This window comes from Varanus komodoensis, unplaced genomic scaffold, assembly GCF_004798865.1.
Source record: "Varanus komodoensis strain SLA01 unplaced genomic scaffold, ASM479886v1 scaffold53, whole genome shotgun sequence".
NCBI classification, from domain to species: Eukaryota; Metazoa; Chordata; class Lepidosauria; order Squamata; family Varanidae; genus Varanus; species Varanus komodoensis.
The window spans coordinates 1,559,068-1,695,435 of NW_025336126.1; the positions used below are offsets into that span (position 1 = coordinate 1,559,068).

Consider the following 136,368-nt stretch of genomic DNA (forward strand, 5'->3'; position numbering starts at 1 on the left):
GATTTTTTTTAATTGAACCATTAGTGAGAATTGTCTCCTCTTTTTTATCTTTATGCTTTAACCAGTAATGCCTAATAGAAACATAAAATATAAATGAGGGTTTTCAAAACTGTTCAAACAAGATTTTAGCCCAGTTTTGTGCTTTATAGCATAACTTTGCCCAGATTTATCCAAAACTCCCTGCTTATATGTTACACAGCATATGTCAGTCAATAAACACACTACCCAAATAACTTTGTTTTACAGCTTTACTCATCTTTTTCCCATTCAAAGCTTAACTCAGTATTTCTTTCCTTTCTTATCCGTCTGACACCAGACTTCTTCCTGTCTTTCCAAGTCAGAAATCCTGTAGTAAGTAACTATTTTTCTTCTCTTTCACTTGTGTTTCTGGATCATTTGTTGAGAAGGGGTGGATGACTGTCTAGATACTTTCGGAGGAGGGTGGGGTAATCAGTCATGACTCCAGTGACGCCATAGCTAAAGGCTTCCTCAAAATCCTTATCCTCATTCAAGACCCAAAGGAGAATCTATACAGTGGGGAAAAAAGATGACAAATCTGAGTGTGGAGTAGGCTCAGTTAACTGAAAGCTAGAGTTCCTTTGTGGCTTTCACTTATTCATACTGCCATTAGCTTAATATTTTCCCAGCAGTCAAATGGTGCAAAATGTACATGTTTGTGGAGGAATGTCACAGTAATTGCTTTGCAGTCAGCAAAGCAGGGTGGGGGAGTATAGAAATACTTCCTGATGCACAAAAGCCTTAATTATCATTTTACTGATTGGCTTGCTCCAGATGCTTGTGGGGGTACCACAGGTATCTGAGGACCAGAAAGTCCCCGGTCCAGCTTTTATCTCAGCTCTGAACCTGTTAAGGCTGAAGTCCTTTGCATGGTTACTCAAGAGTAAGTAGCACTGAACTTGGTGCGGCTGGTTTACAAGTAAGCATACTGTGGATCTGGCTGCATGTGGCCTTATGCGAATCATCATCATCATCGAAGTTCTGCATCTGCAGTGACAGGATATGCTATTTGACAGGGTTATAAAATAATTGCAATAATATAAGTAAGCACTCAGTGTGTGAAATAGGCTATGTTACACAGGAGGGTAGCTGGTAAGTTCATTACAGCAAAACAAACAAAACAAAAACAAACAAAAAAGCAAAAAACTCATTTCTCTTAAATTCCTATACTTCATACCAATAACATGCTGTTGCTGTACTATTGCATTTCAGCATTTTCTGGGTGGCTTTTTTTTTAAAGATATGGGCTGCAGCGATTAAAGCAAGCAAGAACTTGTAATGCAGTTGCACTGCCAGCTGGTCCAGTAATGGACAGACAAGCAAAGTACCTTAGACTCAACTGGCCAAGAGAGTGGCCTGCCCCACTGCTGGTGCATGTGTGCATTGTGTGCCCTACCACTTCCAGGTTGTCTGGTCTCTTGCCTACAATCACTTTGTTAGTCGAAGACCCCAGAAGACTGGAGCAGGGAGGTACGTTTTACTTTCTTCTGATGCAAAAAGCTCCAAACAAACAGATTTACATCTGGCCTTTGCATGGAGGCAGGAGGAAGCAAGTTGCAGAGAGACTCTGAAACCCTGAAATACGGTACACATGTGTGTGTGCATGCAAGGGGGTGGGGGGGCTTTAAAATCTGTGGCAGAATGATTTGTTCAGCCTGCTTCTTAGGGTTGTTGCGTTTATGAATGTGAACCATTCTCTTTTTAGTGTGCACTTAAATGCTGCTCTTTTTAGCATGCACTTAAGAATACTAAATTATTAATACAAGCCTCTTTGTTCCATGGGGAAAGGAAGGGAACTGGCATAGAAATGTAACTGATAACAGTTTAAGCACCCCTCTTGTGTCTCTCTCCTCTCCCCATTCCAAACTATTGAAAGGCAAGCCAGAACCTTCCCAACACAAACCTCATCCCTGCCACCAGAAGCCAGGGTAACAGGAAAATTTTTGCAGCACTTCCAGCTCAGACTTCGGCAATTCCTCCTGCAGCAGAGATTAAAATGACCCTCCAATCCTGAATTCATAACTTCTGCCAACTTACTTGTATCCCTCTGTCTTCCAGATGCTTGAAAAGCTTTTTCCTCATTGTCATCCTGGGTTTTTTTGGTAGAGAAATGGAGAGAAATTTTAAAAAGTACAATCATAGTTCCAGCTCTTCTGTCTGTCATGGAAAATAGCAAGAGAGAGACAATTGGGGAAATGGAGTACTGAGAGAGGGTGCTTTAGTTGCAGTTTTTAGGAAACTTCACGGGAGGTATAATTTGGCTGTAAATAGGATGAAGCAGTGGGTGACACTTGTGGATTTCAACAAGGGTCCTCAATCCAGGCATTTCCCTGGAGACAGAGGCAAGGAGAGGGGAAGAAGGAGGTGATGAAATGTGCCTTCTTCAGATATGGTCGTGGGCAGGATACTTCATAAGAACTAAGCAGACAAAGCATTGTTTGCCACTACTTACTTGTGGGCAAATTTTGCCAGCAGTGCTCCATAAAATCCCTTTTTCACTGGAAAATAGGTTCTGAGATTGAACAAAACAAAAAAGGGGCAAGGTTAGAGCATTCCCCACTTCCTGCAATTCCTCCTCTAAGCTACTAGATCCCATGAGTCAAACATCCTGTTTCATCACTACATAATGTGTTTCATTAATTTTACTCTCGTTTAATTCTTGCCATACCTCATTCTTTAAAGATACATTTTTGGAAAACATAAAATATGACATGGGATGAGACAGCATACAGGCATGACCAAATAACTGTCAAATCTAGCACATTTAGGCTTAGCTCTCACTATGGTGGTATATTCATTGGGGTGGGAGTTATATCACCTCCAGCTGAAAGTGGGGGACTTACATGAAAGTTCCTCTAGGCAAAACAACAACAACAATACTCTACACACAACCCTTTACTATTTTTCCATGATTTTAAAATTATGTTTGAAGTATTGAGATTTGTCCTAGCATATACAGTAATTTACAGCATATGAAAAAGAGGGAAATTGATACAAGCATGGCTTGCAGATTGTTATAAAAGTTATGCATTGTTATAAAAGTTATGCATTGTATCTAATTTTAGTTCATATATAACAATGTTAATATGGCCACAAGACAGTGGGATAGAAATTACTTAATAACATTTAGATGCCTTAATATGTTTCTTGTTCAAGTATATAATGTTCCTGCATAGGAAACAAATGGTTTCTCAGAAGCAGTTTTCTTTTTCATGCCTATGATTACCAAAAGTTGCACAGTTAAGTTGTAACATAACGGCAAATTCCCAAGACAGGGTGAAACAGATGGTGCTTTGGTGGATCTCAAAGTCAGAGAAGTGGTTTGTTTTGTAGAGGTAAGTAGATTCTGAATGAGTTGTTTTAAAGTTAGGAAGAGTTGTTCATTCTAGTGTTTGTTTTTCTGAGATTTGAAGAAGATGATGAACAATTGTTCCCTCAGGTGAATTTAGCTGCAGACTGAAGTGATACAGCCCCCCAGGAGGTTAGTGAGGCCCTAGTTTTAGTGCATAGAGTATCTTTCAGATCAGTGCTTAAGTTCCATTCTGGAGAACATCTTGAGAGTTACATTCAGGGTGGGAGGGGCCAAAACAAAAGCAACAAGGTCAAAATCACCCAAAATCCCAGTGTATCATAACCCTTTGTACCATCAATAATGAAGTTCCAGGAGAGACATTTCAGCCTTTTAGAATGGGCAAAAAACTACATAGATGCTAGGGAACCACCCAATAATAGGCAGTTGAGTGAAAGGAAACACGGCCTCCATGGAAGACCCCCAAGAGCTACATTGGGAAGCTCTGAAGGCTGCATTTGGCCTGCCTTCCTCAATCTGCTCTAGACTGTAAGTTTTCTGTACCCTCAGTGTGCCATCCCCTGTGCTAACTCACTGTGGCCCTACTTCCCCACAATCTGTCAGTAACTCTTCCCTTTCTTTTTTTCCTTCCTGCTTTCCAACAGGCATGTACCAGTTCTTTCCTTTTCCACCACTACTAGTCCAGTTACAGAGGCAAAAGACTAGCCATCTCTAAAGCCAGTATTCCAGTTCTCCAGTGGAATGTGCAGTTCAACTTATTACAACGCATAAAAAGAATCCTTCTGTGGCAGACCAGAGGTCCATCTCATGCTCCATCCTGCTTGTTGGATAGCTGTGGGCAGCCTATGAGCAGGGCATGAAGGCATTAGCCCTCGGCCCCCATTCTGCATCAGCAACTGATGTTTAGAGTTATACTGTCTTTGAAGCTAGAGGTTTTACTTAACTACCATTTCCTTTGTTTCTGTATTTGGGGGTAGGGGTGCTGCCAATAATTATGTCTGTACTGAACCGTCTGGTCCACAATTGATGGTTGAGTTTCAGTTGTTGCAGCCTGATGATGTGGACAAGGTGCTTGGACAGGTACGTCCTACCACCTGCTTACTGGACCCTTGCCCATCTTGGCTACTCAAGTCAGCCAAGGACGGGATTGGGACCTGGATCCTGGAGGTCGACAATGCCTCTCTGAGGGACGGCCGGGTACCTGCCCCTTTAAAGGAGGCGGTAGTTTGGCCAGTCCTGAAGAAGGCATCCCTGGATCCAGAGGCGGTCGCCAATTAAAGACCAGTGGCCAACATCCCGTTCTTGGGCAAGGTGTTAGAATGGGTGGTGGTGGGACAAATCCAAGCACTCTTGGATGAAACTGATTATCTGGACCCATTTCAGTCTGGCTTCAGACCCGGGTATGGTACTGAATCTGCGTTGGTCGCCCTGTATGAATACCTGTGCAGGGAGAGAGACGGGGAGTGTGCCCCTGTTGGTTCTCCTGGACCTCTCAGCAGCTTTCGATACCATCAACTATGGTATCCTTCTGGATAGGCTTGCGGGATTGGGAGTTGGAGGCACTGCTTTGCAGTGGTTCTGCTCCTATCTCAATGGCTGATTCCAGAAGGTGGTGCTGGGGGACTATGGCTCTGCGCCATGGCAGCTATGCCATGGAGTTCCGCAGGGGTCCATTTTGTCCCCCTTGCTATTCAACATCTACATGGAACCGCTGGGAGAGGTCATCAGGAGCTGTGGGCTGCAGAATCATCAGTACGCTGATGATACCCAGCTCTACCTCTCATTCTCAACTAATCCAGGTGAGGCGGTGGCTGTACTGAGCCGGTGCCTGGCCAAAGTAATGGGCTGGATGAGGGCCAATAAACTGAAGCTCAATCCAGACAAGACGGAGGTCCTGGTGGTAGGTGGGTCGGGCTTCTGGATGGGGGACCTGGACCTTGTCCTGAACGGGGTTGCACTCCCTCTTAGGGACAGGGTTCGCAGCTTGGGAGTGCTCCTCGACCCAGAGCTGACATTAGAAGCTCAAGTAACAGCGGTAGCGAGGAACGCCTTCCTTCAGCTTCGGCTGATCCATCAGCTGCGTCCCTTCCTGGAGAACGACTGCCTGGCGACAGTGACACACGCATTGGTAACTTCCCGATTAGATTTCTGCAATGCGCTCTGTGTGGGGCTACTCTTGAAGACGGTCCGGATACTTCAATTGGTGCAAAATAGAGCTTCCAGGCTGCTGACAGGGACTGGTAGAAGACTCCACCCAGCAACATTTTGTGCAACTTCCAGTTATGACTGATAACCATCAGTATGTTGATCCTCCATGAGTTCTTGGTCAACATCACTGGAGGAATGCTTTGGGGCAGAGGTGTTGTACCCCATTTTGCAAAATATGCAGTTAGTCTTGTTGATACAAACATCACACCCTCCAGATGGCTGTCTATGGGGGCAAATTTGGCTGTCTTGCCTCAAGATCCTGTACCTCTGAACCCATATATTTCCCTCCCTCCCCAGCCACTGTTACCTGTTCATGATGGAAGGCAGCACAAACTCAAGGAAGGATTCTTTCAGTGGCACGAAAGGCAGGAGTCCTACGTAGTAGAGCAGGAGGACTGTGATGCCACGGTTCAGGGAGAAGATATAAGGCATGTCCTTGTTCTAGGGGATGGGGTAAAGAAGAAGAAATAATGTTCCACCGTGTTGTGAAGCCTGTGTAATTGCTGGACTTAATAGCTGGGAAGGAGCTGGGAGCTGGTCCGGGTCATCCCACACCTACCTGCAGTTTATTAGTTCCTGGGCTATCTGGATGTCTGGCTTCCCACCGCAAGTATGGTAGTGACCCAGGAAATTAAGCCCCCTGCCTTTTAGCCTTGGGAAAGATTGGTGAGCTCCGTACTTTTCCACCCATTTAAAACTAATTGCAGAGCTGTGACAGTTCCTGTGGGAGCTCCCTCTCCAATTCACAATTGTACAATTCCCAGGACTCCTGAGTTGGGGACCATGACAGCCTTGACTAATTTAAAACTGTTAAGTATGCAGTTTAATCACAGAAGAGTTAAGAAGCCAACCAGGAGATAGCAGGAAAATGCCTCTTGGATATGCACAGATTTGTTTGCTATGGTATTCACCTGTTTTTTGTGCCTAGGGTTGTAAATACTTCTATGTAGCCCGTAAAGCCTGCCTGCTCTTGGTGCAATAAAATATGTTACTGTGTTTGGCAATGCATGTGAAGGTGATGAAAGATGATGAATACATACAGCAGTGCAGCATTTCTTCAGTACTTCCCCTTCAAAGGAGGCCCAGATGCTGATGTGGGAGCGATTATAGTATCGGACAAGATCGGCTACCTGTGTTCAAAGACAGAAGGCAGCACAGGGTGGATTCAGACAACTACTTTTCATAGTTGCCTAGTTGTAGAATCCACTCTGGACTGAATCCACGGCAGTGAGGGACAGGGGAGCTTCAGTCCCTGACTCTAGGCAGTGGGTTGTGACTGAACACTGAAAGGGCAGATGGGCCAAAATATCATTCCAGTTCATTACTAGAATGGGATAGAGATGCTGGAAGGGGAAGAAATTTGACTAGAAGCTTGCCTCACCTTTTGTATGAGTTCATCATTATCCTCCTTAATTTCAATGTTGATGGGTACTCCAGGGAACTCCTGGAAGACCTCCTCCAAGCTTGGAATCCGGTGGTCTCTGCCGTGGGAGAAGCAGCCTGTTGGGAAGGGCAGGTAAGGGTGGCAAAGGAGAGCTTAAAGCATCCTTTGCCGGCAGGCAACTTCACCAGATCCTCACAGCCTGGCTTTCCACCCCAGAGCAGCCCCTTAGTCCTACTCACCTGGGGAAAAGGTCACCTCCAGAGAATTCTTATAGTGTGGCAGATCCTGTGGGACATAAGTAGGGTAAGGCCTAAGGAGTCAGGAAACCCAGCTTCTCTTAGAGAGATGTATTACTGAGTGGCTTAGAATGGCTGTGTGTTTGCAGATAGATGGTTTGGTGGACAGTCCATGTTACAGGCACAGCCCCAGGCTATATCATGTTAGCACACAAGGCAGCCCACCTTGCTAAAGCAAAACAATTCTGGGCTTGGGCCATGCCTGAATGGGAAGCAGCCTAGAAATGTTTCCTTGAGTTCTGTCACAGCAAGAAAGCAGCATATGAATGTAACAAAGAACTTAATAATTTATAGAACCAGAGAAAGTTGGGATCCAGAAGCTGCAAGCCCTCACCTCATAGTTTGTCTCGCTGATCTCTATATTGTAGCCTGTCTGGCGTTCCAGGTTATTGTCATGGGAAACCACCACCACCCCATCTTTTGTCATGTGGCAGTCAATTTCCAGCAAGTTTGTGCCCTGGTTCAGTGCACTGAAAAAAGGGAGACAGAGGTCAGTGTGAGAAGCAGGATGACAGGAGCAGTGGTACAGAACAAGGTAAGGGAAAGCTGGGGTGGTGTGAGGGCAGCATCACTCACTGGCGAAAGGCTTCCATAGTGTTCTCAATCCGTTCTCCAGAGCCTGGGAAGGAGACAAGGATGTTAGGAAGGCAGGCACCAATGCTCCCAAGAATTTGCTTTGCTTACTTCCCTTCCCCAGGACACAATGTGCCTGTGCTCTGACTGTAGGAATGTAGCAATACAAGTCTTGAGAATCAGAGAAGAAAGAAATATGAACATCCCACCTGCCAGAAGGCAAAAAGAGGATAGGAGTCTGGAACCAGTTCCCCCCCCCCCCCCCGCCCCAGCTTCATCCTTTCTGATTGGCAGGTACCTCCCCCAAGCTCAGTAAAATGCCCCCCTCAGCTAAATTCCTGAATGGCCCAGCAGAAACTCACCACCCCTATGGGAGACGTGTCGGCATTGGACAGGAAACCTGTGTCGTTTGTGGAGCAGATGTGGCTTCTTTCGCAGGCAGTGAGATGCCAGTGCATAAATCCCAAAGGCTGGCAGCCCAAAGAAGAGTAAGTGGTAGCCCATGGGAGCGGTGGAAGCAGTCAGCCAGGATTCCTAGTCTTGATGTGTTAAAGCAGGAAAGCGTGGTAAGGAGCTAGGGCATCTGGGTTCTCTGGAAAGCAAATGATGCGTGTAGAGCAGGAGCAGAGGGGAGAGGTGGAAACAGGGTTAGGAAAATGCTATTTAGTCCTCTGGATGAGAATGCAGTCGGCAGGTGAAATCAGGTAGACTGGGTTCCTCAAGCGCGGTCCTTGGCCAGGTGCAATGGGTATAGTGAGCTGGGCTATCCTGGCTGCACTGGATGAGCAGGTTCATGTGACTTTTGAGGCACAGAAGCAGACCAAAAGGGGTGTGGAAGCAAGCAGAGGCGATAGAAACTTACTCCTCCCATTTGTTTGTCATGATTTTCCCCTACCTGACACCTGTTCGGTAGCATTAATAACTATATACATCTCATGCATGAAAGTCATATTGCTGCTCCTGCCTTCCCCTGCCAACCATACCCTTCTCTGTTCTGCCACTCCCTGGGTATAAAGAGCAATTTTCTTGGCAACCGCAAGCAGAGTGAGTGCCCTTGTGCTTCCTCCTTTGAGCCACTTAACCTCATTCCTTTTGGAGCTGGTTTTCTTAAACCCAAAGCAGGCCCAGAGCCCACTCGGCCTCACCTTTCCCATCAAGCCAGCAGATCTCCTTGCCTGACATTAAATAAGGGCCAAACTAGGGGCTGATGGGGATTTCCCCCCCCCCCCCCCATGCAAGTAGCAGCTTCAGGAAATAGCAGCAAAGGGAGAAAGGATTAAATTGCCCCTCCATCCTGCATGCTATTATTCCTCCCTAGCTGATTCAATTTACATTTTTAAAAAACTTGTCTGCAGTTCTTTGATCCTAAGGGAGGAAAATATGAAAATTGTTTCCAGTTTGTATTCTGTATTACCTTTCATAAATATTTGATAGCTGAGCTAAATTTCATTATTCACCATCTGACGGGAAGGGGAATCCTATTTCTGACTAATGGGCCAAGTTTTGTGAAGGCTTAATAAGAAATTGTTTTCTTTGTGTTTCTTCATGCAAGGCTTCTGAAAGTGGTATATGCCTGCTGGATTATAGGTGGTGGTGGTTAGGTCCCTCTTAAAGTAACCATTATTATAAATTTGATGGTGATAAATCAGTCCTGTCCCATGCACGTCTATGGTAACTATCAGCTAATCCTCCACTTCAGTTCTAGGGGGAGTGAGATGACTGAACTACTCCAGGGACTCATATACGAAGCTAACTTACTCATTCCAGTTCAGGCCTGTTTTGGGGACAGAAACTACTTTGGGTGTCCTGGTTTGTTTTGTTATTTACTTTATACTCGTATATTATATACTTTCCTTCAACAAATTGGTGCCAGGGGTGGTTCAAAATAAGATAAATAACAATAAAAACATACAAAAAAATTTAAAATAAATTTAAGATGATAATAAGCCAGGACAACCTGCAGTTAAAAATGATAAAGTGCCAAATGAAGAAGGCCTGATAGAACAAAAGTTTTTACTAGACATGGAAAGTTAATCTAATGTATGGCAGGCAAGCCACGGACTACTGGAGATGAATAAAGACAGAAATGATAGTAGAAGACCTCTTGGGTAGGATTATGTTTCCTAAAGGAGCAACTCCACAATTTAGGAATAATATTCAGCCCAGCTTTATTTCTGAAGTCTTGGAGTAAATTTTTTCAGCTTTAGCTGATTCTCAGCTGGGATGACTACTAAAACAAATATTTAACTTGCATCATACGTGATTCAATAGCTTCCGAGTTAGGGTGCTGCAACAGACTTCTCAGGGAGTTGCTCTTGAAGACTGGAAAAAAATGCTGCTTAGGTTGATACCATTTCTGAATGCAAGAGTAGCATTGATTTGGACGAGGGCTTCTTCAGTGACTTCATTTAAACTGTGGAATACACTCCCCTTGGTTTTTGGTCCTGACATTTATTTTGGAGACACACATGCCTTTTTTTTTTTTTTTTTTTTTGGCTTTGTCAGGACTGTGATACTGAAATTCCCTCCTTAATGGTATGCATTGATCCATGGTGGCTAAACATTTTTTAGATTTCCTTCTTTTAATTAAGAAGTTTACTTTGTTTACAACATTATGTAAGAACTTGTACTTTGTTTACAACATTATAAAATTTTGTAAACTAGACAGCTGACAAGCAGTACAAAAATATGGGCAAGAGAAAAGGCTTCAGTCCATGTTTTACCTAGCTAAGAAAAGACTGTTCCTTTTCCAGGACTCTCCATCACAATAAAAATCTTAGAACAGGTTCCACTCTTGCCTCTTCTCCGGCTCTTTTATTCCCCACATCCATTTTATCATTTTCCATCTTCCCCAAACCCTGTTCAAGCAGCATTGCTACCTCCTTCCCATGGCTTTTGTAGTCTAGATATGCCACCCAGTCCACCCCCCCCCCCGACCTGCTCACTTGTCCCACTATCTCTCCCTCGGTTCTTTCTGCTTCCGTTGCAATTGTCCTTGCTGAGTGATGCGCCTCCTCAACTCGATAGGCTATATTAGAGAGCCTGTAGGGATGGCAGGAAAGCCTTTTGTTGCCAGGGGAACTCAGCAAATGCAGTCCCCAGTTGCAGTTGCCTAGCAACTGTGGGACACATTTGTCCTCCTCTTAACCTGACAAAAACTCAAGTCAGGCTGAGGGTGGCAGCAGTTATAGGGGCTCCCAAAACCAGTGGTCCATCTGCCCAACAGACATGCTACTCTTGTTCCTTCAAACTTTGCAGGGATGCTGGTGTGTGTGCTGGCTTGCATGCCTGCATGCGCATGAGCTTGCATTGTCAGATAGCTGAGAATAGGCAAAGGGAATTAAGTGTGATGGATAACATAGGTATCTTTTGCTGGGGTGTTTGCATTTGTTGCTTGGTTACAGTTTCATTGACTAAGAGGCTGAGATTTGTAACCTTGGAGTGCCAGTGTGGAGAGCGCTGGGAAAGAACTGTGGCTTTACAGACTTTGTCATCCATTTCAGATTTGGAAGAAAAGGGTATTTTAGCTGATCATGGCAATCGCTTTGCTTAAACACACCAACGGTCTGTGTCATCCAACATCATCCAGCACTCTGTCTCTTAACAGCAGCCAGCCAGCTGCTCCCAGAAAATTCTGAAGCAGGGCATGATAGAGAGTCATCCCATTTTGGCTCCAACACCTATAGTCAGTGATAACTGCCTGCAAACATGGCAGCCCCATTATTATATATTGAAGCCACTCATTCCACAAACACTCCCTTCTCCCTTTTTAAGGGCTTCTAAACCAAGCCAGCAGCCATCCTGTAATGGCAAAATAATGGGACTTAAAGAGCACTTTAAAACATGCTCCCTGTATATTATGCTGTAATTCTTACGAACAGCCTTATGAGGCAGATAACCATTAGTATTCCCATATTGCTGATGTCACAATGTTGCCAACAGAATGACTTAAGGTCACCCAGTGTCTTCAGGTAAAGGGAAAATTTTAACTAAGGATCTCCTGATTCATAGCTCTATCCTTAAGCTTCTGCAGTATGCTAAATTAGTGGACTCCTGCTTTGGCACCAACCTGTTCTTCTGTGGCTCTTAGACAGCTTGTTCAGTAAAAACTTGTTCTGTGCGATTGAACACTGTGATTTCTCTTTAATAAGGATTTGTTAATTTGGCAACTTGCTGGCAGTGCGATACAACTGATGTTACTTTTAAACATATGTTTAGGCAATGTCCAGTTTTTGTGGGGAAGTTATTACACAGATAATTATGTACTGGAACATACATTAATATCCACTGATATACATCTCTTTTAAAATATTTACTTGCATCATGGAAATTAACAAATGGTAGGCACAAAGGGATTCTGTATGCTTTTTGACAGCTAAAAAGAATGATATTATAACACAAAGCTTTCAATATTTGGGCAGGTGGTATAGAGACACCACTTTCAAATGGGTACTTATTTGGTTCTGTGGTCCAGTTTTGTTGATGCCTACATATCATGGCTAGAAAATGGTATCCATTTCATACAAGTTCATGTACACATATTTTAAGTGTGTCCATGGGCCCCCTGTTGAGGACTCCTGATATAAAGGCAGATATGGCAGCAACCTTAGATAAATAAATAGCACTTGATAGCAGTTCATACATATCCCACTGTTGAATATTCTGGTTGTATCGGAAGATTCTTAAGGGAAAATCCACTCCCAGGTTCAGTACATTTCCAGTTAGAAGGATTGGAAACAGGTGATGTGAAGGATGCTTGATGTTGATCTTGGACAACCATTGTTATTCAGGATAGGTACCATTGGGCAAGATGGACACATAATCTGGTGTGGTATAAGATGGCTTGCTATGTTTCTACCACAGAACTGGTATGGATTAGTTTTAAATAGCCCAGGCTATGAAGTGGTACAAGTTGATTGTTACATTTACAATTATTTTATTCAATTTCATTGTACAATTATTACTTTTCAATTCTCTCCTTTCTTTAATAGCAGCAGTAGAGATAAAGGGCAAAATCCTTTAAAAAAATACTATCTGAATGTAATGGGTGAGGGAGCCATTGGCACCAGGCTTTCAAAAGCTTTGCATAAATGCAAGTCAATCAAGTATGATTTTTTTTTCCTGAAAGTGTTTTTTTTTCCTGTAACAACTAGCTTGCTTTTAAAAGCATTGTTATTGATCCAAGGTCTTTACATGAGGCTAGATAAGCATCTCAAAAAAATATCTTCTAGGTTTTAATTCTGTTGTGTTTTCACTTCGTTTTGACATTCGTTATCTTTACCCCACCTGATTTCATGTGATTCAATCCCTCTTCACTTTTCCTGTTCTTTTACTTACTTTTAACATTTGGATATGGTCAAAAACATATGCATATATCAAATACCAAATACAGGCAGATGCTGGGTTTGCATGATCAAAATCGCCAATGATGGCTTAAATAAACCACTATAGTTTGCTGGCACCCTTTCCATAATTTGCCCCCACCCCCACTTGTAGCTTGTTGTATTGCCTGAACCTGGTGAGGGTGTGTTGTCTGCATAGTTAACAAACCACTCAGAAATCGTGAGCTAGTTTCGAGTTATGCATGGGTTTGTTAACCATGCCAACAACCCACCCTCACTGTATTTGGACAACTCAAGTTATAGAACAGGCACCTGTAGGCACCTGCAAGCCATTTAAACGCCCTCCATGGATTTGGATTATATGAACCTGTTTTATGAGCAACTCAATCCACTATTCTTCTTTCCTAAAAGCAACATTTGAATATTCAGTGAGATGCAAATGCTTAATCATATTTTAAAACTGTCTCCAGCTTGTTCCCTACTGTGCTTGTGGAGATACCTTATGTAATCTTTGCAAGGATAACTGGGGTAACTCATACAAAATTTGTGACCATCTAATTTAGCACTGTCAGCACTGATAGGTAGTAGCTGTTCAGGTTTTCAGACAGTCCTGCCTTGGAGCTGCCACAGACTGAAGCTAGCCCATTCTTCAGGCACAATATATGCTTCACCATTGAACTATAGCCCTCCTTCCCGTACTGTCATTCTCATAATTCAGATGAAGAGGGGTGTGTCAGAGAGCAACATGATTCATTTTAAGATGTGGGCAGGCAATTTCTGGCTCTCCAGATATTTTGGCCTACAACTCTCACCATCCCTAGCCAGTATAGCAAATGGTGAGTTACAGGCTCAAACATCTGGAGGGCTACAGGTTGTACACATAAGATCTGAACCAGCAATATCCTGTTACCATGCATGTTAAGTCAGTATCAACCCCCTGCTGCTCTCAAGAGAAACCTGTGACTCTCGATATCACATACTAGCTGTAGCCATCCAAAAAGTATATACAGGTGAGGGAGAAGGCAGGTGGAGGAGGGATGGCACACTCAGGCCCTCTTGAGCACCCAAAACAGAATGGATAAGAAGAGGGAAGTCCCTCGTGTGTGTGCTTGGTGTAACACTGCAGTGAAATGCTGCAACAGGGGACTGAATTCTTTCTCCCTTGCCAGTCCCAGGCAGCTAATTAAAAACAAACAACAACTTACAACTCTCTGCAAGCTGAATTGAGCCCTGTAACCATTTCAGAAGCCCCAAAAGCACTTCTGTTCCCATTTCCTCTCATTGTTTTGAGACCTTCTTAGTGTAATAGGTTATCAGGCCATTTCCTGGCTTACATATTATCTATTTACATGTCTTGTTCATTCCAATCTGACAGCCTGGGGCAGGTGCTAGTACAAGAAAACTGTGCACAGGAGCTATGCAATGAAAGATGACAGTGGTAAGAAAAACAGCAGTTAATCTGAGCTGCTGAAAGACAGTCCCACATTTGGGCTGGAATTTCTGGAAAAAGATCTGTCCTTTTGGATTCAGGAGTGTTCTTTTGTCCTGTTCTCCTAAAGACTTATGTTCTAACCCCCACCAAGAGCTCATTTTTACAACTTAAATATGAGGGGAACAAGCAACTGGAAGTCTGTATAAACTGTAAAGGAGTCTGTATTACCCCAGATTGAAGGTGGGGGATGCTATTTTTAGTGTCTTTCATTTTTTTTTTTAACGCAGTATCTCCCTGCAGATGACAAGCACACAAGGAATGGTCTGGACTGGGCTTTTTCTCAGTAATATGCTAGGTTTTTCCTTTTAAGGATTTTTTAAAATTTAAAGAGCATTCAACCAGTTTATTCTGTAAATTGACGAAGCCTCAGGTGTGTTCTACCAATAAGAAAGTCGAAGCATTTCACTCACATAGCACTTCCCAGTTCAACCTTTCAAACATTCATTGTAGAATTGTGAACTCCACCCACCAATTCCACCATACAATCTCTTTTTCCTTAGCCTCAACAGAACAGGCTGAAAATAAGGCATATCAAAGGAACGCTTCCAAGGCCAGAAGGTCACTTTTGTTTGTATGGGGCAAGCTAAGCTGGAAGCCTGTGCACCACTGCTTGATTATTCCTGGTATCAGTGTATTAAGATAGCCTCCCCTAACCAGGTAGCCTCAGGTGTTTTTACATTAACACTCTTAACATCCCAGCCAATAGTCAGGGATGTTGGGAGTTGTACTCCAAAACATTTGGTGGGCACTAAGGGTTAGCTCGAGATAGGTGATTAGTTATGCAAGGACCAGCCTCTGGAGTGTACTAAGAAAGATGAGAGTATGACACCAAGGGGGGAGTGGCAGAAACCCTGACTCAGCCATTACTCCCCGTATTCTTGATCAGTGAGCAGCTCCAAGGCGAGAGAGATGAATGACTGATTTCTTTCACCCACATCATGATACACATGACCCCTGCTGCAGGAAAATCGTATGACTATAAGCCGAGAGGTCAAGAGCATTGGTGGGATGCATCAGAGACACTGCTGATTCAACAGCAGGCAGGGCCTTGCAAAGTGATAACCACCATGCAAGTCCACATGGTAAACCATCTTTGTTAAAATATGGACCTCTAACAGGTGGGCTTGAGAGGTGCCCTGCTGATGAAGGAAATAGAAGTGCTTGTGCATTTCTAGTTCAGACTAATCATGCAAGCTAACTACAAGAAAACGACCGCTTCCCGCTTCACAGACAAAATAGTTTGCATGGTTGCAGAGGATGGCCAAGTAGTCTTATCATAAATGTATTATTTGGGAGGCTTGAATATGTTCATTTCTTAGGCTGACTCCACCTACTTCAGTCCTCTGATGAGTCTTGTAATATATCCTGACTTCCAGTCTCTGGGAACAGACAATGCTTTTTTCCTGTGGTTTTACAATTTTCCCAGATAACAGAACCTAAATGGTCTTCAGATGTATCTTGTCCAGTTTCTTATACACAGTGTTCTCTTACATGGAAGAATCCACATTCCTGGTACTTGCTTAGCTTGGCTGTCCTTGACTTCTGCAATTTTAAATTATGCTGAAACTGCACCTTGATAGAGATAGTTGCTACTCATGGGGCAGGAAATTAGATTGAGATTTTGTTCTCAACATAAATTACGGCAACATGTAAGAACTTCTGAATGGCTTGATGTCATCAGCAACTTGATCCGCCTGCCCACCCCCTACTGACCCTCCTGGTCAGCCTGTTGCTACTTGTCAAGCATCCTTTGCACCTCTGCTGATGGGGCAAAGGAACAGCTTCCACTTGCCAGCTCCTGCCCGTGTAGGCTTGGTGTGTTGTAGCGTCCAGCTGGGGTAATAGCAGTCAACTGTCCGGAATGGATGAGGTGCATTAATTCCAATTATGCCCCTCATTTTCATGAGACTTGAAACCCTGCCATCTCCCAGCTTCACTTGATTGCAACTGTCAAATAAGAAGCTTCCGTCTCATGCCAGACTGCAAAGCAGAGAACTGTAGGAATGAAAGGTATGTGTAGAATTTATTTTAGCTTTGCAATCCAATTCTGACTATGGGATGTTGATTTGATGTTTTCATAAAGCTGAAACGATTATGCTTTTTTCCTGTTAAATTTGCTAGCTTAATTCCATATTTTGCAAGACCCAAGGGAAGGAAGATGCAGTGAAAACAATTTTTCTACACATATTCATCTATCTGTACTTCCATCAGCCATTCTTGTTCTGACACCGCTTACATTTATAAGCAGCTTTCTTTCTCTGGCCACTTTGACCAGTCTGTATTAAACTACTCAGCTTAAGGCTGCAATACTTTGTTTTCTAAGCATTTACACCAGACAACACATATACAGAGGTTCCCAATTAATTCTGATTTGGACTTGTATGAGTTACACCTTAATAGGCAAACCAGTTCTGAAGTATGCAAACCCTCCTTTCTGCGGCAAACTTCCTTCTACATGTTTAGTAAGAACAGATGCCTGAAGGAGGAAGTGGCATCACTGCCACCTTCAGTTGCTTGACAAAGGCTGTCATCTAGATGAAGCAACCATGTTCAATTGTTTCAAGGGATGGAACAGATTGGATTTACAAGAAACTTTAGACTGAACATTAACAAAAGCTTCCCAGTGGCATTAACAGTGCAAACAGTCAAGCAGACAGCCTTGGAAGTTGGTGGCGTCTCCTTCAGCAGGCGTTTTTAAACGGGAGTGGGATGGCCACCTATGGGGGTGACGTTCTGCTGAGTGACCTGCAGTGGCAAGGGGCTGGATGTCCTTTGAGATCCATTCTGCGGTTCTGAGTTTGTTTTTCCCCCTTGTCCTCTCCAAAATAAGACATATCACTGAAGGAATAAAGGAATGATTTATTTCAAGGTTTTTATACAATTCAAAGCAGGAGGGGATGGGGAGGCATTAATTCCCTTCAATCCAAATTTCCTCAACATTTTACATATCCTAGGAAGGAAGCCCATCACATGTCAGCACAGCCAAGTCCTAAACGGATAGACAATACTGTCTGAAAGAGAGGCTTCCTCCTCACTCAACTGGAAAGCTGAGGAAACCAAAAGACATCCCTCACTCCAATTATTCTGCTTATACAATCTCCATCTTTGAGAACCCGCAGGCTCCAGCAGTCTCAATCATCCAAATTGGTACCCCTAAATAGCACGCATGTAGATAAGGACTGAAGAGGTTAGTCCATCTAAAATGTGGCTCTCCCTCACTTTCAACTGAGATGGGTTCATTCCCACTCCTTACAGTGGACACTGGACTCTTCAGCTCTTTTTAGTGCTCACACGTCTGAAATATCTTGTCCACCCACACCACTTGGTAGCTATGGGGTAGCTGGGCTGTCCCCTCACAGCACACACAGATGTGATCGTCCATCATTTTCTCAGCCTCTCCCTTCCTTTTAAATTTACAGTTGCCCGATTGCTGCAGGTTCCACTCTTTTTGGATTTAGTTTTGCATGATGGGGTTAAAAAATTTGCACACAGTTTAAAAATATCATTGAGTGGGGGAAAATTAGAGGGCAGCTATATTAGTTCATAGTTGCAAGATGGCAAAGTGCCATGGCATCACATATGCCAACTAGTTTCTTGAAGTATGTTACATACCCAGCCGCACAGTTTCAGATGCAACAGGGTGGTGAGGAGCGAGAGGTGGGCAACTGCAAGCCCTACCTTCTCCAGCCAGAGGAAGTAGATGAGGCTGGAAGCCTTTTCCATCTGCACAGCTTTTTAAATGATGCAGTTAAAGCAGAAGAAGGGGAACACTTGCCCCTCTTCAAGCTAGGCACACTTTTCAGATTATAAAGGATCTTATCCTGCATTACGTACCAGATGTTTCCCACAGCGATGACCAAGATTAGATGTGCATTACAGATGTTTCAAAAATGGCACTAACCAGGGGACAAAACCCAGCACAGACATGCCCTCCATTTGTGCAGGGAGGAACCAGGACTCCTGGGTTCTTGAGGAATGCTGGGTGCCAGAACCTTTTGCTTCTTTTCCCAGTTTTCAAAAGGCAGTGGGGTTCAGTGGATTATAAGAGGGAGAGTCCAGAAGCCAGGATTTTATATTCAACTCCCCTTGCTAATAATGCCCAAGGGATCAGAAAATGGCCCTGCTAAAAATAGCATTAGTTTATTAACTCATTAACAAAGACAATAAAATGCCAAAAAAGGAGATGACATCCCCCCTTTCAATTTATTTGAAGGGAGAAATAAAGGATAAGGGGAACTGATTTCTTTTCCCTTCTGTAGGGGAGGGTAACAGACCCTCCCTTTCCCCAACCTGGGCACCAGGGTCTCACCCCAACACATCACATTAAGGGGGTCCAGAGATGGGTTACCAGGGTTCACAGCCACGTAGCAAAGCGCAGTTGTACAGCAAGTCGATAGGGGCACCTCCAAATTGGTGCCCCCTGAATCCTGTGCTCCCTTCAAAAATCCAGTAGGGGAGCTGGGTACAGTCCCAAATCATCTCCTGGTGAAGCAGAGACCTGTAAGGAGAGGGGATCTCGTGAGGATTATTACCACTGATGCTAGAAGCCCTGATGACTGATCAATTGACTATGATTTGGTTCATGTATAAGGCGGTAACATTTAATCACCTAGCAGAGCATGTTAAAGTTACTAGGACTGCTATGGATCATCCTGCTCACCTCCCATCCATATACAGTACATGCATCAGTTTCTGCAAAAATTTGTAATCATCAGTAAAGCCAGAAGAGCTCCAGGAAAGACTAGGGCATATGTTCTTCAGCTATGGGTGGTATAACAATGTAACGTAATGATAATGTGTTATGCATATGCAGGCAGTGTGGCAAGTGTTCCATGTGTATTTCACAACTTGTGTTAAGTGGCTTGCTACATGGATTAACCCCAGGGTGAGGGTGTCCCCAGGATGGTACTAATTATTGCTTCCTTCCACAGGTTTGTTTCACCTGCAAAGCGGAGACTTTAGCCACTTGTTCAAGAGGGCAATTCACAAAAGTATCATCCCAAAGTAACTGGTTCCTTTGCTCAGAAACGAAACTACTAGACAATTGCTATCAATGATCTTTGATTAAGTGGATGTAGCTCAGGTCAACATACTTCTGTATCACAGCTGGCTTCCTTGAGTGGAAAGGTGGTACTAAAACTAGCACTAGAGTAGTGTTCCATGAGGAGTAAGAGCTGTACTCACCAGTGGTCTAAACAGCCCCTCAGGGCCCTTGGTAGCCAGGCTGGAATCGTGCCGTCTCCTCAAATATCAGTTCTTTCAGCTTCTCTTTGGGCAGGTCATCCAGCTCCATGTCAAAAGTGAATGGTTCCTCAGCAACTGGCTGGGATAGGGCAAAATGGAGAAAGATAGAACCCAGGCACCCTGGATCCCCAACTCTTTCCCCCACCAAACCCACTAGAGGCCTACTATCTTTTGTTGTTCCACACCTGCCAATCCCTTTGAATACTGTTCATTCCCAAAGAACCAAACCATACAGCACCTCATCTGAGGGATCGTAGTACTGCTCTAGGTAAGGATGGGCCAAAGACTCCTCCACTGTGATGCGCTTATTGGGATTAAAGGTCAACATTTTGTCCAGTAGGTCCAGAGCTAAAAATGGGGAAAAGATGATGCAGGATCAGCAAACAGAAAGCAGATGGCAACAGGAAGAACACAACAGGTTGATAGATGTAGTTTCAGGGCTGGAATATTGCCAACAGAGTGCAGTAAAGGTTGACGAGCCACTAGTGTTTCAGCCTGGTAGTCTTAAATGGTCAGAATCCATGTTAGTTGAATGCCAACTCAAGTGACACCACCAGACAGCAGAAGCCCTCCTGTATCCGAAAAAAAGATACAGTCTACTCTACTGTTGGGGAACCTGTGGCCTTCCAGACATCATGCTAACTACAGGCCATGATGGCTTAGGCTGATGGGAGTCAGAAGCAAACCACATGGGGGAACAAGTGCCTTGTTACAATGTACAAGAGCTCTAATTTACATGCGTGCTAGAATACTAAACAAATTCTAAGAAGTTGGCCCAGCCTCTTGTAGAAGCCATGCTAATCCATCCTCAGCAAGGCTTGTTCTTCTGTGTACTTAACATTTGAGCTTTAATAAAGCTTTCTATCAATGTCCTTAGGGTGGAAGCTAGACTTACAGGTGTCATTTCTGAGACTTCCTCTAAAACTCTTTTTAAAAATTGTGTTTATACTGACTACCCTCCAGTATCCTGGTAAGGAGGTGGCCTTTAATGATAAGCTGCACCGACCTACTTGGTGTTAGTTCAGTTGTTTCACCTCTGAACTCCTTAAGAGCTTTTGGATAAATACCACCTAATTAATTTCCATGAATTAGCTCTAAAACATCATCCTTTATTTATTAAAAATGTTTATATACCTTTCTAAGATGCTTTCCCAAAATGTCCTATCCCAAAATAATGCTCTGAATGCTGGTCCTTCAGCAAATATGTTCTACAAGTAGGGACATTTTGGTTCTTTCCAATTTCCTGTCCTCCTTCAATACAACTTTCAAACCTGCTGTCATCTTAAGAAGGTTCTATTGCCTTTTTGGTTGCTTTCCTGATGTTTAAAAGAAACTGCTTTTGCCTGCTTTTATGCCACACATACTAAACGTTTCTGGAAGTTATGTTTAATCTCCCGAACTCAGTGGGACTTCCTTCCCAGTAGATGCCAGCCTTCAGCAAATTCCACTATCAACAAGCCATGGGCAGGAAAGGCTTTGATACTGGCAAGCGAAATGGCAACATCAGCACACATTCTGTCATGAATGGTGCTGGTAAGGGTTTCTTCCTTTAATACTATATTTATTTATTTTATTGATTACAGCATTTATATCCCGTCCTTCTGCAGAAGCGCTCAGGCTGGCTTACGTAATACTACGGACCTGCTTGGTAAGCTGGGGGTGCAGGAGGAAAGGGCTGGCCACACCATTTTCAGTCTCTTGTGTTGTTCAGTATTGCACTTGTTTTCCTATAAGCAAAGCTGGTTCTTCCATGCAATCTTTTGTTCTTCTATCTTTGCATCATTCTTTGCCTTTGCAGCTCTATACTCCACTCCTCACCCTAAGAATATTTTCCTTTTAAATACCTCCCCATCCACAAGCCATTTCATTCCAATGGCAGGTAGACTTGTTGACTGACTGACGGACTGAATGGGAGAGGTCAGGTGACAATTTCAAATCTCCTTTTACTTCTCTCAGCACCTCTTTCTCCACAGCCTCACTTGCAACTTGTTTCTTTGCCTTTCTCAAACCACAGTTTACCATCAAAAAGAAAAAAAAGGCTGACTAAGAAACCATTAGAAACAGAATGTACAGGGAAGCTGCTTCAGTGAAGGAAAAAAAATCTGGACTGCATTGCTATCGACTGCATTGTTATTTGTTTTCCGGCACCAGGCTAAGACCTTTTTATTTCAACAATATTTTAATAACCTCTAACATCAGGCTACAGGTTTTAATCTGCAGCCAGGGTGGATCTGGATTTTATTTGCATTATATTTTATTTTATGTAAGCCATCCCAAGGCTATGCGATGGGACAACATACATACATACAAACAAACAAAAAAACGTTTTGGGAGAGGAAAACCCAGTATCCCCATGCCTTTTAAAGCCTAGTTTTAAAGATGAGTTGCTTGGTAATACATGCAAGCCAGTGTGGAGTAGTGGTTGAGTGTGCTGGGCTGGACTCATGAGTTCGAGTCCCTACTCAGCCATCAAACCCACACACTGCTTTTCTCAGCCTAATCTACTTCACAGGGTTATTGTGAGGACAAAATGGAGAGGAAGAGAACCTTGTAAGCTGTCTTGAGTTCGTTGCTGGGATATAAATGCAATGTAATAATTATTGTAATGTCAGTGGAGGTAATGTCTGATTTTCAGAAAGGGACCTGCAGAAGGACTCTGGCTTATCGAGAAATGTGCTATTGACCCTTCCCTTTAATTCTGTGGGAGGGACAAGCAGCCACTTTCTGGCTAGAAAAGAAAAGATACATTGCATTGTTTCAGAAATGCTTTTTACTATATTCTTCTCTGGTACTAGGCATATTTTGGGGTCACAAAGCCTGAACATAAGTTGTGGACCCGATAAATTCACTATAGGCTATAGCAAAATGGGCCGACTGAGAAGGGTTATTTCTATGGCTCTTTTTTTCTTCTCCAGCTCCTTCTGCACCCTCCCTCTAGCTGGATGACATCACTTCCTAGGGACCAGAAGAAACTGCTATAAACACCTCTATGTATCACTAAAACCCTGCACCTTTTAAAAGCTTAATTATAAGTTGCTTTGTGAGCCACTTGGCCAAAAAGTAGGGCATAAACATAACCATCTTCAGACATTTTTGCTTTGAGGCTTCTACCATTAATATACAAATACCTGTATGCTTTGTGCTCCTTTACAAGGCTTTTTGATTAACACCCCCCACCACGATATTGTTGCCCGTCTAATGTCTCTGCATAATTATGAACCCTTTTCAAGGACACAGAACATTTTGATCGTTCCCCTCCCCACCACTCCCCTTTCTCAGGGTGGAGTTATCTCAAATAAGAGGCTTCTTTGCTTCTGTCAACTTTCTTCTGGATGTCAGTTTTAAAAGCTGCTCTACAACCTTTTTTGATTGAAAATGCCAGAAATCCCATTCTCTCTGAATTCAAGTGGAGCCTCTTTTGTAAAGGTTCAACTTCGCCCAAGAAATTCCCAAATATCTAATAAACTGTTTTCTTACTCATAGTTAGTATTTTTTATTTTGTATTTAATAATAGTTTGCATTTTTATTAGAAAAAAAGAACAGACAGTTCAGCTACAAATGAGTTTAGGATTCTTGTCTCATTCACAGCTACACAGAAAGGGAATTTCAGCGAGGGTTGCCTCTGCTACCCACTAAATGATAAGAAAATTATTTTTAATACTTGGGTAGAAAACGGAAGGAGGCAGCCTCGTCATGCTAGTGAGAGAGGAGAGAGGAAGATAGAGATAATGGTGTGGTGTTGCCCAGGGAAATGCAGAACCGAAGGGTGCCGACCCTTGCCTCATCCATTGGCTAGGGAAACAAACGCCACTGGGAGGCTGAGTCCCCAGCCTTCAAAAACATCAGAGCAAGGAGGAGGGACAAAACCAACCTGTCCTTTCTGTCAGTATCTGAAGCATGGAGCCTCCTTTGCCCTTGCCAGAAAGCACACCTATTCAGACCGAGGTCAACCAGAAACAGATTGGTTGCTCCAGTGTTTCCCCTGCCCCTTCCCATTTTGTAATGACCAGGTTTCTACAATGTGGCCAGTTCACTGAGGCTCACTTAATTCATGAGTAGCTCAGATGTGTGCTGTGGCTGTTTTGATTGCACAACCTGCAATCAGGGGTTGCACCATGTCATCTGAACCTGGTCATCATAGTTTAAATGACCCCCACTTAACCCACAATGTGCAGGAGAGGTTAAGGCTGGGTTGTTTGACTCTCACATAACTGATGCCTAGGTTCAGATGACATGGCATAACCTCCAACTGGGGGCTGCAGAATCAGAATGGCCATGGCACACGCTGCAGTTTGTGGTGGATGAAATGCTTGATGAACTGGCTGTGTCTTCAAACCAGATGTCACTATTGGACTGAGAGACTCTCGATCAGGGCTGTCTCATCTTTCAGGATGTGCATAGTGCGTAGAAAACTGTAGGTGCTCTATTTGAGATAACTCCACCCTGAGGGAGGGGAGGGGAGGGGTGGGGAGTGGAACGGCAGTATTTTATAAATAATAAAAAGTGTTCAGTCATCATAATATACCCCATGTTGCACTTCACACTAGTGTCAAGCAACTGTCCACATTTCCATTCAGCTCATGTGGTCCTATTGGTTCTCAGGGTCTAACGAGGAGAACAGCCGTTCTGGGAAACCCACAAGGAAAGCACAGAAAGTGTCTTCACCTAGGAAGAAAACTAGACCCTGCATGCTGCAAATCAGATAACTTGGGTCTGCAACACAGTTTGGAAAGTCATTGAAAATGTGTGTGCTTGGCCCAATTTACTTTTAAATTTTGGTGGGAGGACAGCAAGCTTCATGCACAGGTAGGGGCCTCTCCTTGCAGCAACTACTGACAGGCATGGAATGCAGATGACCAAGAACAGATGTTGGGAAAAAGTGGGTCTCATGGTATATGTTAATATTGCAGGTAGAAAAGATAGAAGAATTCTGGCCTCAGCCATACTGATGCCAAAGCAGATGAACATTTTGGAACATTGGTTATCAGCATCTCATGCAGCAAACTTCATTCTCTCTTACCTTTGGGATCAGCCTTTGGGAAGAGCTTGGCCCAGGGAACCTTGGGTTTTTGGGGCAGTGACTGGAGATAGTTGCGAGCTTTCATGTTGATGATGCAATTCAGGTCATCCTGAGAGGGAGAACCCAGTATACCTGCAAAGATGGGCAGACAGAGTTAAGTATCTAGGGCGGAGCAATTCCTAAGGAAAAAACAAGCATTAACACTAATAAGAAAGGCTGGGGCACTGGAAAGGGTGCAATCAAAGACCAGGAAGGAAGCAGCACCAGCCATTGAAAAGGAAGCTGAGAAAATCTCTTTCTTCTGCCGTCTTGCCGAAAGCTTTGCTCTTTCTTCTTCCCCCTTACCCAGGATGTGGTTGAGCTGGTCCAGGTAGTGCTTGCCAGGGAAGATGGGCCGGTTTGACAGCATCTCGGCCAGGATGCAGCCCACAGACCATATATCAATGGACTTGGTGTAGCCCTGGGAAAGGGGAAAAAGACATGGAAAGAGAACCCAGGCTTTGGGACCTTTTGGTGCATCCCCACTCTCATCTTCTATTAGGGCCATGCATAACAACCCCTCAACCAATGTGACTAACATTTCCTCCCTGCACAGCAGCTTTCTAGAGGGATAAAAGCTCAAGCTTCCAATTCACCATCAAAATGGTGATTTCAAGCAGTACTCAGAAGACTTCTGTTTCCAAATCTTGCCTGTAAAGTCATGAAGTCCAATAGCAAGAGAGACCTCCACTGTCTTAGTTAATAGAAGTGGGATAGCAGCCCAGGAACACAGGGGAAGGTGATGAATACTGGGGAAGGAATTAGCATAGTATTCGGAATTTAAAAGGGAGACTTGCACAATACTGCTATCCATTGTGGATATGTAGCCACTGCGGATTGTTGTGTGAACTCAAGATTGTTTTCCACAGGGTGGCTTGGCTTCCCCCCTCAACAAGCCAGCCTGATAACCCATGGTTTTTTTAAGGAACTACCGAACCCTCAAAGAATTGTTGTGTCATTCAGTCCAAGGCAGCCAACCCTGCTGAAGGGAGTGGCAGGCAAGACACCTGGCACCGGTTGCAACTACTCCTTGCCAGGCTCACCCGGGCCATTGTCAGTGACATCTGGGCGCATACATCTCTGTCAAATAACCCCGTTTAACCTTGTCAAAATCCATTTTAAGTGAAATGCTTATGGCAGATGTCAAAAGTACCTGTTCCCTGTAAACGGGGTGGGTTGCATTTTCTATTTTCCAGAACACCTAGAGGGTTGGGAAAGGCTGTAAAAGCTGGAGTACACTAAGAATTCTTGGGCCCCAGTATAAAATTTTGAGGATCTCACTGTGGAGGCGGTAGTGTGGCCACTACCTCTTTTCATAAGCAAAGATCATGTGGCTTTGCTCTGTGGTTGACAGCTTGCCATTTGACATCTGTTGAGCCTGGCTTTGTCAATGAACATGAATTGCTATGCTAAGATGAGGAAAGTCTTTGCATTTCAGGCAGTCACAGTTACATACTTGTGCTACTACAAAATACTGACAAAATTACAATTAATGAAAAAATTTGCGAACATTTCTGGTGCAAAAATAAAAAGGCGGCAGACCAGTGATGGCTGCTCCAATGTACCACTTGGGCACTTTGGAGGAGCTGTCACTTTGCAGATTGCCGAAAGCCACAGTGACCACATGGACCACATGGACCACATGAACATGAAGAAAGCAGGCAAGACTGGTTCTGCCAGACATGCTCTTGGAATACCTGTGGGAAGACAGAGGGTAAAATGAGGGGTGACACAACCCAAGGTGAGTCCAACCACCTATTGGGCACACTGTGGGTCATTCCATAACGTACACTGTGATGCTTATTCATAAGGTGGGTTTCTGTGTTGTGCAAGCTCACCCAAATAATAAGTGCAAGTTGGTTATAGGAATCTGAACAAATAAGGGATTGAACAGAAAGACATTTGAAGATTATAATGTAATGATCCTTTTGCTGAGAGTGAACTTTTACTGTTTTAGAGTTTTCAGTCTTCTTCATGCTGTTTTTATGGCCATAAGAGACCTGACTTTTCTTCCCAGAGAAGTTGGGAAGCCTCACTCCAAGCTAACCAAACAGTTTTGGTATCATGTGACTTGGGAATCCTGGCTCCCAATTCCCTCTACTCTGATCAACCTACCTTAGAATTGAGCATGATTTCAGGGGCTCGGTACCAGCGGGTGGCAACATACTCTGTCAAGAAACCTGTATGGTCATGATCTGGGTCAGCAATCCGGGCCAGGCCAAAGTCACAGATCTGTAAGAAGACAAAAGAATGGGATGTGCAAGAGTGACAAACCCAAAATAAGTACAGGTTTAATTGGGTTGCATCATGCAGCAGGGGAGAGACTGGTGTCAGATGGAGAAGGAAGCAGAGCAAAAGCTGCTGAATGCCACCTTCAGGTCACATGTGGTGTTGATTAGAAGATTGCTGGGCTTCAGATCCCGATGAAGCACATTGGCAGAGTGAATGTATTTCAGCCCTCGGAGAATCTGATAGAGAAAGTAGCAGATGTGATCGTTGCTGAGCTGCTGCGTCTTCAGCAGCTTATACAGATCTGTCTCCATCAAATCCTGAACAATATATCTACAAGGAGAGAAATGGCGCCCTCTCCAGGGCAGGAGAGGCAGAGACAGCAGTTAAGAAAATAACTGTTAGAGTGCAGAACGAAGCAAGCATGTCTGGAGCCAAGTATTATGCATGTACAGAGTCAAATGAGCTGTGACACCACCTACAAGCTCTCCTCCTGGGCTGTTTTGGCTGGAGTTAGGCCAGCTGAAAGGCACTTATAGCACTTTCGATGAGTCTCCAGTGGCATCCACCTCCATTGTTATGAGGCATCCAAGACCAGCCCCTCCTTATACACCTGTGATGTACTGAAAAAGCTTTATTTGCTGAAAAGGACATAAAAGACAAAATTTCTCAGGCTCAAGCTATTAACAGTGTAACACCTGGACCCATGCCCAGAAGGCAACAGGAAACTGATGCTAGTGTAATCTATTCCTAGCAATCCTGATATACATCAGTATTTTTTGAGTCAGCTGAAGCTTCTTAAATGCACATGTGGTTCAAAGATGGGTTGGGGGTGGTGAGTGAATATAGATCGCCCACATCCTTTTGTGCATAAACATCCATTCATGTGGCATCCTTCTATATTTGGAAGGGGCAGCAACAGTTTACAAGGATACACATCACGCATCTGATCAATGGTGGGTGCTCGGAGAATGTCATTGATGCCAATGACATTCTCATGCTTGAAGCGCAAGAGGATCTTGATTTCTCGCAGTGTGCGTTGGCAGTATGTCTGGTGCTCAAAGGGACTGATCTTTTTGATGGCAGCCCGGATCTTGTTGACATGGTCATATGCAGAGCTGTGAATTGAGGAAGACAGACAGATGTAAACCAGGACTCTAAGTCTGTGCACACACTCAGTCTTTCACCTCAATAAATTAATTTTGCATATCTTTTATCTCCAAATTGCTATATGCTTTTTTTTCTCTTCTCCTCCATTGGATGAAATGAGTCTATTAGTTCACAAGAACAACTTGATGGGAGAACGCTACTCAGGAGAGCCTTAAATTTACACCCAGATTTTAGATTTCAAACAATGAAGTTAACAGATTAATATAGAGAAGGAGAAAAAAAGAAAGCAGCCAGCACAGATGTACAGATAATGTGGTACAATTTTAATTATTCCTAAGGCTCAAGTGTTCAGCACACTTTATCAAAATTTGGCCAAAGTACTGACTTTTGGCAAGCCTACTAAAGCTGACATAACATGGGTATAATTATGACAATAGATGAAATGAGCAAAAGCTGTTGTGATACTGAGTGTAAATACAAAACCTGGAGAAAGTTAGGTAGTCATAAATACTTCAGTATTTTAAGGGGGGGGGGGTCGAGTTTGAAAGCTACAGGTATTGCAGTTCATGTGGAAGCTCAGATACCAGACCCAAGTGCTGGCCCACTTACTAAGTCTATCATGCAGAGATACTGCAATATCCATCTTGGTTTAAGGAGCCATTGAGGCTAAAACTGATGCACACATCTGCACTCCAGAAGATCCAATACAGTGTGAACATTACTGTAAGAGCTGTAGGCCTGCTGCTGATTTGAGTATTGAGAAAGCATGCCTTATCAGTGACTAGGATCAATAGTCTCAATATGGCACTTGGCAAATAAAAACTATCAGGCTTACAGGGATGGTGCAGAGTAGATATGATATGGTACCTTGGTGAGTGGTTCCTGTGCTACTTAGTAACTACAGGGCAAGAAAATATTTATAGGTAACCATGCTAGCCAACTCCTGACTCATCAAAGGTTTCTGTGGTGCTAATGACTGGCACAGGGCAACATTTATCAGCTGCAGCTTTTCTGCTGGCAATGCTGCAGTGCTAAAGGATAATAAAGTTGCAGCCACCAGATTTCTTACGCTCCTAATAGTAAAACACACAGATGTACCCTTCAAGACTGCTGACAACTGGCATCGTGGGTGTTCACAAGCAGTCTGGCAAATATTGGCACAAGCAGAGAGGTGCCTGTAAGGGCCAGTCCCTGGGAGGGGCTTCGAATACAATGACTTGGCTGGCTGGGGTGTGCTTCTAGGAGGTTTGGGTTTCCACTGAGCTAGACAGTACTTGCAACCGGAGTCTGTGAGAGAGGGGTTCATACGGGTTCAATGGGCAGGAGAAATCTTTAAGGGGAAGCACTGCATCTAGGAACCAATAGGGAAGAGATCTGGATGGAGGGAAGTATAACATTGAGGGAACGATACTCGCCTACATAGGAGTTCACGAAGGAACAATATGGCGGAAACCTGTTTGCGAGGATACGGAATCCGCGCGGGGCCAATTTCTGGGAGTATAGGCCTGGATTTTTCGCCCGGGTACGGCAACCGGACAGGGCCATTCTGCACGGTTCGCGCTCACACTCACCAGACCATGCCGTACGCTCCTTCGCCAATATACTGCAGGTCCGTATAGCGCGGCCCCACGTCAAACACCTGCCCTTTCACCATCTCCACTCCCAGCCTTGGCGCTCCAGGTACCGGGACAGCCCCTGCCCCGCCTGGGGCCGCTGTCGCCGCCGCTGCCGCCATGGCCGATCTAATCAAGAGGCTCCTGCAGCCGCTCCTATCGCAGCTTTACCCGGAACCGACACCGCCCGAGAACAGTGCGCATGCGCTCGCTGAAAGAACGGAGTGACTGCTGTTGCCCATGCGCCACACAGCAGCTGCGGCTTGAGGCTCTTCTACAGCGCATGCGCCCAGCCAGCCCGCTAGCGTTTCGCAGGCCGCAGCGCGCTTAGATCGTGTTGGAACGTCATGAATTCAACCCGGAAGCGCCGCACCCAAAACATTCCACCAAAGCGAAGCCACGCCTTTTTCTCCGCGCGCGCTTCTGTCCCGCTGGGCCCCGCCTCTTGGCTCAGCGCGCCGCCAATCCTCTCTTCAACCGGGCCCGTTCGCTGCTGCTTCAGGGCCGCCCCCTGCCCGCCCCCTTCCCGCGCTGGCGAGTGCGAGGCCGCGCTGCGGGTTTTTTCCCCGCTTTAGATTCCTGCGACCCGTGGCGTTCCGGACGGAGCTGCGTAAACCTCCACCTCGTTGGATTGCTGTGTGTGGCGAAAAGACCGCCTGCTTTGATTTGCTCTGTTTGTAGATTCGCTCTTAGCTGTAAACGAGTTGAAGGCGCTTTAAAATACAAAATCATTCACGCCTAAAAATCTAGAAAGCAAGTGCCAGCAGTAGCATGGAAGCAGGGTGCAGCAACAGCGTGCTTAGCCCATTGCTGAAGGCAGGCTTTCAGCCTCTGCAAAGAGAGGAAAAGGCAGATTAGTTCAGTTCTTGTGTGAGAAAATTCCAAAGAATGGGGCCACCCGAGAAAAAGCTCTGCTCCTTTCAAGGGGCAGCTTAACATCCACGATTGCTGATAGTCAGGAAGAGATCATTGGCATATCTTAAATATTTTAAACTATTATGTAATACTAATATTTGTACTAGACAAATAGAGTTTGTCTAGCATAATTGTCTAGTATAATTTGCCTAATATAATTGTATTATTCTAGTTTATGCACTTGAAATGGAGACTGCAGGCAAGAAATTGAGGACAGCAATAAAAGAAGACATTTCACTGGAGACGGTGGACAAGTTCATCCACAGTATAATATTCCTTATCACCATGTATGGGTGTTAAAGCTGAACAGTGAAGAAACTGACGGGAAAACCAAAGGGATTGAAGCATGATGCTGGATGAGGCCTTGGCAAATGTTGTGGACTGACAAGTGGGTCCTAGCTCAAATCAAGCCAAAACTTGCCTTGAAAATGAAGAAATTGAAGCTTTTGTACATCATGAGAAAGCAAGACCCACTGGAGAAGATGGCCATGCTAGGGAAAGGCAAAGGCAAAAGACAAAGTAAGAGACGGATCATAATTCCGTAAAGGAAGCCACAGCCTTAAGTTTACAAGAGCTGAGCAGGGCTGTCAAGAACCACACTTTGGAGGGCACTCATTCATAGAGTTGCCATAAGCCCAGGAAAACTTAGAATTTATTTATTTATTTTATCTATTTAGAAAATTTCTTTGCCGCCCCATTCGCCGAAGCCTTGGGGCGGCTCACAAATAAATCAATTAAAATACTAGAACGTAGAATCATAGAAGAGTAGAGTTGGAAGGGGCTGTGATGGCCATCGGGTCCAACCCCCTGCTGTGGCAGGATACCACGTTACACCTTGACAACACATCATAATGTGTATACTTTCTCTGTTATTTTCAGTTCTTGATTTATTCTTAGTTTAATTTCATGTTTATTAATTTCATTAGCATCTGATGAAGTCCATAAAAAGATTCAGCCATCATATTTATTATACATATATGTGTATATTTTATTTGCCTTTTTTCCTGCAAGGAAGCTAAGGTGACATAACCCTTTCTCCATTTTATCTTCATAACACCCCTTTGAGGTTGGCTAGGATAAAAGAAACTGGCTCAAAGTCACCTACTCAGCTTTATGGCCAAGTGGGAACCAGAACCCAGGTCTCAAATAGCACTCCAAACCTAGCTGTAAAACCTTTTCCAATCTAAAACATGCCTAGATTGCACCTTTAGTTAGTGTTTACCAAAAGCCTCTTTTTAAAAAATATTATCAAGAGTTTGCTCAATATCAAATAGATTTAAGAACATACTGGCATAGCATTTTATCTTAAGAGCCACCAAAAACAATGACATAAATCTTTAAATCTGATAAAAATGGAAAGGTTTCATATCTCATAAAAAAAGAAAGCACTTTGGACAGCCATTTGAGAGGGATTTAACCAGGGGTCCTGCACCAAGCAGGTGGTTGGGACCCAGTGGCCCTCTGGCCCCTTCCAACTCTACTATTCTGTGATTCTGTTCTAATTGCTAGGAAAATTCCTGCTCTAGATTGATCCTTAAAGAAAAGGTGTGTTGCTTTGGTAGCATAACCTGAAAGTAGTAACATGAGGGATAAGTAGAGTCCTTGATTAAATTTAAATGGGTTCAAAGCTGACCCCACAATAAATAGCTGCATTCCCATTCTGATGTAAGTCTCACTGATTTAAGTGTAGCTTACTGCCAGGTAGACTGGTATGGGTTTGGAGACAATCCCATGCATGTTTAGACAGAAAAACAGCCTAGACCAGGAATTGCTGGGGTTGTAGTGCTTTCTGTATAAATATGCATAGCGCTTTACAAGCTGCCACACGGTTCACTGTTGTTTTGGCTATGACAGAATTGTTGGGGTGGCTTTCAGCTGGAGCAATTCTCTTGACTACAAGGGTGCTTCCAGATGGAAGCGTTCCTTGGAATACTGTTCAAAAGACATTGCGGAGCTATTCCATGTTTTGCTCCTTACTTTTTTGAGGGGGTGTGAGAAAAGAAGAACCACCAAGTGACCGGAAAACTCAGGAGGGTTGCAAGTGGAAGATAATGAAGTTTGTTCCCCTCCACCAATGAGTTGATTGCACAAGAAAAACATGCTCTGGAAGCACTTTTCTTTACTTAACTCTCAGCAGGACCATTAAAAAAAAAAGTTCTTCCCTAGGACAATTGAAATTCTGGACCTGGTTAAGTGAGCAAATATTTCAGATTTTGCCTAATTATCCAGCATTTTAAAAAACGCAAACCAAATTGTCTTACTTTATTTTGATCTCGCTAGCTAAGCATCCTCATCTTCAACCACTGGAAATAGTGTCCTTTTTTTTTTTTTTTACATTTTTATGCCGCCCCATTCGCCAAAGCCTCAGGGCGGCTTACAACAATAAATAAAAGTCGTTATAATATAAAATACAATAAATATAAACATTAAAAATCCAAAAAATACAATATAAAATAATACAATATAAAATAAGCCGCCCTGGCCAGATAAGATCAAATAATACTAACAGTTAAAATGCCGCTTAAATAAAAAGGTCTTCTCCTGGCGCCGAAAAACAAATAACGACGGCGCCAGGTGGACCTCTCTGGGGAGCGCATTCCATAACTTAGGCACCACCGCAGAGAAGGCCCTCCTCCGAGTACCCACCCTCCTAATTTCTTTCACGGAGGGTTCCCGGAGAAGGGCCTCTCCCGCTGATCTCAAGGGGTGGCCGGGCATATATGGATGTAAGCGCTCCTTCAGGTAACCAGGACCCAAGCAGTTTAGGGCTTTATAGGTCATCACCAACACCTTGAATTGGGCCCGGACTTCAATGGGAAACCAGTGAAGCTGACGGAGAACTGGAGTCATGTGACCATAACGTCCAGTCCCCGTCAGCAGCCTGGCAGCTCTATTTTGAACCAACTGAAGTGTCCAGACCGTCTTCAAGGGTAGCCCCACGTAAAGTGCGTTACAGAAGTCAAGGCGGGAAGTCACCAGCGCGTGTGTCACTGTCACCAGGCAGTTGTACTCCAGGTAGGGGCGCAGCTGATGAATCAGCCGAAGCTGGAGGAAAGCGCTCCTCGCCGCTGCTGTTACCTGAGCTTCCAGTGAAAGCTCCGGGTTGAGGAGCACTCCCTTTGGCTTCCAAGGAATGGGGATACCCACATAGTAATATTAACCATATGGGTTATGTGCTCTCCATTTCCCTCCAGCAATTAGTAGCTTTGGTGGTGGTGCTACCGCGATTGGTTTCCTTTGAAGGAAGGAGCTCTGGAGCTCTTGCTTCATTTACAAATATGACACCAGTACCAGCTTTGCTGAATCCTGATCCATTTCTGGGCCTAAGGTGATCAAATTGTGACCTATGAAGCCCTCCACAGCTTGAGACTTATGCATCTGAAGCCGCTTCTTCATGAACCTACGATGATCAAAAAGGTGCTCTCCACAATCTGAGATACAGATGATAGTACAAGCAGGAAGGGCCTTTCCAGCGTTGGCTTAACCAGTTGTGAAATGCTCTCCTGGGAGAAGCTCGGCTTGTGCTAACTTGATGACATGTCAAGTGCTAGGCAAATATTTTAATTTCTCTCCTTGCAGGCCTTTTTAAATAATTTATTAGTAATGTGTTGGAGTCAGAATCTTCTGTGGACACTGTGCTCACAGAAGGTGCTTCTACCAGGTTTGGGGGCTTCCTTACCCTGCCCTTGGCGTTTTGTATAGGATCTTCATGGGCTGGAGGGGCTGGTGTGTGTGTTCTTTGCAGCCCCTTTGCACACATCCAAATGTGTATCGGGCCCAATATCTTCTCTTCCACATATTAGCATGAAGGCTGTCCAGGAGCTATTGTATCATGTAAGATGGTTGTGGAAACTGTCTACCTTGCTTTGCTACAGTTGCTTTGGTTTTACTGGAGCTGTGATTTTAATCTCTGGAGAATTCTGGTCAGTGGAATCTAATCTGGGGTGTGCAGAAACTAGACTGGGATCCAGGTGATTTGTAGATAGATCAGCAAGGATTTCTTGCTTCCAATAGTTTAACGATATTGCAAATAACTAGTCCCCTAATTTTGAGAGATTACCAGGGGGCAACAGAAATAGATTTTTGTACAAAAGTATTTTGTGTAAGCTCCAATTTTGCTACTGGAAACTGGGCCAATTGTTCCCTAATTTGATCTTTGTCTGCCTTCCTCAGCCATGCTCTTGTGCACTTGAGTCCAGTTTTAATGGCTCTTGGGGTTTTAGTGAAAAGCATACTAGATCTTGTAAGCCAAATCTGCCTGGCCCTTGTCTGATCAATATAATAAATCAGCAAAATATGTAGAAGTAGAGCACAGGTGGAAAGAAGCTCCTACCAGGCACTCCTACAGAGCACCAGATCCTGCCCCCGACAGACAGCAACATGGGCCTGTCCCCCACGAAAAGGTGTACCCCATGGTTTCAGCTAACTCAAATTAGAAAGTTTCACAGCTGTCGGTTTCTGCTTGTTGCATGTACAAAGTCTCTCTCTCTCTCTCTCTCTCTCTCTCTCTCTCTCTCTCTCTCTCTCTCTCTCTCTCTCTCTCTCTCACACACACACACACACACACACACACACACACACACACACACACACAGTCTGTGCATGTTTAGTAAATGCTCTGAGCAGAAGGTAGATCTCAATCTACTGGTAGATCTATAAGTTACTTGCGGTAGATTGGCAAAGATTTTTGGCTCCTAATCGTCCAACAATAGTGACAAGAAATGACTTCCTCCCCACCCTAAATTGTACTGGTGAAATGAGGAAAGCTTGTGGGGCAACCAGGAGTGTGTCTCTGCACACGTGTGTGTGTAAGGACTGTGAGTTCCATTCAGTTTCGGCATTCAGAACAAATTTCTGGGCTCAGATTTTTTTTTAATCATTCCAAGTGTGCATCTTTTGGAGGAGGCTCAGGTTCTAGTAAAAACACAAACAAACAAGCCCAAATGAGAAGTCTGCCCAGCCCTGCAGGGACACCTGTTCCCAAGTAAGCAGGCATAGTAGGTTGCAAGCACAGGCTCCTAAATGCCCCTCTTGGAAAGAAAGGCAGGTAAACTGTTCAGTCAGCGGACCAGCTTCAGCTGTTACAGGGACATTGCCGCTGTTTCTTAATTTCAGACTCAAAGCTCGTGACAGCAAGGGGATAAAGTCATAATGATAGCCCTAATCACAGGAATCATTCAACAAATATTGCATTTTTATAACCATAAGGACTAGAAACGTGGGTGGTGATTTTTTTTTGTTTTGCTTTAGGTGTATTCTTCTTTATTTAATGCAACTTTCAAAGCTTAGTTCTGTTCCCAGTAATTTCGTCTATCCTTTTTCTAGGCTCCTGTCAAGTCTGAGGCATAACCCTGCAGGAATGAGAGTAAGGAGGTTCACTATACAATACTGGCCTTTGTGATTGATTTTTGGAAAAATAAAACCAAGTATCTAAAACACTTTGAGTCTCCCTCACCCCCCATGCTTTTTGGCTGGGTACAAAACCTCTAGGAGGTGGACTCCTCCTCCTCATGGACGAATGAAGTGTTCTGTGCCACTTGAAAACTTGCAACCTTGCCAAAGGCAGTTTTGAACAAGGTCTCCTTCCAAGCTGCTTGTCATGCGTCTTTGGAGGAAAAGGAGCAGCAATTCTCCTGATGAAGAGGGTGGGGAATACGTGGAGTGAGGATGCGATGGGATGGGATGGGATGGGGAAAAACTGAAGCTTGGGTGGCGGTGGGGAGAGAGAGAGAGAGACAGGATGAGCAGAGCCTCTGAGCTCCCTGCACACTGGCCCTTTAAGAGAGCCAAACCCTCCCCGCTCTGACAGTTCCAGGGCGATGGCTCTTAAAAAGCTCTGAGCGCTTCATCTCCAATTCATTGTGTGGGCACATCCGCTAGAGAGGCTGCAGGTGAGAGCTCAGGGTGGGGAAGGGGGCTTCTGGCTGGGACGCGGCGGCATGTGTGCAGCAGTGCATCATGGAAGGGGGACCTTGTTGGGAGGGTGGTGGGAGCTTTTATAAGGATTATTTGATCATGCCTGTAGCATTTTGTGCCTAGTGCATGAAACCATGTAGGTTTGCTTGCAGGACTTACTGTGCCCATTTTAAAGCCTGGGGAAACTGAAGCCTTTTCTCTGGAAGTGCATTCTGTGCTCGGGGGTTTTGTGGCTGTGTTGTGCTTCGTATAGGAATTACATTTCTTCCCAGGGCAAATAGGCAGGTGTCTTTTGCCAGGCTGCTTTGCCTAGTATGAGTGGATAGTATGCTGGATTAGGTCCGAGAGAGCTGCGTTCAGATCCCTCCCTCTCTTCACTCTTTTTTCGCCATGAAATTAACTTGGACAAGTGATCATCCTTCAGCCCAATCTAGCTCATAGAGTTCAAAGGATAAAAGACAACTTGAGGGAAAAAATGGCAGTGTTTTAGATGGATACCTATAACTTGCCTTCCCTTTCTCCAGCATGTGGCTTGACTCTGTTGCTCGAGTCATCTAAACTAATTTAACAGCCTGCATGCAGAAGTCTGCCTCCTTGGGTATGAGTTGGCATTGAACCGGTTACTGTTTCTCCGGCGTTAGAGCCGAACAAACGGCTGCACCAGTGCAGCATGCTGACCGTGGATGCACGCTGGCCTATCTCTGGGGCAGGTTGCCTAGCGCCCCGGGCGTGAGGAAAGCCTTTCAAAAGCCGAATGGTTGTGGGTTAACATCTTTGCTGGTGTGGGCTGTGGGGCTATGCATAGGGTTTAGCTCATGCCTGACCTGCGGCCCTTGCAGCTGCATGGAGGGGAAATGGTGGCGTGACTGCTAGCCAGCCTGAGGCGGAAGGCAGACCTCCTCGATCCTCATCTGCTGTACGGTCTGAAGCCTGACTGCTACCTTCTGCTTCGGTGCCTTGGTGGGTTGGAAGCAGCAAGCTGGGCCTGGGCTTGCTTAGTGGGGAAACCAGGGTTTTAATGCAGGGAGTGTCATGATGCCTGTCAGTAACTGTGTAAACCCTCTTTTGCAGGAGCCATGAGCCGTAAAGTTGTGAGGACCAGTAAGTTCCGCCATGTTTACGGACAGCCAGTCAAGGCCGACCAGTGTTACGATGACATCCGTGTGTCCCAGATGACATGGGATGGAAACTTTTGCTCGGTCAACCCCTCGTTCCTGGCCATTGTTGTGGAGGCCAGTGGCGGGGGAGCCTTCCTGGTCTTGCCGTTGTCCAAGGTACCTGCTCACCTTCATCTCCCCCAACATCTACCAGCCTCCCCCTTAGTCCTTCTCCAACCTCTCCTGTTTATCTCAGACTGCATTTCCTCTCACAATTCACCCCCAGTCAAACCTCTAGGCCCTCCTTTCCGTGTATTTCCTGGGACCTAGAAGTGTTCTGCAGGCTGTTGATGGGTGCAGGGGAGGGACCGTTGACTTGTGAAACTGCCAGAGAGACAGATCTTTCCTACGCCTCAACAGGTTCTTTTTTTTTTTTGCCTTAAATGGCCTGAAGTTTGAATCTGCTGCTGAGAAAGAGGAAGTGGGTTTGGGGTAAGCGGAGGGGGAAGGAAGACTGGTTGGTAATCCTCTTCAAGTTTTCGCCTTGCTATTTTGTACATCTGCCCCAGTTCCATGTGCCTTCTAACTGGTTCACTCATCCTGTTGCCCTAGAGAAACCAGCAAGCCTGGTTCTCACCTAATCCCATCGTAACCCAGCCCAGCCAGAAATGGAAGTGACCAGCTGTGGTTTCCATCCTTCTCTAGGCCTTGCAGCTTGTCTAATTGTCTCAGCAAACTCCACCAGCTCTGTTTCCTATTGCTGATGTCTGGCCTTCCTTCCTGCCCCCCCCCCCACTAATTTTGCATCTTCATTTCCCACCCACTCAGCTTGAAGTGCTTTTAGTTCCTTTGTCAGTTTGAGGCCTTAGTGGGTAAGTCCCCCCACCCCACACACACACACACTGGAATTATATTCCCTGAAGACTTGAAGAAGTCCTGGTTTGCCCACCACACACACACACACACACACACACACACACACACACACACACACACTGGAATTATATTCCCTGAAGACTTGAAGAAGTCCTGGTTTGGGTTTGACTTGCTTACTCTGGATATAGCCTATTGTCAGGGCTATTTTTCCTTTTTTGGCTACTAAATTTAGTCTGGGCCTGTTTCTGCGATTTCCTCGGCAAAGATCTTGTGTTTGCCCCTAGGGCATGTCTCATGACTTTAGCGTGATAAAGGAGCAAGGAGTGGATTCACAAAATGTTACAAAATGAGGGAGGTGGGAGGAGGGGATGTTGGGGAGAGAGGCCATCACTTAACCCTGGGAAAGAAAGCCCTTAACTTTGGTCTCAGCCGGGTAATGACCCAGAGCGGCTATTGAGACATGTGACAGCAGCCCAAGTCAGGGTGGCGGGCATCTTTGGGCACCTTCAAATGGCTATAAAGAAGCAGATCCCGGTGTATCCCAAATTAAGGAGTCTCACGCGTTTCTGAAATCTTCATAGTGAGTTCCTGATGGCTGTTGCCCCAGATATTTAAGGGCTTATTTTGTTTTTTAATCAGTTGGCTAAAAGAAAAATATGCCAGACCTGCCCGCTTTTGTGCCGCTAACGCAGCTTGATGTCAATACGTGAAGCTTCTCACAGCTTGGAGATAAATGTGACCAACTGTGAATATGATTCAGCTTGTTAAGAAGTGACGTATATATTGAATGGACAAAAATAGCAGGTGATGTGAACAAGATGCGCAGGCCCACCTGTTGTTAAAGGCAGAGGTGCAGGAGGGGGCTGAAAAATTGGCAATCTGAGGGGTAGGGGGGTGGCTGGGCTATCCTGAGAAGCTGGGAGGGTGTCTGTGTTCATGAATGTGCAAAGTGAGGAGGAAAAGTGGTGAGGTTGGGGGGCGGGTGCAGAGCAGAGACAAAACGGGTAGAGCTTGGGATAATAGGAAGCCTCACGGCTAAGGGGGCGGGATATAAATCTAATAAATAAATAAATGCAGGAGGGGTGCGGATACCCAAGTGTCCCAAAGCCATGGACACTTAAAGTTGGGCCTGCTGCTGCAATGCTGCATGTTTCCCCTTCCCTCCAGTTCTTAGAAAGGCATGTCGGTTCCCCTGTTTTACCTAATTCCCCTAATTTGGACCCCTACAGGCGGATTTCGGGCAGGGCTCAGCCCCCTGCTGAGGCTGCTGTCTCCTGGCATGTGGGGAAGATGCTGAGGGGGCGTCTGCCCTCCCCTGCCGGCCTCTTCCAGGCCAGGGGGGCAGAGCCAGGTGGCTGCACCCTCCACACCTCTCATCTGGTAGCATCCCATCTTTTGTCCTGGAATTGCGGGACGTGGAAATGCGTCTGCTAAGACTTACTGACAGACCGGCTTTCAGCTACGATAGTCGACATTTTGTCTGTGACCTGCCCTGCGCTGTTGTTTTCGGCACCGAAAGGGCATACGTTCCACACCTGGGTAGAGGGCTTGGAGGGAGGGGGCAAACGCCCGGTCAGTGGGGATGAGAGTAGCAGAGCAGGGGGTCCCGAGCTCATTTTGCCCTTGGGCCCCTCAAATCCTGGCTTTCTCGGCCTGGCTGGCTCGTGGGGGCTGTTTAACCCGAGAGCAGCTGAACTGTGTACAAGGGGCATCGGCCGGCCTTTTGCGGGATCCACCGGCGGCAGACCAGGCCCCTGTGGGTAGTTTGAGGGTGAGGCGGCCCTCAGTGGCTAGGAGGGCTACCTTGCATCTTTGGAACAACCTCCCTGCTGCACCCACCTGGCACCAAATTTGCCATCTATTAACACTCTAACCCTCTTTGTGAAGGCCTTTCAAGCTCTCTCTGGCCATCCAGGGGCCCGCGGGGTTGGTCCAGGAGCCGTTTTCCTTTCTTCTTGGCTTCAATGTATTTTATTGATTTTAATGCATTTTAATGCTGTTATAATTAACATTTAAATCTTCTAGACATTGTTTTATGTACTATATCATATTTACATCCTGTTTGCGATGGGCAGTATAGAAATGTGGCGGTGATGATGATGGCAATGATAAGATATTCGGAAGGGCAGCCGTGTGTGTGTGACTTCTACCCATGGCTCATTTGAGTTAACCCGCACTGAGCAAGCTGCAGCACACCAAGCAGCCCAGGGTCGGGCCTGTGTGCATAAGGCTTATACCATTTAGGAGCTGAGGCGGGCTCACATTTTTGTATGGTTTGAGGAAATGTGATTTTGACAGAAGAAAAAATGAATTGTGCAATGGGGGGTTTCCGACAGCAGAGGGCGATTTGCTTCAGGCATCAGGTGGCAATCCCCAGGGGTCCATTTTGTCCCCCTTGCTATTCAACATCTACATGAAACGGCTGGGAGAGGTCATTAGGAGGTGTGGGCTGCAGAATCATCAGTACGCTGATGATACCCAGCTCTACCTCTCATTCTCAACTAATCCAGGTGAGGCAGTGGCTGTGCTGAACCGGTGCCTGGCCGAGGTAATGGGCTGGATGAGGGCCAGTAAACTGAAGCTCAATCCAGACAAGACAGAGGTCCTGTTGGTAGGTGGGTCAGGCTTCGGGATGGGGGACCTGGACCTTGTCCTGAACGGGGTTGCACTCCCTCTTGGACAGGGTCCGCAGCTTGGGAGTGCTCCTCGACCCAGAGCTGGCATTAGAAGTTCAAGTAACAGCGGTGGCGAGGAGCGCCTTCCTTCAGCTTCGGCTGATCCATCAGCTGCGTCCCTACCTGGAGAACAACTGCCTGGCAACTGTGACACATGCATTGGTAACTTCCCGATTAGACTTCTGTAACACGCTCTACGTGGGGCTGCCCTTGAAGACGGTCCGGATACTTCAATTGGTGCAAAATAGAGCTGCCAGGCTGCTGACGGGGACTGGGCGTTGTTCTCATATAACCCCAGTTCTCTGTCAGCTTCACTGGCTCCCCACTGAAGTCTGGGCCCAATTCGAGGTGCTGGTTATCACCTATAAAGCCTTCAACAACTTGGGTCCTGGTTATCTAAAGGAGCACTTGTGTCCATATATGCCCTCCCACCCCCTGAGATCGGCGACAGAGGCCTTTCTCCGGGAGCCCTCTGTGAGAGATATTAGGAGGGTGAGTACCTGGAGGAGGGCCTTCTCTGCGGTGGCACCCCACCTATGGAATGCGCTCCCCAGAGAGGTCTGCCTGATGCCGTCGTTATCTGTTTTTTGGTGCCAGGCCAAGACCTTTTTATTTAAATGATATTTTAATTGTTGATCAGTTGTTTTATTTAGTGGTTTTAAATTATGGCCGAGAAACTCCAAATTTTTAATGTTATTCTATTCTTTATTTATTTTCTTTGTAAGCCACCCAGAGGCTTCTACGATGGGTGCGGCATAGAAATGTTATAAATAAATAAATAAATAAATAAATCCAGTGCCCACCCTTTGGATGTGTTGGACTACAGCCCCCATGATCCCTGCCTGCTGGCTGGAAAATACGGAGCCTTGTAGTCTGACAAATCTGGAAGGTATCAGTTTGAGGATGGATGATATGGTGTGTCTCTGATCTAGTTTTAAAGGCTGGAAACTGCTTGCAACCAGTCTTTTATATTGTTATTTATTTTATATTGTTAATTTTATATTGTTATTTTTGTATGTTATTGTATTTTATTTTATGCTGTGAGCTGCCCCGAGGCTTCGGCAAGGGGTGGCATAGAAATGTTTTAATTAATTAATTAATAAAAATAAAAATAAAATAAAATAAAATAAACCATTACTAGTCGTGTTACTAGAAAAGGCTGTGCAAAACCACAGGGAGGAATCCAGAGCGAAAATAACAAAATCGGTCCTTGTTCATTTGGGTTCGTGGAGAGTTTGTGCAACAGAAAAACTTGCCAATTCTACGCTTGGTGTAGTGAAGGAGACCGCTGTCTCTCATTCCTGACCTCTCCCCATCTTCTCACAGACTGGTCGGCTGGATAAGGCCCACCCGGTGGTCTCGGGGCACACAGCCCCCGTGCTGGATGTGGAGTGGTGCCCTCACAATGACCACGTTATCGCCAGTGGCTCCGAGGACTGCACCGTGATGGTGAGTGGCCGGGTGGGCGCGAGGGATGCGAGGCTGGAGCAGCCTCGGCAGCATGCGGCACCCTTCCTGCTGGGCCCCTCCTACAAGGCAGGGCCCCCCGCCTCGGTTGCTGTGACCCCCATGGCCCCCATCACAGCATGATCCCACTGCCCATCAGCACCGCCTAGGTAGGCCCTTCCAGGGGCGGGGCAGAGCCCCCCGAAACCTCTGGGAGCCCCCGTCTAGGCTCTCGTGCTGTGGGAGGAGAGGGGCTTGAGGGCTGCTTCAGCACGGAGGAGCATGGGGGGGCAGAGGCGGGAGAGAGCCTGTAGGATCAGGCGGAGGGTCCGTCTCAGTCTGCCTTCCCCAACCAGGGGCCCTCCAGATGTTCTGGAGCACAACTCCTAGCATTGCTGACCATTAACCAGACTAGATGGGGCTGCTGGGAGTTGAAGTCTTAAACATCTGGAAGGCATGAGGCTGGGAAAGGCTCTGCCGCTAGCCAGCTGTCTTCAGGGTGTTACCAGTCAGCCTCCCCTTTATTGCCAGCTGTTGGACTGGGGGTCCCATTTAGCTCTTACAGCTGATAGGCTCTTACTGGGCCTCTTCCCCCCAGGTTTTAAGCCAAGGTGTGCCTGTGTGGCACAAGATGGGGCAGGGGAGGACAAGGTGCCAGGCTGGGCAGGCGTTGAGCTACCCAGGCAAGCGGAAGAGGGGGTGCAGGCGGGCATGGAAGGGAGCGGGCAAAAGGACCTAGGCCAAAACTCAGGGTCAGGCGTGGGGAGAAAGAAAAGCGATGGGGTGGACCTGTGGGAACGGTGGGGCCACAGTGGGAGATGGAGAACTTACCTGGACGGGAAAGGGAGCAGCTGCATAGAGGAGCATTTATAGCAGCAGGTGAGCAGAGGCGCTGGCGTAACGTTGTGCTGCCCCAGGCAGACTGGCATGTGAAGGAGCGGCGTGTGCTTCAGGTCCCGTGCAGGTTACCTGGCCACGGATGTGACGGGGTCGCAAGGGCGCATCCCAGATTCCCCCCCAAAGGTCACTGGGCTGACTGGAGCTGGGCCAGGCCTGCAGGGCGGAGGGAAATGAGTCGGGTGCTCCGGGGGAGTCCGTGCGATGCTGCGGGAATGCCGTGGGGGTGTCTCTGGCTCCCACACCCCTGACCTCCTCTGCCCTTCTTCTTTGCCTCCAGGTCTGGTCAGTGCCTGAAGGCGGCCTGGTCCGGTCCTTGAACGACCCGCTGGTCACCCTCGAAGGCCATTCCAAGAGGGTGGGGATCATCTCTTGGCACCCGACGGCACAGAACCTCCTGCTGAGTGCAGGTGATGCGCTGCAGCCACCGTTGCCCTTGGGCCAGGCGGGGTGACGGGCAGCCGGGCCAGGGGGTCCCCCCCTTCCTCATCTCATCTCATCGCCCCTTCGCTTGTAGGCTGCGACAATGTCGTGAAAGTCTGGGATGTGGGGGTTGGGCAGGCGGCCCTCTCACTGGAGGAAATGCATCCGGACGCCATCTACAGTGCGGCTTGGAACCAGGACGGGTCCCTGCTCTGCACAGCCTGCCGAGATAAGCGTGTCCGGCTGTTTGACCCACGGGCCGGGGGCACCACCGCCAGTGTACGTATGAGTTCCGGCCTTGGAATGTGGGGGTTTCCTTCCTAACGATCATATCCGTTAGCGTCTCCAGCCTTTCGGGGCCTGCAGGTGCTTTGGGTGTATAGCAGAGGCGTTGTGGGCGCCATCACAAGATGGCTGCCATGAGGAGCGTTGTGGCTTTTTACAAAACACAGAGAACCCCTCCCCCGCACATGCCACATCCCCTTGTTCTGTGCAGCCCCAGTGTCGTTTCCTGCCTGGACTACCCCTTCCTGGGAATCCCTTTCATTCTCCCCAGACTTTTCTTGAAAAGCCTGGAGGACTTCACCATGAAGTTCCAGCCATCTTCAAGTCTGCTATTTATTTATTTTATTTATTTACTTAAGGCATTTTTACCCCGTCCTTTACGAGATCTCATTTTTAAGGATGCCCTTCGTGTCTCCGTCTCGCCAACAGGAGTTGCCACGCCCACACGAGGGGTCCCGTCCAGTCCGGGTCGTTACGGTGAATGATGGCAAGCTTTTCACGACAGGCTTCAGTCGCATGAGCGAGCGCCAGGTGGCTCTCTGGGACCCGGTGAGAAGAACCGGGATGTCCTCTTTGAACCCAGCCTGAGAGGCACTTGGTCAGCGTGATGGGGAAGGGGGGCCACGTGCGCCCTTCACAGAGGGCCGCCTTGCAGGGAGGGGAGGGCGCAGGCGTGAACCGGAAAGGCAAGACGGCAGGACCGTTCCTGCGCTTCAGCACCTGAGTGCCCGCCCCGCACATCAAAATGAAGAATTGTCCGTGGTCGCTGTCAGAGGAAATTGCCCCTGCTGTCACTCTGTCCAATTAGTGCCCATGACCAAGCCAGATTTTGAATACTGGCACGTCAACTATGTGTATTTCTGGAGTATTTCGAGCAGCCGCACCGTGTTGCTCCCGTTGATTCAGCAACCCTCACGAGAGCCCCGTGAGGCCGGCCAGTTCGTAGCAGGGCTGGCCCTCCCATGAGGGGGAATGGGGCAGCCCTCAGGCGGCCAGCGGCAGAGGGAGCACTGGGGGCTTGCGTGCCCCTGCTCCCAAGCCGGGGCCACGCCCTGTCCTGCCTGCAGCGCCCACTGCCCTTGGCTGCTGCGGGGGACGCGCTCCTGTTGCCAGTGTTGAAATCTGCTTCCTCTGCCAGTCCTGGTGTTTTCTTTACATGGGCAGAGGAAGTGGTACCAACTTTACCTTTTCCACTAGAAGCAACATAACTTGGGCAGGCCCTGATGAGGGGGACACAGAAGAAGGGGAGGCTTATGTGGCTTACTAAAGACCACCCAGCCATAGCAGAGACCAGGGCTGAATTGTCCCTTTACTTGTCCAGAGCTCAGTTTTGGGCCGCTGCCTGTGCCACAGCAGCCTGCAGTTGAGATTTTGGGTCCGAGCCCTTGCAGGCCCACTTTGCGCAGCAGTGGAGATGTTGTCGCAAATGAAATGCTGTCTCCCGCAACCAACAGAATTGCCTTAGTCTTGAGTTTCTAGTCCTCAAGCTTTTCTTCTGGGAGACCTTGGCTCCACCCACTTAGACTAAACTTATTTTCTTCCTGCACACAGAGAAATTCTCAGGAGCCGTTGACTCTCCAAGAGCTCGACACAAGCAGTGGAGTTCTTCTGCCTTACTATGATCCAGATACCAATGTCATTTACCTGACTGGCAAGGTGGGTTCTGCCTGGCTAGAAACAGAACTTTGGAGGAGCTCGTGAAGGTTCCCAGGAGGAATGTGTTCCAACAACAGATATTAAACTGAGGAAGCTGGAATGATATTCCAGAGGGGCAGCTGGAAACTCTTATTTCATTAACTAGATGGGGGTGGGGGGAATAAAAACTGACATTTGAAGAGGTTTGGAGAACATCTTAGCCCAGCATTCCCTTCCTTGGCACATCCTGGAGGTGTTGGACTGCATCCTCCATCATTCCCAGCCAGCACAGCCGTTGGCCATGCTGGGTGGGGATGATGAGGGTTGTTGGCCAGCACCTTCAGGGAGCACCAGGTTGGAGAAGGCTGCAGGGGGTCGCAAGTGGGACAACTTCAAAACCAGGAACCGACCCTCAATTTTTGCCTCCTGCTCTGCAGGGCGACAGCAGCATCCGCTACTTCGAGCTCACGGGAGAGGCGCCCTTCGTGCACTATTTGTCCATGTTTGGCTCCAAGGAGTCGCAGCGAGGCGGCGGGTGGATGCCAAAGCGAGGCCTGGATGTCAGCAAATGCGAGATCGCCAGGTATCGTCCATGTTTACGTGCGCCTTTTTCTCCCCTCCTCGCTTCGAGGCGTGCAGAGCAGCACACCTGCCCCCAGTCCTTGTTATATCCCCTCCACAATGACGTCAAGGTAGAGCTTGGCTCCCACAGCCCTCTTTGACTTGGTGCGGAAGGCTGGGTGAAGGGAGCGTAGCTGGCATAACCCAGCAAACTTCACGGCCAGTGCACAGCTCTTACAGGTCCTGGCCTGACCCTCCAGGAGCATTTCTGCACACTGGCTCTTTCTGTCTTCCCTCATCTGAAGACCTGTCTTTTGAACCACTTCTGTCTCTTCCAGGTTTTACAAGCTCCATGAGAGGAAGTGTGAGCCCATTGCTATGACCGTGCCTCGGAAGGTAGGGCGGCAGGATGGCCACCTGTGTTTGAACCAGGGTGGTGATAGGCGGGAGTCCAGGGAATTCTGGAAAATAAGTGCCTTCAGCGATTATTGTGAAGAAATTCCCAACAAACAGGGCTTTTTTGACCCTTGATGACCTGTCAGTGTCCTTGCTATATCCTCATCTCTCGACTTTTCAGGAAAATGCTTCTCAAAGGATGGCTTGAGAGCCATGGCGCCTTTTCCACAGAAAGGAGTATTTGCTATCCCCTCTAAATATCTGAAAGGCTCTCTTCCTTTCTGCCGCACTGCTCAGCCTCTGTTCTCATGCCTTCTGCAGTCAGACCTGTTCCAGGAAGACCTGTATCCTGATACAGCCGGCCCGGATGCTGCACTGACATCGGAGGAGTGGCTCTCGGGCAAGAACGCTGACCCCATCCTCATCTCACTCAAGGAGGGCTACACTCCCCAGAAGAGAGAGTTTAAGGTCAACCCGACCCTGCTTCAGGGGCCCAAAAGAAGCCAGCACCTTCATGAAGGATCATTACAGGGGGTAAGGGGGAAACCTGCGGCCATCTTGCTTCGGGACGCATTGTAGACTAACATGTCTGGAGAAAGGCCAACTGGGGTCAGGCAGAAAGATCCACAGAAGTTCTGGACTAGCTGCCAGCATCCCTGACCGTGGCTGAGTCTGGCGAGTGTTTCTGGGAGTTGCAGTCCAAAGCACCTGGGGATTTCCCTTCTGTCCCGTCCTTGACTTGAGCACGGCTTAGCAGCAGTGCAGGGTCAGTGGTTTGGGGGTGGAAAGAGGGGCAGAACTGTCAGAGGGGCATGAGGAGGAGAGCTCATTCTGGCTAGATAAGCGAGCAGCTGATATGAGGCAAGGTTGATTCCACGCTCTTTTGTAGGGTCCAGCTTTAGAACAGCTATCCGAGGACCTGAAGCGGCTGCAGGCCACTGTCTCGGAACAAGAGCGACGCCTCTCCGAGCTGGAGAAGATTATGAAGAAGTAACTCCCTTTCTCCCTGCTCATGCAGTCCTTCATAAGCGCTGGACTTGGTTTCACTGGTATTTTTAAAGTCCTTTTATCTCATGGGTGGATCCTCAGGGCATTATTAAGTTCCACCCATCCCAAACTCAGGGCAGAAACTCAACTTCCCAGTTACAGACACCCCCCGCCCTTGCCTCGCTAGGGCCCTCCTCCTGCCTCGGTGTTGCCAAGCTCTCCCTGCCCCCCAGAAAGGGCTAAGCCCCCAGGAGATCAGGAGAAGAAAGTAGCCCCCCCCCTCACAACCTGCATGCTCTTCCCCCCACCCCCTTTGCTTGCAGCTTCCCCTGGAAATTATTCCCTTCCGCAGGACTTTTTGGGAAATGCTTTTGGACCACCTCCTTTGCTCTGCTTTTGAGGGCAGGGGTTGCACCGTACATTTTAACGAGGGCTGCATTGTATAGCTGAAAGGTCAGGTAAACATTTTTATTAGCCAGTGTGCATTTTAGTTTGTCATGTTAAATTACATATATACGCAAAAGTTTCTAAAAGCTGCAGATGGCAAGAATGCAGAAGAGTTATTTCTCCTTTGCGCGTGATAGGAAAGGACATCTTAAATGCGTGCTGTGGCGCATGTGTGCATTGTTTAATAAAACTCTGCTTGTTTAGAACTATCGTCATGTGGAAGTTTACACAAATCTAAACCAGTTTTCATTCGCTCAACAAAGATCTCTGAAGGAGTGTGGCATTAAGTTTGATACTTTAACCAGCATGGGCTAGAAACACACCCAAGGACCTAGGTGTTTCATTTGCAATCTAATTATGCAGGTTTGTGCAAATTAATCGCCCGCTATTCTATTCCCCCTCGCTACCAGAGTAGCAACCCTAACCAGCATCCCACCTGGTTTTTAGAGCCACTAGATGGCAGCACCTCCTGACTTTTACACCAAGCTGCTCATCTCCTGTAAGTTGTTGCTGCAAGTCGCCCGACCCATTGCACCCATTGCAACCCCAAACATTCCTCCAGGCCTTCCTGCCCGCCACCATCCTCCGGACTGCTCCAGTGGCTCCAGCTACCCGCCTCATTCTCTGCCATCCCCTTCTTCTTTGCTGTCAACTGTGCCCAGCACTTCCTGTAAGTAGCCATGCTGAATCATGCCAATGGGGAACTAGTTGTCTTATGAGAAGCGCACAAGCAGAACAGTAGCGTATCTCCTCGCTCATGTTCCTGAGCAATTGGAAGGGAGGCTTATTGCTTTGGCAACTAGGTGACCACTGGTAGCATGATCCTCCATGGATGTGAACAGGACCCTTTTAAAGCCATCCATGCCGAGAGCCATTTGGCCACCTGCTGTGTGAGCAAACACTTCCTTTTCTCTCTCCTACCGCTCCCACCATTCCACTGCAATCTCCTTTGATTAGATCCATGCCAGTCATATTTCATTTACTAATTCTTCAGCAGCCATTTTTGATGCATACAGCCTATGCAGATAAAGCCTATGAATTTGCTGCTGGCAGTAATGCAGGAAAGATTAAGTATGACAGCGGCATTCTCGTGCTCTTAAAAAGTGATTGGAAGTGAGAGAGAAGGGGTCTCTCTCCATGCATTCCTACAAAGCAAAAGGCATTACGTTTCCAGACTATCAAAAATTGCAACTAGAATATTTTAGTCTGAAGGGGAAAGAACTACTTTTCTTTTTACGTATTTTCTCTTCCTCCAGAAGTGCCCTAAGACAAACTAAGTTGGAAGAGGACAGCCTTTCCCAACCAGGTGGCCTCCAGATGTGCTGGACAGGAATGCCCATCAGCCCCCAGTCAGCATGGTCGATGGCCATGCCGGCTGGGGGGAGAGAGGGGGTGTTGCAGTCCAACACACCTGGAGGGCACCCAGTTAGGGAAAGGAAGAGCTGGAAAAACGGGCTTCAGGGTATAATATCAAAAGGCAGAAAGTGACAGACGGCATTCACACAAACCATTTCATTTTTGTTTTAATTTTCTGCTCCATGCTCTTCTCTACTCTGGAGTGACAAGGATGGCTCCTGTATCTTCCTGTAGCTCAAGTTCATTCCATGGCACTTGCTCTCTTAGAGCCCTTGGTTTGGTCTCTGGAGTGCTGTTTCTCTGTCCTCTCACTTAGCTTCTTGTTCTTTGGCCCACTGCTCCGGTGTCAGTGTTCTCTGCTCAAAGGCATGAATGTGTTTCAGCTCCTCTGATAAGAGTTCATTGACCAGCCTGTGAGGAGAGCAGATAAAGCAAGCGTGGAAATTAGAGGAAATTGAAGAACATTCCCAGTCTCATCTGCTTGCTTCTAGGCTGCCCCTTAGACAGAAGCGTGTCTTTTTAAAGTTCCAACCAGACCATTTTTAGCTGCCAACAACGTTTAGAATGCATAAAAAAACAGAATGACATGCAAAAGGCCATTTGTGTTGCTGGGTGGAAAAGTTTTTGCTGCTGTATCCTTCAGAAAAGTTTCTGTTTCTAAAAACGAACTGCTTCCTAACTTAGAGCACAGTCCTAACCGACTCCAAGGACTACCTGACAGGTTTCAGAAAGTGTCGCCCCACCAATGGGGAGGAGCTCTGACAGCGGGAAGCGCTCACCCTGGAGGCCCCTCGGATTCCTGCAGAAAACTCTGGGAGCAACGGGGGAATTGCAGGTGCTCCCACAAACAGTGGGGCTGAAATGGGGCATTCTGGGAACATACCAGGGGAGGCTCTGAATCCAACGCCCCTGAGTGGGTCCATTAACTATGCCAACTTGCAATTAGCAGAGTTAATTTCAGCTCCTTTGGTTTCCATGGGGCAGGAATTATTAAAAAAGAGAAAAGAAAGAAACTACCACCAGCTTTAAAAAAGGCAGGAAAAAAATGTTTCCTTATATCAGCTGCCTTGGCCATAGCAAGTTGGCAATGCTTGGGAAGTGGTGAATTTTCCATTATGGAATCTCCCAGCCACAAATCTAGGCTTGTTCTGCCCATTAGTATCCATTCGCTATATTACATAATAAGTTGGTCAGTTTCAGATTTGTAAGTACTGTTTTTCGTATGATTTTACTATGAGATCTCTTTTACATTGTTCTTTCTTAGGTTCAGTGCCTTCATTTTTTCTTAACATAAAAATGATGTAAGGGAAATCTGAGCTTCTAACTTGCAAGAGCTCCAATAAAATAATTGCAAAGTAAAGCTTTGACTTGTCTGAATATATTTAGGACACACATTCAGCACCTGAAATTAACAACATGTACTTTTGGATAACAATAACAGTCCAATGAACATGCTAAGTGAAAGCCCTTAATCAAAACACCTAAACTTTTCTGAGTCAAAGTTTTCTAAGAAATCCATATCACCAGTATTGTATGGACTATATTTGCAGAAGAAAAACTCAGATTCTTGTGTGTATTATTATTCATAAGTTGCCTACTACTTTATTCAACTCTGTATGCAACACTTATCATACGAATTGAAAAGACAATGTATTTCGTAAATACAGTTCAGAGGAGAACTTGTGTGCACGGATAATGCTGACTATTATTTATTTCATTTCTATACCACCCCATAATTGAAGGGATATAATCACTGAGTGATTTACAACAATCTACTGGATTTACTGAAGATGTTAGTGGCTTAATTTTAAAGGCAACATTTAGCATCTGGGGAGCTGGTGGGGTGCAATTGGTGTACACAGTGGTTAGATAAGTCTTCTCCACCCTGGTGGGCTCCAAACATTTTGGACTTCTTCTCCTATCAGCTCCAGCCACCATGGATGATAGTCAGGGATGCTGGGAGCTGTAAACAACGTATCTAAATCGCACTAGGGTGGGGAAGGATGCATTAGGATACTGATGTGGAACCAGGCCCAAATCTCCTCTCCACCCAGAATCTCAGTGCACTACCTTGAACCAACCATTCTTTCTCAGCTTGCCCTAGATTACCGATTATAAGTGAACCACTTACACTGCTCCTTGAAAGGAAGACAGGACTGAAGATTGAATGAAGTAGTAGATGAGCAAGGATGAGAAGCAGAATTTACAGTAGTGCAAAGGAAGAGGCAGACAAGGAATCCCTGATTTTGGGAGTCTGAGACTGCAATCTTACACCAACTTCCCTGAGAGTAAGTCCCACTGAACTCGGGGCTTGCTTCTGGGCAGGCATGTACAGCACTGCACTGCTATGTTCTTTGGACTCCTTCAGATTCTAAATCTTTGGAAGACTGAACAAGATAGTTCCAGTCATTAAGGGGGGAGCCAGAATTAATCCTATCTCACCCACCCACTGCTAAGCTCCCTTTCCACTTACCGATGCCTCTGTAACAGTGCTTTCCCTCGGAAACGTGGGGAAACTACCAGGACCTTGAAGCTCGTGGCACAGCGTCCAGGCGTTGTGTCTTCCACCTCCTTATGTCATAAGCAGGATGAGAAGAAAACAAATGGTATGTTTTATTTAGAAGAGGATCCAATGCAGGCTGCTACCTGCCAGCAAAGTTGCTTAATGACAGAATACATGCCATGAAATCGTTTAATCTGGCAGGCAAAAGCAGAACCTGCACATGTCTCTCTCACAAACTCAAGGAACTGCAGAAAGAAAAGACAGTGTTAGTGAACATATGGAAAGGCAGGCTACAGCCAAGAGAGTGCAGAGCCCAAAAAGTTTAGGATGACTCAGGATGCAATCTTGTGCATGTTTATACAAAGAGCAGCTCCACAACTCTCTGTTCCCCAGTCAGTACAGCTGGAGGGATGCTGTGAGAATTGAAGGACTTTTCTTTGTCTAAACATGCAGGGAACTATGCCTTTAGAAAAGCAGGAAAGAAAATGAGCACTATGGAGCCTAAATAAGAGAACAGATTCAGAATGGCCAAAGCCTTGAAAGAAATGGATGATTAACTGTTACATCCTGACTCCACTGAATTCAATGGGGCTTACTTCCAAGTATGTATGGGCCTGCGAGCCCAAGAACCCATGAAAGAAATAAAAATGAACAAGTCAAATACATGATTGAGTTCCAATGTGTAGGGCAAATATTATCTTGGACATGGCAAAGAAACATCCATTCCACTACAGAACACTCTTCACAGTTCAATGCTACAAACCTACATGTACTAGGGAGCACATCACACTGAATCCAGTGGCAAATACTTGCAAATAACCACATATTTGGGCTGCCAGTGTTTCCAGAGGCTCCTGTCAGATAGGTGATGATCACTCCGATTTGACCTAGTTTAATAGGGCTTTGTTTCTTATCCCTTTACTAGTATTCAAATACTGAAATTCTAATACCTCAACTACACTTTAAACATCACTTGATGCACTACATACTGTCTACTCAGGAAGACAGTTATGATTGCTGTGCTGGGACAGAAAAACCTGTAAAAACCCCATTTCCTAATGAGAGCAATCACTTGCAGTTTCAGGCAATAGGCTGAGGCAGCAACCCTCTCTATACCTCTTCCAGGAAGTAAGCTATTCTTGTTTTCAAGTGAGCCTGTAATAGTTTGTGCATGTGAGGGGATTCTAGCAGCCACACAGAGAAGGAAGGGCAAGCTTTGCAGCAACAAAATTATATCCTTAGTTTGAATAAAATCATGCCACTTATTAAAACAAAGAATGTTGTTACAGTAGCAAAAAACACTAAAACGTTAAGCAGCAATAATAAATGGCAATTATACTGAATACAGGGAACTGAAAAACTAAGGATACAATCGTACACCTATATACACGGGAGAAAATCCTATAGAAGTCAATGAAGTTTGCTTCTGATTGCATTGTAAAAACCGGAAACGGCAGCCTAAGACACATCAGCTCAACCCCGAGTCAAAAGTATCCGCATTTTCAAAGAAAGGGTTTTAAGGCAAGAGCAGTTAATAGCGGCCCATATCAATCCTTTGTCGCTTTGAACGGATGGGAGGAAAGGTCACCGGAAAGCTGCCCCACGTACCACATGCTCGGCCTCCAGCCCCTGAAGCAACCGCTCCCGCAAGGCCTCTGCGCTGAGCACCCCAGACGACTCCATCCTAAGCAGAAAACCACGCAAACCGAGACGGCCGACTCCGCCACTTCCGCCTATGGGGCACGTCAGTTCCGTTCCTGGTTGCGGCTCCGTCTCCGTTTTCCAATCAGATCGACCACCGGTTTTGTCTACGTCACTTCCACGTGGTTTTTGTGACCACAGAGGAAAAAAAAGGAAGAGTCATATACAGCTTAGACATGACTCGGGATTTGAGCTATCCTATCCCATTTGAAAAAGAAAGGCTGTTTAAAACATAGGATGCATCCAGAATATGCGAGTCTACTCTACAACTACCACAGAGTTATTAAAATGACTAAATGGAGAAGTAAACACCGAAGACTAAATATTCTATGCAGGGCAAATCTTTTTGGCAGGTCAATTACACTTCTCCATTTTGGCCACAACTCTACGTTGCGCGTCCGCTTTCACGGAGTCATTCATTCTGAGCCGCTGCGGCTGGTGCCCCCGTGGGTGGGATCTGACTTGCTATCAGCCAATCGCCTGTGAACGTGGCCGGATTCAAAGTAACGGCTAGCGGCGGAGACAGCGTTGCTGAGCGACTGCCAATCGGGGTCCGCGTGCAAGAGGGAGGGGGCGTTTAGTGGTGCATGACGGGAAGTCAGAATGGGCTCGGTGTGAGGCGATGCTGGGAAATGGGGCGATCGAGGCGCCGGGAAGGAGGGGAAATGTCGGAGATGTGAAAAGGGTACGGAGCAAGTCTGGAAGAGCGAGTGGAGGAAGATAAGCGAGCCACCGGAGGAGGCATTGCTCAGGTCAAATGTAGCACCGGGTTCGCATCGAGTCTTCCCCGCTGTCCCGCCTCTCTTGGCAGCGGTCTTTCTTCGGGACGACAGGTAGAAGTTCAACATATGCAGCCCTTCCTAAGATGGAGATTGAATTCTGTTGACGGCAGGAAATGAACAGGTCGAATCCGTTGCTCTGCGCCAATGCGGTAACACTGAGTTAATGCTTGCATGTAGTTCTTAAGCAGTGCAAGATGAACACCAGCATCCAGAAACTAGCAGAGGTGGGCGACTTGTGGCCCTCCAGAGTTTTGATCAGCAGTTCCTTTCAGCCCTAGCCAGCAAAGCCAATGATGAAAGATGATGGGCGTTGTACACTAAAACACTGCCGCCCTGAACGACAGTAGCATTCACTTTACAGAGCAGGATGGAAAACAATAGTAGCGCTGCTGGCAGAGAGATGGATTTCTATTTTAACACTTGCTTTTTTGTTCCTGCAGATCTCTTGGACCTGCTAAGCCATCGACAGTAACCATGGTGGTGGAAGTGCGCGGCTTCTTTGGCGTTTATCTTCTCTACTGCACCAACCCACGCTATCAGGGCCGGGTCTATGTTGGCTTCACTGTCAATCCTGAACGACGCATAGACCAACACAACGCCGGGAAGCGCCATGGTGGGGCTTGGAAGACAAGTGGCCGTGGGCCTTGGTAATTATGGGGAGCACAGAAACGTGCCCTATTTTCAGTTGGGCCATGGGTTATCTAAATTATTATTGCCAAAACTGACTCACAGTGTTTGACAGTAATTAGATTTTAGGCAGTACCTTACTAAATGTAACAGGCATGTTCCGGGTGGTTCCATGTCGACCAGTGGCCCAACTGGAGGTCACGTGGGAAGGAGTCTTCAGTGGCTCCACTTCTGTGGACCACCTGGCCTTTGTTCTGCATCTCCTGAAAATACCCATATTTCAGGAAGATGTCCCTGACTAATCAACAATGCTTTTATTGATATTCTGTCTTAAACATGGTTTTATTATTTTATCTGTTTTACCTTCCTATTGTTCATTGCTCTAGAAACTATTCAAATGTGGAGTGGTATAAATAAATTAAAAATGGGAGATGCTAGGAATGGAACCTGAAATCCTGTATGAGGAGAACGTGCGTTCTGTCACCGATCCGTAGCCCTCTCAAAATTCCCTCTTTCTGGACTTTTATTCTCATATGCCCGTTTCTGAAGCCAACTGTGCTAAGGGTTCCAGTGCATGCTGGGAACCGGGCTTTTGCTGCATTGCAGGCTGGGAAAGTGATACTCCTTTCTTATTGCAGGGAAATGGTGCTGATTGTCCATGGCTTTCCTTCTGACGTGGCTGCCCTGAGGGTAAGGCACTTCCCATCTCTGCCTCTTTTCCTTAGTGGTTCTTGCCTCTGCTAATCCTCAGGCAAGCCCTCTGGATGTCCAGCCCTCCCTTTCTCTTGTTCGTTCCTGCAGTTTGAGTGGGCCTGGCAGCACCCACACTCCTCCCGCCGTCTCACCCACGTTACTCGCCGCACCTCCCGGGAGCGGCAGTTTGACTTCCACCTGCGGGTCTTAGCCCACATGCTCCGAGCTGCCCCTTGGTGCCGCCTGCCCCTCACCATCCGCTGGCTCAAGCAGGAATATTGCAGAGACTTCCCTGCAGGCCTGGAGCCTCCTCTGCACATGCCGGTGGCCTTTGGGCAGGTCCGAGCTGTTAAGGAGGCCAAAGGGGTGAAGCCAGCACTGTCAGAGAAACAGGTGGCAACATCACAACACTGCTGCATCTGTCTGAAAACATTCCAGGTAAGCCTGGGATGACAGGATCCTCCTTCGAGAGAGTAGCTGCAGCAGGGTGGCAGAACGAGGATCGGGATCTCCTGACAGATTCTGCTGCATTAAAGGCAGCAGCTGCTAAGGGCTCCCACCACCCTAAATTATGCTGCTGTGATAAAGCAAGCTTAGCTGGGAACCAGCTGTTGACTGTGAAGGTTCTAGTGAAAAAAGCAAAGTAGATGAAATCTCTCTTGGTGCGGGAAGGGTGGCCAGGCAGCTTGGCCACTGAGGCTTCTGGGGGAGTTTTATTCCAGTCAAGGCCAGGTGTCTGGCTTCTGTAACATTGTTGGGCAAGGAATGTGAATTAAGGATATGCATTTTGGCTATGAGTTATGGGGGAACATGGACTTAGTGGTCAAGGTAAGGTCAAAAGGGGAGTTGGGGATACTAGATCAAAACACCGTATCAGGTTCTTCTCTGGTTTGGGGACAGTTGAGGATTTTGTTGTATCAAGGGCTGCATTCTGGAATCTTCCTCTTCAGGATGGGGATGATGACACCCCCTTGCACTGCTTCCACCCTGGCTGTGCCATGGCTGCTCATATCATCTGCCTGTCCCAAGTGTTCTTGGAGAAGGAGCCACATCAGTTACTGCCTATAGAAGGGCAATGCCCAGGGTAAGCAGCTTCTCCCGCATGCAGTAGCATGGACAGAACTGGGATGCTAGCTGCGCTTTCTCGGTTTTGTGCACCCATCAAGATCACCATACTTGGAGGCCTCGTTTGCAGGACAGGACGGGCCGTTGTGGCTTGATTTACCCAGAGGGACTGTGGCATCGTGTGGGGCACTCGCGTGCTCCAGTTCGGCCTCATGGCTCTGAACGCCTTGCTCAATGTAGCTTGTTATGCCATGCCAGCAGGCAGCAGCAGTTGTCTGAACAGGGAACAAGTAACTCACGACTTCTTTCAGGGTTGTTTGAAGCATGTCTTACTCTAAGCAACCCCTCCTGCCTGGGCTTACCTAACACACACTTTGGCAAGCTGAGCGCCATGCCAAGATGGCACCTGTAGCATAGTGGAACCACCCCTGCAGGCACAGGGTATCACAGGGGCTGTCACAGCATCCAACAGACTTCATGATTCCTGCAGTCTTTCTCTTCCTCAGCTGCAAGAATATCGTGCTTTGGGGAGATCTGATCCGCCACCATAAAGGCTGCTATGGCAACCTGGAGCCTGTTCTTACCTCCTCCCAGGTAAGGATCTGTCAGCATCATCTCTAGGTTTGTCCTTTTTTGTGCTGGAAACAGTTTGTGGCATTGCTTTCAAGCTGGGGATGTGCGCCCTGTTGAAACATAACCCTTTTCCTGTTCAGCTTAAGCTGTTTCTCCTTCCATGTTTCTGGACCAGCTGTCTTCCCTCTCAGTCACCAAGGAGATAATCTCCTTCTTGTGCAACTTAAGCACTGCCCTCCTTTATTTGACCACACTGCTGCCTGTGTGTTACTGGTTCTACTGATAGCTTCCTATCATAACTGCCCTTCCTTTCTTTTATACTGCAGGAACATTGGGCTAATGAATTGCAACAGTGAAAGAGGAGCTTGTACTGCAAACATGTGATCAAGATTGACCTTTCCCTTCTGAGAAGGTGGAAGAGACTGCAGGAATCCCAGCACAGAGTGTGGCCCGGCTCCTCTTTTGGCCAGAGGGTCGAGTCCCTTCAGTCAAGGGTCCCTCCTTGATCTTTTCCAAGCTGGAACTGGTATTTTTAAATTCCCAGCTTCTGTATTTAAGTAACGAATGAATGAATGGATTTTCTAAGTGGAATGATTAAATCAGAGGATCACGAATCAGGCAGGATGTCTAAGAAATGAGAAGGGGTACAAGATGGGACTCCAGGATTCTGTGAAGGAGCAGAGAATCAAGATCACCTAAATTAGATGAAGCCCCTTTCTTTCCTCTAGCCAAGATACCTGAATTTCCTTACTCAGGAAATGGACGTTCTCGTGCTTCAGGACAACTGTTGTGATTAGTTATAGCCTGGTCAACTGGAGACAGAAGATCTGAGGAATGGCTCCATGGAATCTAAGAGGGTAGGCAAGGCCATCTGTTTTGAAATGCAACTCCCATACCATTGGCCGTGCTAACTGGGGCTTATGGGAGTTTTAGTTCAGAATACGGGGGATCTATGTTGCTTATATGGAACACAGAAAAGGCATGATCCCTGACCCCACCATACAGAAGGACAACAAACTGCTCTTAGAAATGAGTCTGATTTTTTTAAAAGAGCATGCTAAGAAAAGTTGAATTTCTCCCCTTAGATAAACTATGCACTTTAAGAAAAAATGTACACTTTTAGAATAGGCTGGAAAAGCAAAGGGTTACCCTGCTTAGGGAACAACAGTGACTGTTGATAGTTTTTATTGGGACAAATGACCTCATAAATGTTTGCTAATTTATATATTCTCCCATCAAAGCTGCTTAGAGGCAGCTTTTGGACATTTTGGAAAAGATGGCAATAAATTATTACAAACAGGTGCTGCATTAATTTTCTATTTTAAAAGAGTTACATTCAAATGAAAACGCTTAATGGTTTTCAGTAACACCTCACACCTCAAGCATTAGGCAAATGACGTGTGTGAGGACTGCCAAGGAATGGCCGTACAGCCTTGTAAAGACAGCCTTAGCCAGCGCAAACCCGAATGAGAGACTGGTCTATTTCCTGTTGCCTCCTCCCAAGTTGGGTTACTCAATTTTCAACTAGCTGCTGGACCTAAGCTTTTCGTAACAGCTGGATGTACAGAGACGGGCAGCCGATAACATGAACCCCACCCTGAAACCCCTTGGTTGCTGCACACTGAGCTGCTGCGAAAGGCACGGGATGCACCAGGCAAGTGGCTCTTCGCATCAGGTGGCAGTCCCATCGCCTGCAGAAGCACGAGAGTCTCTCTGAACCAAGGCCAGGCTGGACTATGCCTTATTTCCCTGGGAATGGCCACCTCGGTGTTCAGTGCAGACAGTCTACACAGTGCCCCCAAGGGCAGGTGTCATTTTTGCCAGCCATCCTCTGTCTCTGGGGCATAGTTTCCTCTTTAAATGCCTCACATTTGTCTCCTTGACGAGAAGAGTCCGCTTCAGGCACGGATACAGCAAAGCAGTGCAAGCACAATTCTGACTTGGCAAGGCAGGGTTGGTACAAAAACAGTGGCTGCATCAAAATGGGCAATTCTCCCAGTCCTTCAAGGAGCATCTGATAGTTTGGTCTCGGTGTCCTGCCAATGCTGAGATGAAAGGCTAACTGCTGCTTCAGCACGGGGTCTGTCAATCCCCAAACCCAAAGAATTCTGGACTTGGGTGTCACTGTCACCATTCAGGATCAAACAGGGTTGGATGAAGCCCCCTCTCTTAGATGCTCCTGTGGGCTCACTGCCTTCCGCCAAAGAACAGAAAAGAGCCGGAACTTCTTCAGCCTGACTGGAACGGACACCCTGAAAGCTGCTTTCCTCAGATGTATTTTTGATCACCGGATCCAAGACACACACAAGCAACAAAGACTGTTGAAGCTGCCCCTCTGCAACAGGCCTGTGCTCCGAGCCTTGCAATGCAAGCAATTGGTGATCCCCTTTGCCTCTGGGTAGAGGATTAAGTACTTCCACACTTCCAAATTTATCACACCGACCTGAAGCAGTTGTCATTTCATCAAGACCTTCCTTGGCTGCAACCAAAGCAGAGGAAACATGATCAGAGGAACAGAACAGGCAAGCCTTGTCGCTTTATCCATTTGGAACATCGTTTGAACCTGAAACTGAGTGTGGACCACCCCACGCCAGTCAAGCCAGGGCTTATCAACTTTAGAAGGCAAACCGTATGGCTCATTCCTCCATGTCTGGAAGCCTACCCAGCATGCAAGGAGGAGATCGCTGCAATCTTGTCCTTGATCTAGAGTATGTCTGCCTGAACTCAGTGGAGCTGACTTCTTACTGGACGGCACATGCTTGCACTGTTAGAAACATGCATTTAGAATGCATTTTAATCTGTGTGAGTTCGAAATGTTGCAGATTAATGCAGAAATGGGATGCGTGCATGTGAAAATGACATAGTTTGGAAACAGACAGATTCACCCATCTCTAGTTTCCTTCTTCCCCAGCCAAGATTTCATCAAATGTTATTTGCTCATTTATTCCACTCTACTCTGACTGACAACTTCCACAGGGATTCACCGAGGTCTTCCTTTCCTTCCCATCTCTTGCTACCTGATTCTTTATAACCCGCAACACCAAGGACTGAGTCTGGGCCTTTCTGCATGCAAATCACGCTCTGCTACTGTGCCGCAGCCCCTGCCCATAATCGTATTAGGGGAAGGCTAAACCAGCTGCTTACATACTGCCTTGGAATGCTGCCCATTTATGCATTATCTCTGGAAGTTGCCTGGAAAACAACCGAAGCCCACTTGGTCTGGTCTGGTCTGGTCTCACCATAATCCTTCTAGGCTACCTTCCTGCAGGCCACACTTCCCATCCATGCATGCACTTCCATCTCAAAACCTTGGCACAGGCTGGAATTCCAAGCCCAGAAGGGAGAGGCTCCTACCATGAATGGCGTCGCTGGTGGTTCACGACATGTGAGCGTCGCGTGAACCTCTTCCCACAGTAGGCGCACTGATGGGGCTTCTCTCCCGAGTGGATGAGCAGGTGCTTTGTGAGGGTTGTGTTCCGGTTGAAGCTGTTCCCACATTCTGGACACTGGTATGGCTTCTCGCCTGTGTGAATCCTTTCGTGCCTGATGAGGTCCCACTTCTTGCGGAACCGTTTCCCACACTCTTTACACAGGTGCCGCTTGGCTTCTGGGTCGGCCAGGATCCCTCCAAGCCCTCTGTCTTTGATCGCTCTCCCTGAGAGGCAGCTCCCCTTCGGCTGCCTCCCCAAGCCTCGTTCGCTTGCTTGCGATTTCCTAGGGTCGCCCTTTGCGAAAAAGGCCTCTCCTGGTCCTCCGTGAGATCTCCTGATTTGTTCTTCCATTGCAGGGTCTCCCTGGTGTGCATCCTTGTCTCCATCTCGGCTTACAAAGTTGCTTTCTGTTAGGCAAAAGAGGGAGAAAGCAAAGGCCCCACAGTTCAGCAGGGGAATACCTGCTTCATACATGGAAGTTCCCAGCCACCATCCCTGGCAATCCCAGTTTTATTTAAAATATTTCTAGACCACCTCTCAGGGCAGAATCCCTCCCAAGGCAGCTTGTAACAGTAAAATTCACGTAATAAGAACCAGGTACACTAATAAGGCAACAAAGATTTGTAAAACATGATTGCACTGCTATAATATAATTACAACTCTGGGGCAGAATAGTCCAATAAAACATTTTCAAAGGAAGACTGGGGTAAAATAGGGGCTGCTTAAAATTCTCCCAAGATGGGGTCTGATCAAACCCTGATGGGAACCCATTCGGGAAGTCTGGAGTCGTTACAGACAAGGCCTCTCTCTATTTGATCACCCTACTGCTCTGAAAGGTAGACAAGAAAGAAAGGCTCCTGTTAAAAGGATAAAGTAGATATTTTGTATGGCAGTTAAGCCTCAGGAGAGGCATTTAGAGTGGAGAGGGGGGCATAAAAGCCAGGCAACCAGCAACACACAGGTCTGGAGTGGTAATGCATTTAGCTGATTCCATGAGGCCTGTGGCGAGCCCGGCCTGCTAAGCGTTTTCATGTCAAGAGGTTGCTTCACAGTCAAGGAAGAAAGCAGCGCTATGAATCCACTCAAAATCCTCACCAGGAGCAATCAGGCTCCTGCACGTCAGGGACTGATCCTGCAGACCCACCTTTCTGGGACACTTCCTGGTTGTAGTTCTCTTGCAAGCCGGTATCCTCACTGTTAGCTTGTTTGGTCTCCCTGCGTGGATGTCTCTGTGTTGCCTCTGACAGAGCCTGATCTGCAGCAGGGGAGTTTACAATCACCATCTCAATTGGCACCGTTATCTGAAACAATAACACGCAAAGGGAAATTAGTGGACCTGAGATGGGGCAAATGGGGTAAGACGCTTTTAGTGCAGGGCTTTGGCAATTTGGACTGCACAGAAACTAATGCTGGGTGTAGAACTCACATCCAAAGGTTAGCTTTCATGTCCTTAAAAAGTCAAGTTTCTAGGCCTTGTGGGACACAGAGAAGCATAAATTGTATGGACAGGTTGAATTGTATGGAGGAGGATACAGCTAGCAGTGGCCGTTGGTCATGATGATGGGTGTATAGTCCCTCCATTATGCAAGGCACAATTCCACTCCCTACGTGCTACGTGAGTGCCACTGTGCCCCCATCTTGCTTGGGAATGTCTCACAGGCGCCTGTTTGGCCACCAAGGGAATGCTGGAGTAGAGAGGCCTTTGGCCTGATCCAGCAGGGTCTCCGGTGGCTAAGTTCTCCATACAGATGTTGAGAGCGACAAAATAGCTGGCATCTGTGATGTGGCACTAGCTAGAGAATGGGCAGAATATGCAAACTGCATGGAGCTTTCTTAAACAGAGCAGAGATATATGGAGGGATGCACGTCCCTTCACACATTTGTGAATGAACGTTGGTAGCCCTTGGGATCAAAGAAGTTATGCATCCCATAAAGACCTATTTTTAAAAAGGCATCTTTTAGGACAGTCCTGATAAAAAGAAGAGTCTGCAAACCTGCTGGTCTGGTATGTTTACTCCTTGCAGAGATCCTTGGCAGCCATACTGAAGCAAGGCTATTCTTTCTGCTTGAGACCCTTCCCTGAGCAGAACCCAGGTTCCAGCTTGCAAAAGCAAGATGGCTTTCCCCATCGCCAGAAAATACCAGGACCGGGAAAAGCTCTTACCTGCTGGGCCCATCTCTCAGTCTCCTGCTGCTCCTGCAAGAACTCCTCAGCCAGGGCCACAGCCCGGTCACAGGACTGGGGCCCACGTTCCCTAATCCAGTCTTGCATGTCTTGTGGCAGGATAACCAGGAACTGCTCCAAAATGAGCAGGTCCACAATCTGCTCCTTGGTCTGGCTCTCGGGCTTCAGCCAGCGATGACAGAGCTCCTGCAGCCGCCGGCACGTCCCACGTGGCCCCTCAGCAGCCTGGTAGCAGAAATGCCTAAAGCCCTGGCGGTGAGCCTCTGCCGTAATATAGTCATCCAGCCTCAGAATGGCCACCTTCACCTTCCCGTAGTCCCCCTTGTCCTTGGGATCCAGGCTGAAGTAGGCCTGCTGGGCTTGCCCGCTGAGAATGGGCACGAGCCGAGCCACCCACTCTTCTCGAGGCCACTGGGAAGCATCCGCCATGCGCTCGAAGGTGGCCAGGCAGGCCTCGGTGCTGGCCCCTTGTGTCAGAGGCGGCAGCTGCAGGTCGTCCCATCCCGGCGTGCTCACGGGGACTGGGACCACCTCCAGCACCCGCTGCCACTGGCAGTCCCAGCTCCTCAGCGGCGCCTCTCCGAGCTCCTGCTTCACCCTGGCGGCAGAGCCCTCTCTGGCAGACTCCACAATGGCCCCCAGCTGGGCCACGCAGAGGCCCTTCCCGCCTCCTTCTCTCGTGCTGTCCTCCACCTGGCACTGGGCCTCCATCTTCACCTGAACCTCTGAGGGAAGCCCCAGATCCATCATTTCTCCTGGAGCAGTGGCCATTTTGTTTGCGTGTTGATGGCCAGCCATGTTGCTGGAACTTCTCTCCGCTTCAGCTGCTCCTGCTGAAGAGAAACACTCCGTTTCCGGGCTCTGGCCTGTGGTTAGAGGAATCTGTGGTAAGGCAGCGTAGGCATGGTTCTGTCAGAAAAATAGAACCCTGGTAGTTTTCTCAGCTCAGTGGGTGTTGCCTAGGGTTTTGCATCTTAAGACAGCAACCTTTAATTCCTAGGGACACCTTACAAGGCTTCTGTCCTCTAGCTGTAACACAACAAGGAAGATGCTATCCTCCTTTTTCACCCCTGGCATGGAGACACAAGACTGGTTGTTAAGGATGCAGAAACCCCCAGAGAAAAAGGAGGAGGATGCAAGCCTGATAAGCCTATCTGCCCATCACCAAATCTTGTTACCTATTATCACATCTTCGTCTCTGGTGCAGATGTAGCCACTGACTTACTGATGGTGCATGATTTTTGGCATGCAGACATGGGGGGATCTTTAAATGGGGTAGCAACCAGAGTTGTTATGCAAGCAGTTCACTATAGGAATGTTTAAATCTGGCTTAAAGCTGGGTCTGTGCCTGCTGCAAAATGTGATGGAAACAGGAGGAAAGAACTGACCAAATTTCATCAGATCGTAGGTGGGATACATGTTACCTCACTGCAAACAGAGAGCTCATGAATCAGGGAAAGTGGCATTGGTGTTCTGTTTGTGGGAAAGTCTTAATTTAGGGCCTCATTTAAAAATATCCCCCTGCTCTGTGGTTTGCAGTTGATTCTACTGCCACATTTTGCTTCATGTATAGTATCCTAGTTATTTCAGGAGTGTAATGCATGGACTGGGTGCTTTATAAAAATCAAGTGGAGAGTTCCTTGCCCCAAAGGGGTTACAGTCTAAAAATAGGAGACACAGTGGAGGAAGGAAAAAGAAATAGGGCATGAGTAAACAGACTATGGTAGTAGGCAACATATAAATGAAAGCATGTATAAATAAATAAATAAATAAATTCAATGACACATTAACTCAATTACAGTAAAGCACTGGGTTTAGGGACTTGTACCAAATGCTTCACGAAAAAGGAAGATTTTGAGAAGGGAGTTTAATGAAGAGAGTAACAGCACAGCACTTATGCAATGCAAGTTGTGGCATTACAGGACAACCGAGGAGAAGGACTGGAAGCTTTTGGGAAGAAAATCTTTGGGACAGCCAAAAGCAATGGCACTGGGCAAGCAAAGGAGACATTATTATTAGTATTGCTCCTACATTCTAATGTTAGCTACCCCCCCCCTCCCGCCACAGGAGATTCCAGCTTAATAGGCACCATACAAAAAGGGAAAAGGAACACCAGCAAATAAAGTTACGGATTCTCCCTAAATTAACAGCATATTATAAGGAGCAGCTGGAATTGGCTCTGGGAGGGAAGGGGCGAAGCGAGCTGCAGGTCGTCCCAGCTGAGCCGATGGAGCGAGCGGGCCGGCCGTTTCGCTGCTCCCTCGGACACGGGCAGGTAGATGGGCCGGTGCTGGCAGGGGAGGAGTCAAGCAGGAAGGTACCCCCAGCCGAGCCAATGGAAAGGGCCATCTCACCTTTCGTTCTAACGCAGCCAGGCCTGAGAGCTACCCATGCAGTAGAATGCAGCGGAAGAATGGACCGTACCACTTCAGGCGGATGATGGGGTGAGTGAAGAATCATGTGTTTCAGCGCTTCTCCTAGGTAGAAAAATCTCTGAAAGTAGAAAGCTAGTTCAACAGGAAGCGAGCGCTGGGCTACACCCTTTTCTCCCCGACGTGTCTTTTTTGGTTTGTTTTTAACTTGCGAATGAGAAACGGGGGAAAAAATTAAAAATGGCATCCTCTAAGAATAGTACAACCCTTTCGACTGCATCAGGATTCTACCATCTCCTTCTGCTGCACGTATAGAGTCCACTCTGAATGCACGTTATAGTATCGAAAGAGCCCGTTTCTCTCAAACAGGTGCTCGTCCAGATGGGTTGGACTACAACTCCCAGCATCCTCCGCCAGAGGATGCTGGGGGTTGTAGTCCAACCCATCTGGACGAGCACCAGCTTAGGGTGGTGGCTTCCAAATCTAGGAAGAAAGCACGTGCAATTGGTAGTGCCAGCCGGAGACCAACTGCAAGTGGACCCCTCCTCCAAACAGAGTTGCCCACCCACGGTCGCAAAGAGGACCAGCCTAAAACTCCTGAGCGTAATGGACCACGTGGCTTTGGGAAGGGGGAACCCGGAGCTCTTCCAGCCCTTTCTCAGCTTTCCTTGCCATTTCCCACCAACCTTCTCCCATCCCGCCAAGTGCACCCAAAGCTCACTTACCCTGGGCAGCCGCTCCTGCTTTGATTTGCTGGGCTGGGGTAATCAAACCAAAGCCCACCTTCCACTGCTTTCCCGCTTCGGGCGGCGCGGGAAAGCGTGCGGCAGTAGCATTTTCCGTCGCTCCCTAACCTTGGCTATTTCGGAGCCTCTCTAGGATTATGGTTGGCGTTTTGATTTTTTAACCCCTTTGGAGCATTTCAGTCTATGCTGAAACCTGCCAAGAAACTAGTCCTTCGGTGCAGCAAAAATGGCACTAAGAAACCTATAACAAGACTAGAGCGGAAAGAAAATCAGGGTACACCAGTAGATTTCTGGGTGATTCTCAGTAACTCAGCAAGCAAGGAAGGAGAGGAGAGGGCAAGTTCTGGCTCTCAAGAGTGAGAACTTTCAAAAGCCAGAGGCTGAGGAACATAGTCATGGGGCACGATCCACCAGGGTTCAGAGGAGGGCAACAAAGATGATCCAGGGTCTGGAAACAAAGCCCTAATAGGAGAGACTGAGAGAAGTGGGCATATTTAGCTTCGAGACGAGAAGACTGAGGAGGGAATATGACAGCACTCTACAAGTACCTGCAAGGCACAAAGAGGAAGGTCAAGATCTGTTCTCACTCATTCCAGAGTGTAGGACATGGAACAATGAACTTCAGCAGCAGCAAACCAGATTCATGCAAGATGTCAGAAAACATTTCCTAGCTGTCAGAGCAATATTGCAGTTGCTTAGAGTGGTTGTGGGCTCTCCCACTCTAGAGGCATTCAAAACTGGACAGCCATCTGAATGGCATGGTGTACCTTGGCATCCCGCACCAGCAGGGGGTTGGATCCGACGGCCTTCTTGGCTCCTTCCAGTTCTACTATTCTATGATTCTGTGTGTTGAAGTAGCACTTTTAATGTGTGAAGGACCTTGCAATATTTATTTAGCATTTCATCCTTGTAGGTGAAATCTGTGGAGCTCCCAAAGGCACAGGACCCAACAAGGCTTTGAACACAGAGAGCAAGATGAACTTGACCCAAGATGAGCATTCCAGGATCCTAGTTGTAATAAATCCTTAAGCACCCCAGTGCCTCTACGGCCTCCTTCCTGATCTTTCTTCATGGCAGGCTTTCCTTGGTGTCTCTTGCAATCGGCTCTCCTCTGGGGGCAGTCTGGCCAGCCCACTTGGTTGACAGGTTTTTTTTTAAACCCATCTCAACCTGTCAACATCCCATGATATTTTGAAGTGTTTTTTTGTGGGGGAATTTTCCTCACCTTAATTTCCTTTATATTTATATTGTTTTGTGTATTCAGAATTGACCCAAGGGTTCAACTTCCCATGGGTGTGCGCAGCACCTTCTGGACTGTATTTGAGCTCATGAAGACTTGAATTTGTGTCTCTGAATACATACAGAGTTCCTTTCTCTGGAACTGTGGAGAATTCTTCCAGGCAAGTTACCAGCAAGGACATGAAATTTTAAGTCATAGTGCTTCTTTTTTTTTAAAGAGAACATTAGTCCTGTTCTATCTCCAGAGAAATACAGGTGTAGAGTCACAGCCAGTTTGGTGAAGCTTTAAAAGGTTTATCAGCTGGTGGTATGCCCTGTATATGACTGCTAAAGTACATCTGTGTCACTATCTAATATCAGTCATTCTTGCCTAACAGCATTTGCCTTGACTGGCAGCAGCAATTTGGCTCACTCCTTTCAGTGGCCATATAAATTGACAACATATTTGACATACTACTTGTGTGCTGTTTGGTGCCCGCAAGATGAATGGTGCTTCCAGATGAAGCTTTTAACATGAAATTCTTTTCTCTCATTCATGAAATTTTACAGGCGGACTAGAGAATGTTATCTTCCATGCTTAGCCTTACATATGTTTTCCACCTCTTCTAGCCTTTTTCCTGCTTCACTTCCTCTTTGTTCTAGCAACTCTGTTATGCCCATCTCTTTGTACAGGAATAATTATAAATCTTTTCTCACTGCAACTATTCCTGCCTTAAAACTTACAAAGGCATACCCTGCCCATTCCCTTACTAACAATGGTTACTCAGCCAAAAAGAAGCAAAAACAAACCAGATTCCAGTGTTGTGAGATAATTTGGCCTTGGGCTCTGAAATGAAACAGGGAAGTGACATGTAGAATTCTGTGAAGCCAACCATCTATTTATTGCAAATACATACTTCAAGCAACCAAAGACTGTACATGTGGTCATCACCAGATGGCCAATACAAAAATCAAATAGATTATGTAATTGGAAGTAAGTGATGGAGAAGCTGTATTCTTACTGCCAAAACAAGACCAGTGTTCAGAAACAAATGGTTTAAAAATTGTCTCAAGGAAGTTCTATTTCCACCCACCACGTTCTATTTCCACTAAAATCTTCATACAATATTGGAAGGAGCAGGTTCAAATCTGAATGCATCGTAATATTTAATGACATCCTATCCAGAACTCCAAGTCCAGTTATTGATATGTAATACTTCCAGAGACTCTTGGCTTTTTCCCTTTAAGAAAATTGGAATCAAACATTTTTGCCATTTAATAAGGTATTCTGTGGTAATTTAAATGGTAAAGTTTGGGAAAGAACACTATTTTAGGAGGAAAGGTCATTTTAACAGCAGCTGTTCTCCTTGGCCAAGCCAAGACTAGAGTATGACTGCAAGTCTTGCCTTATTTTATGCATAGCTGTATTATAAATCAATTTTTGAAGATTATTTAGATTTCTAGCAATAAAAATTTACTAGCCCACAAAATGTTTTATACTGGCCCACACATGCATGTGCAAATTGGTGCTTCCAGGCATATTTTCCAACTGGTGTATACACAGGCCCTCTGCTCTGGGGTGATTCCTGCACAGACTGGTGTTGGGAAAATTTAGATAAATCCTTATAAGAGAAGGTTGCTTATATGTGCCTTTATGATATAAAATCAAACCTGTGGTGTCCCTGCCTCTCTTTCAGAAAGAACCAGTCCCAAGCCAGACTTCTATGAGCTGTTCCTTTAAGACACTGGAACTCTCAGCTTGCCAGAGAGCCAAAGAAGGGGGGCACCTCAAGGAAAATGAACCCCTTTCTATGCTTGTGCTAACAGCAACAAAACTGGTAAGGGCATTTTCCTAGCAGTATTGCAATCATCCTAATTTATATATTCAAACCCACAGCCAAGACTGACAATCATCCATTACCTGATTTACATGACAATCTCCTGTAATCAGTGCTATTGCATTACGTCCCCTCTGCAGATGTCTCATCCTTTTGACTGTGTTCCCATTATTTTGTCATCTGCCCTGCTGCTGTGTACAGTGACACAGAACCTATAAAGCACTCTGCATATGTTCGAAAAGCTTGTAGTTTGCTGTGCGGACTGCTACCCGGGAGCATGTTGTTGAAAGTAACTGCAGGGGGCCTGGGTGATCTCTCCAATAAAACTGGGGGGGGGGGGGGCAAGGCATTCAGTCTGAGTGTTCATTCCCATCATTGGTTTTGAGGCTCTGTCACTGGCAACCTGATCCAGCTCAGTGAGGCAGGGGACGGCAGGCAGCAGAAGCTCTGGGCTCTGTTCGAGGGCAGCATGTCTGCAGTTTTTGAAGTGCACAAGATGTTGATGCGCAAAAAGCACTGGAAGACAAGGGGACAGTATCGAAATGTTTTCACAACAGGTCTGCCCATGCCCAGAACAAAAGACTTTTACAGTAGGGGGGTGGGGAGACAAGCAAGGTGAACCTGGGCTACCCCACCCACTGGGCTTGTTTGCAGAAAAAACACTCAAGACCTCCTGTGCAGATCCACCGGAATTATCTCCTGCAAGTAGCAAAAAGCAACAGCACAACCACCCATTTGTGGCAGAAGCTCCCATCAACACCAAAAAAAGTTCTGGCGTTTCCCTCCCAGATGGTTCCTGAAGGCATTTATTCCACTCCCACCCAGCATCTTTACTGGCTTCCTCTTTGCCGTCACACTGCAGTCATGCCCACCTCTTCACTCCGGAACAGCCATGGATCTACTCCACTGCCCGGATTGCCGCTTCTGTATTACCTACAGGGTATTATGGACACACAGAGCAGGTGGGCAGGCCAAGAGTGAGTCAGTTCTTGAAGAATGGACCCTCCTTTAAAAAAAAGACCTACCAAAAGAGAAAGGTTGGGGTTGCGTGGCGATCAGCGGGAACGGAAGCCCACCCAGGCGTTTAGCATGGAATCCTGAAGGAGCTTGGCCGGCTCGACCACGCAGTGGGGCAGCATCTGTGCACCTTCGCTTAGAAGTCAGTTCAACAGCGCCAGCAAAGTGGGCCCAGGACCAGAGCCTGACACCCTCGCCACGACCCTTCCCCGCGCCCAGGCCCATGCTCCCCGTTTTCTGCCCACCCTTCCTATACATCTCCTCCCACGTGGCCATGCAGCTCCGCGGCCTTGGCGGAGGCGCCCCCTGCCGGCGAGACTCAGGCCTGGCTCGGGTCCGGCTCGGGCACAGTCACCGGGAAGGCGTCCTCGTCCTCGGAGCGCTGGAAGCAGCCCTCGGCGGCGCCCAGCCCCGCCAGCCCCGCGGGGGGCTTGGGGGGGCCCCGGGCGCCCGGGTGCACGCGGCTGTGCTTCACGAGGTGGGAGATCTGGCTGAAGCGCTGCTCGCAGACGTGGCAGGCGTAGGGGCGCTCGCCCGTGTGCGTGCGCTCGTGCTGCACCAGGGTGGAGCGGTCGCTGAAGCGCTTGGGGCAGGTGGAGCAGGGGTAGGGGCGCTCGCCCGTGTGCACGCGCTGGTGGATGGTGAGGTTGGAGCTGTGGCTGAAGGCCTTGCCGCACATGCAGCAGCGGTAGGGCTTGCTGCCGCTGTGGATCTGGCTGTGGGTGCGCAGGTTGCAGCTCTGCGAGAAGGCCTTGCCGCAGTCCGGGCACTGGTAGGGCCGCTCGCCGCTGTGCGTGCGCAGGTGGATGTGCAGGTTGCTCCGGTGCCGGAAGCTCTTCTCGCACATGCTGCAGGCGTACAGCTTCTCGCGCGTGTGCACGTAGTGGTGGCGCCGCAGGTCGGCCCGCTGCTTGAACGTGCGCCCGCACTCCGGGCACGCCAGGTCGGAGACCACCGTGGCGCTGAACGGGGGGTGCCACGTGATGACTGGCAGGGCCGCCGCCGCAGCCGCCGCAGCCGCCGCCGCCGCCTCGTGGAGGTTGACCTGCAGCAGGGGCGGCAGCGGCGGCGGGGAAGCCAGCCGCTGCGTGTCCTGCTGGCACTGGCCCTTCTTCCTCTCGTGCAGGGGGGGCTCCTTCTTCAGCTTGGGGGGCGTTCCTGCAGTCTCGGGCTTATTCCTCAGCTTCGGGGGCTTCTCCACGGACACCAGCTGCTTCTTCAGTTTTGGGGGGCCGTCCTGCGGCGGCAGCCTCCTCGCCCTCTTCTGGGGCTTGGTGCTCACAATGGGGATGTCCGAGTCCTGCCCTTGGCCTGCTTCTCCCAGCAATGATGGCTGGGACCACTTGCTCCTGGAGGTGGCCTCCCCCCGTGTTGGTGGAGGGGTCATTTTCTTCCTTTTAGGGCCTTTGGCCTTTGGGGCTGACCCTTGCCTTTTTGTGGGGCCAGTTCTTGGCGGGGCCATCCCCAAGTGCCCTGAGCAGTCCCGAGTTGCTTCTGTTGCTCGGGCCAGTTCTTGGTCTGCCTTTGTGGCTCTTTTTGGAAGAGGCCTCTTTGCCACAGCATGGTCCTTAAAGCTTAAAAGCAGCGAGTTTCCTGTGGCAAAAAGAAGGAAAACGGATTTGAGTTTGTCTTGCGAGGAAGCAGAAAAGGATATGCTGTTGCTTACTTGAGAAAGGGAGAAGAAGATTCGAGCTAACTTGAATCTTGGCGGAAGGAAAGCCCCATCCATTTTGCTATATTTCTTGACTGGGAGCCTGTTGGGACAAGGATCTGTCCTTGCCTTCCTTGGAAATCTGCATGAGCACAGATAAATAATTCAACTGGGAGAGGCACCTCCGCGATACTGAAAGCAACAGGACGAGATTCTGCACTAGTCCTTTTATAGCCATCTTGATTCAGCCATGAGAAGAAGGCGAAAGGGAGGAGAATGGATCACATCACATTTTCAGGAGCACAAAGATGACAAGGTCTAATTCACAGCCAAAAACCTGCATGTGGCATTCTGAGTGTCTTTGCACAACACCCTAAGCCAGACTTCTCGGCCTGGCTTAGAAGCCACCCTAAGAACAACACACCCAAATGATGTGTAGGTGCATTGGGGGTAGGCCACTCCCTTCCCCTCCCTTTGCCCTCTCTCAGGGATCCCATGGGGGCACTGCCATTCCCTCACTCCCCACTGCCACCTGTCAGGGCGGAGCAGGGGTCACCGATGGCCCCTGCCTCAGCTCACAAGCCAGGGCGAGGCCTCTCGGCACAGCTGCCTATCTTGGTGGAGGTGGCTTGGCAACAACACCAGACGGGGGATGCCAAGCCACACTCTGCTCATCCTCCCCTAAGCATCTCATGGGCACTTAGGGTGGCTGTCATCTGACAGAGACCTCTGTAAGCCATCCAGAGACTTTTAGTAATGGGATGGCACAGAGAAAAACTTTAAATAAAATAAAATAGTGGCAAGACTGTTTTAGCTGCTCTTGCCAAGCAGCTCGGTAAGGGCTTTAAATGTTGTCTGGGTTCAGGCGGCATGTCAAGCTCAGAGGTACCTTAGAAACCTGAGAAGAAGCAGGTGCATTTATAAGCTAACACCCTAAGCCATCTGGGCTGATAAGCAAACATGCTGCCAAGAATTTCTGCCCATTTTCTTAGGCACAGGATCCTAGTTTTTGTGGCTGAAAATTTCACTCCTGCCTCCATGTTCCAGAACCTGATTTGTATCCACTTTTTGATCACATTCCAACCTAAGTGGGAGTATTTATTATTCATATAATTTTACCAGTGTCGGGTACCATTTCCATACTAATTTATAAAAATGTTCCTTAATTCTGATTGACATGCTTTTTAGTATTTAGTGAGGGCTTATTCTAAAAGACAAGATCTAAATTACTTAATATAAATATATACCATTCATAGCCCTTGACCTTCCATCTCAGTTCTCACAACATATAATTCACTAGCCCATTACAGCATCAGCCAACTTTACACCTATATATAATTACTCAAGCCAGATAACTTTATTTTCAATTACAGTTTTCTGGTTGCTGAATTTGCAGTTCTAGTAGCAATGTCATGGCTACTATTACAAGATTCCTAAATGTTCATTTAGCACCAGCAGCCCTACTTCTGTCTCACCAGGGTGGGTACCAGGGACTGGGCTTTCTTGGCCCCACACTTTGGAAATTCCCTCCTCAAAGAGAGATGGATGGCTTCATCACAACCAGCTTTTTAAAAAACGGTAACATGAAAACATGCTTATTCTAGTCTGTAGTGGAGGCCTAATAATGCTGCTACTGCTATCTGTGTCTGTTTAATTTGTATGCTTATATTTTTGGAATATTATAAGCTGTCTTGTGAAGGCAGTCCATCCTGAAAGGCAGGTTAAAAATCTTATATGAATTAGTAATAATTTTGGACAGCTCAACCTCTCATGATTGTTTTAGAAAATGGGAGCTGTAGGCCTTTTTCAGTCTAAATATGCACAGGATTGCACTTTAAGAGCAGTGAAGAATGTTTTTAACTGTTGTAGAATAAATAGGGCTCATGACCAAAACAGGTGAATCATAGCTAAGCTCCTTCCTCACCTCTGAATTGACTCTTTGGAAAATCTGCTCTCATGGCATCACTCTGAAAACACAGTTCTTCCCCTTGCTGTATCTGGGCAATTAGCTCGGGTAGCTCCAAAGGAACTCCTGCCACATAAAACAGAGAAGAAAGAATGGGCAAAGCAGAAAAGCAAAGAAAGGTCATTATCTTTGGCATGTCTCTATAACACTTCTAAAACCAGTTTTAGATCCTGTTTTAACTGCCCTGGTTCATGACCAAGGAAACTCAGGAAAGCAAATTTTATAAAGGTGCTTCTAGGCAACCTGTTGTCTACCAAATGTTTTGGACTACTATTTCCATCAGCTCCAGCAAGCATGACCAATGGTCAGGGTTTATGAGATTCATATCCAAAATATTTGGAGGGTATCAGGTTGCCTTTCCCAGACAGACCTTTAATGAAACATTTCCAGTAACTTCACAATTCAGGGGAAAGTTCTGAAAGTCACCGTCACTATTTATCAGAAAGGCAGGATAAAAGTTAAATAAATATGCGGAGACACTAATTAGTAACTGTTCTGGCAGAAGGGGACTGATTCAGAGTGGGTCTGCAGCAGGGGGCAAAGAGCTAAAGTCCATGCAAGGTTCCCAAGTTAGTTGGGATCTAAATAGACCTGCTATTTCCTTCTTTAAAAAAATATTCATGCAATGGTTGTATGAATAGACCTTTAGCCCTTCAAAGGGTTTAGATTTATTGTGTGCCTGCCAAATCTCCCAAGATACAACTTCAGAGGCAGTCACCCCTCCACAGAAGGTGAATCATGGAGATCCCAGGCTTGGAAGGGAAGTGCGGCCCTCCATAGGGCAAGATGCTTTATTCTGTGGCATAAATCCTCAGCCTGATTATCTGTACAATCCAGGTCAGAAAGTGCATCATGCAGAAAGCAGTGGACTCTGGTGTGCCATGTTGAGGAGCGAATGAATGTACAGAGCTCTGTGCCAGACCATGGGTCCATCTGGCTCAGTAATGCTGACACTGACTGGACACCAGGAAGAATTTATTACAGCCTCACCTGGAGGTGGAATCTGGGGCCTTCTGCAAGCCAGGGGGCGCTTCAGCACTGCCCTTCCTTGTGGAACAGGCAAGCTCCTTCACCCCCAAAACAAAACAAAACAAAACCAACCCAACATGGGAGAGGGGGGAACTTCCCTCTCTGACTGCACTTGTTCAGTACTAGTTCACAGGGAACTCGGAGAGAGTCAGCCTTGAGCCCTGTACTGTGTCACTGTGGAAACCAGACTTGAGGCCTAACGAAGCAGGCAGATCCTCACCCAGTGTGGACACATTCTGGAAATTCTCCAGCGTGACATCGCGATACAAACTTTGTTGCGCCTTGGTGAGGAGGGCCCATTCTTCATGGGAGAACTTCACGCAGACATCTTTGAATGACACCGGAGGCTTGTCAGGGCAGGAAGGAGGAAACGGCATGTTTAGAAATGGAACACAACAACATCAACAGAAACCCAAATCCTGGCAATCCCCAAAGCCACTAAGGGAAAATGCCATTTTTCTCAGGTTGGATGTAGCCTTTGGATAAACTCAACTGCCTCTCACAGCTCAGTTATGGCACCAAAACAGCAGCCCCGACAGAAGATATGGCAAAGCCTCCATTTTCCCCATCCCAGTTAAAGCTATGCTACTTACCCATAAATTATATCAGTGACAGTTATGATGCCTGCTTCACACATTACAAAAACCGTGTGGGAAGGGCTGATGGGTGCAGTAGAAATATAATAAATAAATGTATAAATATGTCCCACATGCAGGCCACAGGGCATGCTTCCCCAGCCTCCAGGTGCCCTCCAGATACTGGGCTCCAACTACCAGCATGCTTGTTAGCCAGGCTGTACTTCCCACACATCTGGAGAGTGCCAGGCTAGGGAAGGCTGCCATGTGGGGGGGGGGTGACTATGTGTGTATATACCATTTTGTGGACATACAGCCATCCTGTGTATCTGTAAAGCACGGTGTGTACATATACTCACATCACATGTGTCGCGGTACATAAGAAAAGGGGAAGCCCCTATTTCCTATTAACATAGGATGGTCCTTTGTAGTGAGCCAGATCATTGGTCAATCTAGCCCAGTGTTATCAACACTGACTAAGAACAGTTCTTCAAAATTTTGAGCAGGATTTTCCCCCGAGTCTCAGCTCTACATGGAGCTGCTGTATATTGAACCTGGAACCTTTTTCATGCAAAACGTGTGCTCTTGCATGGCGCTCTGGTCACAGGTTATGTGATCTACAAGATGGATCCTAACTGCAAGAACCGTGAAGCGACTACCATAACACAAGTGGAAACTTCAGCAAACAGACTGATAATACAGCGGTCCTTGGCCTGTGCACAGAAGACCCCCGGAAATAGCTGGCTTCGGAAGCAGCAAACGCAGGCCCAATGCAATGCATACAACAATGTATGTGTGAATGGTCTGCTTCTTTCTGAAAATGATCAAGCCATATTAGATGGCTGAGATAAGGAAATTCTGTCACCTGAACGTCCCCTCCCTGCTCTTCAACTCTTCTTTAGATAAATGGCTCTCCTCAATCTGCCCTCGATGGGCTGGGCGGCAGCTCCCGACACTCCCCCCCTGCACGGCCCATGTGCATACTTAGCTTAGGCACCCCACATAAGGTGAACACCAGGCTTAGCCAAAGAGCGAATGTAAACAGGAACAACATCCTAAGCGAAGCAGTCCTTCCTCTGCATCTGCAGCCTCTCACCTCATTTCCCACCTGGAAACCCTCCGCCAGATCCACTGCCTGGGCACAGGTCTTGGGGCTACATTCCCTGACCCAGCTTTGCATATCCTGTGGCAGGATGGCCAGGAACTGTTCCAGGATCAGCAGCTCTAAGATCTGCTCCTTGGTGTGCTTCTCCGGCTGCAGCCAGCGCTGCCCAAGTGCCCGGAGCTTCCGGCAGGCCTCTCGGGGGCCCTTGGCCTCCTGGTATCGGAACTGCCTGAAGCACTGGCGTTGCGTCTCTGTGGTGATGCCATAGAGACGCAGGATGCGCTCCTTGGCCACATCATAGGCGTGGGCTGAGTTGTGCTCCAAGACGCTGCAGGCTAGGAGAGCCTTGCCATTCAGGTGCAGCTTCAGCCGGGCCAGCCACTCCTCCCTGGGCCAGCGGTGGGCCTTAGCTGTCCACTCAAAGGCCTCCAGGTAAGCTTCAATGTCATCCTCTCGATGGAGCTGGAGGACCCACATGCTTTTCAGTGGAAGAGGCCTGCTTGGCATGACCTCAGCAGGGGCATCGATGAGTCTGCCAAGCTCCTCCGATACACCAGCTGGCTCAGAATTCGCTGCCTGTAATACTTGTTGCCAGGCATCCTCCCAGCACTCGGGCACGTAGGGCTGTGCCTGCTGTGGCACCATGTGGTGGAGCAGCTCTTCAATGGTCCCACACTGCACCATGTTGGGCAGCCTGTCGGCCTCCTTGGGCATTGGCTCCATCTGGATCCACTGGGTGAGGGCCAATCCAGTCTTTGCTGTGCTGGTCATTTTCATACCCTTCCCAGCTCTGTGCCTTGCAGCTATTGGAACCCCCTTCTGCAGAAGCTGCTGGTTGCTAGCGGTTCTCCTGAGGAACTTGGCAGGGACCACAAACGCTGGGAGTGAAGCTGGCTGCAAAATGCTCTCCACGAGAACAGAGGGATGAGAGGCATCCAACACAGTTCCACCTTAAAGAAGGGGTGCTTTCAAACACATCCTTCTGAACAAAGAGGCAGTGGAAAGAAGCAAAAGTTTAATCTACATGGAAGTCAGGGTTGCACAAGCACCTACTGCAAAACCATCACCAGTTTCTGGAGGTCCCTGGGTGGTCCATGGAGAAGCAGCTGAACAAGCAGGCTGCAATCGCAAGGAGGAGCAATTTCTGGAGTCTCATCACTGGGGACCGCCTAACTCCAGGGGCATTTTTACAAGTGAGGCCAAAAACACTGCTCACATCTGAGGGAGTTCTTGATGGGCATTGTTTATGTGGCCAATCAAATAAGTTTAATGGGCTGGCAACCTGGCTGGTTCCTTATCACAGGAGGGGGCTTTCTGGTTGTGGTTTATTTTTAAGTTGCCGAAACCTAAGCATGCCTTCCCCACACCCAGTGTAAACTACATAATCAGATATGCAAGGAGGAGGCAGAACAGAGCCCAGCAACCATGAATCAGCAGAGTCCTAATCTGGGAACAAAGCATGGCACTTCAGGAAAGGTTGTATAATACAGAAAATTGCAGGAGAAAAACAAACTGCCTGACATAAATGTATAAGTATGTCCCACATGCAGGCCATAGGGCATGCTTGCAACAGGCCAGCTGAGGTGCCTCTTACCACCTTGGCTAATTACTCTTTCTTGGGGTTCTTTAATTCTGACTTCTGAATAGATGTCAACACCAGTTTTTAAGCACTTCCAAAGTGTTTCACTGGTGTTTGGGTTTGAGGGTCTCTCTAACTTTTGCTCAAACATTCCTCTTTGGGGATAACCAACGAAGCATTCCCACAGCATTCCCACAGCAAAGGCTGCAAGGATCAAATCGCTGCAAGGGGTGCCCAGAAGCCCGTGATGATTTTCCTGGGCTGGCAGGGGAGAGGATTCTAAGGAAGAAACTTACAAGGGACATCTGCTTCCTGTTAGTGCTTCAGTGATGCAACCAAGAGGCCCTCCGCCAGGACGTTCCCCAGCTCCTGTATTAGTAACAGGCCCTGTTAACATAAGGAAAAATGCTTGGCTTACAATTGATTCTAGGAGCGGTATTTTGAGTTTCCTCCATTAAAGTCCCTTCCTTCTGCAAGAAACTTACTATGGCTTCTTTCCATGAATGTGCCCAGAAAGGGGGGAAAGGGCAGAAGATGGGGCTGGGAGTAGGATGGGATCTCCTCCCTTGAGTCTCTCATTTGGTGTCCTCTGAATGTGGGGAAGGTTGCCATATTGGTTGAGGATTATGGGAGTTCTTATGGTGCTGAGGGCTGTTACAAGCTATTATTGGTGTAGGAAAGTTGCTTCTCCCAGGACGGAACTTCCTAGGTAGAGGTCCACTGAGATCTATTTATTACATGTGAATGTACACCTAGTGAGCATTTTGTTTTCATAATAACCTGTGAGGTAGATTAGCCAGAGAGAGGCTTGCCAAAGGCCATTCAAAGGAGCTTCACAGCTCAGCAAGAACCAGATGCAAGGTTGCTTACTTTCGAACACAATGCCCTAGCAACTACACTTCACCTTATTTTGCCAAATGGCCTTTGAACCTTTTCACTAATGTGCAAACCCCAAAGTGGATATGAAACCATTCCCTTTCCTGCAGCCCCAAATGCCAGATCGGAATATAACCCACAGTCTCGAGATATGCTCATCGTCCAGAGATGCAAAAGCGAACCTCATGCCCTGTGGTCTATCTCAGTCGCTTTTCTTATATCCATCCTTTGGGGCAAACGCCATCCCTTGCGGATGCCAATGCACATGTTCAGACCACTAAGACAGATCCTGAAGAGCCTTGCGGCGCCTTCGGCCTGCACGTCCACTGCACACCAGCCACTGTGCAACCAGCCCCGCGGCGGTTTCCTTAACGCTGGCAGCCTCCGCCCCCAACGCTGTGCACAGCTGATCAGATGTCCGCCTTGAGAAAGGGCCGTTCTGCCTCGCACCGCAGGTCAGTGGCGCATATGCGTGCTGAATAAATAAGCACCTTCTACCTAAGGTTCCCCTCCACTCTCTCATCGGTTTCCCCACCCTGTCGCTTTCCTGGATCCACGCCAATGCCTCCCCTTGCACAACCCTGTGCTAAATTCACTCCCAGGCACCTACATATTCCTGCGCTCACCTGCACCTTGCCTTATCCTGCAGCTACGCTCGGCAGGACATTCTCATGCCTCCTGCAACATTCCTGCTTTGTGGGGCCATTTCCCTCCCCGCACCCGCGGTCCTGATCTCCCGCGCCCGCCCCACTTGGAGGGCTTCTTTACTCCGAGCATGCGCTGTGATCCCTCACTCACGGAAGTTGGCGGGGCCCCTTCGTGGCGTCGTTGTCCTCCAGGGCCCGAGTTTTCCAAGCTTTTTCCGCGGGTTTGTATAGAGCGAAGAATTTCTGGTATTCAATTTTAAATCGCGACAAACTGGAACAAAAACCTCGTGGAAAGACCAAAATCCGTTCTAATGGAGCTACCCCACAGCGCCACCTTGTGGTTGATTAATAGAATATATAGAAAGGCCTAAAAATACAAGCCCCTGGAAACAGCTCCGTGTCAAGGACGCATTTTTCCTCTGCAAGGAAAACGGAAGCAGCAGCTTTGAACAGCAGCGGATTAAACCCCTCATGCAGGGAAATCAGATTATCCTGCCCCCCTTTCCTGTGGGCGCCCGGTCTTTTCGGCATCTGCCGCTCCGATCACTCTCTCTTTCCCTTTTCCCACAGTCCTACTTGCTTGAACGGGCAGATCCTGTTCTGCAACTATCCAATCATAGACATTTGCAGGAGGTTTGTTTAAAGCCCGCCAGAATAGAGGATACGATAGGTTGGGGAGCCTGTCATTCTGAGAGACGCAGGCAACGTGTTCTGGCACCACCTCTCCCTCCCTTCCTCTCTTTGCGCTTCCCTGCGTGTGCCTTGCTCAGTTCAGTCCGCGGGCTCTGCACTGGCAGCGCAAGCGGCAGGTCAAGTGGAAAAAGACACACATTTCGATCACACACTGCTGGGCGCATCTCTCAGGTGACTCGTCACTGACTCGCTCACCCCGGAATGAGAATAAGCATTAAAAAAAATATCCAGTGCTTTCCAACCCATTGTTTGTGATGTACTGGATTAAGATGTCCAGCTGCTACAACCACTCCCCCCCCCCCGTCTCCCCGTCTTCTTTTTTTAATGCAATGTAGGTGCTGGCTGGAGAATTTGGCAGCTGTTTGCAAAGATGTGCGTAGCGTGCAACTTGGTCTTCCGGTTCCCAGGGCACTTGTTGATTTCTCGTTGCCACATAACGCTTTAACTACTTGGTTGGGCTATTTCTTCTTGCGTAAAAGCATGAAAAAAAGCAGTTTAGAGGCACTGGGATTGCTTCATAATAGCTCAAGGAAGCTAGCTCAGCGCATCGTAGTTCTCAAAAACAAAAGCTATCTGAAGAGCCCCAGTAACAAAGCACACACGTGAGTTAAGCAGCCGTGAGAGAAAAAGGTAAATGCTACTTATGTATCTATTCAGGTGACATCAGAAGATTAAGCTAAACTCATACATTATCTGCTGAAGCCAGAGCAAGGACACAGCGAAAGGAGTTGAATGCCGGAAGGGTAAACTCTTACAAATTTACAGTTGTGACCTAAATACCAGGGGGTAAATTCAGGAGGAATTTACAGTTCCTGCAGCCGCGCTCTAAAAGAGATTCCCGAGTGAATGAAACTTCAACCACATATTAAAAATAAATCCACATTCAAAAGGGCCAAGGAAGGCAATATGTAGCTCAACAATGAAAGTTATCACAAAGGTCTTTGAACTTCTGTAGAGATGAGAATGCGAGATAAGTATGAGCCTTTGACACTTTCCCTTGTCTGAGCCTTCAAGCCTGTGCATTCACCTCTAAGGAATTATCCTTGTAACAATGGAAGGCTACCCTGACTGAAGGCTGGCATTCACAAGAGTGTGGATCCCATCCCTTATCATGCTAATGGAGACCCTGCTCAGCAATGCCAAAATGCTCTAATGTGCAGGCAGTAAATTGGTACCCTTGATTTAAAACAAAATTCCAAAAGTTGCCCATAATTTAGTGAAAGTTGGTTGTGATTCACCAGACCAGTCTGCAGATTTAATACACAGCGGGGGCATGATGAAGAGTCTAAGGTTTGCATGTGCCTTTTCCTAATGTACAATTCTGCTTTAAATGTTGTACCATATTTGTATTTTGCATTGCAATTCTTTATAAATTGCTGCAAATCATCCAGAGAACTTCAGCTATTGGGTGGTATTGAAATGAGATAAATAAAATAACTGAGATAAATAAAATATATACTGACAAGAGCCACTAGGCCTAGGTAGCAGAAAAGTCTGCTATAAGCAGCAGCAGCACCACCACCACCATGTAGTCTGGGTTGAAGCTGAACCCAGCTTCAGCCTGGGTTCATTGCAGGCTTGGGATTTTAGATCTTATGGGGCACCTCATCAATCTAAGGTCAGAATAGACTCATCCCAAGCTTGAGAGTTCAGGTTATCATTTAGTGTTCAGAGGTGGCACACAGGTTGAAGCATTTCCTCTGAAGGAACATTGGGTTAGGTGCCCTGGTTGGGCAGGGACCCTCACTGATAAGTTGTAATTCCTTGTGAATTAGTTATCGTAGCCACACCTTTGCTGATTCAGTTAAAGGCCAGGTTGAGACTCTTGGCTAAGAACAAGGTTTTATTGCCAAAACTCTTTGTTGGACTTGCTGCCTCTTGAGGCATTCTACGCATGAACTCTCCACCCAGTTTGTGCGCTTGACTCTTGAACTTGTACTGCTGTGACCCTGCCTTGAAAAGTACTGGGATACTTTTCCTAGAAGGTGAGTTCTTCTTCACGGCATGGATCATGGACCGTCATGATCAATAGCTCAGAGCTTCCATATGGCTTCTTGGATTTTCCTGTGTCTGGGCCTATGCAGCATGGGAATTCCACAGTGGCAGTTTTGCTCAAGCAAATCTCTCTCTGTGTGAGATTATTTTATTTATTTATTTATTAAAACATTTCTATGCCGCCCCTTGCCGAAGCCTTGGGGCGGCTCACAGCACAGAATAAAATACAATAAAATACAAAAATAACAATATAACATAAATAACAATATAAAAGAAGTTGCCCTGGCCAAGAATTATTCTGGACTTACCCTTGAATCTGTTTTGACATGTGCATTTGATAGGCCTTGGCCCCTGTAGTGCAGAGGTTTTCATGAAGAAGTTAAATCTTTGCCTGCATGGCTTTGTTTAGGTCTTTTTCTAGAATGCAAACTCCACTGTGAAAATGATGGACCTACTTGGTATGCTGGCCAACTTAAACTGCTGCTGCATGACCAGAACATAAACTCAGGGTCCCAGGAAGAGGTTGCCAAAATCTTCATAGTCATGACTGGCTTTTGGGTTTTATTGCCAACCACTTAGGAGAGAAGGAGGGCTATGTTGGAATAAGCCACATACACTTGAAAAAACCATGTCTGAAATAAAAACAGTTTACCTAGAAATTGTGCTTTGTTCACAAAGCAAGTCTCCACCTGCACTCTGGGCCCACAGAATTTGGCCACTCTGTAGGCTCTGAAGGCCTGGTTAGCTGTATTAATAAACCATGGCTTGTTAACTGCAAACAACCCATGGAAAGAAGTTGTTGGGTTGCAAACCGTGGGTTGCTATCTTGGCTAGGGTCAGACAAGACAATAACCCACATTTCACCAGCAGCCTATGATTCAATAACAACAACTCCTACTTAACCTTAGTGGGTTCTTGTGATGTCTGAACTGCATCATTGTATATTACTTCACTAACTTAAAAATATGGTACTCTTGCACCACAGCAGTTGGGAGCTCTCCTGCTGTTCTGCTCTAAGAAGCCCTGAAGGTCTCACTGATGGCACCACTGTGAAGCATCTTAAAGAAATTTGGGGACCTCTACTTTTATGGGCTAGAGGCTGTTCCATCAAATATATCAAACATCGTCCTAAACAGATAGGCATACACCAGCCTCCCCAGTGTGACATTTATTTATTTTATTTATTTATTAAAATATTTTTATGCCGCCCCATTCGCCGAAGCCTCGGGGCGGCTTACAACATTTAATTAAAATAATTATAATCATTGAATTAAAAAATATAAACATTAGATTAAAATACGAAAATACAATATAAAATAAGCCGCCCTGGCCAGATAAAATCCAATAATATTAACTGTTAAAATGCCGCTTAAATAAAAAGGTCACCCCAACATGTTGGGCTACAACTTCCATTTCACACAGTCAGCATGCTGGTTGGGGATGATGAATATTGTAGTCTAACATATTCAGAAGGCACCAGGTTGAGGAAGCTGGTCTATCCAAAGGGCAGGTGGGGTGTTAGAGACACTGGGTTCATACAGCACAATTACCCACATACAAGGACTGGGTAGCTTGGGTGTGAGTTGTTGCTGAAATGTTGCTTATCATGCTGTCCAGGCCCAAAGAGACTTGTAAACCGGAAAGCTTGACATCAGGCAGTGCAGCTCCCTAAGAAACCCATGCGTGTACACCATAAAGTCAAGTAGGTAGCTCCTCTCAGTCTGCTGATAAATTGCAATGTGAAAAAATAATACTGTTGTTATTATTATTATTATTATTATTATTATTATTATTATTATTATTATAACATTTCTATGTTATAATTATGACTACTTGATTTTGTTAGGGTAACAGAGCAGTCGGTTGATGTTTTCATCAACAGAGGCCCATGGCAGAGGATGGCTTGCTGATAGCTAGAAATCTCTCCCTGGCGAATAATTTGGATGGGAGAACCCCTGGAGCTTGAGAAAGGTCCTTCATCAAGGGAGAGGGAACAGGTGTGTGTTGGCTGAAGGCAAGGTACTTGCTATGCTCTGGGGACGTGATGTGGGTCCCGCATCTGCTGCCTTGTTGGAAGAGCACTTGTTTACTTTCACTGATGCTCGGCTTGTAAATAAAGCACATATTACAAAGGCACTCTAAGATTCTAGTGTTTTGACACCCAAGAGAAGCTACACTCTGCCCTCCACTTGGACAATGGGATGCACCTAAGACTGCAGGCCTTTTTCTGGGTAATATGTGAACTTTGTACACAGCAAATGTGCCTAGGAAAAACACGTACACACTTAAATATACATGGTGTTGTATATATGAAGGAAATCTGAGGTGATAAAAGGATTGTATAAAGCTTTGTATGAGAGAGATTCAGGGCAAGGGACAGTGGGGAAGGTAAAATTATGAATTATGTTTGCATTATTTTGACGAGGAAGTCTTATACCAGCAATGAACTGTATCATTTTGATGAATCATACCAAGCCACCTTTTTACAGTGGTTATAGAACTAAACTGGGACTCAGGAGACCTGAGTTTTAGTCCCTGCTCCACTAAGAAGTTAATGGGGTGTCTTTGGGCCAGTCCGTAATTCTCAGCCTAACCTACCTCACAGGACTGTTGTGAGGATAATGTAAGATGCTGTGGGTATAACATAAATTGAATAAATTAATTATTTCAATTCATCAATCTTCGCAAGATCCTCTTACCAGGTTAGTTGACAAAGCTAGAACTGCGGTATGTTTTCAGATTTAGAAGTGTATAGTGCTATCTAGTGGAGAGAAATGATGGTTTGGCTTTTTCATAAATGCAGTGCCTGTCTGGTCGCTGTGCATTTTAATTTCTAGTAGCCACTGCATATAGAAACATAGAGAGTCAGAAGAGGTCTCCTGGGCCATCTAGTCTGACCCCCAGCTGCTCCATGAACAAATATGGATGGGCCAATCCTGGATCTAGTTGGCAGTTTAATTCTGTAGAAGTATACCCAGTTCTGAGTTTTACAGACCATCCTGCAGATGAAGCGGCGTGACTGCAAAGAGCATCCCTAAAGGACAAATCAATAATAATTCCCTCCCCTCCTCTTCTTAGTTAGCTTGTATTTCTTAAGTCAAAATCTGTGCAAAAGAAAGAAAAAAAAAAGGCCTATGACTTCCAGCATGCCTCACTCATACCCAAACCCTTAGTGTGGATTATTGTATTGTCTGAACCCGGTTATTGTCTATACTTTTTGCATTTAATTTCTCTCCCCTCCACCATTTACAGCAAGAGTAAGAGTGCAGAAGAGCTGTGCTGGATCAGAGGAAAGGCCTGCCCAGTCCTGCATCGTGTTCCCACGGTGGCCGACTGGATGCCTTTTGGGAAGCCCAGGCGTGGAAAGCTTGTAGCCAAGGGGTCTCATAGCAAAGTGGCACCGCACCAGGTTCAGGACTTCCTATCTAAAGCATTATTATTGTATTACATTCATAGCCTGCCTTTTTCCCTCTTGCAAGGAAATCAGTGCAGCTTATAGGGTTCTCTTCCTCTCACTTTTATCCTCTCAAGAACCCTGTAAGGCACATGCAGGGCTTAGGCGCCCCTAATATGCAAAGTGGAATTATGTATGTAAAGTATGAAATGAATGCGCCAGTTGAAAAAGCAAGGCGTTCCAGTCCGTGTAAGCCCAGTATATGTTTCGTGTTTGAAATAAAGCAAAAAGCCACTTCAGAACATGGGAACGTCTGTTTAGCATATCCGACCTGCTCTTTCGTGCAATTGTATCTACTCTCCCCGTTTGAAATGTTCTGCTTGTCCAGCCCGCAGCTGTCAGGATGCGTTGAACTACAACTCCCGTCAGCCCTGGAGAATCGCCATGCGGCAGGGAATGATGGGTGTGGTGTTCGAACACATCGCGCGAGAACCGAGGGACGGTACAGCTTTTCCTGGAGGCAAGTCCCATTGAACCTAACAGGGCGGGGGAGGGGTCCGTCTGAATAAACATGGATAAGATAGGACGGCCCTGTTAGGATCGTGGCCAATTCCTCCGTCGCCTTCCTTGTAGAAGTGGCCCTGGAGATGAAAGGGTTAATGCCGTGCCCCGCCTCCAAGGGGCGGGGCTATCAGAGGACGGACCCGGGGGACTCTGGGGCGTCGCAGCCGCTTTCCGTGGGGTTAGTTGGGCCTCTCGGCCGCTTGGGGGTTTGGCGCGGGTTGGGAGCATCACGTGGTGGAGGCCGGAGCGGTGCATGGGCAAGGTCACAGTGCGCCAGGTGCGGCGCCCTCTGTTGGACTGCAACCCCCATCAGCCCCAGCCCCGGTGATCGGTGGCCATGGATGAGGGGAGCTGTAGTTCAGCAACAGCTGGAGGTGGCAGGTTCTCCGTTCCTCGAGTCTTTTAGGTCATTTGGACTGCGGGTCCAGCTCCCCGAGCCAGCCATGATGGCTGGGAGGGGGCTGTAGGCTGGAGAACACCCGACTGGGCCTCACACACTTTGAGCACCGTCGGGAGGTTATGGGCTGGATCTCCTTACCTTTATATTCAGCCTTTTCTTACGATTGGAAAGAATCCTCTAATCCACATCTGTGCTTTGTGAACACAGAATTAGGGCGGGCGAGAGTATTTCAGATTGCTTTAACTAGAAGAAGGTAGATGGGGATGTGAGTCTGTTTGTGTTTTCGTGATCTTGTTTCAATTGGTTCTGTTTTTTTGTTGTAACAGTTTAATTTTTGAATTGTCCTGGAGAGGTCTTGATGGGAGTTGTTGCCAAAACAACTGGATGGCTACAAGTTGCCCACCCCTGCTTATGAGCCTTGTGAGATTATTTAAGACACTTTCCTATGCACCTTTAGGCAGAAAAAATGCCTACAGCTCCCAGCATGCCTCAGGGAGCTATTGCACCCTTAATCGCCCATTTTGCAGCAACAATTCTGAAACATTCTAGTATGATATGTTGATGGATGTTGTGTTTTCATGTTTTGCAAATGGGATCAATGTTCTCTCACCCCTCAAGTGCGAAATGACAATTTTGAAAATTATTCAGGTTTGTAAACTGGATTGTGGTGCTGGAGAAGACTCCTGCGAGTCCCTTACATTACAAGATCAAACCAGTCAGTCTTAGAGTAGATGAACCCTGACTGCTCTTTAGAAGGCCAGATCCTGAAGATGAAACTCAAATACTTTGGCCACCTAATGAGAAGGGAGGACTCCCTGGAGAAGAGCCTAATGCTGGGAACAATAGATGGCAAAAGAAGAAGGGGACGGCAGAGGATGAGGTGGTTAGATGGAGTCACTGAAGCAGTTGGTGTGAGCTTGAGTGGACTCCGGGGGATGGTGGAGGACAGGAAGGCCTGGAGGAGTGTTGTCCATGGGGCTGCGATCGGTCGGACGCGACTTTGTGACTAGCAACAACAACAACCAACTGACCACATCTCTCCTTTTTCTTTCATATTTTCTTTCGAAGGCAGTGTTGAAGTGGCATTGCCCCGTTCCATCCGAGCTATGTCTGTTGGCTGTGCTCTCGCCCGAGCACACTTCCTCTTTCGCCAGCACCTCCTGACCCTCCTGGACCACCCGCATTGCACCATCCACGCTTCCTGCGCTGCATTTGCTGGGCACAACAAATGGTCCAAGGTAAAACATGTGAAGGGTCCTAAAGATGCTACCCGGGCCATTCTTTTCCAAAAGCTCACCATGCTGCTCCGACTGGCTGTGAAAGGTACGGCCGCAACCTTTCTCTTATTATTTTTAAAATTTCTATATCACCCACTAGCCAAAGAACATGTAAAAATATAATGCATGTAAAATGCAGCATTAGCAACATGATAAAAAGTTTACTATACAAGAATTTAGAACCAAATTTGAAACACACATAAAAATTACACTAGATGAAACTCAAGTGCTTTGGCCACTTAATGAGAAGGAAGGACTCCCTGGAGAAGAGCCTAATGCTGGGAACAATTGATGGCAAAAGAAGAAGGGGACGGCAGAGGATGAGGTGGTTAGATGGAGTCACTGAACCAGTTGGTGTGAGCTTGAGTGGACTCCGGGGGATGGTGGAGGACAGGAAGGCCTGGAGGAATGTTGTCCATGGGGTCACAATGGGTCGGACATGACTTCGCAACTAACAACAACAAAACAAAGTAAACCTTAAGACCTTAATCCTTAAGCAGCTAACAAGCCCCAGTAAAGTAATTACATGCCCTGCAGCAGAGGGCTGTGTTAACATGGTGCCAAAAAGATAGTAAGGTTGGTGCCGGGCAGGCCCCAGTGGGGAGCTCATTCCATAACAGAGGGCCACCACTAGAAGGCATCTACCAAGCCTTCCTTGGAGATGGCAATCAGAGGCATGCCCCAAATGTTGACTTCCCTGCCTGGGAAGATGGTGATCAGGACAGGTGTTCCATCAAGTATCATGGTCCCAAGCTGTATAGGTTAAAACTAGCATCTTGACTTGGGCTCTGAAGTATGTAGGCATCCAATGCAAGCAGACCATAATTGGAGAGGAGACCTGAGGCTTCTCCCATCTGTTCTTACCATGTTGCTGTAAACCACTCCCAAGCTGTAGCAAGCCCATCTCCAGGTCTGCTGGAGGGAAGGAGGGAGGGCAGAGCCATGACTGTTCTACCTCTGGCTTTAGTAGATGAGCTCAGGACTGAAATACCTGCTAGACGTTCCCTGGTTTGCAGTGTGATCGACATCCAGCAGTCTCCTCTGGGGGCCTCCTCCAAGTGAGGTTCACATGACAGCAACAAGGGAAGGACCTTCTCAGTGCCCCCCCCCCCACCATGTGGAATGGATTCCTCAGCAAAGGGCCATCTGTTAGCTTTGCAGTGCTAGGTCAAGTCTCTACTCCTGGTCACTTGACAGCATATGACAGGGTTCTTTCATTGTCACGTGGTAGTTCTACTGCTAATTTCTTGTGCTTTTAAAATTCTCAAATGTTTATTTATTACATCTATGAGCTTCTCCCTTAGCCCTTCAGGGCTGCCTGGGCGGTATACAATCCAGAAAACATACAGGGCCATACAATGTAAGTGTAACCGGCACTGTGGACCTTCCCCCCCTTAAATACTATGCAAACACTGCATTTTTCCCCTTTTTGCTTCTTATTTTATGATGTGGTCTGGGGTTTTTTGGTATTACACAATCAAAATAAAAATAAAATAGAATTCTGCTCAGCCACTCATATGCACAGACAGTCACTTGAAGAACAGTAGCCATAGGTAAGTCCAACCTTACCTATTCTGGATGTGAACAACAATGCATTACTGTATGCAGGGACAAATGGGATCATCACATCCCAAAATACAGCTGCAGCATCACCACTGGACTATTGGTGGAATTGCCCCGTGGTTTCACGGTGCCCTGGATGAACCTGGATAAATAATTTCCTCAGGGCACATACTTATAAGGATATTGCATAAAGTCTGCCTTTGGGGTCTTTAATACACAATACTATAATAATAATAATATATCATTATATAACTAATATAAATTAATAAATGTTAAAATGTTTCTTATTTAATCATGCTGTGAACTTTGATTTTCAGGTAATATAGCAATGTAATTATTGACTGAACAAATTTAAATTGAAGTAAAGCACTGCTCCCTCTCATTTTAAATGGCCAGGGTGAAGGAGAAGGCCTGCTCTAGCTTCCTTCACCCTAATCCTAACCCTTCACCGGATTGTGGAGGGGGGAGGGGAGGGGAGGGGAAGACATGGCTCAGCACATCAGGAGAGATTGGCTGGAAGAAGCCAAAGATGTGTTATTCCTGTACTATAGACCAGTTTGCATTAACAATTTGCCATTTCTTCTTGTAGAAGGAGGCCCTGACCCTCACCTGAACTCTAATTTAGCCAACGTTATTGAGCAGTGTCGGAGCAGGAATATGCCCAGGTCTTCCATTGAAGCAGCGATCAATCGTAAGGTAGGTGTTTCTGAGATTTTGGGGGCACGGGGAGTACCGAGGCGAGAAAATGCCAGTGATTGGAAAGGGATGGCTTATTTTTCTTTTATTTATTCATCACATTTCTATACCACCCATAGCTAAAGCTCTCTGGGCAGATTATAAAAGGCATCAAAGCAAAAAAATACAATAGATAAAAACAACTCAAGTTAATTTAAAATAGCATGATAACTCTGGGAGACAAGACATGTGTGGGAGATTCAGGAGGTGTTGCTTGCTTTACGTTGTGGCCTCAAGCCAACCGTAACTTAAACCAATTGTGGCCAGCCTGTGAAGGACGCAGGGCTGGGCCGTTTCTGTGGCAGAATTCTGAATTTCTCCTGAGGTCTGCTTGGCTCCACTCCTGCTGTGTGTGAACAGGCCATACAAACTGAACCAATGGATTATTTCTGCTTTTATCCTGCTACAATTGTATTTATGGTATTGCTTCAAATTTATATCACTTTGGGGTGCTTCAGGATCAAAAGGCAGTTTTAAATAGTATAAGTAAATAAATAAATGACATATGTACCCCTTTTCAGTTGAATTGTATCAAAGTTGTAGTTGTTTATAGCATATCATGTTCTTTGTTTGCCTAAGTATGTGCTTTACAATTATTCTTTTTCCTCCTCTCCTCTCCTCTCCTCTCCTCTCCTCTCCTCTCCTCTCCTCTCCTCTTTTGGCAGGACAAAGCCAAATCCTTCTACCATCTCTATGAAGCACGAGGCCCTGGAGGCTCCTCCCTACTTATTGAAATATTGACGGACAACAAAAACAGAACCTTGCAAGAAATCCAACATCTTCTGAAGAAACATGGGTTAGTTTGAGATGAAGAGGGCCAAGTGGTTTCCCTGGGGTGGTGTGTAGTGATTGACAGAATATTCCTGGGTTAGAGGAGAGGAGCTCGACCAAGCTTCCCAACTTGGAGCCCCCAGATATGCTGGCCTGTGACTGCTCGAATTCCCAGGAAGCATTGGTCCTACTGCCTGAGCATTATGAGAGCTGAAGACAGCACCTCTGGGGAGGAGGGCATCAGGCTGGTGAAATCCAGTCTGAATGGTCTGCTTTCTTGTTGTAGGAGTAACTGTGGGGGTTTTTGGCTTCCCTTTGGATCACGTGGGTTAGAAGCCCTATCAGTCATTTACTTAATTTTCCTGTTTGGTTCCCCGCAGAGGCCTCCTTGCCAATGGAGCTCGGCACAATTTTGAGAAGAAGGGGGTTGTTGCAGTGAGTGGGGAGGACAAGACTGGAAACCTTGTCGTCATGGACGAGGCCATCAGGCTGGCTATTGAAGCGGGAGCTGAAGATGTCCAGGAAGAAGAAGATGAGGATGAGAAGGCGATGCTGAAGGTGAGTTGCAGAGTTCTGTACTGGAGAGGGCCAGGGGTCTTTTCATGCATCCATCCATGTTGGTTGCCAGAGTGGGTCTGTCCAGCAGCCCCAACCTTAAAATAGGAGCTTTGCACCTCGGGTTTACTCTGTCCACACAGCGTTCCCCAACTAGCTACACCCTTCCCCTGCCCCATCACCTTTCCTCTAAATGCTGACCAATTAGTTTCCATGCTTTTGTTCAGTATTTTCTTGCTCTAGAAAGCCTAAATGTATCTCCTAAGGCTTAGTTCCTGGTAGTCAAAGAGCTAAGCTAAAATAGCCTAGTATTTTGGTGTGCTCTCTTTGCTTCTGCTTCATTTTTGTCTTTGGCTGTGCCACAACCGGAGCGTGGCCCCCAAGGGCTTCTTTCTGCAATTTGACCCTTGGAATGAAAGAGGTTCAGCATCTCTGCCTGAAAATATCGATCCCCTTTCTAAGACTGTAGGAGGTTTTCTTCCTAAGTCACTCCCTTTTAACCTACCTGGGCTCAAATGGATACATTTTGCCAGGTTGCTGCCAAAAAGCAGAACTGATTCCATTTCTGTACTGCCAAGCAAGGGAACCTCTCTTTCTTGTAAAGCAAGTGTATTTTGTTGCTCTAGCCGTAATGGAGGGAAGGAGGTTAATGGAGGGAAGGAGGTACACCAGGCACAGGTGCCCCTTCAGCTTCTGTGATTTCTTTTGGCATACAACCACTGAATTCATCCATATGTAATTTGCACAGTACAGCACTTGGTACTTCATGGGCAGATGGCACCTGTGAAATCTTGGAGGGCTGCTTCTGGCTTAGATTCTGTACCCATACTCTTAACTGGCTAGATCAGCCTTCTCAAACCAGTTTCTCACCTGTCCATGCTGGGGCTGATGAGGGTTGTTGTCCAACACAACTAGAAGGCACTGGGTTGGGAGGGCAATACCAGATCATTCTTCTCTCCCACAGAACACCCACAGCTTTTTGGCAGGTGTCCCAGAATTCTTCACATTTCCACCAACATGTGATCCCCCCTGCCTCAGAGTGTCCAGTTCATTCTCCCAGGTTTCCCCAACACTGGGAACCATATTTATTTATTATTTATTTAGTAAGCTTCTATGCCACCCCATTCACCGAAGCCTCAGGGCGGCTCAAACAATAAATAAATACATATTAAACATATAAAAACAATATAATTGGAGACGTCCTGGCCGAAGATATAAAATCAATAAATAAAGCTAACAATTAAAATGACATTTAAATAAAAAGGACTTGGCCTGGGGCCGAAAAACAAATAATGACGGTGCTAGGCGGACCTCTCCTGGGAGCGCATTCCATAGATTGAGTGCCACCACAGAGAAAGCCCTCCTCCGGGTACTTACCCTCCTAATAGCCTTCACGGAGGGTTCCCGGAGAAGGGCCTCTACCGCTGATCTCAAGGAGCGGGAGGGCACGTATGGATGTAAGCGTTCCTTTAGGTAGCCATGACGCAAGCCGTTATATATTCGAGGCTTTGGCGAATGGGGCGGCATAAAAATGTCTTAATAAATAAATAAATATTCATATTTTCAAGCTGAGTGTATGAAGGATTAACAGCTGAATTTTCTTCCCTTCTCTTCTTGCTCAGTTTATTTGTGCCGTGCCCACTTTGCATGAGGTCCGTGAAAAACTGGAGTCTGTAGGCCTTTGTTGCCAATCCGCTGGCCTCGAGTTCATCCCTACCATCAGCGCTCAGCTATCAGATCAGGAGATGGAGCAGGCAGCGAAGCTGTTGAAAGCACTACAGGAATGTGTGGATGTTGTTCGAGTGTCTGACAATATTGCCTAGGCAAATCGGCCTACCTCTGGAGGACATTGCACTCCTTGAATGGGTGCTGCCAAAGACGTGCCAGCTGAGTTCCGATACGCTTTTTGCTTGACCTTGCAAGGATGTGGAAGCTGGGGTGCCCTTTCTAACAGCAGAGGTTGGCCACTGTGGCTAAAGGTCACCAATGTTTCCACTTGAGCATTGTGAGAACGGTACCCATGCCGTACCACCTTATCAATGAACCAGTGTTGTTGCAGAAATAACACTTAATTGAGGATATTCCTGAGCCAATAGAGATATCAGTTATTAAATGTTTCATTATCCCATATATTTGACTTGATAACAAAATTGGCCAGTAGAGTATCGGCCTGTAGATGTAACTTTAGTAAAAGCAGAGCATTCAACTTTTCTGCTTCCCCCAGGGGTTGCCATTCTCCATAGAATCCACAGGATATTTCCAGTAAGCCATAAAAGACTGAAATTGGTGAAATAGACTTATGCCTGTATGTGCTTTGGTTCATGCTGAAAGTGTTTCTTAGTAGAAGCCATGATAGCCGTCCTGGTCTGAAACTGGTTTGTGGTTTGTATAGATGGGCTTCAGACTGACTGGATTTACATTACTTTTTTACTAGAATCCTGATATCGGCTAATGTGAAAACAGTACACTTGGAGCTAAAGCATTGTGAGCTCAGTGTTTTGAGAATCGGAACAGAATGGAGTTCATAGTCCTGTATAAAAATCCACTCCTTATTTCTCCCCTTCCACCATCTACTTTTCAGCTTGCATAATGGGAGAATGATTATCTTGCCGTTGTTAAAAGAAGTGGGGAGTGGAAACTTTTGCTAAATCTACTGAGAATCTTATGAAGATCTATCAGTAGATCTAGATCTACCTTCTTCCCCCTCTCAGGTAGACGCACTGCAAGATACTCTTATTACTTGCTCCTTAAAAAAGTAAGCCATTTCAACCAACTGGGAGATTGGGGGTGTGGAAAGAACCTCCACAAAAGGATTTTCTCAACAGAGCAGTGCAAGGAGTTGCTTATGCATTATTTACCTGTTTGTTCATGCCTCCTTCCACCTCCCACACAAGTCTCCTGCAATCTGGACAAATTTCAAAGCCTTTATTACAAATCAGTTTCAGTAACAAGCCTTATGCACAATCCCTTTTAACATATCCAAGAAAATGAAGGACAAGGGAGAACGGATGGTGACAGAGACCAGGCACCTCCAAGTCTGTGTGAATCGGTTGCTCGCGTCCTCCAAGAGTTGCACACATCTGTATGATTCCTCTCGTATTGTGGCCTAGATCTGCTCCTGCTTGGCCTCAGAACAGCAGAAATCACCAGCTTATCCAACAGCTTCCCTAAGTGTGGACATGGGCATGCCCAGTAATGTTGGCCAATGCATCGCTAGTGTTTCATACATCTAGGGTGAAATCCAAAGCCCTCTGATTCAGAGGCACTTCGGCCTCTGAACTAGAGGCTCACATGCACCCAGTGCACAGAAGATGGAGGTACAGTGGTCTTTACCTCCACTGCACTTTGTACCATATATTTTGTCTCAACAGCCAGTTTTGGCCATCTAGATGAAGCACTGGGGAGCAGAAAGGCAGGGAGGCAAAGATGCCATTAGAGATCGGTATAAACTCAGCTCCAGCTGCCTCCTCTCCCCACCTCCTGGCACAATCCCTTTCTTGCTCCCTGAGATCTGTTTGCATCCTTCAAGAGGCAGCCAGTGCAGTCACAGGACCCTTGAGTGCTGACGAATCCTACGGCCCCATAGCCAATATTAGGCGGCCAAAGACTGCACACTTATCCTCTGAGTATGTTGACTGCTTAAAAATTCATAGTTTTATTACAAGAAAAAGTTATTCACATTTGCAGAGATGTTATTGTGCACGTGTCTTCATGTGATCAGATACATTTAGCATTGACTTTGAGAATGTAATGAAATATCTGTCCAAATGTACAGATAGCCATATCCTATAGGCCACATTAAACACAGAATTTTTATTATGCAATGAGAAAAAACTTCCACAGAATTTAAAATGACAGATACCCATTTGTCAAATACAAATTTCAAGTAGGAATACCATTTTCAAGTACTCTTAAAAAAGGAGTCTTTGCAAAAGTAAAAATATAGCCTCTTCGTCCTAAACTGAAATTATCACGCAAAGACAATTTGAGAAATGATCTAAAACAGCTTCCTCCAACTTGGTGTCCTTCAGTTGGGATGGGCCACAACATGGCTGGCTGGGGGAACCTACGAATTGTCCAGCTCATCTGGACGGCACCAGGCTGGGGAAGACTAACCTAATGTTAGCCTTTCAAACCAGGTAAGTGACAAGCAATTTACAACATCAATGCAATTTTAATAACACGAAACTTCAGGTGGCCATACACATGTAGCCATGCCAGCTTGTGACCGGCAATACTCAATCGGTGTCACTTTCTGGGCTCTGGGGAATGGGGGACCCCCCTGAGGCACCACATGGCAGGAAAAGTTCTGCATATCCATTGCCACTAGGTGGGGAAGGGGTTGTGGTGGGGAAGTCCAGGCCCACAGGTCCGGCCAAGCCTTGGTTCTGGAAAGCCTCGTAGTCTGTTCCAGGGTTTCCTGAGGGCAACCCCTCAGGAGGGGGCCCATCTGCCGGACGGCACACCTCGAAGCGGAACCAGCGATACCCAGCACACTTGCGCGCACCGGAGCAGCTCTGGATGAGGTGCTGGATTGCTGGGTGTGAAAGCCCAAAAAATTCAGCCCCCGCAGGCTCCAGCTGTGCTCCCCCAACTGCCTCCAGGAGCTGAGTGTGGCAGGCATCGGGAGTGGAGCCCGCCATGACACAGCCTGGCTCGTCTTCAGGGGCAATCTCAAAGAGTGGCCCAGCACCACCATCCTTGATCTGGCAGGTGTAGAGACAGCGGTGAACCGGTCTGCGAATGCTGGCAAAGATCCGGGTGCTGCAGTATCCAACTGGATAGATGGCAGTCTCTGTGTGGAAACCGGGACGGTCAGGGACAATTTCGCCCAGACTGTAAACAGTCAGTGGCCCCAGTGTGATAGGAAACACTGGCCGGCCAGAAGGATCCAAGGGCAGAGGTGGAACTAAGCGGCGGGCACCCAGTTCTGGGGCTGCCCTGCGCTTCGATGCCCGGCCATTCTCTTTGCCTTTGCGTTCCCGGCGCGGCTTGCGGACAGTGGGCTCATCTGGGGAGGGCAGTGACACGGCAGCCACGGTTTGTGCCGGAGGCTCATCTTCCACCAAGGCCTGTGCCTGCAGCAGGCGAGCAAGCAGGAACCGCCGCTCTTCACGCACACGCAGGTATTTGGCCTCGAGCCTGGCGATCTCATCACATAACGCCGCATTCTCATAAACCAGCACTTTAGCTGCCCGGCACAGACGCCGAAACTTCAAGCGGTAACGTTCACCCTGGTGCTTTCGTGGTGTTTTCTTCATTGCAAAGATGGGAGCAGAGGTGGCAGAAGCAGAAGAAAGCTGGGGAGGAGAAAAAGTCCAAAAGGCAGTTCCAGTATTTATATTTATTCATATAGAAAGCTATCTCAACCATTTCAAAATGCAAACATTCGATACATTACCAACTCAAGCACACACAATCAGTAACACACATTGATATACTGTCTTCCCCAGTGTTTATTCTTAGTATTGTTTTCTTTTCCTAACACCAGACACTAAAATGTATGTTGTAAGCCGCCCCGAGGCCTTGGCAAGGGGCGGCATAGAAATATTTTAATAAATAAAAAAATAAAAAATAAAAAAATGTTCACACCCTCACGATTTCCAGAAAGAAGACTCAAGGATGTAGTCATTTTCTCCAGAGGGGTCCTAATTTGCACATGAGCTGGATAAAGTGAAAAAGTCACCAAAATAGTGAAAGGGTGGGAGAAATGTCCCTGTTTATTATTGATTGGTTGATTTGACTGTATTCCTATATCACTGTTCTGGAGACAGTTTATAAGAAATCCTAAAGAAAAGGGACCTTTTTAGCATGGGGGAAAAAGTATGATAATGAAAGGTCATAAGGAGAATAGTTATTTCTTCTTTCACAAAGCTGTCATCCAGTGGTGAGAAATTCAGGATAAAGATTTCCTCACACAATACGTAGTTAACCCTATGAAACCCACTACCACAGGATGTACTGTGCAAACCACTTAGTTCTAAAAGGGGACAGATGATGTATGGCTGTTAGCTAAACTTCTCCAGCTGGTGCCCTCCAAATGTTTCGGATCAGGGTTCTGGAAACTGTTGTCCAAAACATGGGGAAGGCACCGGGGCCTTAGATGGTTTTCAGAGTGCTACTAAATGGAAGATACAGATGTATGACTGGTCTTTCGTCACAGAGGGTAAAAAAGAGGGAGGAGATCCGTGGCGACCAGCCTTGCTGCCTATGCGCTATCTCCTTTTCCAGTTGCTGAGGAGCAGGACAGGAGGAGGCCTTGCACTCAACCTGCTTGAGCGACCCTGAGGGCAGCTAGTTTGCCATCATGTGCACCGAGCGCCAGGCAAGACGGACCTTGGGTCTAATCCAGCAAGGCTTATTCTTATATTCTGAACTGCTGCCCTCCCCCATTCAGAAGCAGTATATCAGGGTCTGGAAAGCGTTCGGGCTGCAAGAAGGCTATCGCGTTCATGTCGTGGGCTTCCCAAAAGCACCTGTCTGGCCACCGTGGGGAAGAAGATGGACCCTGGCCAAGGGGAGCGCCCAGTCTGACCCAAAGAAACTCCTCCTGTGTCCTAGCCAAGCGCCGCCCACTCCCGCCTGGGCCCCATTCACGCAGGAAGATTTAGAGCAAGCCAAACGCAACGATCTGCAAACAATCCCATCTCCTTCCCGCTCCCCATTCACAGCGCCTGCCCAAGAGACACCTTCTTACCTCCTTTCCCTTTCCCAGAAGCCCCGGCAGGAACCGGAAGGAGCTGACTATCCCAGGTCCCACCGGCGCGTCCTGCCCCCTTAACGCTTTCCTACCCGGACAAAAATGACGCCAGGGGTTCAGAAATAAGGCGGGTGGGGGCAGGCGGGGCGGAGGAGTCGCCGGCAGGGCTTCTGTGCCCTTCACGGATGCAGGGCAGGAATTCAGAAAATGAAGCTTTTCTCCCGCCGCTCGCTTGTCCGTCGAGGCTAGAGAGGAGGCACCTGGCTGCGTAGATGTTAGCCGAGCAGTGCACAAGGACACGGTCAGAAGAAAAGTGGTGGCCCTTGGGGGGAAAAAACCGCAACCTAAAATTCGTGGTTGGGGGCTCTTTTCATTCGGACCTATCAAAATCCCCTCAAAATGTGGAAGCCCTCGAGCTCTCCAGCACTATTTATTTATTTATGCACATATTTATATGCTACCCATAACTGCCCAAAGGCTTTCCTAACGGCTTACAACCACTTCCTTTTATCAGGCTACGTGTGCAGAAACAATCAGAGTGGGTGCTTGAAGATCAAATGTATGGTGGGAAGCAAAGTGGAGTCCCCTGAACATATAGGTTGAATGGAACTGACAGAAGTGAACTGCAGATCTGCAAGGCTAATATCTTTGGTATTAAAATGCCTGACTTTATTTCTCAGTATTGGTGCAATATCATTAAATTCTTTAACAGCAAGGAGAGGTTGATAATATTTATAGTTATAGGTTGCTTTAAAGGCAAATGTCCTCACAAAGCAGCTTCCATGAAATATGTGACATATAGCATAAAGCAGCATTAATGCATAATACCAGACCACTCTTAAAACAGTGCTGTCTTATAACCATAAAAAGATAGTAGCAAAGAAAGTAATATGAGATTAGTATAGTACAACAGGGGTGGGTGCTTTTTTTTAGTAACTTCTAAAATGTGGGTACTGGTGAAACTTTCATCTACTGGAAGACTTCCAGTTTACCTTCCCTCATTTTTTTCTTTGCACTTGGAAAGCCTTTCAAACTTTTGGCTACAATAATTGGAACCAGAAACTTGCACTTTCAAACAAACACACTCCAGCAGAAGTCCACTGACAAGAGCGCCCCTGGGTTGCCTTTTTCTCCATCGCAACCTGTTTGTGAACCTGCCTCTCACTCTGGTCCAGATAAGAGTGTTGATGAGAAGGAGGAAAGGTAGATTTCACTGCTTAGTTGCTCACTGGTTCTAACCTGCCAAGCAAGCACCAGAGACAATTAGAGAGAGGACAAAGAGCAATATCACCTGTTGACAATGGTGATGAGAAGGCAGACGTATTGAGGCAGAGCTCTCATTGAAAATCTCTTGACCAAGGCCCATCAAAGACCTGCAGCTGGCAGTGCACGCAGCCCTCCTGGTCACCCTCCAACACTCTTTGTACAGGCAGCCAAAAGGGACACACCAGGGCAATAATTAATTTGATTTATACTCTGCCTTTTCACACACACACAAATGCTGCTCAAGGTGGCTAGCAATAAGAAAACCAAGATTAAAATAAATGTAGTTAACACAATCAAACACACAAATACATTAAAACTAATTTAAGATACTATGAAAAAGAAATAAAAATAGTACCCTATCCAATTGTTTCAGCCACAAGCCAACTTACACACCGAAGGCCTGCCTGAATAAAGAAATCTTTGCATTCGCAGGATGCCACTGGGTGGTGCAAACAGTGCATGCCACTTCTTTCGTGCAAATATTTTGTTCCTGAGGTTAAGCAGGCTAGTATGGAATATTAGAGTTGGACACACATGCAATATTCCAGCACAGTGTTCCCCATCTCCACTTCCTCCAATTGTGTTGGATTCCAACCCCTAGCCAGCAATGCTGCCAAGGGGATGCTTGGAGTTGTAGTCCAACGCATCTGAAGGGTACCAGTTTGGAAGAAGCTGTACTAGAACTCAAGGCCTTGCGTAATATCACACTTTCATGAATGAGTTGTTGACAGAGCTAGGAATAAAAGGCTGTCTAAATCCTCTCCCGGTCTTGATGCCAAGTGTGTTCCTATTATATCCTATGTATTTAGTATCCCTGATGTTGTTTGATATTTGACATCCAGCAGTATTTGAGATTCAGTTGGTACTTAACACTTGTCTTTCAGTATTTTCATTGTTTGGATGCTAAATAACTGCATTTTGGGAGTGGAGGATTCAGGGAAGGTGCTGCTGATGTCTTTTGCATAGCTGGGACTAACTTCCATCAGTAGGGGTTGCAAAAGAGGTCTTCAGCTATTGGAAAGTATAAAAATGAAATAAAGAATAACTGATTTCTTCCACCAGTATTTTGCTTAAATTCACACCAAGGATACATGTGTATTATTTTCTTAGGAGAAAGAGAAAGAAGGTATAGAATTCAAGGAGGTCTGTAAAAGCCACCAATTCTCACCTGACGACAGGGGCTATGCTGGGTATATAATAGATTTGGGGCTCAGGCCCAAAGGGGGAAAAATCAGAAGCATATATTACATATGCCATAAAGTCCTGTGTGTGTGTGTGTGTGTGTGTGTGTGTGTGTGTGTGTGTGTGAAGGACCATGTATCCAGAGGGTATCCCAATCTGTCAAACGGGATGTATGGCCGGGGGAAAGAAAGGATTAGGATTATGAGGCAAGATAGCGAAACAGTATTTCTATCCTCCAGAGGGAACCTAATCCAGAATGACAGCGTGTGGGTCTACAGGAGCATCATCCAAAGCCACTTAACGCGAGGCACGTGTGTATGTGCAAGAGTGCTAGCATGAACCCAGGAGCCCTACCCCCGCAACACGTCCCTTCCCCCTTGGGTTACTGTCAGGGGTTCGTGTGGATGGTCCGCGCCCACCGCTCTTGCCTCTGCTCCGGGGGTGGGGGGCGTGGGGCGGCTCTCGGGCAAGAGCTCCGATCTCCGCCGGCGACTCGCCTGCCTGGTGCGCACCGACGAGGGGGGAGAGGAGTGGAAAGGAGCAGCAAAGGCCAGGCGGGCAGGAGGCGGAGCTGGGCCTGGCGGTGTATTGTCTGCCGGGCTTAACCCCTGGCGTGCTGCGGACGGTGTGGGGGGATCGGCGCTGGGGGGCTATGGAGACGGTAAGGGGTGGGGAGGCTTGGTCCGAGCTAGGAAGGAGGGGAGAAAGTTAGGGCGCGAGGGGAGAGCTGGCTGGCTGGCTACGCTCCCAAGCCTTGTTCCAAGCTCAAGGGATCTGGGGGAGGACAGGCCGAGCGCCCCCGGGGGGCGGGAAGACGGGGGGTGAGGGATATCCCTGCAAGGCAGCTGGGAAGAAGGAAAAGAGGAGATATCCGGGCCCAGCGGCCGGGAGGGCGCGCCCTCGCGGGAGAAAGAGGAGACGGCTCGCCCCCGGCTGCGCGCCTGTGCGCCCTGGCGAGGTGGCGTTTGCGGAGGCGGCTGCGGTCTTGCGCTCGGAGAAGTAAACTGTCCCGGCATGTGCAGACAAGAGCTCGGAGAGAAAGGAGCGGGCTCAGGTTTCCTGAAAGGGATGACACGCGGCGCTGAAGTGTAAACAGGAATGGGGGCGTAGGGTCGTGCGTAATGATGGTGGTGGTGAGGTTTCGCCGAGCATGACCCTCCCTCGGGCCGGAAAGGCTGCTCCGTGTAGGCCCAGTGCGAGTCCGCCTGGGGCGCCTGTTCCCGGGGCATGCGCGTGGCATCGCAGAGGCAACATCCCCTTCCGTGTCTGGGTGACAAAATCTCTCCCAAGACATTGGGTGTTGTGCCTTCCTGCTAAGCTAGGCGAAATTGCCTGGGGGGGGGCACTGCAGTCCCCCCCCCCCCGCAGTTTCTAAGGTCCAAGGTAGCCCTCCTCACTTTGCTCAATGCTAGGACTGGCCCTACTTGTGTTTCTGGCAAAAAAACAAAGTAGATCTTGCAAATTGAATTCTGCCATCCAGAACTGGCAATCTACAATTATGCATACTTAGACACCAAAGCACCCAGCAATGGCTGACAGGGGAATTGTATGACTTTCTTCTCTGTGAAAGCATGCACAGGATTGTGCCCCTTAGGAGCTTGGTCCTTGGTCCTTAGGGAGCAGCTCCAGACTGCTTACTTGAGTAGGTACGTGATTTTCTAATTTGGGCTTCAGCTGCTTCTGTGAAATGTACAACCCAGGAGAGGATGGATCAGAGACTTAGAGGGGAAATGGAGCAGAAAGCAAAGCTGGAAGGGGAGGGCAAAGGAGGCAGGACAAAACTCCTTAACTGTCAACATATTTGGGGTTCAAGCACTTACTTCCAGTAACTAAACCTTAGGAGAGGCGTTTCAATCCTATAGAACAGTGGGATATGTTCAAGTGCTGGAAGATCACTGTGACTAGCAGTCAAGGGAAAGGGTAGTGTCCCTCTGAGGCAACCTTAGCACTTAGACTGGGACCTCAGGAGGGCTGGATTTGGCTCCCTGGCCTAAGGATTCCTACCCCAGTTTTAGATGTTCAAGCAATGCAGGCAATGGAGGAGAGGGCCATTTTGAAACTCTTATTATGTTACATTTATATTCTGCCTTTCTTCCTCTTGCAAGGTGGCTTCCAAAGTTCACCACCTCTTTGATTTATCCTCACAGCAACCTTGTGAGAGGCAGTGACTGGCCCAAAGTCTTCTGGTGAGCTTTGCACCCATGTTCTTGTCAGTGTGGGCCTTTCATTTGAACCGCAGGCATGGAAAATGCAAGTTTAGAGTCCTCTCTGAAAAGTTCCATATAATTTCTGGGCCATCTAACACTGCACGTTTTTGTTTGTTTCTTGGGAGCAAGTAACATGTTTGTGCCTTATCATCACTCTTCTATGAATGGCTTGTCATTTAGGTTTTAAGGTGCTGAATCTTACTTCTCCTGGATGGAGCAAGGGAAGAAGGTGCAACTGCAGGACCTGGGAGAGAGCCAAGAACCGACAGAGCTTAAACCAGGTGAGGAAGGATTTGTGGCTTATGAGGAAGAGGCAGTGTGGCATAGTGGTCTCTGTGTTGGGGAGAATTGTGTCTGCAGCCCCATTCAGGCATGAAGGTTGGTGGCTAAACCTGGGCCAGTCACTACCACTCAAGTCCGGGCTATCCCACACAGTTACTGTGCGGATGAAAAACGGGAGACTGCAGCCTTCTGCTCTTTAAGGAAAAGCCTTGCGCCTTCTTCTTCATTAAAGGAAAAAATAGGACATGTTCCAGGGCTATGTATGTGCCCTGGTCAGCTTTCTTGGTGTACTGGCTGTGTGTGTCAGAGAGAGAGACAGAGGGAGGTAATGAGAGGGAGGGAGGAAGAATTTATTCAGGAAACGCAATAGCAGAGTAAGTTAGAAGAAACCAGATTTAGACTAGACACCAGGAAGAATTTCTTCACTGTCAGAGTAGTATGACAATGGATTCTATTACCTGGAGAAGTTGTGGGCTTTCCCACACTGGAGACATTCAAGAAGTGTCTGGACATTCATCAGGCTTCACCTATGTTAATTATACCTTCCCAAACAACACTATAAAGTGGTTTCCAAATTTGAAGTTGCCATAAAGCAAAGGTTACCTGGTTGGAACTTCTGGCCTTTGTATTTGTCTGTCTCCTTAGTGGGGATCCCCAGTGTTTGAGCATAGACACATCTTAGTGTATGGTCTTTACTTAAAAAATTCTGTTTTCCAAGAAAAGTCAGATTATGTCTGAAGGTCACTGAAGAAGGAAATGAACATGCACTTGCTTGTTCTTCATTCCAAGCACGGCCTGTTCTTTGCCTAGTTTTAGAGAGGATCCAGGAGGTCAATGGCCCATCGTAGGCTTGCTTCTAACACCACATAGCCCTCTCTATACACGCGGATGAGTTGCGGCTAAGGAGTCATGGCTCGTGATGTCATTGCCTGGCACCGCTACTCCTTTCCGAGCAGGCACATGGCCCCTATGTGCGCTGTTACCCGATGCTCAGATGCTGGGGCGAAGCTGGCATGACCTGGCTCGTGTGCCGACAGAGAGGGCTCTGCATGCCCGCTGTGGCAAGTGTGCCATAGGTTCACCACCACTACCCTAACCCTACCCTAGTGCACACCTCTAACCCTAGTTTAGGGGTAGAATACTATTGAAAGGGGCGATTTTGAAAAAGCCATCCTTGAGTTGCTTTTCCTGCACTGCTCAGCATTTCTGCCCATTCTAAACACATTCCAACCATCAAAATCATGCCAGGACACCTCATTTTTCTAACCCTAACCCTACCCTGGTGCACACCCCTAACCCTAACATAGGGCTAAATTTCCATTGAAAAGAGGGTGATTTTGAAAAAGCCTTCCTTGAGTAGCTTTTTCTGCACAGCTCAGCATTTCTGCCCATTCTGAACACATTCCAACCATCAAAATCATGCCAGGACACCTCATTTTTCTAAACCTAACCCTACCCTGGTGCACACCCCTAACCCTAACATAGGGCTAAAGTTCCAGTGAAAAGAGGACGATTTTGAAAAAGCCTTCCTTGAGTAGCTTTTTCTGCACAGCTCAGCATTTCTGCCCATTCTAAACACATTCTAACCATCGGAATCGTGCCAGGACACCTCGTTTTTCTAACCCTAACCCTACCCTGGTGCACACCCCTAACCCTAATACAGGGCTAAAGTTCCATGGAAAAGAGGGCAATTTTGAATAAGCCTTCCTTGAGTGGCTTTTTCTGCACAGTTCATCATTTCTGCCCATTCTAAACACATTCCAACCACCAAAACCATGCCGGGACACTTCATTTTCCTAACCCTAACCCTACCCTGGTGCACACCCCTAACCCTAATACAGGGCTAAAGTTCCAATGAAAAGAGGGCGATTTTGAATAACCCTCCTTGAGTAGCTTGTTCTGCACAGCTCATCATTTCTTCCCCTTCTAAACACAATAAAACTTGAAAACTGAGGTTTTAGTTTAGAAAAAACATCTCACAGCCAGCCCAAGCAAATATATATATATCCTTAGCAGCACACTGACCGGCCATGCGAAAGCTCAGACGAGTCATGGCTAATGAGTCATGGCTTGTTTTATCATCTCCTGGCACCACTACTCCTTTCCGAGCATGCACCTGACCCCTGTGTGTGCTGTTATCTGATGCTCGGCTGCTGGGGCGACTTGGCTCGTGTGCCGGCAGAGAGGGCTCTGTGTGTCCGCTGTGGCACACATGCCTTAGGTTCGCCACCACTGCTCTAAGCTATTTTTTGTTTATTTTAAAATTTCATTTTTATACCACCCAATAACTGAGACTATCTGGGCGGTTAAGAAAAGCTACAGTTGCTTCCTAAGAGATTGCAGTTTTCTCAGTAAATGTCTGTGGCTGGTTGGAGAATTAAAACTTCCTCTCCTGGGTCCAGACCTAATATTCTTGTCGGTGTAACACACTGAGCCCTAAATATTTTGCAGGGGGATTTTGCAGGGGGATTTTGGAAGTATAATAAGCAGATCATCTGAATGCATGATGTGCCTTCATCCTCCCAGGCTTGGATGCAGCAAGAGAGGAAGCTCTAGAGCAGAAAACGGTGGAAGAAGTTGAGGCGGAAGAAGCTGTGCCTGGCTCTGCGAGCTCTGTTTGTCCCCAGGTGGCGTTAGAGAAGAAGGATGCCAGGAGGGGCGTCTGCCTCAGCAGCACCCCGTCCATTCTGCTGTCCTGAGTGTGGCAAAGCGTTTGCCCAGAGCTCCAACCTGGTGAAGCATCAGCGCATCCATACTGGGGAGCGCCCGTTCCGGTGCCCGGAATGCGGCCGTGGCTTTAGCTGGAGCTCGTCGCTGGCCGAGCACCTCAAGGCCCACGGAGGCTGCCGCCCTCATGCGTGTGGGGAGTGCGGGAAGCGTTTCGCCCGCGGCTCGACGCTGGCTGAGCATCAGCGGGTGCACACAGGCGAGAAGCCCTTCCGGTGCCACCAGTGCGGGGCCCGATTCTCACAGAGCTCCACCCTCGCGCACCACTTGCGCACACACTCTGGCGAGCGCCCCCACGCCTGCCCCGACTGTGGGAAGTGCTTTGGGCGTAAGTCCACCCTCGTCACGCACTGGCGGATTCACACAGGCGAGAAGCCCTACCTCTGCAGGGAATGCGGGCGCTGCTTTGGTGTCAGCTCTGACCTGGCCAAGCATGTGCGCAAGCACTGCGCAAGCGGCAGCAGCTGGGGAGAGACCCAGTCCCCTGCCGCCCTTCCGGAGGCCGAGCAGGACACCCGGCCCACGGAAGACGCTCCCCTCTCCAAGGCAGCTGGCCAGCCGCAGGATCTCCCTGACGGGGAGCAAGAGAAAGCCCATGCGTGCCTGGAGTGTGGGGAGAGCTTCAGGGAACCTTCGGTGCTCACCGCACATCAAAGCATGCACCTGAGTGCAGTTGCTAACTGCTGCCACCCATGTGGCAAAGTCTTCTCTGGCCAGTCAGAACTAGAGGCCCATGCGGCAAGTCATGACACGGAGGAGAAGCCGCTCAAATGCTCCAGCTGCTCCGCGTGCTTTCCTGAGAGCTCTGGCCTGAAGGCGCATCAGGGGGTGCCCTGTGGGGATGCGTCCCGTGGGGGCTGCCAGTGCGAAGAGAACTGCCCCAGCGGCTCCGGCTTGGAGCAGTGCCAGAGGGCTCACAGTGCGGAGGAGGAGGAGGAGGAGCTCTTTAAATGTCTGGAGTGTGGGGTCTGCCTTGCGGAAGCTGCTGCCCTGGCTGCGCACCAGAGGATGCACTGCCGCGGGAAATCCTGTGGCTGCCCTCAGGGCGGGAAAACATTTCTTGACCGCAACGAGCTGGCAGTGCACCAGGTGAGTCCTGGCAAAGGAGAGGAGGAGAAGCCGCACGTGTGCCCCGTCTGTGCCGCTTGCTTCCCCGAGAGCGTGGACCTCGTGGCGCATAAGATGAGCCACACGGCAGAGGAAGCCTCGCATGGCTGCAGCCCGTGTGGGGGAACATTCCCGAGCAACTCGGAGCTGCTGAGGCACCGACTGAGCCCCCCCCACGGAGGCTGCTGCGGACAAACCATACTCGTGCGCAGCCTGTGGCAAGACCTTCGCCCTCTTTGCCACGCTGGCAGCGCATGAGCGCACCCACATGTCTGACGAGGCCGCCTACCGCTGCCCGACGTGTGGTGAGCGCTTTCCCAACAGCGGCAAGCTGGAGAGGCACCAGCAGCGCCACCTGGGTGAGGAGAGGCCGTTCCGGTGCCCGGCTTGCAGCAAGGGCTTCGTGCTGCTCTCAGGGCTGCGGCAGCACCAGCGCGACCCCCCGTCCCGCTGCCCCCAGTGCGGCGAGGCCTTCATGTGGCGCTGCCGGCTCACCGAGCACCGGCGCAACTGCCACCCGGCAGAGCGCCCCTTTAAGTGCCCCGAGTGTGGCAAGGGCTTTGCCCAGAGTTCGAAGCTGCTGCGGCACCAGGTGACTCACACCGGGGAGAAGCCGTTCAAGTGCCCTGAGTGCGGCAAGATCTTCAGCCAGAGCTCCAACCTGGCTGAGCATCGGCGCACGCACGCGCCCAGCAAGGCGCATCGCTGCACCACCTGCGGCAAGGCCTTTGCCCTGGGCTCTTACTTGGCTAAGCATCAGGCCACCCACACGGGCGCCCGCCCTTTCCGCTGCACCGAGTGCGGCAAGGGCTTCCGGCAAAGCTCCAACCTCATCCAGCACCAGCGCACTCACACAGGCGAGAGGCCCTACGTCTGTGCATCTTGTGGCAAATCCTTCACTCAGAACTCACACTTGGTCAAGCACCGGCGGGTTCACACGGCCGAAAGACCCTACCGCTGCCCCGTCTGTGGCAAGAGCTTCCGGCAGCGCGGCAACCTCGCCGAGCACCAGCACCAGCACGCTGGCACCCGGCCGTACGTCTGCGGTGCTTGCGGGAAGTCGTTCCGCTGGAGCTCAGCTTTTTCCAAGCACCAGCGTACTCACCTGGCCCACTGACCTCTGCTCCTGCAAGGAAGGCAGTGGTGGGGAAGCTGGAAGTTTTGCATTCTGCCTTCTCCAGAGACCGGCAGGCTGCATGTCCTGCTGCCGATTTCCTGCAGCCAAATAGGATCTCCTCCTCCTGGAGCACAGCTCCATTTCTTACAGCGGGACACTTAGGAGTGGGTGCGTCAGGCTGCAGACGTCATGGGCTTGTAGCGCCCTCTCCCTTTTTTAGATGGTCACGTTTATTCGGCTGCTCAATTAAAACGTGGCAAGCCAGTCCTGGTATGTTTGCCAGCTCCTAATGGCACCAATTGATTTCTGAGCATCTAGTGATCCCATGCCTAGTGCACGCCCAACCTGAGGTCAGAGAGGGAATTCCTCTTGTGCAACTCCTTGTTCTCCAGGCACCAGGAGACTCAACTCGTGTGCCCTGGTGCATCCGCTGCCAGCCTCCAAGGCAACCCTGCCTGCATCCTTCTGCAGGAGAGATCTTCATCAAAACGAAATGTGTTCTGAAACTCTGATGGTGCTAATGGAATCACACTTCCAAAATCCTCAACTCCACGACCTCCAATTCGTACCAGGTGGCCTTTTGCTAAGTCTCCACACTGCCCAGTTGCTGCCTGAGGCATGTGTCCAGCAACAAACCTTGCAGATCTTGTCCCATTTTCTGAGCAGCTCTAATCTTTGGTGGCACAATTCTATTCCTACCCTCTGACCTCCAAGCCCCTGACTTTAAATGTAAGTGGGCCCCAGGGATCTGGCTTCAATTCCTGTTTGAGTGGCCAAGTATCTGATACCTTATGTGGGACCTGTGTGAAATGTGTCTGTCTCAAAACTGAAGTCGTAACCAGCAAGTCCCCGCATTCATCCTTCAGTCACTGTTGCTTCCTAGATTAAAGGGGGGAGATGGCACAGGCATCGAAGTTGTCCGTCGTTCTCCAAATCTGAACCACTGGCTTCAAGTAGTTAAGCTTGTCAAGTGCACCCATATCCCCTTGTTCTTTAATAGTATGATACTTGCGGGATACGGGGTACGGATATGCAGACTTTTCTTTTGTTAATACTGGAGGAAAATAGCATAAGATTTACTTATGATTTTTCCTTCTGCCCTTCTGAAATCCAAGGCAGGCTGTATTGGAAGTACCCCTATTTTGTCCTCACAACAGTCCTCAGAGACATTTGGAGCTGGGTTTTCCTTCCCAGTGAGTACTGTGGGAGTTGGACCTGGGCCTCCTGGAGCCAAGTGGGAGTGCTTCCACCCGCTTTCTGAAGCTGGTTGGAGAAAGACAGGCAAAGTCTGTCCACTGACATGTCACCTTCCCACTACAGTATTTTTAACCCCATGTCACCTGCTTTGCTTTCCTCTTGCCCCGGTAGCTGCATTCACCCCCCCCCCCCTTGTGATGCCCTGCTTGGTATCTCCCATCCTCCCTTCCTCTGTTCTGCTATGCAGTAGACCACAACCCGGCAAACCCCAGCCAGGATGGCCAAAACCAAGGAATTCTGGGAGTTGTAGTCTAAAATATCTGCAGAACACCACATTCCTCTACTCTGGCCAATAATGCAGTCATAGGAGTTACTCTTTTCTCTTCTTCCATGCCGTGTTGTGCTGCCATTTTCCCCACTCTAACCAGGAATGAGGAGGAGGCCCATGTCTGTAGCCCGTTAAAGGGAGTGAAAGAACCTATTCATTTAGTCGGAACTGATAAGACAACTAAGTGCCAAATGCTGCTGATTTTTCCAGATGTTCTGTTTTTCTCAGACTGACTGGAACCATTGTTTTCTTCACATCTCAAATAGAAGGTTGTGTAGGAAGAGAGTTTGATGGATGGTATATTTTCTTCATTAGGTCAAAAAGATGTCCAGGGGATCTCATCTGGGTCAGCATCTTGTGGGTAGAGGTGGATAATGAAATTAGTTCTTTCTTGGAGAATCATTTACAAAACATTTTTTCAATTGAAAGGAACATCTATTGGGTGCCCCCCCACACACAATAAATCATAGACTTTAGTCAGAAGTTGTGCATCCCACAAATGGAATTCTGCTTTAATGATCTGAAAATGAAGCAAGCTTTCAGATAGTTAACAATATTCAGGAGAGATGGTTTCTGAGAAAATAAAATTTGACTAAAATGCTAACATCCAGCATAGAAATCTGTCAAGCATGGAATTGGGGGGCACTGGTGGCCTTGCAGTGCATTTTGTGTATGTTTACTGAGAAGCAGTTTCCGCTGTGCTGCGTGGGACTAACTCCCCACTGAAATTAGGCCTGTGTCTTGCATACCAGTAAGGCTCATTCCATCGAATGGAATCTGCTTCCAGGAACATACGGCCAGGCCGGCAGTCTTATGACATTGCCTGCTATTTCCGTTTGTACAGATCATTATGGGTATCACGCAGAGCCTGCAATTGTATGCATCAGTAAGCCATGATTTTGCTCATGCGTTGTTGACTCTCCCCACTAGCACAGCAGTGAAATGAACCAGGAATAAAAAGTTCACCCTGGCTTGTGGCTGCCACATGAGCCAGGAACAAATGCTGTCTTGAGATCCGCCTTTCAAAGGCTGCGGGGAGCCAAGAACCAGGGTTCAGAGGAGGTGGTAAGTCTTCTGTCCTGATTGGTTTAGCTGATGGACTTGTGGTAGGAGCCCAGCTGCATGAGCAGAGCCCTGGCCGGCTGACACATGCAAATTCATGTGTCGGAAAGACCCGCACACACCTCCACTCGCTGTTGCATTGGGCCGTGGTCGGCTTTCCCTGGGAGGGCTTCCTTCCCTCTCCATGGATGCTAAAGGGGCAGTCTTGACTCGAACTGGGATGATGCTTACACAAAATCAAACTGCTGGCCTGTTTAGGTTGGCTGATGCTGTCTACCTCAGTCTTCCCCAACTGGTCACCCTCAGAACTCTTTGGACTACAACTCCCATCTCTGGCCATGCTGGCTGGGGCTTATGGGAGTTGTAGTCCCAGGCATCCGAAGGACACCAGCTTGAGGCAGCCTGGTTTACCTGTCTTAAGTTGTGATAGCTCCATTAGTATCCCTTCCCAGCCCCGTTTCCTGAACTCTTGAAGAACAGAGACAGCAGGGTTTGCACCAGGACCCGAAGCCTGTGCACAGCTTTGGATCTTCCCTCATTTTATCCTTCAGTTTGTGGATGAAAACTACTTGCTGTGTTCAGTCTTCCACTGTTATGAAAATCCTAGGCTGAACTGTGTGCATGCTGGTGATTAAAAAAAACAAAACTGTTCCAAGGTGATGAAAATTCTGCATCAAGAAAAGGTGAATTCCGCAACTTGAATAAATTATGCAAATGTGTGTGGTTTCTCTGATTTTGTTTAACGTAAGCTCTGGTGCTGTTTCCTTCTTGGGACCAGGGCAGGAACACTGAAGCTGCAAGCCCCGAGTGCTGGAAATTGTAGTTGTCAACTATTAGGCTTCTGGGGACAGTGGATGGGAGTGACTTGCGCTGACAGGAAACAACTGTTCAACATTTGAGGGGCAGGGATCTGTTACTGAAATTACTGAGATTATTTTAGCATGTGCTCTGTAGCTGGGCTATGGTCTCTCCTGGTCCCTTTCCCCCTTCCTTGAAGATTCCCCATTGACAAATGACTTCTGTAAAATATGCAGTCTGTACTGTCACCCATATTTGGGAATTGGCGTTTCAGACCCTTGAAGCTTGAGCAAAAATTGAGGTAATACAGGGCAAACCCATGAATACATTTAGTTATAAACAAAACCATTTAAACAAAACCTTGAGAAGGGGTTTCTGAACATTGGAACAACTTGCATATTTGGGAAACGCTTCTGCCTGCCCTGTGATCTAAACGATGTAAAGCAGTGATGGCGAACCTTTTAGAGACCGAGTGCCCAAACTGCAACCCAAAACCCGCTGATTTATCGCAAAGTGCCAACACTGCAATAAAGCCCAAATACTGAGGTTTTAGTTTAGCAAAAACCACCCACAGCCAATACAAGCAAATATATATATATTCTTGGCAATGCACTGACCGGCCATGCGAAAGCTTGGACGAGTCGTGGCGAATGAGTCGTGGCATGTGACATCCTCACTTGGCGCCGCTACTCCTTTCTGTGCATGCGCATGGCCCCTGTGTGTGCTGTTATCCAATGCTCGGCTGCTGGGGCGATGCTGGGCGACTTGGCTCGTGTGCCAACAGAGAGGGTGTTGTGTGCCCGCTGCGGCATGCGTGCCATAGGTTTGCCACCACTGATCTAAAGTGTGGCCACAAGATTGCATTTGGCACCTGGCTATAGACGAAGCTACCCGACGGTGTTCTGAATGTGATCTGGCCCTTTTCACACTGTCACAAGGGCTGTGGCATTTCTCTCAGAGCTCTCACCATCTAGCATGGGCCCAAGAGCTCTGGTGCAGCAACTGTTCACATATCATGGCGAGGTAGGAAATCAGGACGCTTGCGGCAACGGAAGCCACCCTGGTGGGAGAGGGAGCTTTCCTCCCAAAGCACAGGCCACTCCAAAAGGAGCTGCGTGTCCTTCAAGCCAAGTCACGTCCTACAACAGGGCTGAGAGAGCCAAGGTGAAAATTGCTATTTTTTTCAAAGAGCCATGTGAGTGCTTATGTGCCAGAGCAGGTACGCTCTCTGCTTAAAGGTCAGACATATTAGGGACAGTGTGGGTATATGACAATATTGCGGGCCATCTGGCAAGTAATCTGGCAATTAATGGTGAAATGATTCTGGGGAACAGCCCCAGTAGACAAAGGCTGTGTGTATGTGGCTATAAAGCACATCTCCCTCCAGAGGGCAGTGGTGGCTTGTTACCAGCAAAATCAAAGCTGTCAAAAAAGATTTCAAGCTGGCACCTAGGAACAAGGAATCACCTAAGTGCTGATTCCTCCATTTCTGAAAATATAAAATCCAACTGTGACCCGGACTTGTCATTTATATAACCCCTCTTGCTGCCTATATTTTTCCTGCAATTTAGTGTGTTTGACATGCTTCATGGACATATTGCCATCCTGAACAACAACGCTGAAAGGTAGGACAATGCCATCTGCTGCAGACATGGCAGGAAAGGTCGATGCACCTAGATTGACAGCTGTGCGTGTGAAGGAGATTTAGGGGGTTTAGAAGACCACCAGCTGAATGTGAGTCAGCTGTGGGTTGACACAGCTGGAGCGAGCAAGTTACACAGTTCTAGGTGACCTCAAAAAGTGCAGAGTTGAGATGGTGAAAGCTAAAGGTATTCCTCTCTTCCGCTTTGGTCAGACCTGGCCTGGAGTTCTGCGTCTACTTCTGGAGGGCTGCAGTCAAGACACTGGAGTGTGTTCAGGGGGGAGGATGTGAAGCCTGGACACCAAGGCCCATGAGCCACTGGCTGTGCTGATTGAGAAAGATGGGAATTGCAGCCCAACACATGTATAGTGCATCAGGCTGCCCAAGAGCATAGGATCTGAACTGATGATGAGTGAAACGAAAAACAGGAAGAAATTCCTGATTCAAAACCTGTTCAGAAGTGGAACTGATTTCCCCAGAAAGTAACGGAATCCAAGTACTGCCAGAATGGTTACCTATCAGAGATGCTGTAGCAGTGAATTTTCTGCTTTAGCAAAGGGTTGGACTAGATTATATTTGCGATCCAATGAAACCCTATGATTCTGTGAATGAGCCAGGCTAACTTTTTCTCTCTCTGTCTAAAAACTTGGATACTGGGCTTGGAAAACAGAAAAATGCCCAGAAGTTAAGTCTATAGAATCCTTCACATCATGGTCCCTTTAAAATAAAATACCCTGCTACATTCCCCAGTAATAATTCTTGTACACACATTAACTTTGTCTCTTTTCCCCATAGAAGAAGTCGATAGCTCCAGTGGTTCAAGAAAGACCTTTCACTTGGAAGTGACTGTGGAGGGGGAAAAATGTTGTGGTTTCTAGGTAGAAGCAAACATGAACTCCACGTACTTTTATTTTTGCTGACGGGAAATTACAGTCGGAACACCCATCCATTCCTTTGCAGCATGGAAAATTCCAGGGAAATGAAATAGATAAATCAGGCTGGGGCAGGGGGAGAGCTAGTTCCAAAAGGATATCCAGTGAACCTCAACAGCAAAGAAGATCAAACAGGCTGGCAGTACCTTAAAGTCTACTTACTTTATTGGAGCATGAGTTTTTATCAGAAATGTCTTCATCAGAGTATGCAAAGGCCTAGAAATTTAAATCAAAACCAGATAGCTGGGTTGGTCCACAACTACAATATTCATGGGGACAAAGCGATATTTTACTGCCTCCTGGAAAAACAGCCCTTGCAAATGAAAGAGCTAAGGGAAAATCTTTGGAAATGTTATGCTTAGAAAAGAAAATCTTGCACAATATTTGTAAATACATACATTTTGTTTAATGGATTACAAATGCACAGCCTGTCTACTTGGAAGTATAGCGTTGTGTTTAATGGGGTCGACTTCCAGGTAAGTGGATGTAGAACTGCAGCCTAGAATGTTATTCTTAGAAACTGGAGCTCGCTACCATGGGAAGGTGATGGCCACCCATTTGGATGACGGTAAAAGGATTGGACAGATTCGAGGAGGAGGAGGAGGAGGAGGCTGTTAATGGCTACTAGCCTTGCTGGTTATGGGCTGCCTCCTTTCCCACTTGATGAGGCGCTTGGGCAGACAAAGGTCTTGCACCCAGCCTGCTTGAGGGATCCTGTGTACAGCTGGCTTGCCATCATGAATGGACATTGGGTCTGATCCAGCAGGGCTTCTCTTACGCTGTTATAAACTCCAAGAAAGTTTCAATATTTTAAGGCCTTAAGGACCAACACAAGAGATACTGCATCACAAAGCACATTCATTTGATTGTCTGTGTGGGTACCCTAGGAACTTTGTCTCTTGGTGCAGGAGAGTTAAGGATCAGCAAACAGCAAGTGCAAAGTACTCAGGTAGAAACCAATTACATGGGCATAAAAGCAATACCTTGTTGCTTAATTGCCATTCCTTTCATCCAGCATGGAGGGAAAAAAATCAATACTGTATCTGGAGTCTTCTTGATCCCAATCTGAATTCCAATATATTTAGGAGGTGTACAATATCCCACAATCCATTTTTTTTCATCATGGAGATGTGTGTTTAACATATGAAAACACCAGATCCAGAAAACAGGACACCATAAGATGGAATGTCTGCTTTGAATACACATTACCCCCTCCTCATTTCAGCACAAAGAGTAACCAACAACATTTATCAATTTTCTAACATCAAATATTTTTATTTTCAATTAGAAGCAATAAAAGCAATATTTTGAACAAAAGAGGAAAACCTCCAGCACCAGCTGGCATGAAGTGGCAATTTTATGGACACTAGTATTGTCATTTTGCTACCCCATAGATAAAACTGGCTTTGGTGAGCTTAACAGAATCTTTCCCACATCAATTTAAAATCAGCATAATAATACTTTCCTCCATCAGCTTACAATCAGTATAACAATGGATTTAAGTTTCTGGTTCTCAGTTTTTGGGTGAAGAGGGATCTGCTCCTCTTCTTGGCACTCAAAACTGTCCAGGATGACTTATAGTAGCCTCGAAAGGGCATGGGATATCTTTTGTCCCAATATATTTGTACTGTGTGGAGTGTTGAAACACCCCAGTGGCAAAAATCAGTATTTTTATATCCCAGGTATGCTTTGGTTTGCAGAAAGAACATTGTAATGTACAGGAAACATGATGGACCTTCTCCACTTTTGGTTTTGCCTTCCCCTCAAGGACATCTTGGAACTGCAGTCCAATATTATGGAACAGGGGTCACAGGAATAGCAATGCAGCATTTATTTTCAAAGCCTGGCATAGGTATGACCCATCCATGAAGACTAAAATGAGGCAGAACAGCAAGAAATATTTCCCAGTATTTGAGGATTTCTTATTAGTTCCTTAGCAAAGCATCCACCTGAGAATATAAAACCATGATTCTTTTTATAGGCAAAGCATGCATTAGACTCCCGGATGTGGATGGAGGCACTGAAGGGGAACAGGACTTGTACCCCTAGCTGCACTGGTGAGGTCTTGGGGAAGGACAGAACCAATTTCTCAGAAAAGGAGGAGTGGTGCTAAATACTGAAAAGATCCAGGGCTCAGGCCCCCAAAAACCAAAAAAGCAAGAATTTGCATATGTTCATTTGCATATTATTTATTTACTCATTTATTTTTGTACTCATGTGCTGCCAACTATCCCAACAGGAATCTCTGAGAAGGCTCTGTGCGAGAGTCTTTAAAGGCTCCTGTATCCTGAGACGGATAAGAGAAAGTGGGGGCATTTGTGTCAGGGAAGAAGGAAAAAACCTTGGGCAAAACAGTCCGTGGTGGGTAGCAGGAGGTGAAGCCCATGTGGGCGGAAAGCCAGCTAATCCAGGGGGCTCAGATGCAAGAGGGGTGATCAGGGCCCCTGGGCCTTTCTTTCAGCGAGTACCCCTGGACCGCAGCGGGTGAGGCAGGCGGTCCCCCAGAGATCTGGAGCTCCCAAGGAAAACTTTGGAGCGGGCTGCACCCCAGCACTGCTTCTGCCAACAAGCATATCTGCCTTCACCTCTTGATTTCTGCCAGTCATGTAGTAAACAGAGGTCCGTAAAAATGGGGCAGCCTCTCCACCGGGAGTCCCGCTCCTCTTGTCCCAGGAGCGAAGCATGTGGCAGCCGGAGCACGTCAGCCCTGGAAGCATGAAGAGGTTTCTTTTTGTCAAGTCATTCTCTCTCCACATGGATTAACCAGGCTGGGGACCTAGGAGAGGGACAACAAGGCAACAAGGCAGAAGCACGGGGGGAATGTTCCTCTGTCCCTTAAATAAAATGCTGCTGCGTTCGACCCAACGCCAACATTACCGTGAAGTCATAGGAAGCTGCTGGGTTAAGTCATATAAAAGAGATGTTCTGGAGCTCCAGTTCATGCCCCAGAAATTCTGTATGTGCCTAGACTGGCTTAGAGTAAATGCAACGCCTTCGAACTCTTTCTACAAGGGAGGCGGTGAGCACAGCCTTTGCTCAGATGAACACAATTCTGCATTCAGCTCCCCCAATCTCTCACGAACAGATCTAAATTCAGAGTTCGTGCAACCTCCCCCTCAGCTCCTGCAAATACCTGCAGACGGATACTGTGAAATTTCAGGAACTTAGGAGTTGAAAAGAGATATATAGGTTGCATGTCATTATCACCTTAAAATGAAATTAGGAGACTTAAGTTTTATCTTTTCATTCTAAGTATTATTATAATTATAATTACCATCATTAGCATTAACATGTTGCGCATTGTAAAGTGAGGGTGGGATTCCTGGAATGTAGTCAAATGTTGAATTTATGTGAAATTTCATTTCTTTTGGACTTAAGCTTGCTTACTTTGGTTCTACAATATAAAATAGTCATAGACGAGAAGAAATATTTAAATGCAAATTTCTGCATGGTTACATAAGTTTGCTTTCCCAGCTCCACGCTCATTTCATTGCCAATGAAAGACAGGGATTGCTATTGTTCCACAAAAAGCTAAGACTGTAGCAACACAGACATAATTTAATCCTTTGAAGCATTTTCCCTCCATTGTTTTGTCGCAGTCAAACAGATGAAACACAACCCTTTTCAAGGCTTGGTCTAATATAATTTCTATAATTTCTATTATTTTCTTTTCATTCTTATTGTTACGGGCTTGAATCCACATTTAGCTATGCTCGCAGTACACACACAGAATCAGCGGCACTTCAGAGCACAATTTCATGCAGGTTTAGACAGAAAAAAATCCTTCAATGTCCAACATTCCCCAATCAACCATACAGGTCAGGAAATGTTCAGGATTGTAGTTTTCCTGTAATGTTTCCTGTTTTCCTGTCTAACCATGCACAAGATTGCACTTTAAGTTAGCTATAACTATTTTGTATTGATCTGCTTGTTTATTTAGGTATTTATATACTCTCCTATTCAAGGCAGAAAGTCTTCATCCGGCAGCATGGAATATGGAGAAGTTGCAGTACGTGTTAGCAAGACAGTTAAAAACAAAAATGACATTTCTGTCTTTTTCCACACACAGCAGCTGTGAAAAAAAAGCAAAAAGCAAAAGAAAGCCTGCGGGGGGGTGTGATCCCCCCCCCCCGCATACACTGGATCCAAAATTGCTTTAGGGTGATTTTAACTCTGACAGGAGAGAAATGGAATTCTCACCATAGAACTTCACCAGGGAAAAGTAGCTGAAAAGAGGTGATTTGGACTGTGATGACGGGGGAGGGGGGAGGGCTCAGCGCGGCCCCTACAATGCGCCTTTGCTGAACTTGATCTCTCCCCTGGCCTACTTTATAAGAAGTGAAAATTCTGGGAATGAAAAGTCACTAATAACCTTACAATTGAAAATCGAGAAAGAACAGAAGGGCAGCTATGCTGGATCAGAGCAGCTAGTCCGGATTCTGCTCATGCCATGGCCAACCAGCAGCCCATGAGAAGCCCACATGGAGGGCACAAGGGCAAGAGGATTCTCCAGCCCATGTCCCCCAGCAATGGGTGTACATAAACATTGCCTCTGACACAGGAGGCAGCACTTAGCCTTGGGGATCGGCAGGCATTGATCGCCTTCTCCTCTATGGATTTCCCGAGTCCCCTTGTGAAACCATCCAAGTTGGTGGCTCAACCGTTTCTCAAAAGTACATCCTTTCACCTGTCGTGAATTCCCACCATTCAGCCTCATGGGATGACCCTTTTGCGTTCTGGTATTCTAAGAGTGGGAGAAAATGCCTCCCTAGCCGCTTCCTTCACACCGTGGACAATCACGCGTATCTCCATCGTGTCCATAAACCTGAGCAACTCTAAGCCCGAGCGGCCAAAGCTTTGCACTCTGCAGGGGGACTTGGCATGGCCTACGGCACCCCAGATCCCTTACCTGCATCTGCTCAGATGTCCTCCGCACCTTCGCGCCTTCGGAGGCATCTCAGGGACGCACATGCCGCCCCCCTCTGGCGAGCCTGCAGGTACTCGCGGTAGTTGCGCGTGAGCAGGGTGTAGAGGAAGGGGTTGATGCAGCTGTTGCCGTAGGTCAAGCAGGTCACCAGGTGGTTGATGGAGATCTCCGTGTGGACTGGCAGGCGGGCTGCGGATGGGCAGTAAAGGGGCAGCAGCTGCCAGATCCAGAAGGGCAAGTAGCAGGCCCAGAAGGCCAGGACGATGACGAGGATGAGGAGGAAAACCCGGCTCTTGGGGGAGTGGCCCAAGCCGCTGCGGGTCTGCGACAGCCAGTAGGTCCTGGCCAGGCGCCAGTAGAGGGCCCCGATGACCAGTCCGGGCGCCACGATGCTGGTGCTGAAGAGGATGCTCAGGTACAGCCTGTACTGCTCCTCGCTCCAGGTTGGGGAGCAGAGGTGCCGAACGACCTCTCCCGCCTCCCCCAGCACGCGCTCCTCCTGGTGGATCATCACCATCATGGGCAGGGCCAGGGCAAAGGAGAGGAGCCAAATGGCCGCGGCCAGGGGCCGGCGGCACCGTCGTGCCCGGCGGGCGGCCTGGAAGGGGCGCGCCACCGCGGTGTAGCGCTCGCAGCTCATCAGCGTGAGCAGGAAGATGCTGGCGTGCATCGTGAGCAGGTCCAGACTCAGGAGGATCCGGCAGCCCGCCTCGCCGAAGGACCAGTCCTTGACCAGGCCGTTGTGGACGATGAAGGGGGCCGTGGACAGGTACAGCAGGTCCGCCAGCGCCAGGTTGACCAGGTGCGTGCGCAGCGAGGAGGCCGCGGGAGAGGCCCGCACGACCGCCAGCGCGTAGAGGTTGCCGGCCACCCCGGTGGCACACATCAGACTCAGCACCCCTCCCAGGGCCGCAGCGGCCTCGCCTCCCTCGGACAAAGAGCCGTTGCCTGGTGGCTCCAGCAAGGAAGAGTTGGCTGGCAGGGGTTCCATGGGCAAGCCATCAAGGGCGGGGTGGCCAGAGGAATGCTCTAATGCCCTTTCCGGCCCTCAAGAGAAAGGGCGATGCAGAGCGTTGCTCTTGACCTAGCACCCTGTATTGCATCTAGCAAATTTTCAGAGTTGCTCCTCTGTCTGTCCTACTCCCTTTCCTCCGGTGGGTCCGTTCCTGCACCAGAAAGAAAAATGTTGATCTGAGGCTGCAAGATATATTCAGGGGGGTGAAGAGCTTCGGCCCCTCTGGTCTCCCTTGTGCTCAGCACACACAGTTGTTGCTCGGCTTCGGGACACGCAGGCCGTTTTGTTCCGTTCCTGGTTCCCTGCTCAGCGCATCTGAAGCCAGTGGTGGGGCGAGATCTCCCGTGCACGAGGAGGAGCCGCTTGTGTCTTCCTGGGGCTGGAAGGTTTCTTCTCCGCATTCCTCGCATCCTGCTAGTGTCGGTATGTTGGGGTCGAACCTTGGCCCGCCCCCTCAGGGAGCACAGCTCTCTCAGCTCCTGTCTGTCTTGGAGGAACCTGTTTATCTCATCCCTGGCGTCGGATTCTGACAGCGTGTCAGGGGCTACAGGGCGGGAGATGGGGCAGGGTCCGGGGGTCCGATTGGTCCGAAGCCTGGAACAGGCGGAATCGCTGCGCTGCTTCGTCCCTCCTCCCCCACCCCAAACAGTCCAACACTCAGGGTCCAACTCCCTGCTGGCAGAACCATGCAGCTTTCCATGGAATGATGCCAGCCAGGAGAGAGAGAAAATAACCAAGAGATAGAAAGACAGAAGGGGGACTGTATGGATCAATGGACAAAACAAACGCATAAATGCAAAGACGTGCCGAGAAATACGTGAGAGGAAAAGGATCAAGAAGATCGGGGCAACCTGTTTCATCCTTCATCAGGAAAAGCAGTGGCAACAGATGGCCCTTCCATAGTTTTATACACTTCTAATTCATAATGATGCTCATTAAGAAATAACTAAAAAACTTGACTGTATTTGACTCACGTGCCTGCTCTAGTGGGGCAAAGAGGTGGCAATTCAAGAATGACCTCCTTTGACACAGAGTTCAAGTCTGTTTTTGGAGGCCAGGGGACTCAGCATCTGCTTGTGTGTCGTAACAATGAAGATGAGAGGGCATCTGGGCATGTGCAGAGTGTATTTCCCTCTGCTGCAAAGGAAATACACTTCGTGGGCTCCCAGTCACCATTTGGCTCCATGGAACCCAGAAAGCTACTGCAAGGTCTTTCTGGCTCCTGGCAGACAGGCGGTGTCCCCTCTTTGCTTCATAGGCTTGCTTTTCAAACACTATTATCATACTATTATCACTGGATGGGCAGAGCAAACTGATTCACTTCACGAATGAAGTCCCTTTCCTTTAAAAATCACCTGGTCTCCAAAGCACCGAGAAGTGAAGCTCTATTCAGGGTTTAAATATGAACTCGGTTGGCTTCTAATGTTCATTCACCATTTAAAGCAAGCCTTATGACTCCAGACATCAGGCTCAGCGGAGAAGCCTTCTCTGCCATTCTCGGCCACCCACTTTCTTTGCTGTAGCAGTGATGGTGGGAAAGTGGAAAGAAATTTGCCATTCGCATCCCCTTTCAAAGCTCTCCTTCCTCCTCTTTGTCTGCTGTAAAGAAACACTCCTGGGGAAGCTGTCCTGAAGAGAACCGTGGTTTGTTGTTAGGCTGTGAACTCTGGGTTGTTCACCATGGTTTATCTCATGGGAGTTCACAATAAACCATGCTTCAACAGCAACCCATACTCAACCCCTCCTTAACTTCTGAGTGTGAGTTATATTGTCTAAATCTAGTTATATGCATGAAAAATACATGCTTAACTTGGGTGCATTCAAACCCCATCTTTGTTTAGGTGTGTATCTGTGTTGCATTTATATATTATTTTTGTTGCTCATTTGTGCTCGAGTGTTGACTACATGCATCTCTTACAGTTATTGTGTGTTTGTGCCTGTGAATTTGCTATTCCAGAGTAGGGGATTTTGTAACAAGGGCAAGATGCCCTGCTCTCGCTCTGGGTTTCATTTATGCTTCACATTATATTTGTGTCATTTCTGACTGGCACCATCTGCTTCAGTCACACTTACGCTGCAGCCTCTGTCCATCTCCCATCTGCCTGCGGACACCACCTTGCTCCCCTTGCCTGCCTCTGCATCTCTTCCCGCAACTTAGACTGGTCACTGACTTGGCTTGAAAAGAGGTTATTCCTGGCTTGAGTTGTGTGGATTGTACTAACATGCAGAGGGGGGAGCCCTCGCCAGCAATCCAGAGCCTTGGCCAAAGCAAACTCAGTTGGCGCTGCTGGGTTTGTCTAACCCTGTGACCTCGCAGCGCAGGGTTCTCTGGGATGGAACAGGAAATCTTACAAAGTCAAGGACGGAGCCGGTCTGAACCCTTGAAAGAAAGCATGGGCCTCAAAACAGGCCTTGCTTTGTTACAAGCTGGCAACCTTCGAAGCGATGAAGCAGCGCTAAAGAACCACATGCCTGAGCATGTACAGAGAGTTTCCCCCCACTCACAAGCGCCTTCTTAATGCTGCAGAGCCTCTAGCCCAGTCAGGTTGCCATAGGAACAAGCCCTCTGCAGGGCAAGAGTCCAGCCAAGGCCTTGCCCTCAAACACGGCGGAGGCTTCTCTTCGCCGCAGCTGGCCTGTATAGTGAATTTCCCCCACACAAAAAACCTTTCCTCCTGTGGTGGTGATGGAAGTAGTAACAGCAACTCTGGGGACACATCTTTTAACTCAAGCTCTTCCACACAGCACTGGATGGACAGAACCGTGTTCCTCTGGAGCACGTGTCCCGTTTCTGAACCCCACGCTCCATCTTGGAGCGTTGAAGCCCCTGGCTCCTGAACGCTGCTCTGTGATTCATCCACCTCAGCAGCTTTTTATGCCTGAAGCATTTCCCTCTTGGCAGAAAACCATCGAAGGCTTTTCGATTCCTAGCACCAGGTGGGTGCCTCGGTCCACGCGGTCATCTATTCCTTTCAACATAAGAGGAGCCTTGTGGATAGGGCCAAAGTGCTTCCTGGTTTAGGTCCCCCCGTGCCATATTTGCCAACCAGATGCTTCTGGGTAGCCAACAGGCCGGGTGGTGGAGACAAAACAATTCCTCCATTGTAGCTCTTTGCAGTCGGTATTTAGTGTACATGCAACCTTTGTGACTAACAGCCGTTGGCAGATCTTCCTCCATGAATTTGCCAGATCTCTCCCTTTCATTGCAAACTCGTCCCGTCAGCGCCGGTAGAGCTGCGGCTCCAAAGGGGCCGGTGGTGGAAGAAAAGCCGAGAGGGAGACCGCAGCACCGTTAGGGGACCCCTAAGTCTGCAGAAATTAAAGAAAAAAGAACTGGGGGGAACTCAGGGGCCAACCTACACTACCAAACCAGCACAGGGGGAAATGAGCATGCTGAATGTCTGCTGAGCAGTGAGGGGCAACAGAGAACAGAGGTGGGGTGGTGGAGAGGAAATGGAGTGTCCTGGAGGGGCTCTTGTCCGGCTGGCCGGCATGCTAAACAGGATCTCAGCACTTCAGCGTTTCACATCGTTTTTTAAAACCCACTAAGCCGGGGGCCACCTTGTGACAGACTATTTAAACACCGTATGACGTATCCCGCTTGTCCAGCCTGAATCTGCTGCCACTCAATTTCACTGGATGGCCTTGAGATCTAGTACCATGACAGGCTTCCTCAACATGCTGCCATCCAGATGGATTGGATTGCAACCCCCTTCATCCCCAGACAACATAATCATCGGCTGGGGAAAGCAATTCTATACCATGCTCACTTTCTTAACTGGGTTTCTTCCCCTCCCCTTCCCACGTCAGCATCTTTTTCATAAAATAAAACTCAATGTGTTGAGATTCAGAGTTTTTTTTTTCTGAGCGTGCATGTGCAGGAAAACACACCTTGCCTCAGTCATCTCAGCTTAGCTCAGGGTGTAACTGTCAGGAAAGCTTTGTTCTCTCTGTGCAGCAACTTATATCAAGATTCCTTTGTGCAAAAGTGTGACTTCAGTGTGCTTTGGAAGGTGGAAAACTTGGCCCTTCTTTCAGTACTGCAAGGATGGAGGCCGGCCAAAGACATCGTGTTGCTGCTTGAAGCAAAGAAGGGGAAAAGTCGCATGCACATTTTCCAAGTTGGGCTGGTGCTTCAGTCTGTGATGGGGCACTATCTGCACTGCACCTGAGCTCCGGGGCTGCAAGCTGTGTCCTCAAACTAGGAGAAGATAACCGTGGGCCTCAAGGAAAAATGGAGGAGAGGGCGCGCTTACCACCTTCTAGCGTTCAGTGCCTGAAGTGGCTGCCTCACTCTGCCCAACGGTAGGGCTGGCCCCGGGGACACAGGAAGATGCTTCGGGCCTGTGGGTGGTGTGTCCAACGACAGCAACGATCCACTCGTGCTGGAGTCAGATGGCAGCTTAAATGACAGTGTCCGCCGGCTACAGCTTGCGTGTTCAGAATGGCCGCTGGCACATGCTACAATTCACCATGGCTTAAATAGGCCATGGTGGTGCCAGTGATCATGTGAATGGGGCACTGGCGTCGGCACGCTGGAGCTGCAGGCAGGCTTTTTTCCGGTCCGGCCTGGCAATGCCTGGAATCATGCTGGGCACCTTTCATGCCCAGAGCAAGCTCCTGCCACAGACACACTAGCTTCCCCCTGCTCAGGACACCAGTCTCACCCAGAGGATAGATAATATTCTGCTCTAACTGAAATCGCTCTGTCTCTCCCTGCTTCATCTACCCCGATTCCCAGTTTGCACCTTCCCTGCTTTTGCAAGGTGTTTCTTGACGTTAAGTTTGCAGCAGGTAGGACTGACAGGGTGTGGATGGGCTGGAGGAAACATAGAGGTGAGTTCTTTGGAGATAATCCGGATTTCTTTCCTTTTACCTTTCCTCTCGCTCCCTCCTTCCCCCATCCTCACCACCTGGGAACCAGACCCAGTCTGCGGATGGGCGAATGAGAACTGTGATTCCTGGGGAACAGCTCATGTCCTCTGTTGGCTGCCTCTTCCCATACTGGAGCCCAAGGGCAGCGGGAGGCTCCCAGCCGCCATGCCTAGCTTGGACACCAGTGCCAGCATCTCACAGAAAAATAAACCAAGGCGGAACAGCAGCAGCAGCACCAGATGTGGGGTAGAACGCCCCACACCTCAGCTAACAAATGCTCGGCTTCATTCTGCCTGGAAAGACCAAGAATCTTGAATTTTGGAATGCTCTTAGCGAGGAGGGTGTGTTTTCCCTCTTTTTTCTTCAGCCTCTTTCCAGGTTTCATCACATTTTATCATTAACTAGCAATTCTTGTCCTTCTTGCATTTTTAATATGCAAGCCATCATATAATATTTACATTCCCTTTCATCATAATATTCCAGTGTAGCAATTCAGTTGTGTTACCATTTCACAGTTTAGGAGGACAAAAAGAGGACTCAGCCAAAACCCATTTAGCAAGTACCAATCAGTGGGAATTTAAACACAGGCCCATCAGTCTTCGTGGTTGGAAAAGGACCGATTTAAATAATCATATGCATATGAGATGTTTGCACTAACAAATGCAAATAAAACGTCACCGTCCTTGCTCTATTTTGGTCTAGCAGATGATCCTTTTACAGTTCTTCCAGAAAAGGCATCGGTTGGAACAGTCGTTCAGCCCCAGCCACGAAACTGTCTTCGGACAAAAATGTCTGGGGCAGCCTCACCCGCTGTGCCAGGCCTTCCGTGGCCTCTCTCGTCAGTCTGTGAACATGAGAGGTATCTTTGTTCATGGGCAGAGTTTGTTTTGCCACCTGTGTGTGACAAGCACTTTGAGGTGTAGCAGGGGGAGTCTGGAAGGAGGCTTTGATGTCATCCTGAGGGTGGGAGGGAGCAATGTTTGCTGACAGGCAGAGGTGGGATGGAGGGGAGCCTGCTCTGGCCAGATGCTGGCATCCAGATGTGTCCTCAGTGAAACGGTATGTGTGTGGGGCCAATGGATGAGGCTGCACTCTTGTACAGTCTGATGGGAGCATAAGCCCCACTGAACACCAAGGGGCACATGGTCTAGCGGTTAGAGCAGGGATGCAGAACTTCCAGCCTGGGGCCTAATGTGGCCCTGTGGAGTTCATGCGTACAGTCCGTGAATTGTCTTTGGGTTCCTCCAGGAGGAAGAGCTGCGGGACAAAGGAAAGCAAAATCAGTGTGGTGGATTGGGAAACCGGGCCAGCATCTGGCCAGACCATACGAATGTTTTAAACAGATGATAATAGATAATAATTCACCCCACGGAGAGTCTGGTGGAGGTCATTCCCCCACAAGGAATGCTTCTACAGCCCCAGATTAGAGTGCCAGGCAAGGACGAGGGAGGCCCAAGTTCAGATCCCCACAAGGGTCAAGTCAGCCAGTTTTTTCTAGGCTGACCTACTTCGCAGGGTGGTTATGAGGATGAAACGGGTGGGGGGAGAATCAAGTAGGAAGGACCTAATTGGAGAAATACGTAACACTTCCTGTAAAATACTGAAGTTGCATTGGGTTGGCCTGTAAGGGTGTTAGGAAGAGCTGCTTGAGAACAACACTAGTGAGGTTTGAACGCCCAGTTACTGCTGCACTGGAGAGCTCACTCTCCCCTTCCTGTTTGCAGCGCAACCCCATGCATGTTCGCTCAGAAAGCAGTCCCAGTGTATGCAACGGAGCTTTCCCCCAGTTTGTGCATTTAGGACGAGAGCCCAGATCTTGTAGCATTTCGGAAAGGTGCAAAGCAGCTGCTGAAGTCCTGCCATTGAACTGAATAAAAACCTGGGTGGGGGGGGGGCAGGGACAGGTAAATGCAGGATTTGCGAAATCCTTGCATTGATCCAAGCACCGATGATCAATCTGCCCTCTCTGCCTCCTCCACTTCCCGACTTCCTTTCTGCAAGCACAAGACCTCCATTTAAACATTATTATGGCAACCAATTGCTTTATAATTGCATGAGCTCAGGGGGTTAAGATGAAGGGGAAAGAGGTTGGCTTCCTTTGTGCTGGGAAATTCCTCACCATGGGTGGTGTCTCCATGGAGCTTGAGGCACAGCAAAGTCCTCAGAGACCATTCAGGGCTGTGACATCTTCAGGCTGTAATTGGTGTGGGTAGCAATAATTGCCACATCCCAGTGACAAATATGTGCTAATTAGGAGGATGCAGCCTCAAGTTGGAGGTGACAAAGGAGGGGAAGGAATAAGTGGAAGGGGAAGAAAGTGAAAGCAGAAATGTTCTGGTTGCAGCTATGTGGGGGGGGGGGGGGCGGATAAGAAGAGGACATGTCTGACCCAGAATGCTTTGCTGGCTACAGTAAAGGAGAAGATGCTCCTCCGGTCTGTGCATAGACGTAAGCAGAGCTGACAGTGGATTTTGCATCAGGGGCTCCTGGGGGGCTGGGCAGGGCTAGAAGCCCCCAAGATGCCCAAGTGGCCCTTGGGGGGCAGCCAGCAGTGCTTTCCTTCCCTCGCACCTGGGATTGTGAGCTGTTCCACTCGCACTCCAGCTTTTTTACTGGTTGCTTTCTTCTTTTTTGCTCCAAATGCATTTCCTCCCTGCTTTGGTTCCGCCTGATGGCTGCCAGAAGGGAAGCCTTGAAGAGAAACCAAAGGCACAAGAGGTCTCTTGCTGCAGAAAGTGGATGTGGGGGATTTACAGCTCCTTTGCAGTACGATCCTAATGTCTCCCACTGTTACCTCCCATTTTGCACTTTATCTGAAACCTCTAGGTTTGAATTAAGAAACTGGTAGTTTTGGATTGGGAAATACACAGACATTTGTCCTAGTCCAAAACCCCAATTTCCCAGGCCAACCCCTTTGCAAAGAGACCCATTTCTGGCTTGAAAAATTGAGTGAACTGGACCATGGCACATTTCTCATCAGGACAAGGCGCTGCATGCTCACACTCATGGGAGCTAAATTGGGCAGCCAAGGGCCATGCTTACAAACAAAAAGGATAGTCCATCTTAAAACAGACCCTCAGCAGAGAGGTAGACATAGGAACTAGTCCATCTGGCAGACACAGAAGCGATCTCAGCCGCTTCCTCCCATCTTCCCTGACAACACCATGAGGGTCCTAATAATGCTGCAAACAACCTCACAACATCTGCTCGATTTCCCTAATTTGTCAGCAATGCCCTGCTCATTCTACATAGGACAAACAGGCCGGTCTCTGTGCAAAAGACAAAATGGACACAAAGTCAACATCAGGAAGGGCAATACTCAAAAACAGTGGGGACGCTTCACCCTCCCATGAAATGGTCAAGAAGCTTACGTTGGCTTTTGCTGAACAAAAGGATTTCAAAGACAGGTATGGCCATGGGAAGTTGCTGAAGTTCAAATTCACCAGGAGATTCAATGAGATTTCCTAGATAAGAACAGTTTTTTAAAAAAATAAATCATATTATGTATGTTAATTAGTGTAGCATTGCAATGATGCCTATGTTATCATCATCAGCTTGTGAATGGCGACTGTTTCAAGGAAATAATTACTGACTGCGCTTGTTTCCTCTGACAACAGAGTTTGAGCACACAGACCCAATGAAGGTGTATAATTCTCCCAGTTTGAGGTTATCACTTCATGCATCTGATGAAGCGGACTGTAGTTCACAAGATCTTGTGCCAAAATGCATGTGTGCCACTTGACTCTGTTGTTTCCCATAATGTTCACCCTGGTTGCTTTTTGCTATAGTGGGTGTGATTTTCTTTAGGGGAGGGGGAAGAAGAGGGAAAAGAGGAGGAGTTTCTGAGTACCTTTTGATCCTTTATTCTGTGCTGGGTACCAGTCTTGGAAACGGCAGCCCTGGGAAAAGAGGAAAAGAAATAGATGGAATTAAAGGAATTGAGCGGGGGTGGGGGTGGATGGACAAAACCCTAAATAAATAGACAGACATCTGGAAGGACTGAAAGAAAACTGCCAAACATTGATGCCTTGGCGTGGAATCTACCTTCTCATATCTCTTCATCTGTGAACAGGTATGTAGAGTTAGGTGAATTTGGGATAGGTTGCCTTGAAATTGGTGCAATGCCTTCTAACTCAGTTCAAATACATTTATTGCTATGACTCTGTGTGTGTGTGTGTGTGTGTGTGTGTGTGTGTGAGAGAGAGAGAGAGAGAGAGAGAGAGAGAGAGAGAGAGAGAGAGAGAGAGAGAGAGAGAGAGAAGGAGGTGTATATTGTCAAAGATTCTGTGAAGGATTGTTCTTCCTGGGAGAGGCAAATGAAGGAGGAGGGGAGAGGTGCCCCTGAAAGGTGCTTAGTTCTTGGAGATACGACTGAAACTTCTTTGGGTATTTTAGGGCACCATCCTCTGCAAGTTTAGACAGAAACGACAAGGACACTGGGAGCTGTAGGACTTTTCTCTGTCAAACATGCAGAGGATGGGTGCCCTTCATGGCCGTGGGGGGGGGGGGCTACAAGGTTAAATCCTGCACCAAAGTAGCTTCCAAGCATGTTCATTTCTATTTGCATTTTCTCTGTACTTATGGTGCAGATCATAAGGAACTGGGATTGGAACAGCTCTGCCCTTAGAACCAGTTCTGTACCTTCCCAAATCATAAGTCCAGACGACTTTTACAGAGCAGCTGCGAAATGGGAAGTAGGGACACAATCCACTTGTGACCACCCTTCCCCTGTCGCTAAGTCTGTGCTTCTCCAGCAGGTCACCTCCGTCCTGCCATCATAATTTGGATTCCCAGCTACCGCATGGCCATTGCCTCTTGTCTTCCAGGTTCTGGGTGGCTTGGAAGATCTTAAAACACTAATGTTAAAGCCCAGGAAAACTTAAACATATGTGCCGAAAAGACATTAATGGTGTCACCAGGCAAGCATCTTTCAGGAAAGCATCCCCTAATCAGAAAGATGCGGGGATGCCACCAAAGAGCCTTCCATTTTTTTGTAGCCGCCGGGATCGGCCAGATCATTATGGAGAATGAAATGGCTGCCACAGGTAGCGGGAGCCGGGTCATTCTTCCTAAATCTGCACTCCTGTGCATGCAGTGGCATACGGAAAGGCCATGCCACGGTGTGCCCTCTTTGTGGTGCTGCGCAAGCAGCCGCCTTGCCTGCCCGCCTTGCCCAGACCTGGTGCTTCTGCAGGGAGATTTCTGCCACAGCCAAAGAGTGAGAGACAGGGAGGGCTGCACACTGGTGCTGCAGTGTCACCCCCAGTGACCCACCAGCTGCTCTTTTCAGCGGCCTCACCAGAGTCTGGAGGACTCCCTGGGGGAGCCGATGACATTACGCAGGGAGGGACCTAGAGAAATCTAGATCCAAGAGGGCTCTTCTCAAGCTGCGGAGCGGGCATGTGCATGGGGCCCTTGCACCCGTCGCGCGCCACGGCTGGAACGGAGTGCTCAGTGCCGCTTCTCCTCCCGAAACAGAACATGCCGCACAGCCACCCCTTAGCCCGGCCTTTCCTGGCCCCTCCGCGGACCCTGCCCACGCGTGAGTGTGGACACGACCTGTGCGCCTTCGTGTCCACGGCAGCGTCCCACATCATGCGCACTCTGCAGAGACCCTGCCGGAGTCGGCCCAGCAAGAGGAAAGTCAACCACCGGCGGTTCCTCCAGAACCAGATATGCAGGTAGGTCGGCCGGGATCAGCCACCCGCTCAGGCCCCTGGACAGTACTTATTGTCGTTATCTTTTCATTTATAATGCTCATGCAGCTTAATATAATAGCATCTCTAAGGCTGCACCACAGAACAGCTCTGCCAGCATTGTCCGGGGGTCCACGGGATTCCTCGGAGTCCCAGCGCTGAGGTCCTGTGATGCTTGACTCCAACGGCCAAGTCCACTCCATCCCCGGAAACCACCCTGGCTGCCTCTCCGAGACGCAAATGTGCCTCGGAGGGGGGGGGGAGGCATGCTGTGGGGTGGGGTGGGGGGTCAGGCTGGGACACCCTCTGTATGCTGCCGTCTCTGATGCTGGCCCTCCTTCCCTCCCCATCCTGGTGCATTTTCCAGGTGGCCGAAAATGGACATCTTCTCAAAATGCACAGGCCTAGGCATGGCAGCTGCAAGTACTGCATGTGGCTGCACCTTGTTTATTTATTTATTTAAAACATTTCTATGCCGCCCCATCGCCTGTGCGCCTCCAAGTCAGCAGCCTGGCAAGCCTCTGGTGCAGGGAGCATTAGATCGAGCCCTCGGGAGTCTGCACAGCACTCCATGCACTCGGAGCCTGTTGTGGGGAACTTGCTGCGTTGCTGTTGGCACATGGAGAAACTTTGCCGTGCCCCATCGCATGCTGCTTCGGGGAAATGCGGGGCCTGATGGATCACCTCTCCCAGCCGAATGGGAGCTGCAGAGCCCTGTGACTCACTGCCCTGCCCCACTGTTCCTAAGCCTCGCGTCCTTTCTTGCCCTCACGCTTGCATGGATCGTAATTCCTGCTGAGCTGCTGCCCTCCTGGAAGCTCCTCTGCCTTCCTTCAGCTGGGCCCACCTGCAGCCATTCCGCCCAGCTGAACCGAGAGGGGGAATGAGGGCCGTTTCACCGGTTCTACTAAAGATGGTCTTGTCCCAGTCCTTCCCCATTCCTTTTTCTTTGTGTGTTACGTCCGCTTATATTGTAGGCCTGTGGGGTGGAACTGTCTTCTTTAATTAGCTGATGAAAACTGCCGGGGAGCATTTTTGACTGAGGGTGGTATAAAATGTCTTGAAATAAACCAACACTCCCGTTTCATTGCCCTTTCTTGTTTCTTTTCTTCCCCAGGAGCTTTTCAGCCATTGAGGCTGCGACTCGCCACTTGGCCTCCTCCATCCTTTCCCAGGAGGCCCAGGCACCCCCTCCAGTGTCCCAGGCAGTGAATCCCCCCAAGTCCCACATACCACACCCGGCCCTGGGCCCTCCGGGCTCCTTTTCAGGCATCGCTGAAGCTTTTGTGGCCCCTGATCTGAGCCCTAGCTGGGCTCTCTCTCTCGATTCCCTGAGATCAGATCCTGGCGAACTGTTTCAGCCCATTGCCAATGAAACTGACAGCTGGGGGTTATTTAGCCCTGACCTCTTAGGAAAGTCAAACTGGCTGGGATGTGATATGCAACCCAACCCACAGTCCCAGGCAGGCTGTGCAGTCTGGGGGACCAGCATAGACCCAAACATCTGCCTCCCGGTTACAGCTGAATGTCCCACACCTGCCTCTGATCCAGGGGCTCCTGCCATTTCTGCCCATGACACCTGCTTGCCCTTCTGGGAACTGGAGATGTGGTGACCTCCAGATCTACTTTCCATCACAAATTCCTGCTCGGAAGGAGGCAGAACACCCCAAGATGTCCTCTGTTGACCCAGAGAGAAGAGGTGCCCATCACAGCTGAGAAAGCAGGTGTAGAAGTGCTTCAGTGTTAGCCCACCTGTCTCCTAGGGGTCAAAATATACCTCTTCTCAAAATCCTGCTGCAAGTCTCCTTTTCACCCTTTCCTCCTTGTACTTCCTCGCTCAGCCCTTCGTCCCTCTCTACTTCCCCTTCCATTCCTCTCTCTCCTGCTCTTTTCCCGTTCCCTCCACTGTTCCCTCTGATAAACTGACATGCTATGCTCCATGGTTCATTTGAGCCAGAAACAAAGCTTGATCTTTTATAGCTAACATCTACCATTCACCTGAATCCATTTCCCTTTTATTACCTTTAAATGTAAACTATTCTTGATCGTTTTGTTAACGTCGACATTGCAAATGAGGAGCTGCAAAGTATGTAGTCTAGTCCCTGATGGGGGTGGCGGGGTGGGGGGGGGGAGGGAGAGAAAATTAGTTGCTTTTGAGAATTGTGTCTGGCCTGGTTCCTTGCCTTTGATGTGACTGCTAGACGGTGTTTCTTATCGCCACCTAGTGGTTGCTTCCATTATCACACAGATATTAGCCACATGCGCAGCCTTCTGGGTGGAAAAAGGGTTTGTACTCGCCCAGCCCCATTCGATCCCTTTAGGGCAGGATCAGGCCACACAGCATTACAGGCAAAGGCCCACTTTTACTCTCATTAAAAAGCAGTATGTCGAGCCCTTTCCGCCGCTGCGCGAAGGGAAGAAGTGGGGTTCGGGGGTGGTTCACTGTGGTGGAGCCCCAATCCCTGGGAGGTTGTGGACAGTGTTCCCACCTTGCTTTCTATGGGCACTTGCGGTAGTGAAGCTGCAGGGACATCAGATTCCTGTGGATTTACTAGCTGTTCCTTCCGTTTTCTTTTTCTGACATCAAATGCCCTCCTCTGACCTGTCTATTAGGAACAATGGTGTCCTCAGGAGACGGGGCTCTTTACAGGTCACTCCAATGTCTCTGGGGCTTCTTATCCACTGCAACTTTTATTCTGAGGTTTGTAAAGCTACTCATGCTGTTCCATGGTGGTGAGCATAGTCTGAGGATAGAATCAATACCATGATAGCTCCTATAAAGCTCAGAGTAAAAGCTGTAATGGATAAGGTGCCCCATTGACATAGGTCACCCCTGCCTTTAAGCACACGCGCGCGCACACACTTTAGAGCATATGTAAATTGCCAAGTCAACAATGAAATTGTGAAAGAAAGATTGTATGTACTTCGCCAGGCTCCGGGCTGCTCCAGGGCTCCTCCTGCTGACCAACTGCTGGCATAACACCCTTGGTAGCGGCAAGGCTGGTCCCAGACGACCGCAGCTCAGAACCTGAGAGCCGCCAGGGAGCCCTGGGGAAGAGCTAGCCAAGGGCTGGCGCCCCCCGCCCCCCGCCCCACAGAAGCTGCCTCAGCACCTCTGGCCTCCAGTGATCTGAAGCTCTTTGCTGTGTGAGAATCTGGCTGCTCCGGGATCCTGTTCTCTTTTCTGGTCCCTGACCTCCGATTCGTTTTGACTGGCTCTTGTTTACTGGGCTGCACCTCGTCTCCTCGCTTTGACCCTGACTTGGACTTGTGATTCGGACCAGTGACTGGGTTCTGGCTTTGCTGGTTGGGTCCTGGTGCGTCTGCATGTTATCTGACTGCCGATGCCCTGGACCGACTCAAACAGAGACTGTACCTCGGAAATTAGAAGACTTAGGCTTGAGATGGCAGCAATGAAGGAACTAGAAAAGATAATTGGGGGTAAAGACATTTTAGCAGAGGATAAAGTCAGGATTGTTCAAACTATTGTATTCCTGATCATCCTGTATGGGTATGAAAGCCGAACAATGAAGAAATCTGATAGGAAGTGTGTTCAAAACACAGTGCTGGAGGAGATTTTTGTGGAAACCCTGGACCAAGAGAAGGACAAATAGGTAGATCTTAGATCCAGTCAACTCAGAACCTTCCTTGGAAGCATAAATGATGAAACAGACGCTGTCTTACTTCAGGTATATCAGGAGAAGGCAAGAGTCACCGGAGAAGACAAAATGTGAGGGAAAGTCAAAGGCGGCAGAAGAGGAGGACCAGCTATGGGATGGATCAGTCCTCTCGGGAAGCTACAGCCTTGCACTCACAGGAGCTAAGCAGGGTTGTAAAGGGCAGGACCCTGGAGGGCACTGGAAGGGTCAGTATAAGTTGGAGATGACATGTAAATGTATGCATTTTTGCATCCTATGGACCCGAGGCCTGGATCTTTTTGTCACCCTACATTAGCACAGTGACTCCATCCATTTAGAATCAAGTCTAATAAAAACATCCCATAGCCCTTGCTGTTGTCTGCTTCTTTGTCACTCTCAGGTGTGGGAGAATGCCGATTTACATGTATTACTCTTCTGTTGCAAACTTGCTGTGCAGGGCCTTCAGAATTACAGACAAAATGGAATTACATTTAAGCAGGGACTGAAGAGGGTTACAGGTCCATAAGAACTGAGCAAGAGAAGTGGCCACAGAATATTGAGCGTCCAGCAAAAGAAATAGAAGCAAGGACAAAGAAAAAGCCTCCTAGAATGTCGAAAATGGAATATCCTAGAATGGAGTATCCTAGAAAAAAAATCAAGGCTAGCTAGAACACACCACACTACAACATTGTTTTGCAGATCCCACCTCTCTCTGTGTGTATGTGTGTGTGTGCGTGTGTTTTACACACACAGCCTTCCACAAGCACACAGTACACCATCTAAAGAAAGTTTGATTTACCTTGATTAAATTTGTTACAGAAACAGATGTGATTGAATACAAAGGTTTAAACAAATGCAATGGTTTCCAGCCATGTATACCCTGCCCTTCTTTCTAATAATAATTTCTAACACAATGTTTAACACAACATTGAAGAAAATTATGAAGACAGCAAAATAAAACAAACAGTCAAAAACAAACAAACAAACAAACAAATCCCTAATGTGGAAATTAAAATCATAGTGTAGAACTGAAAATACTTCATCAAAGGAATCAGAGATCCATCAAAATAAATCAGTTTTCCCTGCTGTGGGCAAGGTTGGGGCCTTGCTCATTTTCCTCTGGAAGGCACCAAAAAGCTTTGATGCTGCAATGGAAGAGGCCTTGCACACCCATCTGTGGTGATGGAGACACACACTCAGAGTAGCCTTCACCGTTTGGCTTCAGAGCCAATTCTCAACAGTATAAATAGCTTAGGTTAATGTCAGACTTCATGCCACTGTTGCATGCACAGGTACTAAACTAGTCTGCCCTCCATTTTCGACTGTGCCCACCAGTTCCTGTACTTGGGATTTCTGGCAGAAGCTCAGTCATCTATAATGCTGGGTTGGGGATTTACTAGGCGACAGGTTCCTAGCCTTCCCAGGGTGCTGGTGCTAGCCCCAGACTCAAACGGATGATTACATGCCCAATGCCTAACCATTAAAAATGTTATGTAGGGCAATGTTACAGCAAAATGAATATTTTCCTTAAAATATTTTTTTCTTCCCATGACATACACATAATTTATTAGCATGCATTATTATAATATATTTGTTTATAACATTTCTATGTAGCCCAATAGTCAAAATCCTCTAGGTGGTTCACACAACAATACTTAAAACCACAAAATACCAAGACTTAATCAAACCATAATATAAAAACCTAAACATTTAAAAACTGCAAACATAAAGGCCAGCAGCAATGCAAAAATCCA

The 136,368-nt window shown here is 47.7% G+C and overlaps 12 protein-coding genes and 1 long non-coding RNA gene across 25 annotated transcripts; 6 read left to right on the forward strand and 7 right to left on the reverse strand.

The window, feature by feature from the left end:
* Positions 1-230: 230 nt before the first annotated feature.
* On the reverse strand, positions 231-8,627 carry GDPD3 (glycerophosphodiester phosphodiesterase domain containing 3). The gene is made up of 10 exons (XM_044447922.1): positions 8,152-8,627; positions 7,793-7,835; positions 7,551-7,686; positions 7,160-7,205; positions 6,918-7,036; positions 6,577-6,666; positions 5,844-5,977; positions 2,471-2,530; positions 2,056-2,107; positions 231-527 (listed from the first exon to the last, which is right to left on the reverse strand). The coding sequence occupies exons 1-10, from the start codon at positions 8,291-8,293 to the stop codon at positions 393-395; spliced, it is 957 nt and encodes a 318-aa protein (XP_044303857.1). The 5' UTR covers positions 8,294-8,627; the 3' UTR covers positions 231-392.
* Positions 8,628-17,462: 8,835 nt separating this feature from the next.
* On the reverse strand, positions 17,463-30,084 carry MAPK3 (mitogen-activated protein kinase 3). The gene is made up of 9 exons (XM_044447877.1): positions 29,837-30,084; positions 28,091-28,273; positions 27,299-27,488; positions 27,042-27,158; positions 25,233-25,347; positions 24,888-25,019; positions 20,106-20,215; positions 19,808-19,946; positions 17,463-19,121 (listed from the first exon to the last, which is right to left on the reverse strand). The coding sequence occupies exons 1-8, from the start codon at positions 29,998-30,000 to the stop codon at positions 19,827-19,829; spliced, it is 1,131 nt and encodes a 376-aa protein (XP_044303812.1). The 5' UTR covers positions 30,001-30,084; the 3' UTR covers positions 17,463-19,121; positions 19,808-19,826.
* A 1,215-nt stretch (positions 30,085-31,299) lies between these two features.
* On the forward strand, positions 31,300-48,645 carry CORO1A (coronin 1A). 4 transcript variants are annotated; one of them, XM_044447814.1, is made up of 11 exons: positions 31,300-31,312; positions 37,781-37,983; positions 42,684-42,806; positions 43,981-44,110; positions 44,218-44,402; positions 44,838-44,957; positions 45,960-46,064; positions 46,481-46,626; positions 46,943-47,000; positions 47,322-47,534; positions 47,890-48,645. In XM_044447814.1, exons 2-11 carry the CDS (start codon positions 37,786-37,788, stop codon positions 47,992-47,994), a joined length of 1,383 nt encoding a protein of 460 aa, XP_044303749.1. In that variant the 5' UTR covers positions 31,300-31,312; positions 37,781-37,785; the 3' UTR covers positions 47,995-48,645. The 4 variants fall into 4 exon arrangements, with proteins under 4 accessions (XP_044303749.1, XP_044303750.1, XP_044303748.1 ...); XM_044447815.1 differs by lacking the exon at positions 31,300-31,312 and adding an exon at positions 36,139-36,158; XM_044447813.1 differs by lacking the exon at positions 31,300-31,312 and adding an exon at positions 36,630-36,684.
* A 1,296-nt stretch (positions 48,646-49,941) lies between these two features.
* BOLA2B (bolA family member 2B) lies at positions 49,942-54,032 on the reverse strand. The gene is made up of 3 exons (XM_044447822.1): positions 53,902-54,032; positions 52,264-52,361; positions 49,942-50,201 (listed from the first exon to the last, which is right to left on the reverse strand). The coding sequence occupies exons 1-3, from the start codon at positions 53,974-53,976 to the stop codon at positions 50,099-50,101; spliced, it is 276 nt and encodes a 91-aa protein (XP_044303757.1). The 5' UTR covers positions 53,977-54,032; the 3' UTR covers positions 49,942-50,098.
* A 568-nt stretch (positions 54,033-54,600) lies between these two features.
* SLX1A (SLX1 homolog A, structure-specific endonuclease subunit) lies at positions 54,601-59,035 on the forward strand. Of its 4 annotated transcripts, none has more exons than XM_044447818.1 (7): positions 54,601-55,000; positions 55,217-55,423; positions 56,042-56,093; positions 56,205-56,534; positions 57,047-57,180; positions 57,668-57,755; positions 58,061-59,035. In XM_044447818.1, the coding sequence occupies exons 2-7, from the start codon at positions 55,251-55,253 to the stop codon at positions 58,088-58,090; spliced, it is 807 nt and encodes a 268-aa protein (XP_044303753.1). In that variant the 5' UTR covers positions 54,601-55,000; positions 55,217-55,250; the 3' UTR covers positions 58,091-59,035. The 4 variants fall into 4 exon arrangements, with proteins under 4 accessions (XP_044303753.1, XP_044303752.1, XP_044303755.1 ...); XM_044447817.1 differs by having other exon boundaries at positions 54,601-54,827; XM_044447820.1 differs by having other exon boundaries at positions 54,601-54,746.
* LOC123032136 (zinc finger protein 24-like) lies at positions 58,903-65,756 on the reverse strand. Its single transcript, XM_044447812.1, has 5 exons — positions 65,705-65,756; positions 63,330-64,216; positions 62,310-62,466; positions 61,089-61,572; positions 58,903-60,213 (listed from the first exon to the last, which is right to left on the reverse strand). The coding sequence occupies exons 2-5, from the start codon at positions 64,146-64,148 to the stop codon at positions 60,198-60,200; spliced, it is 1,476 nt and encodes a 491-aa protein (XP_044303747.1). The 5' UTR covers positions 64,149-64,216; positions 65,705-65,756; the 3' UTR covers positions 58,903-60,197.
* A 5,104-nt stretch (positions 65,757-70,860) lies between these two features.
* Positions 70,861-80,521, reverse strand: LOC123032067 (zinc finger protein 550-like). Its single transcript, XM_044447691.1, has 6 exons — positions 80,121-80,521; positions 78,743-78,833; positions 76,859-77,849; positions 75,408-75,534; positions 74,117-74,224; positions 70,861-72,134 (listed from the first exon to the last, which is right to left on the reverse strand). The coding sequence occupies exons 3-6, from the start codon at positions 77,642-77,644 to the stop codon at positions 70,861-70,863; spliced, it is 2,295 nt and encodes a 764-aa protein (XP_044303626.1). The 5' UTR covers positions 77,645-77,849; positions 78,743-78,833; positions 80,121-80,521.
* Positions 80,522-86,747: 6,226 nt separating this feature from the next.
* LOC123032266 (translational activator of cytochrome c oxidase 1) lies at positions 86,748-94,277 on the forward strand. 6 transcript variants are annotated; one of them, XM_044448033.1, is made up of 6 exons: positions 86,748-86,793; positions 88,088-88,338; positions 90,445-90,551; positions 91,256-91,386; positions 91,742-91,919; positions 93,539-94,277. In XM_044448033.1, the coding sequence occupies exons 2-6, from the start codon at positions 88,122-88,124 to the stop codon at positions 93,737-93,739; spliced, it is 834 nt and encodes a 277-aa protein (XP_044303968.1). In that variant the 5' UTR covers positions 86,748-86,793; positions 88,088-88,121; the 3' UTR covers positions 93,740-94,277. The 6 variants fall into 6 exon arrangements, with proteins under 6 accessions (XP_044303968.1, XP_044303967.1, XP_044303969.1 ...); XM_044448032.1 differs by having other exon boundaries at positions 86,766-86,793; positions 88,084-88,338; XM_044448034.1 differs by lacking the exon at positions 86,748-86,793 and adding an exon at positions 86,875-86,892.
* A 1,266-nt stretch (positions 94,278-95,543) lies between these two features.
* On the reverse strand, positions 95,544-98,661 carry TBRG1 (transforming growth factor beta regulator 1). 2 transcript variants are annotated; one of them, XM_044448028.1, is made up of 2 exons: positions 98,614-98,661; positions 95,544-97,216 (listed from the first exon to the last, which is right to left on the reverse strand). In XM_044448028.1, exon 2 carries the CDS (start codon positions 97,175-97,177, stop codon positions 96,155-96,157), a length of 1,023 nt encoding a protein of 340 aa, XP_044303963.1. In that variant the 5' UTR covers positions 97,178-97,216; positions 98,614-98,661; the 3' UTR covers positions 95,544-96,154. The 2 variants fall into 2 exon arrangements, with proteins under 2 accessions (XP_044303963.1, XP_044303965.1); XM_044448030.1 differs by lacking the exon at positions 98,614-98,661 and adding an exon at positions 97,509-98,580.
* A 101-nt stretch (positions 98,662-98,762) lies between these two features.
* Positions 98,763-99,288, forward strand: LOC123032222. Its single transcript, XR_006416456.1, has 2 exons — positions 98,763-98,917; positions 99,131-99,288. It is a non-coding gene; the product is annotated as an uncharacterized LOC123032222 (long non-coding RNA).
* A 2,405-nt stretch (positions 99,289-101,693) lies between these two features.
* On the forward strand, positions 101,694-107,645 carry LOC123032326 (zinc finger protein 160-like). The gene is made up of 3 exons (XM_044448130.1): positions 101,694-101,725; positions 103,452-103,552; positions 106,080-107,645. Exon 3 carries the CDS (start codon positions 106,200-106,202, stop codon positions 107,643-107,645), a length of 1,446 nt encoding a protein of 481 aa, XP_044304065.1. The 5' UTR covers positions 101,694-101,725; positions 103,452-103,552; positions 106,080-106,199.
* LOC123032328 (zinc finger protein 239-like) lies at positions 107,574-111,810 on the forward strand. The gene has a single exon (XM_044448131.1). The coding sequence runs from the start codon at positions 107,656-107,658 to the stop codon at positions 108,502-108,504; it is 849 nt and encodes a 282-aa protein (XP_044304066.1). The 5' UTR covers positions 107,574-107,655; the 3' UTR covers positions 108,505-111,810.
* A 7,572-nt stretch (positions 111,811-119,382) lies between these two features.
* On the reverse strand, positions 119,383-120,381 carry LOC123032068 (urotensin-2 receptor-like). Its single transcript, XM_044447692.1, has one exon. It carries the CDS (start codon positions 120,379-120,381, stop codon positions 119,383-119,385), a length of 999 nt encoding a protein of 332 aa, XP_044303627.1.
* Between the last annotated feature and the right edge of the window lie 15,987 nt (positions 120,382-136,368).

What these genes read in the sequence shown, in the direction of transcription:
- GDPD3 (XM_044447922.1), bottom strand. Translation starts at nt 8,293, where the DNA reads ATGGGCTACCACTTACTCTTCTTTGGGCTGCCAGCCTTTGGGATTTAT. An exon ending in GGAGGTGACCTTTTCCCCAG is followed by an intron (nt 7,037 to 7,159) that starts GTGAGTAGGACT and finishes CCTTCCCAACAG; the next exon opens with GCTGCTTCTCCCACGGCAGA. An exon ending in CTGCCTTCCATCATGAACAG is followed by an intron (nt 2,531 to 5,843) that starts GTAACAGTGGCT and finishes GTTCAATCTCAG; the next exon opens with AACCTATTTTCCAGTGAAAA.
- MAPK3 (XM_044447877.1), bottom strand. Translation starts at nt 30,000, where the DNA reads ATGGCGGCAGCGGCGGCGACAGCGGCCCCAGGCGGGGCAGGGGCTGTC. An exon ending in CCAGCTCAACCACATCCTGG is followed by an intron (nt 25,020 to 25,232) that starts GTAAGGGGGAAG and finishes CCATCTTTGCAG; the next exon opens with GTATACTGGGTTCTCCCTCT. An exon ending in ACTACGATCCCTCAGATGAG is followed by an intron (nt 19,947 to 20,105) that starts GTGCTGTATGGT and finishes GCCCTATCCCAG; the next exon opens with CCAGTTGCTGAGGAACCATT.
- CORO1A (XM_044447814.1), top strand. Translation starts at nt 37,786, where the DNA reads ATGAGCCGTAAAGTTGTGAGGACCAGTAAGTTCCGCCATGTTTACGGA. An exon ending in CCGAGGACTGCACCGTGATG is followed by an intron (nt 42,807 to 43,980) that starts GTGAGTGGCCGG and finishes CTTTGCCTCCAG; the next exon opens with GTCTGGTCAGTGCCTGAAGG. An exon ending in ATGAAGGATCATTACAGGGG is followed by an intron (nt 47,535 to 47,889) that starts GTAAGGGGGAAA and finishes GCTCTTTTGTAG; the next exon opens with GGTCCAGCTTTAGAACAGCT.
- BOLA2B (XM_044447822.1), bottom strand. Translation starts at nt 53,976, where the DNA reads ATGGAGTCGTCTGGGGTGCTCAGCGCAGAGGCCTTGCGGGAGCGGTTG. An exon ending in GGCTGGAGGCCGAGCATGTG is followed by an intron (nt 52,362 to 53,901) that starts GTACGTGGGGCA and finishes TTATGACATAAG; the next exon opens with GAGGTGGAAGACACAACGCC. An exon ending in GCACTGTTACAGAGGCATCG is followed by an intron (nt 50,202 to 52,263) that starts GTAAGTGGAAAG and finishes CTCTCCTCACAG; the next exon opens with GCTGGTCAATGAACTCTTAT.
- SLX1A (XM_044447818.1), top strand. Translation starts at nt 55,251, where the DNA reads ATGGTGGTGGAAGTGCGCGGCTTCTTTGGCGTTTATCTTCTCTACTGC. An exon ending in ACAAGTGGCCGTGGGCCTTG is followed by an intron (nt 55,424 to 56,041) that starts GTAATTATGGGG and finishes TTCTTATTGCAG; the next exon opens with GGAAATGGTGCTGATTGTCC. An exon ending in CTGACGTGGCTGCCCTGAGG is followed by an intron (nt 56,094 to 56,204) that starts GTAAGGCACTTC and finishes TCGTTCCTGCAG; the next exon opens with TTTGAGTGGGCCTGGCAGCA.
- LOC123032136 (XM_044447812.1), bottom strand. Translation starts at nt 64,148, where the DNA reads ATGGCTGGCCATCAACACGCAAACAAAATGGCCACTGCTCCAGGAGAA. An exon ending in CTGAGAGATGGGCCCAGCAG is followed by an intron (nt 62,467 to 63,329) that starts GTAAGAGCTTTT and finishes TTATTGTTTCAG; the next exon opens with ATAACGGTGCCAATTGAGAT. An exon ending in CCAGGAAGTGTCCCAGAAAG is followed by an intron (nt 61,573 to 62,309) that starts GTGGGTCTGCAG and finishes TTTGCCTAACAG; the next exon opens with AAAGCAACTTTGTAAGCCGA.
- LOC123032067 (XM_044447691.1), bottom strand. Translation starts at nt 77,644, where the DNA reads ATGAAAATGACCAGCACAGCAAAGACTGGATTGGCCCTCACCCAGTGG. An exon ending in CCAGAATGTGTCCACACTGG is followed by an intron (nt 74,225 to 75,407) that starts GTGAGGATCTGC and finishes TTTATGTGGCAG; the next exon opens with GAGTTCCTTTGGAGCTACCC. An exon ending in TCCAAAGAGTCAATTCAGAG is followed by an intron (nt 72,135 to 74,116) that starts GTGAGGAAGGAG and finishes TTTTTGCCACAG; the next exon opens with GAAACTCGCTGCTTTTAAGC.
- LOC123032266 (XM_044448031.1), top strand. An exon ending in GCTCCGACTGGCTGTGAAAG is followed by an intron (nt 88,339 to 90,444) that starts GTACGGCCGCAA and finishes TTCTTCTTGTAG; the next exon opens with AAGGAGGCCCTGACCCTCAC. An exon ending in CATCTTCTGAAGAAACATGG is followed by an intron (nt 91,387 to 91,741) that starts GTTAGTTTGAGA and finishes GGTTCCCCGCAG; the next exon opens with AGGCCTCCTTGCCAATGGAG.
- TBRG1 (XM_044448028.1), bottom strand. Translation starts at nt 97,177, where the DNA reads ATGAAGAAAACACCACGAAAGCACCAGGGTGAACGTTACCGCTTGAAG.
- LOC123032326 (XM_044448130.1), top strand. Translation starts at nt 106,200, where the DNA reads ATGCCAGGAGGGGCGTCTGCCTCAGCAGCACCCCGTCCATTCTGCTGT.
- LOC123032328 (XM_044448131.1), top strand. Translation starts at nt 107,656, where the DNA reads ATGTCTGACGAGGCCGCCTACCGCTGCCCGACGTGTGGTGAGCGCTTT.
- LOC123032068 (XM_044447692.1), bottom strand. Translation starts at nt 120,381, where the DNA reads ATGGAACCCCTGCCAGCCAACTCTTCCTTGCTGGAGCCACCAGGCAAC.